Source organism: Myiozetetes cayanensis, unplaced genomic scaffold (assembly GCF_022539395.1).
Source record: "Myiozetetes cayanensis isolate MyiCay16 unplaced genomic scaffold, myiCay2020 scf5-8, whole genome shotgun sequence".
NCBI lineage: Eukaryota > Metazoa > Chordata > Aves > Passeriformes > Tyrannidae > Myiozetetes > Myiozetetes cayanensis.
The window spans coordinates 102,796,393-102,907,551 of record NW_026087742.1 but is presented as its reverse complement, the minus strand read 5'-3'; the positions used below and the strand labels follow the sequence as shown (position 1 = coordinate 102,907,551).

At 39.0% G+C, this 111,159-nt stretch overlaps 2 protein-coding genes across 5 annotated transcripts; one reads left to right on the top strand and one right to left on the bottom strand.

Annotated features, from left to right (window-relative positions):
• Nucleotides 1-19,181: 19,181 nt before the first annotated feature.
• On the bottom strand, nt 19,182-58,861 carry MBTPS2 (membrane bound transcription factor peptidase, site 2). The gene is made up of 11 exons (XM_050332563.1): nt 58,708-58,861; nt 53,802-53,950; nt 52,059-52,197; nt 48,197-48,300; nt 45,957-46,084; nt 42,019-42,137; nt 40,883-41,063; nt 38,358-38,452; nt 35,621-35,816; nt 26,380-26,455; nt 19,182-25,031 (listed from the first exon to the last, which is right to left on the bottom strand). The coding sequence occupies exons 1-11, from the start codon at nt 58,780-58,782 to the stop codon at nt 24,809-24,811; spliced, it is 1,485 nt and encodes a 494-aa protein (XP_050188520.1). The 5' UTR covers nt 58,783-58,861; the 3' UTR covers nt 19,182-24,808.
• An 11,190-nt stretch (nt 58,862-70,051) lies between these two features.
• On the top strand, nt 70,052-110,695 carry SMPX (small muscle protein X-linked). 4 transcript variants are annotated; one of them, XM_050332574.1, is made up of 5 exons: nt 70,052-70,202; nt 74,090-74,149; nt 79,087-79,176; nt 82,514-82,667; nt 109,663-110,695. In XM_050332574.1, the coding sequence occupies exons 2-4, from the start codon at nt 74,111-74,113 to the stop codon at nt 82,652-82,654; spliced, it is 270 nt and encodes an 89-aa protein (XP_050188531.1). In that variant the 5' UTR covers nt 70,052-70,202; nt 74,090-74,110; the 3' UTR covers nt 82,655-82,667; nt 109,663-110,695. The 4 variants fall into 4 exon arrangements, with proteins under 4 accessions (XP_050188531.1, XP_050188530.1, XP_050188532.1 ...); XM_050332573.1 differs by lacking the exon at nt 70,052-70,202 and adding an exon at nt 70,235-70,497; XM_050332575.1 differs by lacking the exon at nt 70,052-70,202 and adding an exon at nt 71,477-71,541.
• Nucleotides 110,696-111,159: the final 464 nt, after the last annotated feature.

Genomic DNA, 111,159 nt, shown 5'->3' with positions numbered 1-111,159 from the left:
GGAATCTTCCTGTTAGAAAATTACACTGAAGGAAATTTTAAAAAGAGCAATTAAAATAATTAAGGAGATGAAGGGATTGATTTATGAGACAAGATCAAAAGATCTAGAATATTAAAACATGTTTCACAAATACTGTGGTGTTTGGATGACCTCATGTCGTTAAGATTAGCACAGACTACATGGAAAGAGTTTATACAGTGTAAGATTGTGTGCATGTCTTGAAGCCAGTGCAGACTGCAAAAGGGGGTTCAACAGGGAAAAAAAGATTGAGGCATCGATCCTTGCTGGGTTGTGGAAAGCTTTGTGCTGAAAATCGAGGGCAGAGACCCTACCCTCTGCAGTTAGATTGGACAGATTAGATAAAAGATGCTGGCTGATGGGAACAATCTTGCACTGCAAAATAGTTGGGACAAAGGCCTTGCACAGTATGCAATAGATGTATGTTTTAGTCTGCGTAACCTCTGTTCTTTGTACAGGACCATGGCAGGCTGAAATACCAAGTGTTTTGAGTCTCAGGATTTTTCTATGGAGAATGTAATAGCATTTTTAACGACAAGCTCCCAGTTTATCTTCTCTGACTATATCCGCCTGTGTTCATTGGTCTGAAAATATTTCACTTACAACTGCCACAAAGTTAGAAGCAACTTCTTCTCATAGACAGCTAAGAAATATCCTTTAAAAAAAAAGATTTTTTTTTTTCCTCATGTTTTATGACCTGTTCAGAAATTTATTCACTTCAGGTCCTTCTGAGTCCAGCTTAGGGTGCACTAGGGTCACTTAACAATAGTAGACTTTTTTTCCTGAATGGCTAAAAACGTTTCTAAAGTAATGACACATTTAAGACAGGAGTTCACAAAGGTTGTGTCAGCCCTTGTTTAGGAATACTTACATGTCTCATGGCTCTATCACTTGTGAATAATGTGGCCATCTCATAATGCTAATTGAAACCTTGAAATAAAACATAACTATTTAAAATCTACCTGTACAGGTTGTCTCCCCATACCTGGTTCTGTATATTTAAAGTATTGTAAACATTGATGCATTACAATTAAATAAGCAGAATAACATGTGCAAACAGGTAACCCCATGCTGAAGTGCCTGCAGGAAGATAGTACCAAAATGTGAAAAGCAGGGCTGCAAACAAAAAAGGGTTAGAGTTTGATGCAAACTCCTGATTGTGCTTTCATCATCTTCACTGTTTATGAATCTTACTGGGTCAGTTTTTTCCCTAGGAATTTTGATCTTTTAAACCCAACCCTAGTCCTTTAGTATTTGTTTATAATTGATAGAAGTCATGATAACTTTTGAGGTGTAGGAGAGGGAAGATAGTACTTCATTTTGGAAAAGTAGTACACACAGGAAAGAGTCTTGTAAGTTAATGGTTGTTTTAGAAATTATTTGAGGTAACAATGTGGTACCACAATTATGAGTAACTGTGAAATTCACCACTTTGGAAAACAGCCTTATCTCATTATATAAGACAAATTCATGTTTTCTAGAGGTGAACATCTGTTTAATAGAGATAAGAAAAGTAGAACTGAGTATTCTAATGAATTTACTTCTATAATTCTTATTTCTGCTTTTGTGTCTGAGCATGTTACTGTTTACTAAAACAAATACAATTTATTTCCCCCTTCTTGGATGCTTGTAATCTAATATATAGGCTTGCTGGGGCATAGCTCTGGAGGTTAAAAGAAAAAAAGATAGCAAACTGTCTATTTCAAATTAAATTTGGGCAGTGTGGAGCCTACGTCTTACTGGAAATCATTAAAAAAAATCTCTAACTTTTAAAACAAGCATATTGAGTTGAACATGGAAACATATTCAGGCAGATTACAAGATGAGTAAAGACCTCTTTTTTTTTTTTTTTTTTTTTCCTTGTTTTTGTTTTTTCCCTAAGTTCTGCAAAGAAAGACTCTGGAGAGTCAAATTATATCATAGGATGTAAGACTTCTCACAGAACAAGAGAACAATTTCAGGAAGTTTTAGCGAACTCAGATAAGAGTTAATTACTTAAATAAGTGCTACCATAAATTATAGCAGCTATTATACTCTCTGCTTTTTGAGAGCCCTCTGCTGTATTTCAGCCAGAGTGCTGCTTTTGAACCCTTAGGATTTCCTTTGGTGCAAATAGACTCCAGTCTGTTTCTTTTGGTTAGAGGTTATTTACCATGGAGGTGAGACCTCAAATCCAGTCACCCCAGGATCCCGGTTATCCTGCATACCTTCAGGGACACCTTACTTGTGTTAGTACACTCACTAATCAGGTTTCAGTCTTGACAGAAACTAATGAATTATTTTGCTAACATGGAGAAGTATCCACGGAAACCACTGACAGACCATTCCTTATGTTTTCTTCCCCACCAGCACTCTCTAAGCTTAGCCTTTAGGGTTGTACCTCTCACCTGCACATAATGGCAGGTTTGGGGTTTTTTCCTAGGTGCCAAAATGCCACAGGCCTGACAGAGTTTCTTTCTGTGTTTCTGTATAAATGTTTGACCACTCGACAGAATTCCCCAGAATCCCAATGAGTATCAAGACTAGATGAACACTGCTTTTCCACCCCAACCACAGTCTTGCCTGTGAACTCATCATATGATGCAGCAAAATGGGATCAAGCTTTTCCTTGACATCTGTGTCATCTCTCAGAACAATCAGATCCTATAAGCAGTCCTTTTGGTGTTTGAAAATAGCCCCTGAGGAACTTTTAAATAACTTCGATCAGATGACCTCCCCCACTCCTTCTTCATCCCCAGTCATCATCTGATCCTTTGGGCAGCTCATCAGGTGATTCCCAGTACCACATCAGATGATCATGATCTTGGATAGCAACCAAAGGACTTTCCTGGTTTGTCCACCTTCCTTATCGTGCCTGTCACATAGTCTGGATATACGTCCTCAGGCACCAATAGGGCCTGCCAGTACTAGTCTTCCTTTATGACTTAAGTTTTAGAAGTTAGGTCTGATAGCTGCATCAGCTTGTTAGAATATCTTAACCACTCCCAAGTGGTGACTTACAGGCCCAGCTACAGGACAGGACCTGTGGTTCACAATCAAAAAGAACGTAACAGAAGAAATTGGATCCTGATGCCTTGTTTCCCTGTACATGAAGCAAAATGATGGCAAGCTTAGTGAGATCAGAAGGCCAGTGCTGGGGGTTGGCTATGTGCAACATGGTTGGGGCTTCAGGATAACCCTCCTTGTTTCCATCAGCAATTCAACAGAATAATTTTTCTATTACCATCAGCTGGTTTTATTTATTTTCTCTTCCTCCATTTTGTCTCTGTTTCCTAATAATTACTGTCACAAAACCAGTAGAGCACGTTTCCCCAATCCACTCAAGTCACAACTTCTTGTCTATTGATTATAATTTCCCATGTTATGCAGATGACTTCAGGGAGATGTTAACCCTAGATATCAAAAAACACACTGAACAGCTAAATCCCCTATTTTTTATCACAGCACTCTGTATCCAGTGGACCCCATTCTCCTTTCTTTTGACCAACATTAGCAGCTACAGTTGAAATAATGTACAAATTTAATCAGGCCAATGAAATCTTAAGAAAAAAAAAACAAACAAAACAACCTGGTCAGGGAGAGAGAATATCTTTTTATGCCTTGTAAAACTCTTTACGTTAGGGAAAAATATACATGGCTTGATAATTTGTAACCCTGGCCTCTCATAACATGATAGAAATAATATTCTTTCTGATCAAAGTGGAGATCATAGAGGAGATAAACCCTGCACAGAGAAGCGTAGATGGCAAATTGATTAAAATTAGAATTACCAATTCATCCAGGCAGCATGAGGAGGCAGTAAAACAGATAAGCAAAAGAGAGGCAGTGTCAAAAAAAGACAACGGAAAAGATGTTTTATCTAAACTAGAAATCAGTAATACATACCTTACCTTATATGCATGTTTAACAATATTGTTTCTCATAAAATTGTTGCTTTTAGTTACCTTTTCTAATTCCCTTTTGAGTGATGATGCCTCAGTGTGCACTTTGTGAGAAATGCTGGTAGATGATAATGTGAATTTTATTCTCATATCTGTATTATATACTGGATTAAGCACTTCTTACATGAAATTCTGTTGCCACCAAAGTCAAAGACAGACTTACTGCTGGCTTCAAGTGAGCCAGAATTTCAGTATTTGTCTGGTGCACTAAGGTTAGACAAGGTTAGACCAATACTGTTTGTTACATGGTCATTTGACTTTCCAGGCAGAATTGTATGTAACTGCATTCAAAATATAAAACCAAGGAAAATGAACAAAATGCTTAAATACATGCTAATAAATCATTCTAGTTACAATTAATCTATAAACATGCCATCATAACTCTATAAGGGGTATTGGTTTATGTTCATGGGGTCAGCTTTTTTATTATGAGATGAGGTATTACCATCTTGCCTGTCATGAGAGAACCTTTTGATTGCAAGTGCAATACAAATTCCAAGTGAGAAAATGGTCTCTTTCTCAAAGGGATTTCCAGATTAAATAAAGGTGCCTGTCTGAATAGGCCAAGGTGTCAGTGCAGAGCAGCTGTTCCACATCAGGCTCTCCTGTGAGGCCTGTGCATGAAGCTCATCTCATCTAACCTCAGATGTCTACAATCCAGAAGCCTGCATTTGATCTGGTTGTCTTGACTGCACTCAGAACCAGCAGCGAGCCAGTTTTAAGATGTGATTCATTTCACTCTGCAGTCTAAACCAGAGCAGATAAAACATGTTCTGCTTCTATCTGTTGGCTATGAACACTTCAGGTGAACTCCACATCACTGGAGTGCTTTGCACAAGTTAAATTATTTTCCTTCTACTCAGAGATATTCTCAACATGAAATAAGAGTTTCCATGTGGGGAGCTAGAGCCATGATTAATTTTTTAAAGTTTTCTTCTTAGCAGAAACTTTTGCACAAACTTCTCCATTTTCTATTGTAAATAAGAAACAGCATGTGCTTAGGAAAGAGAGATGAGTTTTCCAAGGGAAAAACCAATACAGTAAGACAATACTGATCAACCCAGCAGGCCATGATCTCATTTTATTGCCTGTCAGACCATCTTTGAGTCCATTAAAGGCATCACAGAAAAAAGTTGAAAGGACTTGTGAAAGACTTTGTGGTTATTCACAACCAGTTCCTCTAAGAAGTTGTCAGGTAACATCTATTACAAATTTGTATGTTTTTTAAATGCAAGGTAATTCAATCAAAATGTGGAGTCAAGGGTATAATCCAAAGTGATTGATCTATAGCTCACATAAGTAATTTCACAGTTAGAGTTACAATGAATAAACCAAATTTGGAGAAACAGTCAAAAATGTAGTTAATCCTCCAAAGCCTACATAAAAATATTAACCCTGTTGATAAGGTAAGATATTAACGTATCAAAGTTTTGGTCTGTTACCAAAACTTCACCAGAACTCAATAAAATAATAGTTGGCACTAATTACAGCAAAGCAACTTTTAGAATTGACATAAAAATTTACAACAGCCTGTGTAAATATCAGAAAACTTATGTGTCCCTGCAAGCCAGAAGTCTGCAAAATATCATATAATGATTGTGGTATTTAGTCCTCACTGGTACCAGCTCAGTCTTTCCTAAAATGTCTCAGCTGATACTTTGAGAGAAAGAAATGTCTTCTAACTGGAGCAGTAGGTTAGGAGTCAGGAGGTCAGTATTTTAATTCTTAAACTGCTAATGATTATTCCACCTGAAGCGTGGTGGTAATAGTACTTTCTTTCTCTATTAGTTTGTAAACTCATGAGGAAAGAAACTGTTCCAGCTGTGGCATTTTAAAAAATACAAATTCAACAGGTAACTATAAATTTCTATTGTGAACAATGCATATGATATTCTACATAAATTTTCCATAGTGAGTCTTTATTACTTGCCTTATATTATCTGAGTAATTCCTTACACAGTTTTTAATATATTCTCCAGTTATTTAACCACTGGTTGTTTTGATTTTTGTGGGGTGTTTCTGTTTTATTGTTGGTTTGGGATTTTTTTTTTTAGGTTTTCTTCTTTACTTTAAACTAAAAGAACTTCTGATGAACACAAAATGGTATGTATAGCTATTGTCAGTGATCAAGCAGTTATTAAAAAGATAACAAGTAGTTTGCTTGGAGGTTTTGGTTGCAACACTTATATAACAACTATTATTGCCAGCATCATTACCCTAGAATACAAGAAAATCAGAAAAGTAATCAGATAGGAATACTTACCACATGCAAAGTTCAAATGGAGGTGTTTTTTTTCTTCCCAGCATCAGAATTCTGGAAGGTTTTCTTCAAACAGGTGAGAGGTGAAAATCTTGACAGGGAAGATTTTCAAATTTTTAAGGGGATTTCCAATAGAACCTGCAGCTATGTTGAACTGGTAACACCTGAGTAGAATTTTCAAAGGCAGGACTTCAGAGTACTGTATCTATTTTGACTTGTAGGCTGAAAATGGTGAGAGAAATGAAGACTTTTTGAAAAAGAGACAGAGCAAAAGAATTTCGTATTCGAAATTTAAATCCTCATTAATTTCCTCTGTCGGGACAAAATTAGAAGAAAAAAACTCAAGTTTTTGTCAAAGCATAGGCATTAAAGATGCTTGTTGCTTCCATAAGCAAAGGTATAAGATTGTTCAACTACATAAAGGAAGGCTATTCATACAGGATTCTGTACTGTAAGGACTTAAAATATCTTATGCAATAGCATGAAATTGTATTTTCTTTATTTCAAAGTGTATTAATTCAGGGTCTTACTTTTGTGAGTGTATAAATCCTGAAAAAACCCCAAACCAAACAGGTAGCTATTTTATTTCCTGTCATTTCCCAATCCCAACTTTACTAGCGTGACATGCAAGATTAAAAATGTCAGTGAATAGGCAGTGTCATTAGAACTTCTGGTGTGGAAACATTTTAATTTTTCAATTAAAACTGGATTGAAAGATTGCTTTTATGACCTAAAGCAAGTGGTGGGTAATTTAGTTTGGTCGGGCTCCTACGCTTTCACTGTTTTTTGAGGATTGTTACTATGCAGGGGTTAAGTTGTAAGAAGAAAAGAATGTATTGTCATACCTGCAGGGTACTAGAAATCATGGTTAGGTTTCTCTTCTGATCTAGGCAGTGATATGATGGCATTGTGTCTGATGAATTCAAGCTGCTGTGTTCTGAGTGCTCACTACTTCCTGACTTTTTTTTCTGTTTTGCCCTGTTTTCAAGGGCTACATCTGTGGTAACCAATGATACTGTGTCTCATTGTGCCAGAAGAGCTCGAATTTGTGTCTTGCCGGTGCCAAAAGACATTGACTCAAAAAGATATTTGAGAATGCTGAAATGAAACTCTCGGATTACATTTTCTTCTTGAGTCCCCTTTTCAAGTGTACACTATTGTATTTCTCTTCATCACGTACTCCAACTGACACAGCCCCATGTAACAATAAACAATACTGAACTGCCGGCCTTTAACTTTTACTGTTTGCTTAGGAAGTGTGCGAGAGCTAATGAGAAAGCATATGAATTCATTTTTTGACCAACAAATGCTGAATAACAGATTTTGCAATAAAATATTTCAGGAAAAGACAAGATACATTTTCTGCATGACAGCCACTTCTGACTATGTCATACAAAAGCTGTAAAGCTTAACTTTAGCCACTGTGTCATGCAGATTTTTTGGAACAAAATTATGCTGTTGCCTGACTCCATTCTTTCAGAAAACTTTTCCACAGATGTTATTGCACTCTGACATGGTTACACTATGCCACTGAGAGCTGCTAGCACAAGGAGCCCAGGGCTCTCCTGGTGGATGGGACTGGTTTTCCTCGGTGCTACGGTCAGCTTGGTGCAGCCAGACGTGGTGTGGAGCCTCTGCTGGATGGAGCACTGCAGGAGTGTAGAAGCAGCACAGAGCTCTGCTTTCCACACACTGTCCTGCACTGAAAAATTATTTAGCTGGGTTAAAAGACCTGACCCTAAGAGATAAAAGCTTGTCCTGTCATAAACCAGACCTGAGTAATGATGTCGGAGTGCCTCCCGCCTGTGTCTGAGCTGCAGACACGGTACCTGCTGCCGTGCTTTCTCATGGCATTGGAACAAGCTCCTTGGGACCACGGCAGGAGCAGCTGCAGGACAGTTGCAGGAGGAAGCCAAGATGGTCAGAGGAAATAGTAGTAAGCACCTTACTCTTTAAATATTCCACTTCCCTGAAAATATGTTCTTGTCAGCGTTCCTACTGTTGGATCCCTCCTAGTTATAAGAACACATGATTGTGATTTTTCAGGGTAAACTTAAGGGACTCTTAAAAATGTCTTCAATTTCCTGACAAGAGAGTAAGTCCATTATCACTACACATGTAGGACTGTTTAGACTATTGACCACTTGGCAACAAATTGGCTTTACTTTCAGTTAGATTTATTTGAGGTGCTGGAGTGGGAAGGGAAACAGAGCTGGTGAAGGGACTGGAGCATGAGTCTGATGAGGAGCAACTGAGGGAGCTGAGGTTATTTAGTCTGGAGAAAAACAGGCTCAGGGGAGAGCTCATCACTCTCTACAACTACTGAAAGGAGGGTGTAGAGAGGTGGGGGTTGATCTCTTCTCCACATAACAAGTGACAGGACAAGGAGAAATGGCCTTGAGTTGTGCCAGGGAAGGTTTAGATTAGATATTAGGAAAAATTTCTTCACAGAAAGGGTTGTAAGGCATTGTAACAGGCTGTCCAAGGAAGTGTTGGAGCCATCATCCCTGGAAGGGTTCAAAAATGTGTGGGTAGGGCACCAGAGGACATGGTTTAATGGTTTAATGTTGAACATGGTGGTGGTGCTGGGTTGACTATTGGACTACTTGATCTCAAAGGTTTTTTCCATCCTTAATGACTATGATTTTATGATTTTCCTATAGTTTTTTCTTTCTCATTCATGAATAATATAAAGCTAAAAACACATTAAATTTTTTTCCTATGTTTTTTTCAAAATGAAAATGGTACTTTTTGATGGGAAAGAGACCATAGTTTTCTGCTCACAGGTAATATTTCTAGTCAAAATTACATGTTGTCAGTAGCATTAGCTTTAGGCTTACTTCTGTTAGTGAGCCTCATTTCTACCCTTATAATAATTCATGGAGCTCAGCTTTAAGGGATAGTGCATGTGTTATTGCCAGACTAGTCCTATTCATATGACATCCATCATGCATGGCATATTTCATTGCCTGGATCATTTGCAGCCTGTCTGAATGGTAGCCTCAAGTAACACATTTACAGTATATCCTTCTGTTGAACACAACTGTTCAGAGCTCTATCTATAAACTGTTTAGGAGTTCAGTGTCTTGTAAATGTTCCTGTTCCTAAAAGCAGGAGTTCCCACTTCCAGTGTATTAATGAAATTCACACATTTATTCACAAATCATTCTCTGGACTGGTTTTATCAATTCTAAAGCACAGCTGAATCAATGACATTTTCTCCCTTCATCTGGCTTTCAGTCAAGCTCACAATCACTTCCCCTGCGTGCCTTGAATGTTTAATTAGTAAACACTGCAGGAAAATATTTAACTACAAATAAAAATCCACATTACTGCCATGTCATAAACAGATAGGGAAATTCCAATTTAATTTTCTGAAATTGCTTGCTTACAGCAATAAATATGTGGGATTAAACTGACTTTGAGAAAATGCTAACTGAGAAGCAATAAGATGCTATTGGCCCTGTGCTGCTTCTGAAGGCTTTGCAAAGATGCTATCATGCAGCATTTCAGTCATGGCAGGAATGAACTGGAAGTTTCCTGAGCAGAGGTGGTGTGTAGGTAGAAGGTTGCTATAAAACCTTAAACCTCCCCTAAGGTCATATTGCAAGCTGCTTGAAACAACAAAAGTTAAGAACATGGAATGCAACATGCAGTTGGTGTAAATACAAAAAGTGCTGCCTGACTATGAAGACAGGGAGATTAAAAAAAAAAACACACACAAAAAAACCATCAAAAAAGATGAGATACCTCTGAAAGCATGAGAAGCAGTGGCTATCTATATGACCTCTTTTTAATCCTTGCACTCTTTCTGCAGTTTCAGACCCCAGTCATCTCTCCCATTCCCCCTCTGAACATCCTGTCTCCTCAGTTCCATTCTCTCTTCTTTCCCTTCTGTGATCATCCCTTAAGATCTTTGCTGATTGGAGACCTCCTTCTTCAATGCTCCTCCAATTATTTCCCCTCTGTTAGCTTGGTTTCTCATTTGCTGCATGCTACTCCAGCCCTGCTTCTGTCTGCAGGTCTTTGATACTTAATTCACCTTATTATCTGTCATTTATCTCGGCATCTTTGCCTGTTACTTAGAAATCAGTGGCGCTTTTTCCATCTTCCCATTCAAACTGCACAGTCATTTGCCAACCTGTTCTGAATGAAGCACTGTCTGTTCTCAGTACCTCTTCCTTTCTTTTTATGTTCCTAAACCATACTTTATTCTGTTTGATATAGTCATTTGCATCCCCTTCTGCTGCAAGTCCTTTGTATGATGTTCATTCCACCAGTTTCTGATTTCTCAGCTGTTTACAACTGCTTTTTCTTGCTCTGCCTGCATTGTTGCTGACTTCTTGACTGAATTAATTGTCAAAATGCATATACTGCTGTTGGGGTTTGGACTGTGTGACAGAGATCATGTTTAAGACCTAGTATCTCTTTTCTAGAACACTCTTATCAGTGCACACTACTCTCAAACCAACTTTGTAGTTATATCCTCACACCACCACACTCAGAAAAGGGAGTTTCTACATGGAGAGTTTATGGTCTAAACACTGAAAATAAAAGGGATCAGCAAAACATCAAAACACTATTGCTCCTGTTTCACAGCGGCTGAGCCGAGAGTTTAATTCAGACCTTGTAAAACTTAGTCCGATTTCTTAATGTTTGGAATATTCTGTGACTTGGACGGTCGTCTTGCTGGTTCTCCGAGAAGTGAAACCACACCTAAGCAGATGTGAAGATTTTCTCAGCACCTGCTGTGGTTACTCAGTGTCACATTTAAGGTGCTGCTGGTTTTGATGACAGATGTATTGCAGACTTTACTGAGAAGTGCCATCACCCAGCAGAAACTGGTTCAAAGGCACTAAACCAGGCTGCTATTGTTTCAGCTGTCCAGGAACCAAGTGTGATTGTATGTAATAATATGGTTAGTGCCCTTACTAGCAACTGTCTTCAGTTTTTCCAACCTTTTTATTTTTTATGTCAGTGGGAAGGAAAGCACAAACAGTCACAGATATAGACACAAATTTTAGTGTGTAGTAAGCAATGGTTCTGGTGTGCAAGTTGGCTCTTTTAAAGGACTTGATTTTCTGCTCTGTTGCATTGGGAAAATAAATCTTTTAGATTGGGAATATTAAAAAAGTGCCCAGATTCAATTGGTCACTTTCCAGAATCTTGGCCTCATCTTTATATGATGCATGTAACGCTTATTCACTGTAAAAACCTCTTTCTTCATAAATCAAATTATCCTTCAAATGGGAATCCAGGTTTTTCCCTAACATCTCTAATGCCCTCAAGGGAGATAATGCATTAAGCAATAGATTGTATGAAAGTATGTAACCTGGTATATATAAGCTGCTAATAATCCCTGGCCAGAAGTGCAGCCTTTCAAATAGTTGCCACAGCTGGCAAACTGAACATAATTAGGTAGGGAGTCATAATTCTATAAGCAGTCCTTGTCAATCATATCACCACAGTAATTTCTTTTAAAGATATGGAAAAAACCCAGAAAGTTTGACAAATATATTTGCTAATTAAGTCCCCAGCTAAATCAAGAGTAAGACACACAGATGTCTTCCACCTCCTTTCCTTCCTCCTGGCTGCATAGGAATGGCTTGCTGAGAAATTCTCACTTTTTCAATTAAAAAACTTGCATTTACTGACAAAACAAAGGCAGGCAAATATTAATAACTCTACAGTGTGGTTCTGGATTTGTTAGTGAGGAGGTGAAGCCAAGGTGGGGAGGAGGGAGAAGTGCTGGGAAAGGCAGGAGGTAGAAGAAATATGGGTTGTGAATTCAATATCAAACTGGTAATCATGGGATCCTAGAATAGTTCAGGTTGGAAGGGACCTTAAAGATCATCCCGTTCCAACCCCTCTGCCGTGGGCAGGGACACCTCCCACTAGACCACGTTGCTCAAAGCCTTATCCAACCTGGCTTTCAACACTTCCTGGGATGGGACACCCACAACTTCTCCAGGCAACCTGTTCCAGTGTCCTACCACCCTCACAGTAAAGAATTCCTTCCTAATTCATAATCTAAACCTGCCCTCTCTCATCTTAAGCCATTTCTCCATGTCTTGTCACTTTTGGAAGGTCCCTCTCTTATGAATGAATGCGATGGTCTTCTATGACAGCAAAGATTTATTTATAATTGGCTTTCCAGTCTTCTTTCTTGACCTTGATAGAAAGAGAGAGAAAAGGCTCGAGGACAGTTCTGTATTTATGTAATTATGTAAAAACATAATTATTTACAACTACAGCAGAGATGTGCAGTGTGGGAGGTGGAAAGGGACCATTTGAAGCCACACGTCTAATTGAGGATGCCTGTCTTCAAGCATACATTTGACTTATTTCTAAGCCTGTCCTAGACAGGCTGATTTCTAAATCACTCTATCATTAGTACTTTTAAGCATTACTGTTCACTTTTATAACCCTTATTGTAATTGTTACTTTAAAAAATAAGAAGAGATTGATAATTCCAGATACTTAGCATTTGCAAATTGTTCATCACCATGTTTTAGTGATCTTAATGACATATGCATATATAAGAAGAGATATTCTGTTACTAGACTAAAGTATTTTAAAATTGGGAATGATTCAGACCGATACTTAAAATTTTTAGAACACGTCTTAAAACATTCTTTAGAGGAATGTGGTACTCATGAATAAAGATCTTTTGTGTAAGTTGATTGGCCGCAAACCAGTGTTTATTCATGCTTTTTATTCATTAGCATGCTATGGACCAAAGAAAGAAAGAATAAGGCAAGAAAGAATTGGTTCCTAAGAACAGGAAGCAATACTCCAGAGTTTCTTGGGATTGCTCTGAGCAATCCTATTTATTGAAGTAGTCCTTCTGCAACATGGCTGCGGAGCAGGCTGTACCCAGACTGTGTCTATAGTGTGTTTCATAGTGTGATTGCTCCTCAGATGGCTATCTGTGGTGTATGTCTGTCTGTATTGACTGTAGAGAGAGGCTAAGGTGACTATACAAATGCCTAAAGCAAGTGACTCAAGGTAGGTGGGGTTGGATCCCTGAATTCCTCCTCTCACAGCAGCACCCTGTTCAATCAACAAGCAGCCTTGAAAGCTTGTTACAGCCCAAAGCAAAAAAACCTTCCAAATTCCAGTTGATTGCTACATCTTTATGCTTCAAGACAAAGTACCTTTTACAAGACATGCTTGGAGAAGAAGAGGGCTACATCTTACACTACACAAGTAAGGAGCTTTGAAAAATGCACTAACTATAACAAGGCAAATGCCTTGCTTCATTCTACAGGTTGAAGCAACTGTTTTTCTACTTCAGCAAGTTCAGTTCTGTCAGTTCTTTAGGCTATGCCACCTTATTCTGCTATTACTTTAAGACTTGATACTCCTCTCCTCATAGGGGCAGGATGTTTCCCACTGATGTCAATGTAGCCAGATCATGTTCATGGTGAATGAGGATGGAAGAAAGGAGTCCTTTATATTTTCATATTGGTAACAGCCTTATTACTCGTGAGTAATTTGGCCCTGTTTTCATGTGCATTCAGGATTTACTTCATGGACTCTATTTAATTTGGACCTGCAGTTTCCTGGTATCAGGTCTAATGTCTGGCTGCAGTGTTAGATTTCATAGGACAGCATTCCAAAGCCTGGGATGCACCAGCAGAAATTTCTGATTTCAGATGCCCAACTGACTAATAATTTAACCTGTTTTTAAGACAGATGACTTTCCTTATGGCTAGATAACTGCAATCTTTTATCAGCACCAAACTGATACAGTAAGGTCAAACATTTGGAGCAGCTGAAGAGGAGACAGCCTGTTTCAAAGCTCCTTTGGTTCATAAGCTTCCACTGCCAAAGCCACACGCTTCCTAGACTTTGAAGAAAGTTAAAGTTTTTTTAAACACTGAAAAGGTTTTTCAGCAAGTACTGTAGAAAAGCAGAATAGCTATTCAAAAATTAAAGCACTTTTATTCTTTAAAATAATTGTAGCTTTTTCCCCAAAAGCTTGAAATTGACAGCATCTCTTTAATGTCCCTCTCAAGCAAGAAACACCCTCATTCTTACATGGCTTGTACACATCTGCAGAGGATGCATCCCCCCTCAGACTGCTGCATTCTATTAATGGCCCTGGACTAAAAAGGCCCAACAACCAAGGCACAATTTAAAACATTCTTGAAAACTTTGTGGTTCTGTCCTGGAGCTTTTAAATAGGTCCTGGTCAAGACCTCAAACTCACCTGTAGTTTACATGAACTGTCTGTTTAGTGGTTCACTAAACAGACACTGGATTGTATCCAGGCCGTTTGCCATCTGCTGTATCCTGCTCCCGCTCCTGCACACAGCATTTTCAAAGACAAAACTAACCCCTGCTGCATTCTGTGGGGTGCTGGATTGAAAAATTTCACACTGAGACCAGGTGCTTAAAACTAAGCCTCTCGGGCAGGAGGAAGCGTACACGTCATTGCCAGACCCCAGGCTGGATGCTGTGCGTGAGCTGATCTGCTGCAGCAGGGCTGGGCACGTGCAAAACACTTCAGGGCTATTTTGACTAAAAGTCTGAGCTAGTTTTGGAGGTCTGTTGACCTCAGGTTAAGCAAGGTCCTAATGGTGGAGCTTAGTCAGGTCCGCTGATCTAAGTTCCTCCTTAGGACTGAAGGTGCCCTTCTGAGGCTGGCCCAGGCTGCTGCAGGTCACACAGGGAAGGAGCAGCACAGTGGGATGGATCTCGTCCCACTGGGTGGTCTCACATCCCAAGCCCATACAGAGCTGCTGAACCATTTTTCTTCTCTGTAAGTTCTGATTTATGGATCTGACAGTGCCACTGCACTCTCCTTCACTGCAGCTATGGCCTCTATGTTTCACAGCTTTCTAAGGCCACCAACAGTTATTATTTTTATCTAAGCTGACGCTAATGCAGGACAGAGGAAGTGAACCAAATGCTTACCAAATTAACATCTCTGTGTATACACAAACCCATGGCACAAGAAAAGAGGTTTATATTGCCTTTCAAATCACCTTTTTGATCTAGAAGAGTGCCTTAATTTAAGGGGCATTTTTCCCCCCCAAATTATTTACTTAGTTTTAATTAATAAGAAAAAAAATTTTTAAAACCTGCATGACCATTCATTTTCTGGATTATTTTTGCTATTTTTCATTAGACTGTGACAGGTTTGGTTTCATAACTCCTTAATCAGCTATATTTGCTATCTAGATTTTTTCCCCATGTTATTATGATGACAAAGTTCACAAAACCTGGATTCTTTGGTTTGCTGCAACCTTAATGGCTTCAGGTACATTGTACAGCTATAAAAATTCATGCAAATAACTGCATTGCACTTGCATTTGACTTAGTATAGAGCACAAAAAACAAACTGGAGAATCACATATATGAGAACAGAGTGATTCATGATGTTTAGTATCACATTTAGAATCACTTTGTTAAATGATACGGTTTAATTTTTACACCATCATGTGCACATGCTAAAAGTGAACCCCTCTACATAACCCTGTATGTGAAAGCTGAGGTGCTCTCTTCAGAATTGCTTTTGGTACTTTCATGTCAAAAAAAAAAAAAGGTTAAAAAAATGTGCCGTTCCTGGTTAGGTAAAGTCTCAAGTGAACAAAAGGTTTCTGCATGTTTATGAAAAACTATAATTTGATAATATGCTAAAGTTTTCACAACTATGACAGTAATATTTTAACCTCTGTTTTAACTTCTCGTTCAGCTACATTTAATTGCAGAGGTCAGTTAGGTTAATTACCAAAGTGCTCTCCTTATGAGTAACTTTTAATATAAATGCTGGAAAAATAACCTAAGTCTTCATATATGACAAAATAATCTTATCTGCATTGGTTCAGTAAATGAAACAGTGAATTTTGGTTGTAAAAAGCATACTATGCAAGTTTTGGTTTGCCCATTTTTTTTCCTTCAGCACTGCAACACATTGAGCTTTCAAAGCGCCCCAAAGAACATTTCCAGGGAATAAATTCAATCATTTAATGAAGAGCAGTAAACAGTGGCAGCAAAGGAAAACAACCCAGGTTTGTTGGTATAAGCAGTGGTAAGTACCCAGGAATTTGTGGTTTATAATGCACGTTCGTAATCTGTCTTTGTTGATTTTGCAGCGATGCTAGAGATACAGGTGGTTTGGCCAAGTTCCTGCTAGTTATTCAAATTGCTGCAGGAATGAAAACAAAGCCAAGGGGCAAAACATTATAAAAATGGATTGATTAACTTTCCTTAATAATTGCATCTGTAAGGTGAATTCATGCTGAAGGGGGAATGTGGAAGCAGAAGGAAAAAAGTTCTGACTTCGCATCCAGACTAACTGAAAGTCAGGTTGGTTCTAGTCTTCAAACAGGGAGAGGAATACAACTCTGAGTTCTAAACACCCCAAACTGCTTTCTAGGAGAGGCTTTTTAATGCCTTTGTGATCTTACTAAATGGGGTGTTTCTACCAGTGAAGGAAGTTTGTTAGGGCTAGTTGCAGGTCAGCTCTGTTAATGCTTTAAATGCTTCAGGGGGGAAAAAGAAGGAGTAAAAATGCTTATTGTGGAATTACTAATGATTCTATAAATGAACAAACCACCTCTCCCTATCACACTCCTTCCCTGATTTTATCCCATTCCTAACTGTAAGTCTCACCATTTCTTTTCTCCTGCAAGGAAAAAAACAGGCAAATACACAATCGTGGCAGTTGGCCAAGATGATTACAGTCCCCTCACAAAGCCTTGTCTCCACAGCTAGAGACAGATGGAATTTCCCCTATAAGCCTTCCTTTTTTCTTTCTGTAGGAAAGGCAGCAATACTCATTTCTGCTGCTTCCAGGCCTAAGGTCCAGAGCAGAAGAATGCATGTATTCTGCTAGCCTTCCTTCAGCTGATAGAACAGCCTGTATCATGCTGTTATGCATAAGAAGAAAAGCTTAGATGTATTTTTATGTGAAATAAATTCACTCAAAAAGCCTCATATTCTACTGCAATTCACAAGTCAAAAAGAAAAAAAAAAATGCAAGGAAAGAAAAGGAGTCAGTGTGGCTTGATTTGTTGCCCACATATAAGCATCTGGTGTGATACAAAATGCCCTCAGGTGTCCTTCCAAGTATCCAGCTGCTGGTCCAGAATGTCTTTGATCTCCAGTAAGGTTTCACCCACATCTGCCAGCCCCATGTGTAGGTCTTAGAAACCCTAAAACTTATCTACCAGGAGACAAAGGGAGACAAGTGGGGGAATGTTTTTTCAAGTCAGGTTATTAACCTAAGAACACCTTAGGATATCTCAGACCACACCAGATGCCTGCGTGGGTAACTGAATCACATTCAGCTGGCTTGGAGAAACTCACACTATAAAAAATTATCTGGTAATATTTTAATCGAGATCCCTACAGAGCTATGAAAAGGGAAAAAAATGCAAGTAAAAAAAGATGACATTTAATAACAAAATAAAAAAAAAAGGAGAGAAACAAGTAAAGTATTTCTTTTTGGTTTGAAAGACTCCTTTGAGGGGAAATGAAAAAGGATGTACAACCATGTGTTTTCAAGACTTTCAGAAGTGGTGGTTAAATAGTATTCAGCCACTAAGATATTTGCAAAGAACTAAAAAAAGGTCGAATTAATCATAAATATAGAGAATATGACACATAATTGGTAAGAACATCCAGTTCTATTTCAACAACACTAGAGCTTTAAAAGTATGAAAGTAAACACTAGACCCACATCTCTCTGAGGTAAAAAAAGGGAAAATTTTAGTAGAAATCTCTGTGACTGGTGCTTATGTTGTGCTTTCTCCCAGCTTACAACTCAACATTAGAATCAAACCTTAAATTGTACTTCATTTGGTAGTTCACACCAAAAGGCCATAGACATCTTTAAAAAAATGTTTAAGTGAGTTCAATGCATACACATCTACTGTAGAATTTTAGGAATGCTTCTGCTTGGTGGTTCAAACTGGTACGATCACAGGAAGAATTATATTAAGCTTTCTTCATAAAGTTAACAGCAACTTTTTATCCTGAAACTGTATTAGTGATTAAGGTAACATTCCTCACGATGACATTAGGATACCATGGATTTTTTTCCAGACTACAGAACATACATAATCAGAATAAGGGATATTATTTTCAAAATCAACTGAAAAATCTCAGAACTCTCTTAGAAGCTTAAAAGCTTCAGCAAAAAATACGCTATTGTCTCTAACATAGGTAAGAGAAAAAGAAAACCCTGCCAAAAAACCCCTCATGCAAGTATTCAGAAAATTGTAGAAACTGCACAGGGACCTATGTGGGAAATCCTACCAATGTGTCCGATCTGTGCTTTGTGCTCATTCCTCATGGTAGTCTTTTATCTGGGAACAAAGCCACGATTGCTGAAACAGTTCTGCTTGTATAAAGTAACAGCCTGTCCAGTAAGCAACAAAGGACAATTTTGTTCTCAGTACAAATAACCTGGCTGACTGTAGATGAGCTTCCTGAAGAAACAGATAGTAGCACTCCATTCTCCAATAAAGCTGAACTAGCCAGTTACACTGTGCTCACCCAGCCCCAGATACACCTGGAGACTGAAAGGAACTTGTTCAGAACTAGCCAAGATATGTGCCCACTTCTGGCCTGTATATACAAATCACAGGTTGTGATACATAACATCACCTTCATGTCATCTGAAGATCTGACATTTAAAGTCTTTCAGGTAGGACTGGCCAGAGGAGTGGTTTCACTTACCTTGACTAGGCATCCTGTGTCAAATATTTCAACTCTTACTGTGATAAGCTGGTAATTAGGGAAAGTAAATTTAGTGATAGTTATTATTAATTTTAGGAGGTGGTCAGATACTGAAAAGGAGAGTGTACCTTGGGGTGCCTTGTCAGTACCCAGAGAGAGAATATGAATCACAAATGAAGAGAACGAGAATATATGAGAGAATATGGCGATTGCCACAAATAAGGGATTATGTCACTCTACCTTATTTTTAAAAACAGATTTAAGCACACTAACAATCAAACAATGAATTTATTTGCAGGATACATTTATCATACATAGAAAACAATACTTATTGTTTGGTTGATTAAATAGACAAAAAAAGGCAAAACAAAACCACAATACGTTATTCACTCTTCCATATATTTGTTAGCTGACATTTTAAAAACGAAGCTTTCTTTTTTTTCCCTTTTAAAAAAAAAAACCAAAACATGATCATGAACAATGCATAGTGGGAACAAAGGGTCTAGAAATCTAACATTCCACAGCTGTGAGTCAGTGTGAAAAATAAGGCTATGTAGAGGAAAAAACCTCCACAGTGAATTTCAAAACAATACATATTCCATTGACAGGCTCCAGATAAGATCATCTGAGTATATGAAATCTAAAAGCAAAGTTATGTAAGGGAAAGAGGAATTTAAAATATTAACAAATGACTTGGAAGGAAGTAAACAGATATTTTCTAGTGATGGCTTGGAAATAACCTCCAGCGTTTCAAACTAGTATCAACAAAGGTCAATTACACTAGGATGCTGCAAAACCATCCTAAGACGAACATCTAGAAGTGAGAAACATCCAAGTCTGTTTTACAAAATGAGCTACAACTACTCATACTACTTATTCAGCACATATTTATCAATGGAAAGACAAAATGTTAAAAAGTTTCATCATCAGTCACTGCATGATTCAGTGAAGGGCTGGAAAATGTACCTTCCTGCTCTGAAATGTTAATCACAAGTTCTTTTCAGGTTTCATACAATGTAAATGGAATGAATGGAATTGCAGTGTCATATCCTGCTCTTTGTTCCCGTCCTTTCACACCGGGTCAGCGGTGGGAAGGTTTCATAAAGCTGCCATAAACTGAAGTTCTTCACTGCCCTTAATCACTGCCATCTGCTCTTCACTTGATGGTAGTGGTGGAGTCCAAGGAACAGGAGTCACAGAGCTGCCCTTTCTTGGCAGTCCCTTGTACAATGCTTCCCACATGCTGCATTAAGACAGGTAATATACCCCAGGTAACTCAGTCACATTAAATAACTAATCTACATAAAGCGTTACATGAAATTCAGGATGAAGAGGATATAAAATACTTGCTAATATTGGATTTTACCCGTGTTAAAACTCCAGATTCCTTACTCACAAGTGTACAAGAACGAAGCTGAGGCAAGAATAGTTGTGGAAATTGGTCTGAATGCAGGTGTACAGAATGCATATTTTACAAATAACTATATCTAGAGTTTAACTCACTTTTTTTAAAACAATTAAATACAGACTAGGCTACATAAACCTTTATAACCCTGCTTCGTCTGTCATAAATTTCAGATATTTCATATAGAGGATGATATACTAATTTATTTTAAAAATATTTCCTAGAGGTCAGCCTTTGCTGTCATGTAAAATGTATAGGAAACTATTGGGAAAACTGGGATTGTTGATGTGCTAAACTGAACAAAAATATATTCTTACTCAAAGAAAGCTGAAACACCCTGACTGCTATGGGGAGGTCTGTCCTGAAAACTTTATTTCTTCGGTATACTCTACACAGTCTTGCTTATCCCAGTTATCATTCAGAATAGCACAAACAGCAGCATTAAGAGAGTGATGGATTTCAAGGTTGACCTCTTTTAGTTGCCCTGAAAAATCTATGTTTACCATGCTTGTAGCTGAGGCTTCACAGAAACTAAGAAACATAAACATCAACTGAACAAAACTCAGGCAGCTGTTACATCCCCATCACTTACCTTCTCTTAACAAAGTTAAGATCAGTTATGGGAGAACAACATAGTTTCTGTTTTAAAATCCAGAGAAAGCCATAGAGAGAATTCATAGAAAGAAGGAAAAAGAAAAACAAAGGCCTACACTGCAGAGTATGGAGGACTGTATGTTATCCCTAAAAAAACACTAATAGATCCTGCAGCTGTAAATGTATCTGTTATAGAAATGTATGTTTATATACACATATATGTCCACAAATGCAGAACCATCACTGGAAAAAGTAACTGTCAATATAGTTGGTTGTTTCATTCTCAATAAAAAGGATGAGTTAACAAATTTTCCACTGTGGTTCACAATTTGGGCTAACTAATCTGCACGTTTGTTTATACTTTTTCTAGTGAAGCCTCTTTCATTTAACTTGTACAGAAGCAAGCTGGTTTTAATTTCCTAATTAGCAAAGAGCATGTAACATCCTCCATGCTAAGAAATTTGCCATTTTCATGTTTTATTTTGCATTATCAGAACATGCTATGTAAATCTTTGCTGATATAAAAAAAATCTCATAAAAAACAAAGGAGAACAGTGATAATACTTATGGAAATTTTCTGGCAATTTTCACGTAAAAGCTACTTATAACATTTCTGAATATTAGACATTACTTTTTCCATCTGATACAGATTTAAAATGCATAGTATATACATAAATAGTAGCAGCCATCCAATCTTTAAGAGTGCTCTGTTCTATAGTCCAGTCGATATGCCCTATAATTACATTGATGGATTTTGTACTGAAGACTCTGAGGGGCTAATTAGAATAAGTGGAAAGATTTCATTTTAAGGAAAGGCTTACCTTCTATTTTTACAAACATGGAAGAAACATCACAAATACTCCAGAGTAAAAATCTAACACAGAGAAATCACTGTGTCCTTTTGTGCGAAATAAACAACCAAAACCCCAGGAAAAATCCTTCCCATAACTGTATGCATGGCACATGCTTATCAGAATGTAATCCATATGTTGGGATTACAGGAGAATGAAATGGGTCCACTGAACAACTTTTTCTCCAGACAGAGGCCCAACTTAAGTACTACCTTTGTCCACAGGTAATTAAAGATGTGTTGGGTCACTATTCATGCCCAGTTTGCTTGAAGTCTTGATTCAAAGCACCTGTATATACCTAAATCAACCCTTATTCAGTGGATTTCCAGTATGTGGAGAAATGGACTCATGAATTATTTTTTTAAACACTTCCAGTAGCCTCTCTTCTATATAAGATATCTAGGGTCTTTACAGTACACCAGTGTGTCTGTTTTGCTAAAACCATGACCAATATCTTCTCCACCCTCTTCTTGATCTTGAGGTCAGACACAGACTGACATTCTACTTAGTGTAACTGTGGTTTTCAGTGATTATGTAAAGTAAACTGGATTTACTTTCCTTTGATAAGACTTCATGGATCGGTGGGACACTAAATAACCATGAACAACCTGCTGGCCTCATTATAGCAGATGTAATTTGTGTATGTTAATTCAGAAATGCTTTTTTAAATCTGTTGCCTACATCTCTCTGAGAAGCACTACCTTAAAAGATTGTCACAAGCCATTTTAGTCATACATATAAAGTATCAAACTTGACATGTTTTGAAACTAAATATCCTGTCTTACTAAATTACATTAAAACTCCTAAGTGCAAATTAATTTTTTGCACTGTAGCCTGGACAAGACACAGAGCCACTGAAAGGAAGACCTCAGATCAGTAAGCAGTCCCTCTTAGGTGAAAGAGCAGGCTTCTAGAACTGAGCCTCAGAGCCAGGCTTTGTGCAAGGACCAGGATGCTCCTATCCTTCTGTTCATGGAGAGATGACAGAGTGGCCCATCAGAACTGCTCCCCTGAAACTTCTGTATGTTTCCAGGAGCAATTACAAGTTAGACTTTCAGGGCATAGTTTGTTTTTCCCTTTCTTACACCTCGTGTGACTTTTAACAGTCCCCGCAAAGGGACCAACTCACACTGGGCTGACTGGAGGATTTACTCTCTCTTACCAGGATCTGTGTCCATATGCCTGGGCTGAAACAATTGAAAATGGGAGGCACGAGCCTGCCACCCCACAGAGGTGAACTTCAAGAGGTCCACCCAGCCTGTAACAGCACTGGAGAGGTGAGTAAACTAGCCAGCGACAAACAGACATATAGGGTTTCATTACTGCTTGCATCATCTTAAGAAAGGAGTACATCTTAATGAAGTCTGAAAGGAACTGTGCAAAAATACACATCGGTGGGCAAATGCAAACATCAGTGAGGAATCCAGGCAGTAGCACCAGGAATTGGACTCAGCTCCACTAGTAAAATTACCCAGGCTTTTACTTCTAGAGCCAAAAGGATGTATTTGACCTGGTCATGAAAGTTCCAGTACTCCCTGCAGGCCAGTATCCATGAGCTTAGGTTCCACTTCAGTTCCTGATGGAAAAGCCATTTCTGTAAAAGGAAGTTTGGGCTGCAGCAGCTCCTACAGGGAGCACTGTACAAGGCAGAAGTTGCAGCATATTTTTCAAAAACTTTGTATTTCAAATATCTGTGCTCCCAAACTGGAGCACTTTTGTTTAAATATCAGCCTATATTGAGACAAGGCTCTGATTGAATCTGATTTAGATACTGGGCAACATATCAGAAGAGGACATGACAGTCAATATATAATCCTACCGGGTACAAAATATTACAGACTTACAGAGCTTCAAAGTATGTCAGACATACTTCAATCAGCAAAACACTGACTGTTCTTCCACTGTTCATTTAAGAACAAGCATATGGTCTGCATTCATTTCAGAAAGCAAAGCAAAACGTTGACATTGTTCAATTCACAATCATATTCTTCCTCTAAATAATTCTGATCCAAACCCAGCTTCAACTAAGTATCTTTGTTAGCTATCTCTGAGTGGAATAAATCCTAGCAAAGGAAAACAACCCTTTGAAATAGAGAAAGCCATCAGTGAGTTACTGTACATATTACATGCATAGCATCAGAAGATACACATCATAAAAACAACAGGTTTCACTTTTAACTGTAAACAGGTAGAATACAGTATTATTTTCTGAGTAAAACAACACAAACATTACATATCACTGAGGAAAAATTGTGCACAGCATACTTCAGCACTCAGAAACTAAATTTCTGTTATCTTGTAGCTATTGCTGACAAATATTGCCTTTAAAAAAACTTCAGCTGCGTATGATAATATACAACTGAATGTGTTAAGAAACAGACATGTGGGCTTTGTTATCCTCCCACATGCTTCATTTTTAGCAGACACTGGCACATCTACATCCTGAGGACAACATTCCTCCAGTCATTTTGGCCAGCTGAAAAGGAAAGCCACTAACCCATATTGCTGCTGTCTCCCCATTAACACATGGTAAGCATTTGCATTTCACCATTTTGAGATCAGACTTTAGGGCTTCTTAGAGTCCAGTCTGGTAGAATACCAGATTAAAAAAATAAAACAAGACACTCAAGATGATGCTGACTGACAAATGATCAGAACCCACACAGATTTTCTGACAATTATTCAAATTATAAAACTGGAATGTTTTTTTTCTCCCACTTTACAAACGTTTGAGGCCAAATAATTCCCTTATTTTGAGACCTAAATTAATGAAGTCTAACTTTTTCCTGTGAAACTTTATAATAGAATTTGTCCAAAATTATTAGTGTTTCAAGAGTAAATAAAAAGGTTCTTAGTTCTATTAGATTTCTCATGACCACAGGCACAATGTTGTACAGTTTTAAATTAAAACGGCACCCATCAGTGATTGTTCTTTCAGTATCATTTTAAGGGAATTATTTCAGTCTCAGTACAGGACAAGTTTTAAAAGGCAATAGATTCATTATTTCTGTGTACTTTGAGAACTGATGGAAATGTATCCAATGCTCTATCGTGCTGTCACCATCCAAAGTCCCAGTGCAACGTTGGCAGCCAAAAGTGCACTACCAGCAAGCAAAATTAAAAAGCCAACAAGTTCTCTGTTTTGTTTTTCTACAATGAGGGAACTCAGCGTGGCTTCCAAGAATGAATTTAATATCCACTGACCATCCAAAGCAAAGCAGGGTACAGCATTGATAACTGCCAGTGCTCCTGATAGTGAAATTAGGTACCTGGTTGACTTTAGTTAAGGTTCATATACAAGAAAATGTAGTAAATAAATAAACAAACAAACAAATAAATAGAAAGCACATATTACCATACTATTTCTAGTATGCAGAGAGAAACATATGAGGGTTACTTTTTTTTTAGCTGCCATTCTGTTTCACAGAAATTATATGAGTAAAGTGAATTTTACACCATAACTTACATGCTCAGAGAATTGCCTTTGTAGATCTTTTTTTTTTTTTTTAAGTGCTAGGTTGGTATACTTAGACAACCTGCACTCTTCACAACTTGAATGAAAACAGAAGACAGTAAAACCACACTTGATGCTGCCCATCTTCCTCCCTTGCTTTGTATGGTTTTGGAGGAAGGTTACAGCTCTGACACCATGCCTGAAGTAAGAAGGTATTCTAGACCTATGGCCCAAGTATGAAATCACAATTAGGAATATTTTCCAAAACACTCCCTAGTAAATGACTAGAATATAATTGGAAATTTGACCTATCTCTCCTACTTACCTATTAGCCAGAAAAGTTGAGTGGATTTCTGTACGTGTGTGTGCACGTGAGAATGAGGCATGGGTAGATAATTTTGACTGTTGGTAAAGGCTTGCTAACTGCAATACCTACCTCCATCTTAAACGGCCAGGCAAGAAGACATATGATTCAGAAAGCATCTGGGGCAGTGTGAACCTTGATATGTTCCCAGAAAAGGGGAGATTATCTTTACTCCAGTTCTATGGGCTACACAGTTTAACTGTTCTATAGCCTGTGGGAGCCCGTCAACAATAGCCATACATAAACATTTCAGTTTCTAAAGTAAGAGTTCTTAGATTAGCTATATTCAAACCTATTAAGCTTTGTGCATGTGTATATGTATCATCTCATTCATTAGCAAGCATGTATTAACTGAACTATCCTGCTTTGTGAATATGCTTTGCTTTTCTGTTGAAGAAAAATTAAAAAGAACAACCATACCCTGTTTTTTAGTTCAGTATAATGACATAAAAATGGTAAAACTCTGACATACCAAAGCTAGCAAGAACATCTTATTTGTGCTACTGTAAATTCAGACTTACTTTCACTTTCTGGTCACATTTGTTAAGGCTCACCCTCAAGGGTTAAAAAAAACACTGACCAGAAACATATTGTTAAGCACAGGAAAGTGAGAGATTTCATTTTGAGCTTGGCACACAGACAATAATCAATGAAGAGATGAGATAAAGATGTCAAAACCCTATAGAAATATTTCAGAGCATCCTGTCTAAAATGATATCCAACTGAAACTTTGCTAAGTCACTAAATTCTGAACAGTTCCATTCTTGCCTTAAAAGAACAAACATACTTTAAAGGATACTTGCAAAATGTCTCTATCACCACAGGCAGATCGATGCTTAGAAAGTTTTGGCGTGGTACAAAACTGCTGAGACTTACTGAAATGAAAATATAAAGACACATAAAGCATGAAAATTAATTCCAGGGTTAAAACATTACAAATTTTAGATTATAATTTTGCAGACACATCAGATATGAAATTACCTTCTTCAAGGAGGAATAACCAGTCTAAATATGGGTTTGCTTGTTTTGTTTTCACAAGAGTGCAGACATTAAATCTTTCTTAAACATGGCCACTATCATAGTAAAGTCACTCCACAAAATACAATTAGCATTTCAGTAAAACTAGATCTAAAATACATATTTTCAGAGGCAACTGTACATCTATAGTCATAAAGACCCCTTTGTGTAATTTCAGTTCTTTTCAAAAAAGATTATAGTTACCAGACTTTTTCAACACATGCCATCCACTTGTATGCTGTGGGTGTACATGTGTATTGTCTCTGAAGGCCAGAAAATTCTTCTCTTGCAGTACCTGCAGAAGCTCCCCCTGACCTGAGGCTGAGCTCATGGTATGCAGGTGTGGGGCAGATGGGGAGCAGAATGCTGGAGTCCCTCTGAGAAAGCCAAGGCTGCGAGGTGACGCACAGCTGCACTGCACAACACCAGTTAGCCAGTACATAAAGCAGCTTCGTGTTCAGATGATAAGTGACTCCAAGATATAACTTGATGCAACTTAAAAACCTGAGACATGGAACTCGGCATCCTTCCTATAAACAGTGACGGGAAAATGGCAGCTTCAAGCACAGCGTGATCTTGAAATACTTTATTGCTGTATACACTGTTCTTTGAAGGTGTACATGAATCTTCAGTTTACTGCACGTCAAATGTTTCTTGAGAGGTTCTTCAAAGAAAAGTGAGGTAACTTGTGACCTGCCAGAGTGGACATTGTTAGTTCAGGGATGCTCCACTCAGGTTGTCTCATAAAAAATCTTGTTACAGTCTTTCAAAGTAAACAGCAGTCTGAGTCTGTCAGCACCAGGGACCATGTGGAAACCTTAGCTCTATGACAGCTGGAAAAAAGACACCTTTCCTGTAGAAGGAAAGTAGAACCGAGTCTTATCCCTAGAAGGAAGGGTTTAAGGTAAATTAAGGCAGAGATTCGAAAATGGCCTTGGTACTTGCACGGTACCAACAACAGTCTTTCTGTCCCTAAAGAGCAAGTTTGGATGTGAATTTTCCCTACCTACTTGGGAAAAAGTTATAGCCATAAGACATTCCACCTCCACAGAGATATGCGAAAGCAAGAATTCAAATCCCACACAATACAAACATCCCTTGGGAAAGAAACAATTTAAGCCACCCTTACAGAAATCTTAAAACCGTAGGCTAAGAGGACACTGGGAACATAACGTACCAAAAATGTTACTCAAATTCAGAAATGCTGCTAAGTATTTAAGAGTGCGATCAAGTTTCTTCCAGTTCAACAAAGAATTCAAGGACATGGAAACAAAGGTGAGGGAAAGTAGTACCAAAGGCACATAAGGCAGAGAACTGGTCGATTCAGTCACATAAAGACATTTTCTTCTGTTGACAAATGTCCTTGTGATAAGTCCAGCCAGCAAGCATGCCATGGGGATGGAGATCTATATATATATAACAAAGAGTCCCAAAAAAAAGAATGATTTGGTGTGGAAACAAGCAGAGAACTTTCCAGTACCAAAACTGCCACTGTGCTTGAAAGTCACGTTCTCTCTTACAGCTTAAGACTAATCTTTGTTTTAAGGAAAATAAATGTTGGACTACTGAGTGAAGAACAAACCAGACAGAAATACGGGACACCACCCAGCTCAGAAAGTCAGAGGCATCCAAGTCAATCACAGAATCATAGAATGGTTTGGGTTGGGAGGGACCTTAAAAGATCACCTAATTCCAACCTCCCTGGCATGGGCAGAAACACCTTCCACTAGACCAGGCTGCTGAAAGCCCCATCTAACCTGGCCTTGAATATTACCAGGGATGGGACATCCACCACTTCTATGGGCAACCTATGTTCCAGTGCCTCACCATGCTTAGTGAAGAATTTCTTCCTTGTATCTAACCTACTTCTAGAAGAAAGCCTGTATGTTAAGCCACTGATTATCAGACATACAGCTAGGAAGGTCTTGAGAACATTCTGTGTGTTTGTCTGGCAGTATTTAGTATCAGCCACTAAAAAAAACCAGTAAAAAACCAGCCATTAAAAAAACCAGCTGAACCACCAAAAAAAAAGCACAAAGAGAAAATATTTTTCCTTGGCATCCATTCTACACAAAAATTTACTCAACTAAATGCAAGATTTTATTAAAATACTAATTTAGCTTGTTTTAAAAAGTTACAGTAGTTAATCAGGAAGACACTATAACCTTCTGCAGCTTGATACTGGAGGTTGCCCTGAAGCAGGTGCAGGACCTTGTACTTGGTCTTATTGAACCTCATGAGCTTTCCATGAGTTCTGCTTCTTGAACTTGTCCAAGTCCCTCTGGATGTCTTCCCATCCTTCGGGTGTGTCAGCTGCACCACTCAGCTTGACCTTGTCTGCAAACCCGTTGATGGTGTAATTGATCCAGCTGGGGGGAGGCTGTGTCCCAGCCCTTGCACAGAGCTGCCCTAAGGGATGTGCTCCCCCACCTGGGAGGGCAGCTCCCCACACAGCCCTGCCCCCAGCTCTGTGGCCATTCCAGGGCCATGAGGTCACAGAGCCCCAGGGTGCTGCACTGGCCCGAAGAACCGACTGCTCAGCCCCTTCCCTGAGGGCAGCAGCAGCGACACCAACAGCAGTAGCAGTGGGTGTGAGGGGGACCATGGTCCTTGTCCACCACCTCCTCCTCCTCATCCTCCTGGCTGCCCTGCACGCCAGGGCTGCCCAGGCTGCTACAGGGCAACTGCAGGAAGCAGGTCAGCTGGTGGCACCAGTGCAGCCTTCCATGGGCCAGTGGGGTCTTCTCACTGAGAAGTGTGGATGATGGGCTTTTCCTCCAGTGCTTTTCTGAGGGTTTCCTCTGTGTGAGTGCACTCCTGGTAAGAGAGTCTCCAGGGCTCATCTGCTCCTCCAGGGTGTTGCACATCGCCTTAAAGAAGAGTTGCGCTGTCAGCTCAAAGGTCCCCAGGTCCTCCTCTGCAGCTTTGGCAATCCACAGATATCTGGCTCTCACACTGTTACCTGACCCCCTTCCAGTTCTTCTGTTCATAAAGGCAGAAGATCCTAACATGCAATGGAAATATTTCTCTGTGCTTGCTTCTAGCTGATTCTTTAAAAGACTCTCTGGCAGCTTGGCAGAAAGATGGTTTGGAGCTCTTGGAATCTGCAGGTAAATTCTCAACATCCCTTTCTTTGAAAGAATAATGATCAATGATGTATCAAGAGTTTATTAATGAGCAATTTTTCTTTAAGATGACGAGGTTGGTGGCTTGCTGAAATCTTTGCCAATTCGAGTCCTCAAGCAAAAGCGTGAGCCCACATGTAAGTCAGTCGGAGGAAGTAGCATTTACCTTTTAATCTTCCTTCCACATGAAATGCAAGTTGCTCCTTCCATGGCCAACGGCAACCACTGGCGTGGCCAGGTACTTGCTGTCCTGTGGTCAGCTGGTGTCAGCCATCAGAATAGCTGTGTAGCAGCAGGCTCTTCCCCCTGTGCCTGCTCTTGCACGTCACATCAGCAGCCAAGCTAAAAAGTGTGTTAGGTTCAAGACATCTGGATCCTATTCCACAAATGATGAAAAACAGGACTCTTCCCACTGTAGCTTCATCCCAGGGCTTGCCCTGAGTAACTAGAGGTCCAAGGCACAACAGCAGCCCAGAGAAGGATCCCTTTCATGAGCTGAGGTCCAGAACAATGTTCTGGCTCCCACACTGGGCAGGGAACCTAGAGGGAACCTCTCCATCCTCCTGCATCCTCTGTTCCTGAGACATGCTGAGGCTTTACCTGTCTCTGCTTTTTGGCAGTGCTGTCAAAGTCTGGAGAAAAGCACAATGGAAATGCCAAAACATCTCCTAAAATGGACTCAGAGCACTCAGGTACTGAGCAGTCCTCCTAAGTGTGAGACACATCCTGAAACCTGGGAGTGGCTGCAAGGGGTGCCCAAACTGGAGAAAAGGCGGATGGGGGGGGAGCACAGCTCAAGTGTCTCTTGAGAGGCCCTGACTCCATCCCCTTGGGGTTGTGGGAGTTGGCCCAGGGAGGGAGAGTTGCGTGTGGCACTGCCTGCTGCAGGGATGGTTTTTGTCCATGCCCCTTGAAAGAATGACTGGTCAAGCAGTGATGCTCCCTCCTGTGCTCTCCTCCTGACCATCTGAGTTTCATTTGGAGGGACAACCTGTCCCAGAGGATGGGAGTGTGCCTCCAGGCACCAGCACTGGGGGAAAACAGAGAATGTCCTGGTGGTATCAAACATGCTGCAAGCTTACAAGTGGGGCAGAGGATGTGCTAACATTTTGAATTTCTCCTGCAGAAGTGACTGTAGCGACGACCACACATGTTCCCAAACCTGAGGAGCACATTGAAAGTATGTTCTGTCGTGGAGCAGGCTGTATGATAGGAATAGTGATAGTCCTGGTTGCTGTGCCAGTTGGGATACTGTTGTGTACTGCTGCAATCTGCTGGTGGTGTGACAGAAAACGGTGAGTCACCAATCCCCCCACACCCTCTGCTCCCTTCAAAGGCTGCTCACAGCCATGAAGCATTTTTAGTCAGGTTGCTGTGCAGCAGTGAGTTAGTGGGTGGCCATAAAACTCTGCTGAGGTTTCTGCTGCTGTCAGAGGCTTTAATTTGCCTTTTAATTCCTGGGTCTTCTCCTGGGGAGTCTGCTTGCACTGGAACCAGTGTTTGCTCAAACTGAGCCTGCCTGGACAAGAATAGCCCCCACAAGCAACAGGCAGAGGCAAAGCAAGGTCAGGATGAGAAAGAGTGGGGGACAATACTGCTCTGAAAAGCAAGACATGCACTGGCACCTGCCTGGAGGAATCCCCCTGCTTAGTGGTGCCTTGAAGTGCAGGTATTCACCTTTGCAGCTCCACCCATGGAGGTGAGCCTTGTCAGCTCTGGGCCCTGCTGTGGAGGAGAGTCCCTGTGTCACATCTGCAACTTAGCCATCTCCTCTCTTCACAGGCGCCTCTATGGAGACCGGCAGGAACGTGTTGGTCTGATGTCCCGCCCAGACAGCCCGAACAGTTTATCTGAACCTGACCCACCACTGTAGCAGCCCTAAAAAACTGGCATATCTGATCCCTGAGCTGTCCTTGTTCCCCAGCCCTTCCTCAGCTGCCCTGCAGCAGTTGCAGAAATTGCCCAGCCCCAGCCACAATAGGAACAGCGCCCTCCACCTCCACACCTGCTGGCCCAGCCCTCTGGACAGAGCTGAGGGTGGGGCTCATCAGGGAAGGGGTTGGGCTGACAGAAATATGACCCACAGCTTCAGGGATCAGCTCTTTTTGTCTGAATAAAAGGAACAGAATCGTCATACAAGTGTCTCAGTAGTATCAGAATATCCCAAGTTGGAAGGGACTCACAAGGATCACCAAGTCCAACTCCTGGCCCTGCACAGGACCACCCAAGAATCACACCATGTGCTTGAGAGTATCATCCAAATGCTTCATGTACTCTGTCAGGCTTGTTGCTGTGACAATTGCCCTGAGGAGCCTGTTCCAATGCCCAACCACCCTCTGGGCAAAGAACCTTTACCTGATAACCAACCTAACCCCCCCCCGACACAACTTCAGGCCATTCCCTCAAGTTCTGTCACCACAGAGAAGAGATCAGTGCCTGGCCCTCCTCCTCCTCCCCTCGTGAGGAAGTTGTAGCCCATGATGAGGTCCCCTCCAGGCTGAATAAGACAAGTGACCTCAGCCACTCCTCATATGGTTTCCCCTCTAGGCCCTTCACCATCTTTGTTGCCCTCCTTTGGACACCCTCTAATGGCTCAATATCTTTCCTATATCGTGGTGCCCAAAACTGCACACAATATTCAAGGTGAGGCCGCCCCAGTGCAGAGCAGAGAGGGACAATCCCCTCCCTCCCTGGCTGGCGATGCTTTGCCAGATGCCCCCCCGGACACAGTTGGCCCTCCTGGCTGCCATGGCACTGCTGACTCAGATTCAACTTGCCAGCAGCCAAGACACTCAGATCTCTTTTCTGTGGGACTGCTCTCCAGCCCCTCATTACCCAGTCTGTATGTACATCCAGGTCAAGTGATATCCAAAGCAAACAACTCGTCATGCTGAAGGCTGGTATCAGAACATCTGATCTGACCTCTTGTTCATGAGGCAAAATATCAAAATGGCTGAGGCATCCAGTGTATTCAAAGGCTTCAAAAGACACACATTCCAATATACTTTAATTTCAAAAACCCGACTGCTGCTTGACTAACACCTAATGGTCACTAAGACACCACCCTGAACCTGAAGCTGTGCCTACACTGAGAATGGATTACTAATCTTCTTCCCTCTTTGTTACAAGAAGTTGTTGTCACCAATAACCACTAGACATGGATCTAAACTCCAAACTTCGCTACTGAAGCAAACTCCAAACACAAAGAAACTCTTCAGGAAGTTGGTGGACTGACCTCTAGCCACTGTAATATGACACAATGAATTTAGTGGTTGTAATGGATTAAACCTAATGGCAGTAGGCAAATTTGTCCTTCCAAGGACTAACAAAAGAATTACAGAAATTATGTTCTCTAGGCTTGTCTTCAAAAAGACACTGCTGGGAAGAGGTGAACAGCAATGAGTCCCGGGTGAGAGAAAACAGTCATTGTTTTCCCACTCTAATTAAACAATTCTTTGACCTGGAAATAACATTTCTTTTGTTGGCTAATGCTAGATGGTGTTGGCAAATATCAAGAAGAATGCACAGCAGACACAATTTTAATTAGAAGTGACTGGGAGACTAGGATGACCAAAGAGCTTTTCAAAACTTGTTCATGGGGGAAAGGGCATGTATGCTATAGAGGAGAAGGACAGCATGGCATGAGATATTTCTGTGTGGTCTCCAGAAGAACTATACATGTAATTCTTTAAGTATGGGTTAAAAGCAAAGAAGGACCATCCTCAGTGATAAGGGAAGCATGGAAATACTGAGAAAACAGGCTGGACCACAAAGACCTTCATCATGGATTATGGCTGTTGTTGCTCATAAACATCCCCAAAGACAGGAAACGGCCATAAATCAGTACTATCGTGACAACATTACAAGCCTACATAGAAAATAATAAATGCATAATCTTAGAAGGTTTTTCAAACATTACTGACATTTCTAGACAAACTAAAGACATAATACACCCTACTGCAACTCTCATATCTTGTTGCATGTTAAATGTAGCACCACTCTAAAAAGTAATGTTTCCTGCAGGCAGAAAGATCACATGAAAGAATAAGACATTTCTCTAAAACATATTCCAATTTCAAAACTCATGCAGTAGAGGAGGAAGTTCTTTTCTTTTCTTAACTGTAAAGAAATGGTTACCACATTCTGATCAGTCACAACTGTTAAAAAAAACTCCACACCAGACCTGTTGGCCCCAGCCAATATTGTACAGTGCAAAACTAAGTCTCAGATATTTAGAATCTGCTTCACTGGAATGCAGGAAACTCTATGATGGTACAGTAGATTACCTGCTGCCCAAAGTAGGATCTTAGAATTTTAGCTTGGACCTTTTTCCAAGGGGAACACAAAGCATAGGTTGCATTTGCAGCAAAGTTTGTAATAAAGTCAAGCTCTTAGCTTTCAAATTAATACATTCAGTACACAATTCCCAGGGACAATAAATCACTTTAGAATTACATTCCTACATGTGTATGTAAACAGTATTTTCACACAGTAACTTCTTAAAGTAGAACTACCTCTTTAGATGCAATAACATTTTTTTCTGATTTCTGACAGATTGACAGGTTCAATTCTTTTGCAGAATTACTGTTCAGTAGGAAACACTGACCAAAACTCCATTACTCCAACATATTGGAAAAGAGAATAACATCAACTGTTCTACAAATACTGATAGTTCGTATTGTTAGAGACCAAGAAAGTTATTCCGTATAGTTATAAAACTCTCCTCTTAAAATATGTTGCTCCACTTGGAATAGATGTCAACAAATACAGAAGAACTGCGTGTTGATATCACACATGAGAACAATGTTTTCCTCTTAAATGGCAAGAGGCCAGATATAACAAACAAAAAGACCAGCTTTGGGGATTAAATGACGGTATATGGTAAAAAAAGTTGAAATAAATAACTCCTCACAGAGTATCAAATTACCAGCACAGAAAGATAAAGACTGACAGATTACTAAAAATATGTTATACAAGAATGTTAATGGCTTTACACTACAAAATTTCATCACTGTTTATAAAGCTCTTTTGTACCTAATTCCCAGTGTTTATTCAGAAAAGTACAATGCCTTGTTAAGGAGATACTTCCAAATGTCTGAAGTAAGATCACCCTGAGAGGTACAGCTGACTATGAGGAACAGGTAGGTTCCTCGTGGGAAGGGATAGTAGTTTAACACTTAAAACTTTTTAAAGCCCATCTGAAGCTAAATATCACCGTGTCACTCATGCTACCAAGTAGGATATTCATAAGTTTGTCCACACTGAGAGAGTATGGAAAGCAGAATTACTGCTCACTTATATACCTGGCTCAAGTACATAAGCTTGCCCAAAGAAGAGCCACAGTGAATTTCAAAGTAAGGAACTAAACTGTTATATGTTATTTAATTTAGGGCAATCAAATGAAAAAAAAAAATCAGGAAAAGACTACATTGTGATAATACTTGTGGCTCTGTAGTCATGGGAATTTGCCACTGATGCTTGGATATTAGGTGTGATTCAAGCAGTCATGCTAATATTCCAGGCAAGGTGCTAGAGCAAGATGCCCTATAGATTTTACAATAGCATCTTGAGAGGTTTGTGTGCTGGGAAAATGCAGGTATCTGCTCCCTGTGACTAACCTGAGTAAGATCTGTTCTAGAAATAGACCTTTCACACTTTTCTGAAAAAACAACCATCTCATATCACATATGGTTTCTATTACCTTCATAACTCATTGCACTGTGCACATTTCATTTTAGGCCTGAGTAGTCCATGTCTCTCCACTGGCTGTAACAAGAAATGGATTCTGCATTAAACAATTTAACTGACAAACATTCCAAGACCTTGTTCAAGCAGCCAGGCATAGGAAACCATAGTGGAGATTGTTTTTGCTAAACTGTTTCAATAAATAATACCAACCTGTGTACTGAAGATGCATGGGGTGTCCTACATATAGCATGTCAATATGGGGTGGATGCTTTACCCTGATTAGCCTTGTTTGGTTCTCCAAAGAAGGAGTCATACAAAAGCCTGGAACAAAGTCCTTCTGGCAGTCCATGTTGGTTCGACAAACTTTGCTGGCTTGAATAACTTTTCGTGCTGGCAGACAGGCATGCTGCAAAGGGCATTTGAAAAGATTATGAAAGTTAAAGGTATTTACCAAGAGATCAGAATAAAAGGAACTAAATATTCCTTTTCAAAGAAAAGAAATGCCTCACTGATGCCAGCCCACGAAGAGCTGAAATCTGATTTCTCTAGGAATCTCTAGATTTCTCAGGTAGATATCTCTACCTGATACGTATTCAACCTTTCACTCCATAATTAGTGGAATGAGGAAGAAAGGGTGTGCACATATACTAAAATAAAAGCAAAGTATTTTTTGCATAACAAAAAATGAAGGCATCTAAACATAAGTCAGTGATTTCTAATGGACGGAATCAACATACTAGTGACTTACCTGTATTAAAAGTTGTACTCTTCACTGATCTAAAAAACCTCATTTGGCTGAACAAAAACTTACGTTCAGTAAATAAAACAGCAAACCTATGAGGTGTGTGACTATTCTCAACTAAGATGAACACAGGACTTAATGCAGTGCTGTGTCTTTATAATTCCTACCTGTAACTCTACCACTCCACAGTCTGAAAGACCACATCTTTCTTGCTCCCCACAGGCTGAAGAAAGTAAAGTAGAAGGGAACAGGAAATTGGTTTTCCCCCTCATATCTCTTGTAAAAGCTCAGTGACACTTTTCCTTTTGTTCTTAAAACATAAGCAAGGAAGTTCTTAACCTACTGTTTGCCTTAGGAGAGGAGAAAAAAAAAAAAGTGATTTCTAGCTTTTGAGCCTGATAAGCTCGATATAAGGCCTTCCTACTGTAATGAGAGGGAGAGGACACACTTTCAAATACTGTTGCATAGCACTACAAAGACTATGTAAAATAATTGTTCAAAAACTCACAGCCAGTCTAAGGACACTTGAAAGTCACAAGGTTACAGGCTTCTGGATGCTTTTATTTTTTCTCTGTTCATAAATAGCAGCTATGAGCTTAAGAATGCCAGGGTTCAGTGGGATATAATGGCCAGTCTTCGCGAGCGAAGATCTGGGGAAGGTCTTTCCACCTTCCAGCCTGCGCATTGGATTTTTTAGGTGAGACACAGTGTGCGCGGAACTGAGCCCACCCTTTAATCCTAAGGTTCATCTGCCGGGGCCAAGCGAGCTTGGACGGTGGCAGCGAGGTCCTTAGGACGTAGGTGGGTTGCCTTTAAGGGCTAACGAGCTCCACCTGCCCGGGAGTGGCCCTGACCGGGAATCGAACCCGGGTCTCCGCGGTGATAGCGCGGCGCCTTTACCTCTAGACCACCAGGGGCTCCATATAGTGATTTATCAAATCTCGCTGAACTCCAGGATGTTACCAGTTACTGCCATATTTCAAACGAACCACTGGAATGTGCTCAATTCTTAGTGGTTAAATACCACAAAAACACCCTGGAGTGGGAAGCTTACCATCACAGAAACTGTAAACATAGCAGATTTAGAACAGATTTATTTGAATTTCTTCAAGTATTTATCACTAGAGGTCAGAAAAATAACAAACTGGTATGTGTACAAAAGTTGACACAGTTGATACTTGTGCTCTTTTTCTCGTAAAAAGAAGCAATAGAAATATTCCATCACTGTCAATATGAAACATATATTTTAACAAACATCTCTATATTTTCACAGAATCATAGAATGGTTTGGGTTGGAACATAAAGATCATCTCATTCCAATCCCACTGCCATGGGCAGGGATACTTTCCACTTGACCAAGTTGCTCTAGAGCTCCATCCACCCCGACATTGAACACCTCCACGGATGGGGCATCCACAATTGCTTTGGGCAACCTGTTTCAGGGTCTTACCACCTTCACAGTAAAGAATTTATTCCTCATATCTAATCTAAACCTGCCCTCTTTCAGTTTAAAGCCATTCCCCCTTGTCCTATCACTACATGCCCTTGTAAAAAGTCCCTCCCCAGTCCTCTTGTAGCCCCTTTAGACACTGGAAGGCTGCTGTATTCTCTTTTGAAGGAAGTAACTCAAAATCCTACTGAGAAAGTTTATATTTTCACATGACAAGAAAATTAACATGGTGAAAAAGGAATCAAAGAGTGGCTGACATTTTGAGAAACTGGGCAACCTCTAAGACTTTCTCCTGCATGTTTTCAGCTTAACTTAGGGAGCAGAACTACTGACTTCAGATAAAATAACTGAACAGGCAGTCCAGTGCTTTGCTTTGCCTGTAGTGCTCAATACCTTTAAAGACTGATGCACCAAAATAAGCCAATTTCACCTTCTTCTCAGAAGTTGTTTTTTTTCACCAGTTCTGCATCCAGAATACTGAAAATCAGTTAGGTGTCTTTTTGCCTGAAGGAAAGAGGGCTCTTAAGATTTTTTATGATTCTTCCAGAGACTCACTGATTGAACATGGGAAAAATCATAACTAATTGTGGGGTTTTAAGCTGTAAATGGGAAGAATAATATACATATATACCTTAATTAAAAACTCCCGATATTCTTAAACACATAAGCATGCTGCATAAATGTTGGTAAATATTACTAATTAATTTAAATAACTTTAGTTTTACCAAAGAGAATTAGCAGTTGAAGCAACTTACCAGATGGCTGTCCAACTTATTGCTATATGAAAAGCAAATGTCTGTGAGGCTGTTGTTACTACAACATTCAACTGTGCCATCGAGTCTTCTGTAGACTAAAGAACATAGGGATAGAGCAAACAGTTGATATTACAGTAACTTCCTGGAAAAAAAATTAGTCTCTGAATAAAGCAAAAACAACCATCCTGTAGCCTTTGAGAATTATAGTAATTCACACAGCATAGCTGAGGTTCACTCGCAACTAAAAATAAGTTTCACCACCAATGTGTTTGAATGTCACATACTGATTTTTTTATCTTAATAAATCTCCTGGAGATACTGGGCATCTACCACTGCAGCGTTTTGAGCATTGTGAGTTATGAAAACCACTTTATTCATTGCCCCCAACCTGCATCAAGGTTTGGCATAGAACTTATTCAGCCACTACTGTACTGATGTCACTGACTGGCTATGGAAACGACCAAGGCTCAAAACATACTCTTCAAAATGCGAAAGTCTTTACAAGATTCAAATTCTGAAGGCTTTTCAAACCTTGAGGGTTGCAGCAGTGAATAAATGATGTTTTAAACCATGATTTAACTAGTCTGGAATCTTTGCACAGACACTCTTTAAATGAAATAAGCCCAACTAACTGTGCAACAACAGCTTAAAAACACACACACAAAAGAATGGTCACTGTAAGAACCTGTACACAGCAACTGCAGTACCTTCCTTAGGTAGAACAAGCCTGTGATAGTGGTTGCTGCTTTATCACTGCATAACCTGCAGTCCAGTAACATGGAGCTTTATGCCTGGGGCTTACAGGTGCAAGCACTGTACCATACAAACCTTTCTTCAAGTACCCTGAGGCTAAGAAACCACATAGATTTTGAACAGTGAATGACCATGAAATTAGTTTCCTTATAAACTACATTGAAAACATTTTTCTCTTCTTTAATTTCAGGAAGGTCCTTGGAGCATTGTTTTCTGTCTAGCCTCATACTCATATAGTTTACTCTCCATTTGTTTTATGATCAAGTAGATGGGGTCCATTTGCTATATACATTTTTACTGATACTCTGCATTTATGTCAAGTTGTGAACTGTCAAGGTTTTGATAAATGACAGCTGCTAGAGACCAAACAGAGTTCATTTAATTTCAGAGGAATATTTCTCACTGCTGGAGGCTTATAACTCTGAAAATGCAGACAGACTGGTCTGATTAGAAGGCAGCAGTGGGGACAAAGGGCTGCTAACACGATACAGCAACCAAGCTTGGAAGCAATATCAAGCCTCCAGTATTAAGCCTCTAGTATTTCAATTTAAATAGGACTGGTTCAACTGCAGAATATGCAGTTTTATTACCCGTTACTCTGAAATTGCGTTTCAGAGAACAGCAGAACCTCAGCATACATATACCTACAGTGCCTGAGAGCTGGTTCTTACTAGCCCTGCCTAGCTGAAAGCATGTGCCAAAGTTGCCCTCCTCTTCAGAGGCATAATCCAAACTGTCAGGTTTCTAAAAGCAGCTTCTTACCCATACTCCACCAGTTTCCAGTTTAAATATTTATCTTAGTTCCAGCTGTAAGATTCCTTTCCTTACATACTAAAAAAAAGAAACTGCCTTTTCAGTCTCACAGAAGTACTACAATGCATCAAACAAGGGTAGTCAAGTTGCCTGACCTCCTGTTTATTTCCAGTATGATGGAAAAATGCAGTGACAATTGTAAAGCTCTGAATAGCATCATACAGGTTTTGCTCACCAGCAGCCCCTTACCTTTGGAATTCAGTTTCCATGGATGCTTGCATGTAAGAAAGTCTAGAGAGCTTTAGGGCACGTCACGAGACATTCAGCCAATTTAACTTGACTATGCTTTTTTGTTCTACTTAATTTTTGTTTATTGTTCAGGTTTAGTTCAGTTCACTTTTTCTTTTTTGGTTTCTCAGGGGTAAGCCTTTACAGCAACAAGCACTGATGTATAAATGGAAACAGAAGGAAACAGACTGACTTCCAGAAGCAATATGTGCAATCCAGACAAAACTGAGTTTATGGGCAATGACATAAAACCAGTATAGTGAGACACATCAGAAGAAGTGACCATAATAAAGCACATCATTGGTTTAAGCCATACAATTTGCAATGTCATGCTGATCAAAGCTGTAAGGTAATGTGTGGGGTTTACATCTGCAAAAGATTGCTGCGTGATTTTAAGTTAAGGGAACTTAAAATAGAGGAGATAATTGCATTACTGCTAATAACTAAGTTTTGCAATATCCTGAAGAAGCAAATTTTATTATTCAGATCATACAGGGTATTTATACAGGATGACTGAAAAATAAGAGAAATTCTTCTGTCTACCTTGTCCTGACTTTCAGATTTTACAAAACAGCATTGGTAACTGCTTAAGACAGGATAGCAGACTTGAATCCTGAGAAATCTTACCCCAACAACAAATCCTAAATCCAAAACAGTCTTTCAAACATGATAAAATTAAAATTAAAATTAATTGATACATAAAATAATGAGGAGAGCACCTAAAGTCATACCTCTAGTTGGAAAGCTTAATTGCTGTAGGGTGGCTGCACTTACACAGTAGCCGACCTGTGACTTCTCTGAAATATCTCCCAGACAGGAATTCCAGTCTTCCACATTATAAACTGGGCAGTCTTGTAGGTTAGTGACAAGGTCTCCCACAAAAAGACCTCTTGGTCCATTGGCAGGAGAATCCTGAGAAAAACAGAGAAGTTGGCCATATTACTGTAGTTAAAACTACAAGGATTAGTTTACAGTTCTACTGAATAGCTATGAAATCTTTAGGTTAAGACACTATTTCCATAGAAACAAAATCTCAGACTCCACTAGAACTGATTATTTCAATTTATGACAAAGCATACAAAAAATACTATCCTTTACAAATAATGACTGTTTAGTGCAAAGAAGGAAAAGGATGAAAAGGAAGAAAGGAGGGCCTGCAAGTGTCCCAAGGACCTGTTCAAATTTAAGTAATTATTTTCATACAAGTTAAAAGGCTAAGAAACTCCACAACATATTAAATTCAAGCAACTTAAATTAATACCATGAAACTTTCAAGAAAGCAGCTTGTAACTATACTTTGAAAGGTAATAAAGCATAATAAATGTCACTCTCTCCTCAGATATATCAGTTGACTTTCAGACTGAAAAAAGTTTGAATCCTTTCAGCTCTGCTGTTCAACTGTGCAGTATTTGATTAAGTCAGAAAAAAAAAAAATCAGTCCTTTCCAGAATCTCAGAAGTCTATCTCCACTTTGCTTCCAGCTGACCAAACAAGGAAAGCAGCTCAAAATAATCTTTAACATTAAAACCAGATAACAGTAACTAGAGTGATAATGCAGTTTCCAGCAGATTTGCTTTGTGCCAATACTGAAAAAATGTTAAAATCCCTCCAGAAGTAAGTTGCAAACTCATCTCAAATGCCTACACAGTTTTATAGTATGCTGAATAGTCTATAATTATTCACACTATGTTCCTTTATTTTTTTATTAAAATACAAAAGACTAAGAAAAAAACTTTAGGCAAGAAGTTCAATATATTTGATTCTGCAGAGTGCTGCACTGACTAAATCTGATTGTGGTAATAAGAGACAGAAGTACATTTCAGGTCACAAAGCATATAATATGAATACAGCAAAGATCTTTTCTTACCTCTGCAACCTCAGTGACAAGTGCCCCAACACCCGTGTAATAGAAAGGGAAAAGAATGGCTGGCAGCAGAAACAAAACCATGAAACTGGCAACACCAAGAACAAAATTATGCCACACCCCTAAAAAGAAGGAAAAAAAGGATTCTAAATAAAAACTAATAACAAAGCTGGGTTTGAAATTTTTCTACAGTTACCTTCTAATTAACTTTCCTGAAATTGTTACTGTAAGAATGGATAAAAAGTTAATTTGTGTTGAACATAGGCATAAAAGAAGAATACATATATTCCTTTACAAACTTTACTATGATGCCATTTTGTAAGGAGGTTTTAGATAAATGTCTGAGCTCCTGAGAATTACAGTATCAGAAAAGACAGGGAAGCAGTAAGTCCATTTCCAAGGTGTCATTCTACCACATGGAGATTTCATCATGTACCACTACTTTTCTAAGTATGCAGTGAGGAAAGCACCCAGAAGAAAAACTGAGCTTCTGAATCAATTATTAAAATACAGTTTCTATCTACAGAGTTGTCTTCAATCATAAATATAATTTAAAAAATGGAATGAAATGTAGTACTTGTCACCTTCTATCACAATGAACTGCTGAATTTACAAATAATGGGCTGTTTGCACTAGTCAGCAAGATGTCTGAAATTTAGTGGCAATTCAGGATTTGTCATGGTTATCTGAATTATTTCAACAGAAATTATGTGTATATGTGCCAAACGAGTTTAGAAAATTATTTGAAAAAAAGGCTTCTCTTACAAGAAAATCTGGACCTAAAACCACATCAAGAAACTAAGTTGTGCAATCAGCATTTCCTGACACATTATTTTGGGGAACAGATTTGCAACTGCAATCTCTATGATTTGTTGTTCTCCATAGGAGGAAATGAACCACTACCATAAGACACAGTTGGCTTTCATTATCAAAGCTTTATGGCTTTCCTCATTTAGTACTGTTCAAATTTTCTCACTGAGTTTGTGTTCTTGCAGATTTTGTATGAACAATGCAAGAATATTTTGTATGAACAATGCAAGACTCCCTATTTCCTTCTCACAATGCTTCATCTTATTACAATGAGTTTGATTCAATTCCATATTTACAGTGCAGTTACAGGACAGGAACTGAAGTAAATATATCTAAATATATATTAAACCTATCTTTCTTGAAGTGTATACAACACAGGAATGGGAACATATGGCAGACTCTTATCTCCCCTCTCTACATCTCACCTGGTCTTCTTCTACACTTCTAATTCTGCAGAAATGAGAGACATTTTTGAAGTAAGGGTTTGTTGCCATTTCCACTAGCAGACACTTCTCAAAGTATTATTTCTCTTTCTATAGTTTTTAATTGTATCTCATTGAAAGGCAATCAGATATAGGAAATGTTTCTGCAATCAGTTCTCCTCATCTCACATACACACACATAGGCGTGAACAGACACACAAGTGCAACAAATCCAAAGCAGTAAGTAAATATTTTAAGTTTATTGTTTTAACCTTTTTATCTCAAAAATATTTTTTCAGCTTAACAGCTTAACAAAAGATAAAAATGAAAAATGGAAATAAAATTCCTTCGCAGGAGTGTGGCTGCTACAGAGAGCAAACTGAGAAAAATCCAACCTTAGAATAATAAAGGAAAAAAGAAGTAATGGAATTGCTAGAGTGTGACAAGGAATACTTTCAAACAGCTGGAAAAGATGAGCATTACTACCATAACTGACACAGTTTGCTGTGTGGAATACAGCAGAAAAGTCTAAAATAGAAAGGTTTTAAACTCATCCAGGTGATTCATAGAAAAATAAAAATGCTCAAAAAGAGAATACCTGTAGAGACACACTGCTCAGTATACCTTCAACTTTATTTTGCTACAACAGCCTCATCCTCAGATACCTAATTCCTTATATTTAAAAAGGAACACTTTACACAACTCTTAAACCACCTTAAAATAATTTATGAATTAATAAATTTTTAAAAAATAATTAAATTTTAAAAATAATTAACTCCTGTTGAAGATGAGACAAAATGTATTAAAATTATCTTAAAAAGTAATACAAATACTCGAACTAATTACAAGAAAGTTCTGCACAGAAGCACTTTTCATCTAACAGGCATGGAATTATGCTCTAAACACTACAAGTCTTGCGGGAACTCCCATTTACTATTCTTGAACTCATGATGCCATCTGCTGTACAACAAATATATTTTTTAATCTCCAAAGCATAGGTGGACTACAAAACGAGTATTTGGTGTTGTCCTCTACTCTAGCTCTGTTACCTGGCTGCCATACAAAAATCTGAAAGCATGTGTCTGTAAATTCAAATCTTCTGAACACTGAGAATAGGCTCATTCAACTGTTCTGACAATCAAAACAAAGAAGTTGTTTACTGAGTAACACCTTTTACCATTATCAAACATCCTAGTTCGGAAACATATCAATCATTAACTGTAAAAAAAAGCATGTATTTGTTATACCTAAATTGAAAACAAGCTGTTCATATTCAGTCTTGCAACATGCTTGCTCCTTCCTTTGTATTACCCTATTTCATGTTTCCCAAGAAACATGACAAATTATTGTAAGTGCTTGCTTGCTGTCAAAACATGCAAACAATTATTTTCTATTACAGGTTAGAATCTATTTTTTTCTAGATAATTTCTCAAGAATCTATGTAAGCAATCCATTTGGAAAATCAATAGGCCTTTTCTTAGAGTTCTGTTCGCAGTAGCTGAAAATGGAAATTGATTAATTTGAGAAATGGGGCTTCATAAAAATTAGTCTATTGCAGTGAATTATTTTTGTTGATTAGAGTATTTAGAAGATAGATATATTAACTCACCTAACATTTGTAATTATTTACTTGATTTATGAAAGCTTGAAAACAAGTTTGCTAAAGGCTTCTGTATGTCTACCCTCTATATGATGTTTTGAATATTCAAGAAACAGTGTTAGAGACTAAACATTAGAACAGGCTGGCTGCTAGCCTACTGTCCCCTGCAATAGAAAGTCATCAGTATCAAGAAGTAAACCAAGACAGTAACTTCTTTATCTTTATTTCAGTTGTTTGGGAACCCCCTTTGTCTATAGAAATAATCATACAAGTGGTTCAGGCAGAATAACACAGTCTCAGTTTGACTTTTCACAGTGACAGGGCTCTAGTTCCCAGTAGCCAGAGGCTTCAAAAAATATCATGTCAGAACCATCTGGAGGTTATTTGGGGCCATAAGCTATGATTCTCTTTGGATGTTTGTGTTTTAACCTTTATGTCCTCCTGATGGTAACATCAAAACAGTGACCTGTATAATAACATACCTTACAGGTCAATGAAAATCACTTACAATACTATTGAAAAATAGATTGCTCCTATTGCAGAAAATGGTACTGAATTGCTCAAGGATGTTCACCTGTGACAGCAAGTTTTGTTCTTACACTACATCTTCTGACTTAGTATTTTCCAGCTTTTTTGCTCCAAGGTTTTGCTACTTAGGCCATATGATATGCAAAAAAAACTTAAACAACACACAAATAAAATAAGACAAAGAGGTGCTTCTGCACCTGAGCCGGTGGAAGAGCTTTTCCTAATGAGAGGAAGGTCAGAAACCACGTTTTTCCCCAAACAACATAACTGGAATTTCTTATGCACAACTATTCTGAATTAGATCTAGAATATAATAATGTTTTTCATGACAGGAAATTGGTACTCATTAAGACACTAGAAACAGACATCTCTAGCCCAGAAAGCAGCACAATATGGACAGTGATCAAATGATCTTCTGAAATAACAATGTAGGTTCAGAACAGAAGGAACATCTTTAGGTCAAGAGAAGCTTTGGTACTTCTTCATTTTAAATCTTAAATCTATCAAAGGTTCACAAACGATGCCTGTAGAATAAGTAACAATGCTAAGCAAAGCTTAAATTAAAAAGCACAAACTATTACCTGCACAAAATATCCTTAACTGCTGGACAGGAGATATCAGTTGCAAGTGAGTTGTGAAAAGGTCAACAAATGCTCCAGGATAAACAATGAAGATAAAAATCCCAAATCCATTGAATCGTACTTGTTCTCTTAAAAAGAAGAAAAGAAACATGTAGTGGTGTTACTGAAAACAAACAAAAGAAAAACGGAGAGATTCTATATACAATACATATTTTTGACAACAAGAATAACTAAAATTATAAACAAACTTATTTTTCATAATACCAATAACTGAAAGATAATTAAACTAAAGAATGTTTTCTGCAGTAACTGCCATGTTGAAGCAGCACACATCTGTGAGTCTGGTAAAAAATAAAGGATAAGGTCAGCTTCTTTTCTCCTGGTAACACATAAAATACTTTTTAAAAAAACCACCTACTTTCAAGTTAAAATATATTTTAACATTTGGGGTATCTTTTTAAGTAAAAAAAAAGGCAGCCTGCAGGAAGCAGTTTCAAAGTAATCTATGAAAAATTATCTACAAGAAGCAATTGCTTCCCTTTTAAAGAAACATTTATAGATTTATGAAATTTACAATTTCTTTGTTTCTTTTAAACAAACTTTACAGTAAATTGTAAACTAACAAAAATGAGAGAAATGTCATCTGAAAAAATTAAAACAAGTCAAGAGGTTAAAAGGACAAATGCTAATGCACTTCCAACACTTAATATTCTATGATCCTATGCTTCTATTTAAATATATTAGTAGCTGACACTATCATACAGATAATATTTTTTTTTCAGAGGTTTTACAATTGCTTTTTAGTGGAATGTTTTGGAACAAATACATTAAGTTTTTCTGACACTAGAAATTTCGTTAGGCATGAAACAATCATGTAACATGACAAACCAAGCAGAGATCAGCTAATATCATATCTTTACTGAGACAGTATACTGGGTATAACATTTTATTTATTCACATTCGGTTTTTTACTGTGTATATGTAAAAAATGAAGACATAGAATTACAAAAAATTTTCAGAATGAAGTCATACACTAATTCTGTGGAGTTAACTCACCAGACTCACCCCTGCTGCCAATTAGTAACAGCCACTCTAACACCTCTACATGATTTCATGACTTGGGGAAAAGGTACAGAGTGAAGAAGACAATTTTTTTCAGTAAAAGCCTTGACTAAGCTAAGGCTCAAATATTTGTAGTTCACTGCTAATGTTACCTTGCACTGAAGTTGGCAGAAGTTTATTAGATTTCAGGAAGGCTAAGTGACTTGCCAGAATAATAAAATTTGCCCACAGCACAGCTATTTAGTAAAGCCTATACCCTGAGGATTTACAATAACAGCACTATAGGCCCAACTGGTCTAAGAAGGAAATAAAGTCAAGCAGAAAACAGCAGCAGCAACATTGGGTGCCAGTGTATACATTGGACAAAATAATTTCTCTCCTGGAAACAGCTGGGAGACAAACGGAGCATACGAAACACAGAGGGTCCCAAACCACCCCTTTAACTGAGAACTTTGGGGCTTATAAAAAAAGACAGTAATGCAGTAAAATGAAGCTGTGGCTCCCTTTGCTCAAGAAAACCAGAGAAACAACTTAGGGCTTCATGCTCATAGGTTAGATAATGATGCTGTCCAGGAAAAACAAGTCCCAGTAATCACCACTCAACCTTCTTATGCTGGAGTGGCATGTAACAGGAATGACTAAACTTGTCAAATAAGTTTTGTGAAGTAATCATCATAGTTAAGGACATTAAACATACAATTTTTGATCAAATTAATACATTCCTGGTGTTAACGGGGCAAATCACATTTAACTGAGTTATTGCTTCAATTCGTTCATGTGCTACTTCACAAGCTATGTTTAAACAAACCAATTTAAAATCTATTTTAAAGTATCATTGTGTAACAACACATGGGTCCTCTTCAACTGCCACAGGTGCAGAAACGAAATTGCTCTGTGAAAATCAGGGCCACTTAAAAGAAGTATTATTTTAAATCTGATGCAGTGTTGTATATTTGCAAAGCAGAAGTCCTTTTTCATTATCTGTAGACTAGACACTGCATTAAAACTCTATCCTTAATTGTACATCCTTCCAAAGTTAAAATGTAAGGAAGCTATGAAATACAGACTAAACAGTCTCTCCAGATAAACCAAAACAGTGCTAACAACATTCACGGGTAACTGCTCTGGAATATGAGGCTGTGTTGGCAGAGAGTAGGAGAAAAGCAATTTGCGTTTACCGAATAGCTGCCACCCCATGGCCGACTTCATGTATCACACCGCTGATGAGGATTGCAGAGAAGAAATAGGTCAGCTGGCTAACAGGCAAATTGACACCAGGCACCTGTTGATGTGGGCATGACAACAAAACAAAACACAGGAGGAAAACAAGAGGTACAAAGATGAATCCTCCTACCCCTAAAATTCCTGCTGTCACTCAACTTCCTCAGTTCCACCACAGGACAGGGGCTGTTCTCATGCAGCACTATCAGTTTGTACCTCTTTTCCCAACTTATCCAATGTATTTATATATATATATATATGAAATATATATCCTGCTGTTCAATGCTAAATAGCTCCCTAGGCACAAAACCCTGCCCTATTTATTCCCCACAGCCCTGACCAAATGTGTCCTACTCTATATTAAACTTGAGAAGTTCATAAAAATGTACACAGACTTCCACTCAAATGAAACAGGCTTGGCAATTCTGAGCATTAGTTTACAATTTCCTGCAGCCAGTCATGTAGCTGTAGAGAAGATTCACCCTTCAAAAGAAAATAATAAAAACTGTATTGCACTTAAAACACTTTAAAAGTTCAAACGAGACTGAACAGTCTCCCTTCTCTCCTCCCATAGAAATTACAAGATTATCCCAAATTTATAGACTCAGAGAAAAGGTAATTTTCACCTCTTGTTTTCATCTATGTAGTTTTGGTTGTCTACATATGGCAATTTAACCTCAAAAAACCCCACTTGAAACAAGCATACTATTTTAATTTACCTAAGACATAATATGCAGGCCCCTCATATTCCTCCTGTTGGTGGATTCCCACCACTCACCAGGTCCCTCCCTGCTCTAGTTATGTGAGACACCAGCTGCTTCCAGACAGGCTCCAGAGTGGTCACTTCTCAAAGACTTAGGAACCATCCCCTCTGTCCTCCTGACAGACCTTCATCCTGCCCAGTTCCACCTCCCCTCAGGGCCGTGCTGCAGTGGGACAATAAGGCCACTTCTGCTGCTTGCTCTGGGGCAGTTCCCTTGTCTGCTCCACAGGTTTTTCCACTGGAGGCAGGGTGCAGTCCCCTGCAGTCACTAACAGCTGATGTGAACACAGCTTGAATTGCAATCCAGTCTCGCAAAAGAGATGCTATAGTCAAAAACTCCTGGCCTGTTTATAGGACCCTATAAAAAACATCCCTATGGAAACCAAAAGGCTGCAGATTCAACTGCAGATCCAGAGCAGGTTTGATTCTACCTCTGTTCAATTCTGCACATTCCACACTTACATGCATTCACCTACCCACGCAGCAGAACTCTGCAATAGGCTGAAATAGCTAAAATAAATCCTTCAAAAGACTGTTTCCATTAATATTCTGTCCAGAGTGTGATCACGACTAAGGTATTTATCTTAACTGGCACAACTATGGTACCTCACTGGATGAAGACACCTGCTCTCCATTCTTTGAGCATTCCTTGGTTGAATTGCAGCATCAGCTGCTGGCACTAAAGCATTTCCAAGTGTTCCATTGCCCTCTGCAATGGGAGGACAGATGGTCATAGCAAGAGTTGCCATCTCAATACCACCATGACTGTGGCCTGCTAGAACACAACACCCTGCTTTTAGATTTCCCATCAAAGAAGCTATTTTCAGATTCACCTAAAGAGAAGCTACCTCTCATGAATGGTTCTGAAAGCAACAGCAGTATTTTGTTAAAAAGCATGTCATCTTATATTTTATGATCTTCTGGAAATGCCTTTAGTAAAAGAAGATACTTTGCTAGTAACTGATCTGCCTCTTTCCTATTTTTGTCAACAGGCAGCCAACACAGGGGGCAGCTGAAGAAAAACAGCCCAGTTACCTATAGATAATTATTTTAAACAAGGTACACGACTGAACAACAGAGGAAGGGTATAAAAATCTCAATAAAACATAAGCAGAATTGTTTCTCCCTCTCTCCATAGCCAAAGGCTAAGGGTTAAACAGATTTATGCCATAGGTTAAAGTTTAGTTAATAAGAAAAAGTGGGGTGGTTTGTTGCCTTTTTTTTAACTAACTCATGATCTCCAGGCAGTTAAATACAAGTAAATAATTTAACTGAGAAGGTCATCCTGAGTTGTTCTTCACCTCTTTACAACCATACATAGGTCACTGTTTTGTGTCAATTTATGCTAGCTCATTCCCCTTAAAAAGAATATTGAAAACTCATTAAAGGCAGAATTATACCGCTGTGACCATTCAGGAATGAAAGAATGAGGTAGGAAAGGAAGAGTCAAGTTAGGAGAAGTAACCATATCTCCATACATGGCATTACATTATCCCTATATAGTAAATTGTTCAGTGCCAGTCAATGCTCGGTTTGACTACAGTGATATTGCCACAGGCAGTCACTGAGGAATCAATTCCACATTGAACTGCAATCATTGTCCTACTTTTCTCTTTCATTGTTCCAATTCACACCAGATTAATTCCAAAGGTTCATCTTTACTTTGGTTCCCCCTTCATTATTTTCTCCAAAGAGCAATATATTGACAAAGACCACTTTACCCTGGTGTCACAGAAGTCGATAGATTCATACGATGACCTCAGAAAATTAAGATGCAAGGGAGGCTTTTCTAACTCCAGAATGTAATAAACATACGTGGTTAGGAGAGACCCTGCTGGCATGTAAATTAAAAATTTTCTGTCTCAAGTTCCACTTGTGCTCTATGGGATGCACACACTGCCCCTTCCTGTCTGTTTCTGGAAATAATTCAGGAGCAGGCTGTGGACTGGGTGATGGCAGTGGCAGTGCCAGCAGTTCTCTCTCAGATCTCACTGCCTGTTTTTGCCAACACATTCTGCATTTGCAATATTCACCTGCCCACGTGAAACACACCCAGCCATTCAAAGGCACCAGGTTTATGGCACATGCCACTAATAATCAGGCTTCCTGCACTCCTGTAATTTTTTAAGTCTAGCTCCATGCAGTTGGTTTAACATTTACAGGAAGGTCTATTATGGTGACACAACTTCTGTTCACTAGAAAAGGTGAGTACTTAGAGTAAAATGGCTGGGCACCCCTGCTCTAAGCCATTAGCAGCAGGCAGAGAAATCTCACAGGACTTTCCACCGTTCTGGAAAATGACCACACATTTTGGTCAGAGAGCACTCTTGGGGTACAAAAGGTGGGTAGGAACCCTTCCAGATTAAAACTGTTGTAAGGCAACGCCAGTTCTTCCATTACTGCCTTGCGTAAGAAAGACGGGATTTACAATCTCTCCTGTTCTGTGAAATACATTCTGTTCTAAAAGCATACAATACATTGTCCAGCATCAGAAATTCATAAAAGAATTTAATACATTGTTATTAGGCCTTCAACTAGATACCACCAGAAACAGCACTTTAAATTTCAGATTGTAAATTAGGTTATAAGTCCTTGAACAATCAAAAGAAAATGCCACCTCCTCACTAATGAATCTTTGCTTCTACTACCATGCAAGGCTCTTTACACTTCTTTCCTTCTCCACTGATGTTTTGTATTGTAATAAATGAAACAGACGTCTGTTCTTGTGAACTCTACACTGCACAGCTCACAGGAGGCAAATTCTTAGCTCTGGTTTATATTCTTAGTACTATAATTTAGTGTTTTTCAAAATGACTAGCCAATTCCCACTCCTGAGAATTTTTAATATAAACTCTTCCCCGTTTGCTTTCATTTGCCCTCTGTTACTATACCCTCTCCCCGTTTTTAAGGCCGATAACAAACCAGGACATTTTCACGTAGATGAACATCAGGAGTTTGGTTATTCTTGCCTGGGAATATTTAAGCATCACACACCCCATTAAGAAGCTGCTTCATATCACAGCTCTCACATAAAGACCTGAGGAGAGCACACTTACCACGACCTGCAGCATCCGATCGTTCTGGGCTCTCGGTGCCTCCGTGAGCATCTGTGTCAGTGTTTGCATCAGAGTCTTTCCAAGGAGAATAACAGAGCCAAACATGGCAACTATTCCAAACACCATTCCTACGCTGAACCTACAAAGACAAGCAAATAGTTTAGCAATCCACAGCCACAAGAAGATGGGGTGTTTGTAACTGCTTTACAGCACAACTTAGCACACAAAACACAGGGCAACACTGCTACTACCATTCAAGTATCAACAATCCAGTACAAAAATATTAGCTAAAGGAAACAACAATAATAATATACACTAATAACATACTTTCCATGGTTAATAAATGTTGATCAATTTTCAAATATTTTTATTCTGCTCTCACACATTCTAAATTTCATTCAGCTACCCAATACATGTAACTTGCCTTTAGCTGTGACTATATAAACATAACTAACAATTTATAATTGATCAAGTTGCACCACACCATCACATATATAGAGACCTGGATCAAATGGTGGGGTAGCTTATGAAATGATAAGCTTTTTCAATACATTTTGCATCTTTTTAGAAACAATAAAAAGTGCTGAAGAACAATAAATGGGACTCAATCTTTTTTAAAGAACAACTAAAAGGTACAACTGCAAGATCAGATTAACATCAACTATTTAAACAACATTGTTTTTCTCATCAATTTAGTTTCCATTAAAATCCGTGTTGAAAATAATTTCAATTCATGTCACTCGATCTAGTGGCAAATTTTTATTCAGCATTATTATTTTACACTGTCCCATAGCTGAAGGATGTGATAACATTTATTTTCTAACTAAAACACTTCTCCAGCAGTCCTCCTTCTTCTCACAATAGCATAGCTGTTCTCTTACCATCCTTAATGAAGCTCACTGGGAATTAGTAGATTTATTTTAAGCAACATGTACTTGTAATGTTAATTAAAGTGACTAGGGAAAACATTGCACTGTAATAAGTTATATGCATTACAAATTGTAATTGATATAGAACTATTTAAGACTGATTATTACAAAATCATTACATACCCGAGAAACCAATATGAAGCAGAGCTCTCTTTTATTACTATTTCACTGAGGGTAGCAATAAGGGAAATGAAAAGAAATTCAAACCTTACTTATTTTATATTTTCAGAGCCAGATACAAGGTAATGCTAGGAAGGTAACTGAGCAACTAGTTTCCTAAACCAGTTCAGGAGCACCCATACTAAACCACCTTACTCATCTACCCATTCCCAGCACTTTGAAACCTCAGCAGGGAAAGGTGTGAAGGCAGATAGAAGGTGAGCAACGTGCTTTGAGCAGGTATCGTTGCTGAATGTCAGGGACACAGCTGAGTACTTTGTAAACTCTAAAGATTGGGGAGAGCTCAGTGTACAGTGATGGAAGTGAGAGACAGATCTAGGATATGAGAAGCTGCTTTCAGACCTACTTCTGTATGCAGTAGTACACACAATGGCTGTACCCTTAGGAACTATGTACCACAGGTTTAGAGACTTCCAATTTTATAGCATCTCAAAATGCAACCTGTATTAAAATTATGTATTGTTTCAGTAGAGGAGAAAGACCTAAACTGGCACAGTACAATTATAGCAGCCACTCTAATCTGGTTTTATCATTAGCCTACTGAAATAATGTCTACCTATTGCACTTTTAAGGCTGAAAGGCACAGATATGGTTCAGTATTTTGACAGAAATAAAAAAAATCCTGAATTTATACCATAAATACAGAAATTTGGGTTTCCATCTCCCCCAATTGTAGAACTGGCGGTTGAACAGAGCTGTTTGCCATCGCATGTGAAAGGGAGAGATGCTCAGGCCATATGTCAGCAGCCAGTCTTCATATGATGCCTTCAGAGAGCTGGATGACTGCAAAACAATGGAAAATCAGTTGGATCAAAAAATTCCAGGAAGATTCTGTAATGTGACCAAGCAGTAAATGTGACCTGTTTATATAAAAACAGATGCATCACTTCAGGTAAATGTCCTACACATTCTTTATATTTTGACCTATAGGTAGGTATGACACGTAACATGAAAAAGTTTTGCCGCTGTTTTGATGTCATTTGTAACAGTTCTAGGTTTGTGAAAGTGATCCAGTGGTGTTTGACAAACAAGATCTTATGACATTTTTCCTAGTGTTAAAGCACTTTTAATTCTACTGTCCAGTTAGAAGACTAAAGACTGTTGATGATATTCTTTTAATGAGCAATTATATTCCAACAAATATTTTAAACACTACAATAAGGAAAACCACTTATTTCATCTTCAGCTGAAAAAACTTTCTAATACTGGTGCAATATGGCTCAGTATTGCAGATACCCAATAGTAAGGGTAAAAATGATGTCTACTTTTCAAACACAAAGACTGAAATATTTGATCATGCTAACAAAAAAACCCAAAATTATCAACTGGTATTGCAATGGTGATTCACTATGGTAACTTCCCAGCATTTCAATATACTTCTAGTAGTTCCAAATATGTCTCTTGATGAGAAATGTGACATCTAAACTATACTGATTAATACTTACCTGCAGTATTAGCTGCTCTTATAGACCAATAGACGTTTTTTTTTTTTGCAATTGCTACTTCATACTATATGACACTTGCATTCTCAACAGGCTTTAGTCACCTGCTTCATGGAAGCTACTATCAGAAGTCCAGCTGAAGGAATGCTTTCCTTGGAGGTGAAAGAGGAACTCATAGCTCAGGAAAAGTACACAAGAGGCTTGAGCCTTCTGACTTTGGGCAGTTCCCAAGGCAGGAGTGTCTCTGACATAATCCAGACAATCCTTGGAGCTGTCTGAACTGGAATATTGTTCCCAAGGTTCTCTACAAGCAGCAGCACCTACTGAAGACATCTGGAATGTGTAGTTCACAACAGGCTCCCTTCTCCTCCCCCAGGAGGAACTTCACAAGTTTTGGGCTGTTGTCTGTGGTTCTTTAAACAAATTTAGAACTTGCCACATTCCTTGCTTTCCTCCTGCCCTGCCACAGTGGTCGTGGGGGGTGAGGATCTTATTTTGCACAACTATGTTAACAGCTTTTCTCACTCTGTCAAATTAATTAAAACTTGAACACAAAAAAGTTATTTCAAGCAACAAATTTCCTAGGATGTGAAATCCGTTTATCCAGGTCATTGTTCGCGTATCACCTACTACACCGTTTATCCTTTTCTACCTATATATTTCTGTGTTATTTCCTTCTGCTTGACACTATTGATTTCAGGCACATTTTTGTTCAGTCAGGTGAGGGCACCAAAAGAAATTTTAATTGTAATGCTTTCCCTAATCAGCATTGCTCACTCCCTATGACACCATTACATTTAGTGTCCACAAGCAGATCAGCATTTGCTAACCCAGCTTTTTAAACTTTAACAGAAGAGATCGCAAAAATGATTAAATTTGTACTACCTAAGCCAAGGAAACAAAGAAAAAGACCTCTTCACATAATCCACCAGATAATTAAAACAGAAATACATGTCATTAAGTATCTCTGATATGAGAAACTGTCTTTTGGGAATTAAGAAAACACATCCTATTCATTCACACAGAGTCCAAAAACCACCCAAAACAACCTAACAGCTTATTATAATAAAGATACTCAGATACGTTAATTTGGCACTTGCAAATGTGTTCATCACGTGCAAAACCCACTTTTTTCCCTAGAAATGCCACAAATCCTTCCCTTTGAATTCATTCCAACAACATCACAGCCCCACTGTAGTAGCAAGACATAAATAAGCATGTTTTCCATGAGAAATACGGAGTCACTGATCATGCATTTGCCAAATGGGGAAAAAAAAAAGGTGCCAAAACATTTTTGTTTTGCATTTTCATCACAAATTGTGTAAACAGTACTTATGATCACTAAATGTGATCACTGCATCCCTTGCAAAATACATTAAAAAGCTCTATGCAAACTTTTGCTCCCTTTGTGCTGATCCCAGTAGGACCCCCACATTCCACACGCACCCTCATGCCCTGGTGTGTTGATGCAAACTCCCTTCACACAGGCCTTGGCTCTGCTTCTCCAAGTCAAGATCTAAGTGATCTTTGTTATACTAATTTTACTATAAAAGCAATACCTTTTTTATTTATGCAAGCCTTCAAAATAATGAGCGTTTGCTAAATACTCCAGGAGCTCCATAAATATCTGCCAGCAAGCAGGAGTCCTTAACATTCTTCTCTGCTGACAAAATCTGTTCATGAGCTCTGAATCATTTCAGCTTCCTGACCTTAAAAGCTGAGAGCTAACCTTGGCTGAATGAGTCTAATGCATCCTTTATTCCTCATAGCAGAAGGAGGGACAACCTTCTACCCTTCACTCATTCCTAATCCTTTAGGAAGAACAAAATAAGATAATTTAGGATGTTGAGGAGAAGGAAATTAGGGATCTGTCTTATTCCCTTTTGTAGGATCCAAGCTTCAGTGAAAACTTTGATGACAGTGCTCCAATAGGGAGCAACAAAAGGGACTTATCACTCCAAATCCCAGTTTGCTTTAGCATAGCTTTGGTATGTTAACACAAATGTATTTTGTAATGTAACGTTGGCAGTATGATAATGTGAAATTATTTGTGCAAAAATACGTTTCTACCTCCTATACTGTAGTCTTTCTAAAAGGCACACTGCCCAATAAAATGATTGAAATCTGAACAAAACCAATAAGGGAACAAACTGAGGAAGAGGCATTGCACATGGAACAAGTTCACAGAATAAACATTAACTGCAAGTTACAGAACACACCCTTCTCTCACCAAAATTATCAACAGGCTATCATGCACGGTAAAGTGCTCCTGTATTATTTTTCACTCATGCTCTGTACGTCCTTTTGCTGTAATTAAATTGTAAGTGATTTGAGGTTTAAGCAGCTTTTGCTACAGTTGCTAGCAGCCCTGTGAGGTTGTGAACGTGGCAGATTTACAGTACCAACAGTAAAACAAGCAACTCTGACCTTCCTAATTATATTAATCTGGTTATTTAACCCAAATTCTATTTTGACTGTGGTGCTCACGGTGAAGCTCATCACTGAGATGCCCACATATGTGATCTACCAGCAAGTTCACTAAAACCCAACAGCTCCCCCACACTTCCTGACTTTTAATAACCTTTGTCAACTTTTAGTTAAAAGATCAAAGTTAAAATTTATCCCCTGGACTCTCATGCTGACTACAGAATTCCAGCCATTCTCCCTTTTTTTTGCAATATAAATCAGGCACTAATTTGGCCCCAAGTGAGTTTTTCTTTCCTCCCTCTACCAGAGGCTGTAACAAGAGAACGATTTTAAGGTCTAATGCAGAAAGAGATTTTCAGAACTCTGAGATGCAAATGGTCTCAGCATCTCAGCACAACAAGTCCTACCTGAGCTCGGTTCTTGCTTCATACCCTAAATTTTTCACCAGACACAAAGTTGCTGCCAAACAAAAGCAGCCTCCTGGCTGACCTTCCTGCTGTGTCTTGGAGCATGTTCTTCTGGCACCTGCCCAATGCCACATGTTTTTTCAAATACCTAATATAGAATTTCTGTAATAAAATTTGAAAAATCTTCAGGTAAATGACTGTATTTGTTATTGTCATTATGTGCACACTGATATTTTGCAATTTAACGGCTCTCATCATTTACTGAGCTACACTCTCTTTCCAATTTGCTGCAGGGGGAGCCACTTGCTTTTCAAAGTTTTCTCAGCACCTAAAATTTCTTGTATTTCTTCCTATATTTTACAGGAGTGACAACATGAATATTTTGTACTTTGATATCACTAGGCTCTTTCTACCTTGGAAGAAACAGATGCGGCTCCTGGACTGTAACATTCAGAATGAGAATTACAGATCAAACCTTTCTTTTCATTTTTCCCTCATATTTAACCAGCATACAGCCTACTCTGCTATTTCAATCATGTCTTAGAAGTCATACCTGTGGAGCTTTAAAAAAAACACCCCACAACACTTTATGAAACTTGTGCAATGCACAAACACGTCCTAGATAAAATGAATACTGTCTTGTCAGTGTAGTTTCTTTTTCGAGCCTTTCCCCCCTCCCTCTGGAGGAAAAGGATGAGTGTTGTAATACTCTCTGAAGATTAAAGTTTATTTATTTTAAAGTTACTTGTATCGAGCTCTGTCACAACTTATTTTTTTTCAATAAAACTAAGGACATTCAAAAGACAAAATTATGTATTAATTTTTTCATTTCTTAGATAAATCATCATCATAAAACACATCCTCTACACACATAAAACAGGTACTCTGCAAAGCAAACGTCTAAATTAAGGTCGCATTACTACTACTACTTTGAACTCCAGAGAGCACACTGAAATGGCCACAGAACCGTTTAAGCAGTAAATTAAAAGCCGGGTCCTTTAACGCGGACCGAACCCTCCGCGGCCGCCGGGGAGGCGTTTTCAACCGAGCGCTGGGCGGGAGCAAAGCCCGGCCTCCCTGGGCCCGGCCTTGGGGCGAGGAGGCTCCTCCGGGGGGCAGGGAGCCCTCAGCATCGCGGGAGAGCGCGGCGGGCCCGGCGGGGCAGCGAGGCCCGCGGGCCGCCCGGGCTGTGGGAAGGGGGGCAGGCGGGCCGGGGCACGGGCCTGCCTCTGCGCCCTCCCGGCCCTGCGCCCCCAGCCCTCACCTTGAGCAGCGTGTCCGCCAGGTACACGGCGCACCAGCCGCCCAGCACGCACACGACCACCGGGATCGGGATCATCGCCGCGGCCGCGCCTCAGGCGGGCGGCCCCCGGAACCAAAACCGCCCGGAACCTTTCTGCGGCCGGCTCCGGGGCTCGGGGGGGACGCTTCCGGGTGGCGCGTCGAGCCGAGGGCAGGTGGCGGAGTGACGTCACGGTCCGGCGGGGGGATCTTCAGGGCGAGGAGCGTGCGCAGTGAGGGGCGGGGCGGGACCGGGGGGGGTCTCCCGGGCAGGGCGCGGGGCTTGAGGGGCTGAGGGCGGGGCTTGGATGGCTGAGGGCGGGGCTTGAATGGCTGAGAGGCGGGGTTTGGAGGGCTGAGGGCGGGGCCGAGTGGGCGGGCGGGGTCTGAGGGCGCAGCTCTTCCACCGCTTCTTGCCGTGCTTGTGTCATCTGTCTCCTTCTGAAAACGGTGTCGTGCAGGAGAACAAAAGCGATTTGCGGTGGCGAGATTAAAGCGAGTTGTGTAAGCGCTTCAGTGACGAGGGAGCAGTAGGATTCCCTTCGAGCGCTGACGTTCTTCCATAAATTTAACACAGACGTCAGGGCACGGGAGGATCGTTCCACGAGGCTCGCTGTAGGACTGACTTCCAGGCGCTCTGGCCACTGTGTGTCCTTCCCGACCCGCTGCCAGCGCCGATTCTCCGGCTGTGCCTCGGTCCGTCCCCCCCCGCTCCTCCCGGGCGTGTTTCGCTGTTCCCAGAGGTGCCGTCAGGTCACTAATCTTAAGAGATGGTTTCTGAGGGCTTCTTTTAGTTTAAAAACTTCCACTCACAGCTTGAACGCCAAGAACAAGCAAGTACGAGGTTTGGCAAAGGTTAAAGGGAAGTTTGCCTGCGCAAACGATGCAAATTGAACTGTCCCTTTCCCCCTCACGTCCCCTTCCCTTCTCCCTGTGAAAAAAATGCCCTGTGATGTCCTCAGTTTTTTCGTAAGAATCTTTAGGAATCGGGACAACAGCAGCTTTAAACCTCTACAGCTTAAATCAAGAGAACAGTGGGAGAAGCCTTTTGCAGTTTGTGACTTCCAGTCCACCTTTTCCCACGTGCTTCAAATAAACTTTGTTCTTTCATTGGTTTGCGAGAAATGATTCAGAAGATTCTCTCTCTCCTAAAGAGGCTTATTCCATCCATCCCTGATCTCTAATTAGTCTGTGGGTTCATGGGCCATTCTGTGAAAACCTGGGACTGTCAGTAGGAGAAGGTTCATAAAACCAACCACAACCTGTCTTTTCCGCACAGAAAGCTTTGTAAAAGTTGTGTTTATGTTTTTAAAGGAGATGTACAAGCACCTGTCCCTTGAATAAAAAACTGCACCAATACCTCCTTTTCCTGGAATTTAAGTGTTTTTAACGCTGTTTTTCAGCAGCCTTTACAGATTTGTCATCTCGCTCTTTGTTCTGTATATGATTCTGCATCCTGTCTTTCCCAGAATGGTTGCTGTGAGTTTTGCCTTATGCTGCCAGCAGGAAGAACTTCTCAGCTTTGAACTCCTTGGCTCCTTTCAGCTCCCTCTCTTTTCAGTGACCACATGGCATTGCTGAGGGGCAACAGGGGTCTGTAGCACAAGTTAGATCAGCAAGTGAGGGGAGACAGCCCTGGCCAGTCTGTCATCATTGGCACTCGTGGACACAGAGTGGGAGGTGAACTGGTAATGCAGGTTGGGCTGGCTTTCACTTGTTCTCTGTTTGCTTAATTCCTTTGTCTTTCATATCAACTCAGGGATGGTTTCCCCCTCCCCCCCTTTAGATTTTCCATCATCCTTACACTCCTACCCTTTGATGGGAGCTGTTCATGTTGATCGATGCCTTTTGAGAACTTTGGGAAGAATATCATTCTGACATAAAGCTGGAGAATTACAGGAAATGTATCCAGCCCTGCATGCAACCAAATTTGAGTTTGTGCGCTGACATACACAACTCTGAGATGTCCCCAGCATTTAAAATGAACCATAAACAGAGTCCTAGAATAATCAGATCTGATAATATTTCTGCAGTGGTTCCCAATGTAGGAAGTTCCGTTGCAAATAATTGAAAAATTATGCAAATATGGCTTATTCTACACCTTATTAATTGAAAACTCAAGTTGTTCCATTAACCAAAACACATTTAATATAAATATACAGAATTTAAACTGTGGTCATCTTTGGAAGCAATGGAGGCGAATTGTATTGGAACAGCTGAGAACACAAATACTTTTACTAATGGCAAAATAAAGCAAATTAAAATGTTCATGTTTAAATGTACAAGTTGATAAACAGGTTCTGTAACATTTTATTTTTACTTATATATTCACTTAGTATACCATAAAAATACAGACTTGAATTTTATTGAGTTGTCACAGAAATGTAAGTGCAACTAAAAAGAATGAAAATGAAAATAAAGTCTGTACTTTATTGTTGGAAAGTTTATCACAAGAAAACAACAACAAAAGTAAGAGTTTCCTAGAATGCAGAAGACAGATATTCTGAGTGAACTGCTAGCCCCACTGTTCTGACTTGTGTAATTTGAGCAGGTGTTTTGCCCCTGGCAGAAAGGCAAAGTTTATCCTTGTTCCCATGGAATTAAACTGTTGTGGACTATGAAGTGCTACAGGGAGTGATTGCATTTTGAAAGTTACATTATTCAGGATTAAAGATTTCCACTTCAAAATCGTTCAGGAGGTAGTACAGGTACTGATACGCTGTTTGCCATGTCTTGGTTTTACTTACAGCCAGATATTAAGCTAAGGTAGTGACCAAAGCAAAATGCCATGCAGTAATCCTGTTAGTACCCAGTATCCACACACTGTTACAGAGCAGTGTAACTATCAGAGTTTTAGGAGTCACAACTGGGGTGTGTGTTAAGTGGAGGACATGAGTGGACCTCAAAAGTATCAGAGAATGTTAGAAAATGTCATCATGAAAGAGTATCTAAGTCCGTGCAAAAAGTTTAGACAGAAAAAAAAACCTCTCATAAATATAATACTACTGATTAAATATAATTTATCAAGTGAATACCAAACAGAATCTATTAATACATTAAGATATTAATTCAGTTAGAGATTTAATATCATAGTTAGAGATTTAATATCTTCTCTTTCAAGACAATTATATTTATCTTAAGATTAATTATCAACGTGTCTAATAATCTCTTCAACTGATCTATTATTAAAGTAGATATGTGAGTATTCAGATATTACCATAGAATATACATTGCAAAATAAAGGTAAAACTAGTCTTAACAACATTTTCAAAACCTCTGATGTTAGAGGACTTTGCAGGGCTTCAGGGAAATTGTACAGAATTGCAGTTTATCACAGGCTTAGACCTAAAATCAGCTAAGATGCTGATCTTGTTGAGGAGAGGTTGTAAATTTTGCCAGTTCAAAGGCACTACAATCAGAAAATGACTTGATTGAATAAGTGTTCAAGCCTTGGGGAAATCAAATAGCTTTTCAGATATGTTCTGAGTAGTCTTCATCACTAGATTGTTGGACACAGAAATGAGATGAGCTAAGCAGAGGAAAGGAGTAAAATATCATTCTGCAAATGTTTATGTGCCAGTGTAACTTAAAGGAGTGCTCCAATGGAATATGTGAATGTTTACAGAATGAGCCTTCAAGACTAGCTGAGGATTTAAGTAGGATGCATGAAAGAAGAAAATGATGGGTAAAGATGAAATAGATGATCCATTAAGCATTTCTGCAGGTTAGGAGATTGGAGGGAATAAAAAGATCAGAGTAAAGAAGAAATCAAGAAACAAGAGGAGACGTACAGAGACTGGCACACTACAAAGGTATATATAGCATTGGTTGTAAAGGTCTGAAGGACAAATATGTTTTCATTACCTTACTAATATTATGTAAAAAATCTCAGTATAGAGGACCAATTCAGGTAATGGGAATTATGGAGACATGTAATATGTGTATCATTTAAAAAAAAACAAACAAGAAAATTTAAAAAACCTTTCATCCTTGCTGCACCTAAAAAGGAGAAGAGCAGAATGTTACACAATTTTATTGTTTTGTTGGTTTTTTTTTGTTCCAATTACAGTATAAAAGAGTCTTGCTTTATTTAAACAGAAATGAGGTCAAAATATTCTTCTAAGGTTCAGGGTTTGTTTGCAATATTTAACCTGGTTACCAAAAATACTTGCTGGAAAGATGGGATTTTGATTCTTAAAACAAATTAGGTTTGTTCTTAAGTCACTGTTCAATGTAAGTAAAGAAAAACCACAAGTGTTCATAGAAACATGCCTTTATTAGATTATTCTGTGACAAATAGTAGTTGTATGTACTTTTTCACCAATTATTTCACAGTGTTGACCTATTGCAAAACATAATTGCTATCAAAGTGCAGCATTTATGCATCTGTCATAATTCTGGTAGGCACATCACAATTGGAATTACACCTAAAAGAAGGTCCTCTGAAGCTGTTGTGCTCCAAGGAGAATTGAGTGTCTGACTTTAAAGAAAAGCAAAGGAAATGGAGAAACTTGAGAGATGTGGCTTGAATAGTATTCTAGAATACAGTTCCATAAGCATGTTAGTTTCAGGCTTCAGATACCCATTTTAGGTGATAGTCTTGCTTGCTCATCTGTTGGGCTTGAGGAAAAAACATGGAATATCTTCTCCCAAACAGCTATTCAGCATTATTTCCTATGTTGGGATCACGTTATAAGTTTAAAAGTCTGTTCATGAAAAAGAGTTAACCTAAACTCCAGTTAAAGGGGTCAATCTGTGACGGAGAAGAGCACACAAGGGAAGCTATTGCTGAACAATTATTTTGCTGGTTTGTTGTGTTTGGGGTTTTTTTTAATTTAAATTACCGATGAAGTCCCTCTGTAAAAGTAAAATATTTTACTGCAAACAAAAAGTTAAAAAAGTAAAATATCTTATTTTACTACAGAATGCAAAATAAATATAGAATAGCTTAAGTCTAACAGGTATTGTTTCATGCTTACTGTAACCTGAAGTACATTCACATGATAGTATCAGACCTGTCAAGTTTGAATCCCAAAACTTGTAAGGCAGCCTTGAACCCTAGGGAAGGAAGTGCACTTAAGCTGAGTAAGTCAAAGTGGGGTAACAGTTTGGAGGAGACAAAGTAGTCCGTAGCTCATTATTTAATGGCTGTTAAAGTCCAAAGCATTTCCATTCACAGAATCATAGAGTACTTTGGGTTGGAAGGGACCTTATAGATCATCTGGTTCCTGCCCCCACGGGCAGGGACACCTTTCACTAGACCAAGTTGCTCAGGGCCCCTTACAACCTGGATTGCCTGTGCATATATGGTATTTGGCTGTTCTGAGCAATTGAAATGTCATGCACAGGATGAGCTGATGAGGATATCACTGTAACTGCCTGGACTGTACAGGTGGCTTAAGCAGCTCTTGATTTACTCCTGAACTGCTTCATCATGCAGCATAGCAGTCAGTTAAACCAGCACTGGTTTTGTTCTGCCTCAAGGACAAGGGACAGCAGCTTCATGATTACATAGCCCTCCATGCAGTGGACAAACTAATTTTGACTGGTGTTCCAGTACTACAAATCCCCTCTGCCCCTTGTCAGCCAGTGCAGCTGTGAACTATCCATGACAAAACAGCAGTTCTGCCTTACATAGATCACTTCATGTTAGGAGCCTGAGCTAAGAACATTTCCTTTCTTTCTAATAAAAATAAATAGTTTATACTTGTCAGATAATGGCCAGCACCTCACTGATAGTTGGTGGGCACAGGAAACACAGCACAGGCTGCAGTTCTTAACAGTCATTTCCAAGACAGATGATTTTCAAGCACCACTTTTAACTCCAGATCTCAAGAACTGAACTGTGCTTCAAAGGAACTGTGTTGCACAGCCAGAGGAGACAGAGTGAAACAGCTTAATATAGTTTCTTTTTCCAGACTTATTATTATTCCTGTATAGAAGATATTACCTGTCCACAACTCTAATTCATATGGGTGTAAAGTAAGATGTGAAGATTTTAAAAACTGTTTAGTATAATTTCCAAAGATGAACTGTTTGTACACTTTTTGATCCTTGATATTTGATACTGTATCAGAAAACATCATTTCCCGATGGAGCAGCTGAAGGATTTTACTGGTCTTTCTGTACCAATACTGAATTCTTTTGGCAATTTCTCTCTGAACATCTACAATATTTGTATGGCAGGAGACCGCAAATGATTGAAAAATGTTCCTGTAGCAGATTTGATTCAATAAAAATAATGTTTGATATGGATCACGTTTGACTACTGGATAGATAAATATAACTAGTAGATTTATTCATATCTTCACCATGGAAAAAATTCATTCTTAATTGCTCTATTTTTCACAACATTGGAGGTATGAGAAGGTAAATATTTTTTCCCTTATGACTCATGGGAACTAAGATAAGTGTCCTGATATTGATTCAAACTTTAAAAATCTCCACACCAATGGTTTAACAATCCTCATCTTTTATTTTCTGTACAACAGATACAAACCAAAGATAGCAACTGATCAATCTCACGTGATTCAGCAGATTGGTGCAACTGTCTTTGAGTTTGGTCATTTTTTATCTTAAGGCATTCATTTCTTTATAAAGTCCTTGAAATTCTGCTTCCTCCATCATCTCATCTTCCTTGTTCTGGATGCATCTCTCTACCACAGATGCTTCATGTCTCAACCATGTCTTTCTTTCCTGTTAATATGCTATTTATATGAGGAATCTTCTGAATTTAGTCATTGTTCTCTTAGTTACAGATCAGATGATTGTGCTCACAGCAGGACCATAGCTGCATGTGAGCTGATTACCTACACAACTGCAGTTTTGTTTCATGCTTTATTACAAGAGAGAAATAAATTAATTTCCATGGTGCTGAGTCCCCAAGTCCTCTGGTATGTCTGTACCTAGTCCTTGTGCATCTTTGGGTCAGATTGGTACAACAGCAAAATTCCTCATGGCATATCAGGTAAGGTCTTAATCTGAAGTCAAGAGCTAGTAGCGCACAGCTGATGTGATCGATTGATAGGGATGGCCATCATCAAAATAAGAGTGTGATGAGGTTGGAAAAGATAGTAGATGCTTATTTGAACTATCCTGATCTGTGAAAACAATGAGTAGCCTTTCTGCTCAAAATTTCACCAATGATTTAGTCAATTCCTATTTTGTCAAACTTGTTTGTCAAGAACAATATCAGATGGCACAATGTCATTATAGCAGACAGAATGTTTACAGAAATCAGCATACCATTTAAATTTCACATTCTCTTCTAAATCTACCCTTGCTCTTTCTTGTAGTATCAGCTCTGCCAGGCATACTGGTTAAAATTTATCAGGAAAAAAGAAACAAATTTGTTGCTTGTATATGGCATCATCACATTTCAGTTACCCAAAACATTTTGGTAACCAAGAATTTTACACAATGGAAAGCAACAGAGAATATGGCTTTTGGGTAATAGTGGTCAAATCTATGATGTTCAAGCATTTATATGGATTACATTCATAATCATTTCAGAACTTAATGCAAAATCGTAGATGATGCTAACAACACTATTAATGATGCTGTAACTCTGAAATTTAGAACAAGGTCACTGTCAGCCTCTAATGAGACCATCTCCTTGATAAAAGGCTAATTATTTCTCTGTGGAACAGCCTGTGATAATAATCATCATGCTTTTCCATGGAAAGGAAAGGGAGAATGCAGGAGTTGAATTAATATTTAGCAGTCCAGAAATGTCACAGAAACAAAATCAGCTAATTCAGATATGTTTGTTTATTTCCTGTCCACTAGATAACAGCAAACATTTTTGCATGCTATTTTATGTCATTCATTATTTAAATAGCTTGATGTCACTGTTGTTGGCATAACTGTACAAATGGAAACTCAAGAGAAAGTCCTTGGTTTTTTCTTGATATTAAGAAATAAAGACTGGGCAAAATGGGGAGAAACAATTGAACACTAAATGATACTTCCTCAAAGAATTTTCCTTTAACAAAATTGCTGAGGTTTGGTATTCTTTCTACCATCCCTGATTCAAAATTATTTTCAGTTTAAAGCAAGAATAAGAATGGAATATGATGCCTGGTAAAATTGGTAGCTCCACTGCATTTTAAATTTCTGTAGTTCTGTCTAACCTCATGTGACTGGGTACCATTGCTAAAGGTCTCTGCCTTTCATCAAGCCTATGTGCCAAGTCATTTTCACATGGAGTAGATAAATCTTTACTAAGGGAAAAGAGCCAAAAGTACAAATAAAACCTGAGTGAGTCAGAAAATGGATGGTGGGTTTGCTGTTTTTTTCAGAATTCTCTGTGTTAGTCCTCTGATACCTCTGTCTGATAGCAGGTTTCTTGGTTTTAAATTTTAGTCAATAATTGAGGTGTGTGGAACGAAGAGAACAGTTACACTAGTTGCCCTGCAAATTAAGTTTTCACGTTCTTCATTAAAAATACAAATGAAGATAGATATAGGAAGAAATTAATCAAATACTTAATATTGTGGACCCATTATTCTTAACTGTAATTTACAGAGCTAAAATTAAGAAAGGGAAGCAGAATTTTACATTGCTGTGATATGTAGCTACTACCTGGTAATTTAAAGCAAAACTCCAGAAATGTATTTTTTACTTTTTACTTCAGAGAAGTCTTATTTCAAGTGAGCTGAGGTTGTGACTGCTCCTGTGTTAACTTGCATTTTCAGTTGTTTGCATTACACAAAAACATTTTTGGACTATAATAAAGAAAATATTTTTCTTTTGGGATCCTCAGGGAAGTTTTTTCTGCGCTCATGAGGCTTCTCCAAAAGCAAAACATTTAAGTAAGCATATTAAGTAATGACAGCTTTAGAAAAACAATTCTGACATTATGCAGTGAAATATCTCAGTTGAGAAGTAATATACATACACATTTCTGTTAACCATCAACTTCACTTTCAAAACTAATAAGCTGTTCCAGGAAGTGTGTTAATTAGATAAGCTTCTAGGAATGAAACAAAAGTCTGGTTTTGACTATATTGGGATATCATACTTCAAATAAATATGTTGTTACTATGTCTTTTGGATTTCTGTACACAAGACATAATAATTCTATGCTACCTGTGTCAATGTATGTGTCCTTAACTTGCCAGATGAATCCATCCTCTGAAATGCACATATGCCTCATTATTTACTTACTAAATCATCTGCAGCATGTATTAGCAGATGAGTCTGAAAGTCATGGGGCTGTGCATGCCAGAGGTTTGGAACTGTGCATGCCAGAGGTTATTCAAAGGTAATGGTATGCTGAAAAATAATACTGAGTGGCTTTTTGCCCCTTCAAAATCTACTCAGATCTACATTTTCTAATATTATTGATAAAAATTGAGTTTTCTCCTTTTATCCCCACAATTTAATACAGTTCAGGTGTGATAGTTTATGGGTGTTAGGTATGTGACAGAGGTAGATTCTCTTCCTGTTTGTACATCACTAAGACCATCTGTTAAATTACTTGTCACTGCTATGAAAATTTATTGAAGCAAACAGTGTTGAGCTGGTATTTCTCAGGCATATTTGCACAATTATTTCCAAATCTAAACAATGGCCTACCTTTGCTAAATTAATGGCATGTGGAAGAAAGAACTCTGTATTCCAGAGGTAGTTTGTAATATAATTGTTGTAATATTAATTGAAATAAATTTGTGTACAAGACCATGTTACAAGTCATCAGCTTTATTGGTGACAATATAATGACAACATTTTTGGAAAAGAAGGCATCAGAGAGTGAGTTACAGACTTAATGGAGCAGTCTGATTGGTCATATTCCTCTTTGAGATACTTGAAATGAAAAGACTCTTTGGTCAAATGAGTTAAAGTCAAGGGAGATCCTCTCTGAAATCACTATCCCAATCACTGGTTGTTATGAGTACTTGCCATCCAGAGGGACCTTGACAGGCCTAAAAGATGAGCCTGTACTAACCTACTGAAGTTCAACAAGGCCAAGTGCCTGGTTCAGGACAACCCCAAGCACAAGTACAGACTGGGTAGAAAATGAATTGAGAGCAGCACAGAGGAGAAAGGCTTGGGGGTGCTTGTGAACAAAATGCTCAATATGATGTGGCAATGTGCACTTGCAGCCCAGGAGGAAACTGCATCCTGGGCTGCATCAAAAGAGGTATCACTAGTAGATCGAGGGGGGTGATTCTGCCCTTCTACTCCAGTCTTGTGAGACCCTACCTAGAGAACTGGGTTTAACTCCAGGGTACCCAGCACAAGACAGATGTGGACCTGTTGGAACGAGTCTAGAGGAGAGCCACTAAGTTGATCAGAGGGCTGGATCACATCTCCAGTGAAGACAACTGTGAGAGTTGGGGTTGCTCAGCCTGGAGAAGAGAAGGCTCCAGAGGTACCTTATAACACCTTCCCACCTAAGGGGGGCTACAAGAAAGCTGGAGAGGGACTTTTCACAAGGGCATGTAGTAATGGGACAGGGAGAATGGCTTTAAACTGAAAGAGGGTAGGTTTAGATTAAATATTTGGCAGAAATTCTTGCTGTGAGGGTGGTGAGGCACTGGAACAGAGAGCCTGTGGACTATCTATCCCTGGAGGTGTTCGAGACCAGGCCAGATGGGGGTCTGACTAATCTGGTATAGTGGAAGGTTCCCTGTTCATGACCAGGGAGTTGGTCCCTTCCAACACAAACCATTCTATGATTCTGTGATTCTGTGATAAATGTCTGTGGCACTAATTTTGAAAGTTGTTGATCATCTCCTAAAAGTGGCAAGGAGTCGCAGCAAGTGGCCAATACAGTATTGCCCATAATGACACTGCTCTTGTCACCATTAGTGTTGTGGGTCCGGTGTAAAACAGGTACATCGGAGTACTGATGGAGAGGGAAGTTCACTCTTGTGAAGACACAATGAACTGGAGTCTGCGCTTCTGGAAGTGGAAACATGAGGATATGCCCCACACACCGCTTGTTGTGACAGATCTCCATCAGTAGCCTTCACTGAAGACAGTACTTCAGCCACATGAACATGACTGAGGTAACGTTTCACTTCCCTTATGAGCTGTAGCAACGCACACACACACACACACACACACACTCTTCCTTTACCTTTTCTTCATCCCCATGCCCAAAAGCTCAGCAGCTGGCCACCATGGCCTCACACACTCCTTCCATGAAGCCATCCTCCCTTCCATGGCTGTCCTGCACGGAGGAAGGCTGTGCTGAGACCCCAGGGCAGCCGCTGTGCGAGTTTGCTCCCAAGGCGGCAGCGATACAGTCACGTTGGTGTGTCGTTCACCTCCCCTAGACAGTTCCTCTGAGCTGAGTTCTTCATAATTACGTCTCCATAATTATTTCCTTCCCTGGTGTGGCAGCAGGGAGGCACACACTGCCCCAAATGCCATGGGAGGAGTTATGCGTTACCTACTGCCACTGTATGCCTGGCACTCGGGAAAAGCCCAGAATGACAGCGAGAGAGAGGGCAGGAAAAGGACCCAAAGGTGTGTTACTTCAACACCTCCTGCTTGACAGTTGAGCCCTGGTTTTACCATGGTCAAGTGTCACAGGGGACCAAGTTACAGGGTGAATCAAACTCTATATTTAGGAAGAACAACTGGAAGCTATGACAGGAATTCCCTTTTACACTTCGCTTCTCTGCTGAGTCCCACTCCAGCCTGGAGCAGCTCTCAGTGCCGTCCAGGCTGAAAGCATCGGAGCTATTTCAGACACATTAAAAGGGTCACAGTCAATACCTCAGCTGGTAGAAGAAGATACCTCTTTCAGCATCAAAAGGAGGTGTGCATACTCACTTGACGGTTTGGAACTTTTCTTATATAAGTAAATAAGTAAGTTAATATTGCAGGGGTCAATTAAAAACTTGGAAGACCCTTATGAAAACTCTTTTATAACTGCTGTGAGTTGACTACAATAGTTGTGTGTTTCTGCTTATTTTAATGTCTCGTGCAGCGTATCAGCATATTCAGAGCAGATTGCTATTGCTTCTCAGTCTGTTGGGACCTTTAAAGATTTAAAATAGAAAGTCACTTAAATACCTAGTGACTCATAAGAAGTGTAACTGTATATTAGATTGAACACTATACTACACAGGTAGATGGTTATTGTTTTCTCTGTGTTTGTTAGTGAAATATTACGTGGGAGTTTGGATAGTAAGAATAGTTTCTTTCACTGTAAGCTTAACAGGTAACTATAGCAGAGATTATTATGGATGTATTACAGAAAATGTGACCACATTTGCTTAGAGCATGTAGTAAGTTTTTGTGTAACAGGCTGAAAGCTGCGAAGTGAGGGTTTCTCTTCTTTCATTGTACTCGCTGGGTCTCACAGTAGTGTAGTCCCCGTCAAAGCCTTTTAATAAGATAATACACTGCAGTTCTGTGTCCAAAATACCCGTAATGCTCAATGCCGTGCGTGTGGCGAGGGGAGAGGACAGCTTCCAGCTGGGGCAGGGGGAGGGCTCTTTCTGTTGTCTATGTGCTACTGTACATCTCTTGTGTGGGTTACAAAAGATGGCATTATGATATCTCATCCTATTTAAAGCAAATTGAACAAGTCAGCTTATTATCTTGCTCCAGCCCTGTCAGAAATTATTTTTAGCAGAGAGACAGAAGATAGGTCCTTTGTTTTACAAAGTTTGTCTTCAAAACACTGATTTATTTCACTGTAGTAGTCCTGTATTTCACAAGTAGTTCTACTCGAGTAATTTCACTGTGAAGCAAGGGAATTTGCAAGGGAAGTCTAGCATAAACCAGCTCCAGACTGAACTAACGTTGCCATTGCTTTCTAAGTTTGGCTCAGCATGCAGCCCATAAAAGGTAAAAGGTAAGGTGTGGGGAGGCCAAAAAGACACCGGGGAATACAGGCTGTGTGTGTCTGCATTTCTCTGCCTTATGTGAAATCCATGTAATCCTGCTTATATGTGGAAATGAGGGTGAAGTGGGATTTTTTTCAAGTTTGCAGAGCTGATCGGAATGCCAGGAATAACTTAATACAATCAGTGCAGCACTCTTGGCTCTCCCTCTGAGACGCGTGGCAAAGGAACAAAGGAATTTATAAAAATTAAATAATCACTTCTGTAACAGCTGCATCTGTTAAAAAACCTAAGGTTTATTTTCCTGTGGTCAATGGTCAGTATCACTCTGTAAGGAAATTCAGGGAAGGCAGAGAAAGGGAAAGAGCCAGAGAAGTTGATCTATTTTTACTCAGTGGTTTGCTGTTGTCCTGATTTCTCTGGCGGTAATGAGGACAGCAGGACCTGGTAGGAAAATCACCTCCTCCAAAAGCAGTCCTACACAATTGTATCATGCATCCTTCTTTAGGAACTGGTGTCTGATTGCAGTAATTTTGAACACTGACTGCTTGTGAACCCGAAGCACCTCACTGAGGAGCACTGACACTGTGCTTGTTTTAAAGCTGAGATTCAGTGTAAATCCTTCCTGCTGATCTCTAGGTGGCCCAAGAGCTGTATATCAATGTTTTTTGCAATGCACAGGCATTCAAGATGAAGAAATATATCTTAGCTTGAATTCCTTTGTGACAGTGGTTGGGAAGTAGATCCACTTTGGTTTAAAATATGTTTTATGTCATTTTCCTGTGCTTTTGTTTCTATTTGCCATTTTGATTAGAAAGAGGAGAGGATGATAAGAAAAATTAATTAGGCTGTCTGGATTATGAATCCTATCTTCCCAATAAACTGGTGGATTATTCAGTGTGTGTTTTGGAATACAGTAATTGATTAACAGAACAGTTATTTCTATGCATAGTAAAGGTTTTTAAAAAGGAAGGAGAGAGAGTATAGTAAATTCTTTCGTGTTTTTGAAATCTGCTCACATTTTGTCATGAACTGTAGTGGCCAAGATTGCATCCATAAAGTGAATTCTGAAGTTTTTAAAACTGCCTCCGATTTTAAGATTGAGTATGCAAAACCACAATCTAAAACTCACTGGAAGAGTGACTAAAATATAAACAACACTGGTTTTATTTTGCACAGTGGGATTTTTTCTGATTTATTAGTTCAGTGGAGGCAATTTCAACCCAAAGCCATTTATGAAGATGACACCCTCTGACTGAACACTGTGTTGGCTTGGATGGCACTCTTTGCATCTGAGAGTGTGACCAGAGGGAGACCTCTAATGGCAGGTCATTTTTATGTTTAATTCTGTTCCACATCATACACAGATTTAAAGCTGATGTGAGAACATGCAAGAGCAAGTCTTCCATGCAGCCCCAGAGATACAGTTTAAGGTTGATATTCCAAGTTGAAGCCAACCTATCTATACTTTTTTTTGGTACTGCCTCACATGACATTTATACTCTTTGGAGTAGCCAAGTCTTTGACACTTTTAATTTCTCAGTATATTTCTACTATCTCTTCTACATCATTTATCACTATTCTCATTACTTCCCTTCCTATCTCAGGTTAAATATAGTATGAAAAATATGATGTAATTTGGTTCTGATCAAATGAGTTTTCTGATGATTTAATTTTTTAGCTTTAGTATTACTATCTTACTTACTATTATAATGCTTAAATAACCAGACTTTGATGATGGTCTAGTCTAGTTAAAATCTTAGTTCTAGGTGAAAGAATAAAAGACTGAGATGATGTTTCAAATAATCTAAATAAATAAAAATTATTGCTTTTTATTTCAGTGTATTTCCTTTTGTTATTTTATAGTGATTATTGTAACAGTCCATATTTCTCCACCTCCTAAAAACTGTATGGAAAAATCTGTTATTTTTTATCTTTTTGTTAAAGAAAATTTGTAGGATCTAAATTTGTAGAAAATTTGTAGAATCTGTAGGATCTAAAACTTTGAAGAGAGGCTCCTTTGTGCACTAGCAATTGTCAAAGAAAACTTCACAGTTTGACCATCTTGATCATTTTCAGTCTACAGGCGTTAAAGGATTTGAGAGTCTGGAAATGGTTATGTCTGCATTTATAAATGTTTTCTAACAATTTATGCCTTATTTGAAAGAAGACTTAAACTGAAACTTTTAGTAATTCCCACATACATACTGTGACAGAGATGATTATACGCTGTTTATCCTCAAATGCTTCCTGTAGTTCTTACTCATTTTACAGTGCTGTTAAGGTTTGAGAGATTCCTTATCTCTACTCATTATTGTTTTTAATGTGAAAGAGATAGCTTCATTTGTGGCTATGAAAGATTAATTGGAGAAGCTCGGGTGTTCTGTCTCCTTCTGATATTCAGAAGGAATAACTAAGCAGCTTGGAAACTGAGATGGAAACAGGAGCTGGGCAGATGAAATGGATACCTGTCAAGAGGCGGCATGGGTTAAGTTCTAGCTTATCTCCCTTAGCTATCAGAATGTCAGAGCCTGTAACACTTTCCCATTTTGCTTGCAGGGATAAGCCTCTGTCTTAAAAATGTCAAAACAGCCAGCGTCACATGTCAAAGCCATTCAGGTAAGAGACAGTATTTATGTTTCTAATATAATAAAATAATAAATCTCAACCTCCATTGCGTGGCAAACTGCATTTTTACTCAGACAAAGCACCATAGGTCTGCTAACTGGGGATTATTCTGTTAAAGTGAAAAGCTTAGTAGGTATGAAAACAGTGGGAAAGTGTGACCTGAAGAGCATCTTTTGATCTGAGCTCATAAAAAACTGGATGAGGTAGGTTCGTTGATCTCTTGTTTGCACAGTCTTTCCAGTGTTAGGCTTTGCCTGTTGGAGGTCAGCTAAGGAAAACACGGTGATACATGTGTGTAATTTATCAGCATTATAAGCAAAAATAATTCTTGCAGCTATTAGATTTTCCAAAAAGTTAATACAGTGCTGGAAGAATTATAGGCTAAAAAGATGGCATAGGTACTGTGCAGTTTTTCATGTCTGCATTCCTTTAGGAAAAAAACCCCACAACTTCCAATATTTGTTTGAGAAGTATTTTATTTAAAAGCTAGAGTAAAATGAGAGAAAAGCTTATCTTTTAATTTAAAAGATTCTTGTCTACCACATGCCTCCTCAAATGGTATATGCTTATAAGGATGGAGTTGGTTGTTCCATACTTGTAAAAGAAACAGCTGGAGAATTATCCCATCATCACAAAGTAGCATCATGAAAAATGTATTTAGCTGAAGCTGTCAATGATTCTTGTCAAAAGGCCAAAATATTTCCTGAACTGAAGAATCTTACAGAATTTTCATGTATTTTATAAAATTCATTTCTGATGAAATTTTAGGAGTTCAGGTTCCCTTACATAAGAAGCATAAAATGGAATTTCTAAAGTCTGATCTGTCCTTTATTTCCTTGAGATAATAGTAATTTGATGTATTGGAGTATCAAGATTAGTTACCCAGTGGCTAAGTTGCATGCTAAAGTTGCAAGATACTGTAAAAATGCAGTTTCTCTTTATCGTCATCAGATCTACTGAAACAGGCATGCAAATTACTGTACTCTAATTCAGTTGAAGTTAGCAGAATTTTGCCATTTTGTCAGAATCTCAAATTTTCCTCCCTCTTTTACCCTGACTATAGAAATGTTTGTATGATTAATGAAAAAATGCTGATATTTTAAAGCTTAAAAGTATTTACATTTTATGCTTAAATTCCACAGGCACATACAAACATTTTTAAGGATTGAATTTGGTTTACTTTTTTTCTTAAAGAAGTGGTGATAGACTGCTTTTTAGCTTCTAGCTTGTTAATTTAAAAAGTGCATTAAGTATAAATACTAAGCTTAATAATTTACGAAACTTTAATTTTTGCAAAGGTAATTTAAATCATGAGGAAAACTACAGTACAAACTTTAAAATATATCTATTAAACATTGTGTCAAAGGTGGCTCCAGCAGGGAGACTTGCACTTGAATCAATGCCTTTTACATTTTGAGCACTCTAAGAGCCATGACTCAAAATGTCACATTACTTTTATACATTGTGATTCATATATTATGATCCTTTGCTATTGTGTGCTGTTATAATAGGACTAACATGCACTGGAGAATATACATCATGCTGCAGTGATGGAAATGTAATGGCACTTTACTAACTGAAGTATTTCATGATGCCCTGGCTTCTGTCTCACTGTATGAGATGTACACAAAAATCATCACTTGCCAAAAGCAACTAAATACAGACGTGTGAGAGTTAAAGCTAGCAACTGTTCCCAAGTTTGGGGCAATAATGGATCAAAGTACTATTAATTCCTGATAACATTAATTGCTGGTTCCCCCTCTCAGTGTGTAAAAGGCTGTATACAGCTCTGGCTGAAAATTATTCTGTCTTCCATTACCACTCCTTGCTTTCCCCAGAGGTAAGGCTAAGGGGGTTCCTGTTTTTTCTGGTGGTGTTGTGGGTTTGCTCTGGGCCAATTTTCTCTCACCCCCACACAATTACTATAAGTTGAGAGAAGGTTTATGCAGACAAAAGAGATCTGAATGAGGGGTGAGAGAAAATTGGCCCAGAGCAAACCCATGACATTTTTGGTGGAGAATGTGGGCAAGAGACTGCCCAGAGGGGCAGAGGCCAAATCAGACCACGGCAGGTGGTTTTGTGTTTTTTTTTTCCTGAATTCCATTCAATTTTCTCTGCAGTTCCTCTCTTTATTTCTTATTTTTTTAATTAAAAGTATTTATATTGAAGCATCTTTCCAGCTTATTTAGTTATCCATCTGGACAGCTAGGCATGGCTCTGGTGCTGTGAAGAACTTATCCAAAACAATCCTCAACTGATGAGTGGCTGCATGAGTTGTATCGTAATCTGTCTGTCTTAAACAGAAAGAAGAACACACACAAAAAAAATCTCCAAATATTAGTTCAATTAATTCAAAGGAGCAATATATGTTGTATGTCATGCTTACAGATATTTTTCCTTTGATCTCTTCAGAAGGACCTCCATAGAGGATGTAAGTACACATATCTACTCATTATGAAAGCTGCAATGGCACCCAAAATATGGTAGGCACTTTCGAAAAACAAAGGAAGAGGCAAAATCAATAGTTTTCCTAATTAGTATGGTTAAAAATAAGAATCACACCTAGAAAGTCTGTCTAAAGCAATTATAATTGAGGATTTCAGGGGTTTGGAACAGAAAATTTCCTGTTTAGCATTTTACTGGATGAGAAGCAGGCAAAGAGATTCCTGAGGTTCATATCTCCCTCCCAGGTGGCAGGTGACAAAAGCCTTGAAATATATTTTAAAAACAAAACTGAAAACTTGTGCTGATTGCAGCACAGCACAGTCCTTGCAGAGCTATACTGGTGTACAGAATTTGGCCCACCCATTACACAGCTGTGGGACAGGACCAGCATTGAATTAACAGGGAAATTTACAGCTTAGGACCTTGGTACCTCTGGTCAGGAAGGGCTTGTAAATAGGTCATGCTTTCATTTCATACTAGAAACATTTTAATTTATAGTATGTGTTATCAGATGCTGACAGTGTTTAATTATGTCTTAAAGGATGCTCATTTTACCAAGTTAATACGTCATGACTGTGTGCATCTTGCCCAAACTCTGATTTGAGCACCCTTATTGCAGATAAAATAGTACAAACTGCTTTTGTGTGACACAGATTACTGTGAAAGTGCTGAAGCAGACCAAAGAGTGGTTTATTTAATTTAATTAGCAGCCTGGGATTTAGTAGTTCATTTTTGTTTCCTGAACCATTTTTAGTCACAGTTGGTCTGTCAATCACAGTAGGAAATGCAAGGGCTGTGGTGTGCTGTGGGAATCTGGCTCCTGCTTTGATTGACTCTAAGGGGAGGGAATGTCCAAGTTAAGGATGAGCACCAAAAGGACACATAGCTCTTAAAGTTTCAACTCTGCAAACTTGTATGACCATGCAAGTTGTAAAATGCAGAGAAGTTTCACATTCCAAAAAAAGAATCTGCCTGGTGGTACCAGAGCTTTGCAGAGGAGATGCTTGAAATTAAAAATAGCAAAGCTTTTTTTTTTCCCCACCTGTAAATGAAATAATAGGTTAAGAACTGTGAGGATGAAAATGTCTCCTGGGAACTTACAAAGTGCAGGTGAAAGGTTTCACAATATCTAAACTAATGCTCACTGAAAAAGCTTTATGAAACAAATACCCAGTTGTCTATAAACTACATGACCCTGCAGATTTGGCAGCCCCACTGAAATGACAGCATCACCTTGCATAAATTAGATAATGGGAAACAGGTAAGTAGAATACAGGGAAAGGTGCTTATTTCTTGGCAAATGGATTCTTAGTTTGCTTGGTATTTGGTTACAGCTGCCAGAACAGTTGTTGTTACTGGAAACAGTGGGCTGCTTTCCTGGGGTTGACCAACTGGGGTACAATCTGCAAGACCATGGTTTGGGCAGAAGGATAGGATTATTTATCTTCATTTAGTGCAAATCAGTCAGATGGTGAACTACAAGAACACAACTCACTGTTAGAAGGTTCTCCATTTCCGCTCTGTAACATTACCGATTCACCCCCTGGTTTTACCAGTGGGAGTCGTGATATTTTGATGACATTTCCTAGGAGCATCTTCCCTTCTGAGATCACGAGATAAGAGTAGGTATAAATTGTGCATTTAGCTGATCATGCCATTTGACTTTTAAAATAATCCCGACTGGGTCACACAGGGAAATGGATACATTTCAGCTGCTCTTTCCTAAGAAATGCTTTGTGCCATTCTTTTCTCAATAATCTTTACTTTTAAGGTATCTATTGTCAGCACCAATTATATTATGGCTACTGGCTTTCTGCCCCAGATAAAAGATCAGGTTCACGCAGTTGTGTGGGCATCATTCTGGAAGGAGTTTGCTAAAGCCAGGGACTAGCGGTCTGCCCGGTGTTGGAGCTGGTTCAACCACTTGCAGTTCATAGCACTGTTGGTAAATTTTGTTGGTAAAATCACATTTTAAAGACTCAGAGCTTAAGCTGACTCAGGGCAGGCTTTCCTTCCAAACTACCTGTGACTAATTGTGGTGAAAACTGATGTCACTGGGGAAGGGAGAATGGTCCAGTGATTTGGGTGGTACTGTAGGATTGGAGTGATTTGCACTTAAATGCTGCTTTTTGCACTCACTCTCTGACCTTGACCAAATTGAAGCAGACCCAGGTGCCTAAAGACACGTTGGTGTCTGGTACTCATTTAAAGTCCAGTGAAATCAGGAAACATTAGTCTAAAATGCAGAATTTCAAAAGCTTTCTAGGTAGTTTTGTTTTTTCATTTTCTACCTTTAAAATGGAGATGAAAGCACTTCTCTTTACCACAGGAGTGGTGTGATGATGCATACATTGAAGACATAAGAGCTCGGAAACCACAAAAATGTCTATACACTTGTCTCAATCCTTTTGAGTTTTGCCATTTACCAGCTGTATATTTATATATCAGTCACCATTATATGCATTTCTATTTCCTTTTCACAGGCTAATATTAACATCCCAATGGGTGCATTTCGACCTGGTGCAGGCCACCCACATAAAAGAAAAGAACTTACACCTGAAGAAGTGGACGAAGTAAGTAAAAAAGGTTTTTTGACTTGTTATTTTTGGGGCTTTTTTTTTTTTCCCCCCCCAAGGAGAATCCCTGCCATAAAATGAAAGAAAGCCTTTTAATCAATCTTATTGCTCTGCATACCAATCTTAGGTACCACAGCTGAACATGGCTGATCATTCATGGAAATAAATGGCCACTTGCTAAACACTTCATATATAATAGTTCTGCTTTTGGTGCCAAGGCCCCTATAGGAATTTAAACTGTTTCAAAGGTGTGTGGATGTGTTTCAACAGCAGGATGACATCTGCTGTCAGGAAAGAGAGCCAGGATTTCACCAGAGGTATTTGTCTGGATGGGAGTTGATGGGATACAGCAGGAAAAGTTATAGCAAGGCTTTGGAAGGATATGCTACTACCTGCTGCCCCATAGTGTGACTGATTGTTACAACATAGCGATTACTAAGTTTTCAAACATGACACTTTTTGGAATGTTTATCAAAAAGGAAAAATTGAATGTGAAGACACTTGCAAGATTAAAACAGAAATTGAGAACCCATTTATCTGCACAGTGGTGAAAATACTCCATTTTGGGCTGAATTCTGTGTTTTCCTGCTTATATTTTACAGGGAGTATTTAACACTGAGTTCTGAACATAAAATCCAATTTATACATTAACTAACATTGATCACAAAGGTCATGATTAAACACAGATATATTTCTGGATGCTATTCAAGCATTTTATTTACCATTAGCTTTTATTATAAATAAGAACTAAAACCAATGGTGGAAAAAAAGGTAATGGAGGGAGGGGAAAGCCACTGCTCCCCAGGCGTGCTGTGGCACTGCTGGTGATTCAGCCCCAGTCAAGACGCAGCCAGATTAGTTTTGAACCAATCAGCAGCTCCTTCTGGCTTGGAGCAGGCACTTCAAATGGTCAAGTTTAGTCATGTAAGAGCTAATTCTTCCTTTTCTGTCTCAAACAGATTCGGTTTTTTTCTGAATTTCTCTATGTTTTGATATAAGTAGTCCTCTGTTTACAGAGAACTTTCCTGAAGTAATCAAACCCAAGCTGACTTAGCTCTTAGGAAGATTTAAAAGAAATAAACATACAAAGTGACCTTGAACATGTATTGTGGCTTTCTCCACTGGAAAGAAATGAAAGCATATTCTCTCTGAAGTAATTAAGCTGGTGAAGGAGTGCATGTTATTAAGCAGAAACTAATATAGCATGGATGAATTCTGGTAGTGTTTGGGAAATAAAATAAATAACTGCTGCTGATAATTAGATTTGGTTGGGTAATTGAATGTTGCTTTGCTTCTCAAGTACATGAATACTATATATAAGACAGACATTATGGAATGAAAGTTCTTGACACGTGTTTTAGGGGCAATATTCAACCAAACCAATGGTAGTAAAGACTACAGAAACAGATCTTGTAATGGGAATATAATAAAAATGCTACTAGTGGACTTGTCTTTTCAGTTTTCTCATTTCATTAAGTTTTGCAATACAGCTCCTGATTTTTCCAAGCAGTTTTAGACAAATATGACTTTTGCTAACAGTGCATTGTATTTTTCACTATTTTTTTAAAGTCTTGGCAAAGGAAATGAGGGGAATATGGGTCTTACTCAACGGGATGGTGGAGTCAGATGGGAACGTGTATTTTGAAGGTCGATGGAGTGGGCATGTTTAACATGGAAAGAAATGGAGGGTGGAAATTTCAGAAAATGCCTTCTTCAGTCAGAGCGTTTCCATGCTTGTATTCCATTAACTCTTGTGTATCTTGAGTCACTGTTCAGAATTCCTTCCATAAAACTGGAGGCCAGATTCTAATTTCAGCTCTGCATTGCACCTTTGACTACTGAAACAATTTTCTGCATCCTTATTCTCCTTATTCCTTAGTCTCCTGCTGTGCTTTGCTACTGTTTCAGGATGTTAGATCATTAAGCTAGATATCAGACAGTACATGTCCTAGCTGGGGCTGAATTACTGGCTGGGATTTGAAATGAGCAAGAAGAAACAACTATAATGTTATTACTTAGTATTATCTTGTATTAACTAATAGTGTATTGGCTAAAATGTGAGAAAAGATAATACAAGATTTCCAAGCCAAGCAATGTTGCTTCAGTTTTCTTCTATATATAGTGATGTTAAGAAAGTTCTTGAAGATCAGATAGGAAGAAAATGTCAGTTTTCTAGAATACCTGGTTTATTTGCTATTCGACATTGCAAAAATTCTTCTTCCTAATTAGCTCATAGTCTATTAGTCAACAGAAAAAAAGAGGCTAATAATATTTGACAGATAACTTTGTAATTTTAAAAATCAAATTAAATATTAAGAATTGACTGCTCACAGTCAATATACATTTTCAAAAAGAGTAGCTAATAAGTCTAAATAGTGATTTAACTCCAAAAAGCCAATCCCTATAGGACATTCATAGAGTAATCAAAAATGAAAAAAAAAAGTCATAGTGAAATCATTTGCAGAAAAATATAAATTCATTTCTAAGTCTATGTGATTCTCCCCTTATACCAGTTTTATAAAATATGCAACAGGCTGTAAAAATCTTAACTTCCTACTGGAAAGCTACTACTTCAAAACTTTTTTCTGTCTAGAATAGAAATTGTCTAAAATACATGCTTTACTCACCTAGAAGCAATAGTACAGCTGAGGAAGTACTGAGGGCTAAAATACTGTGGTTCATCAGGAAATTAGCTGAGCTGCTCACTATTTTGAAAGTGCTCTTATTTAACCTTTAGTTTTACAGTTGTCAGCAAAATAGCCATGAGGCACTACCCTAATTCAAACACAAAATGACAAAAACCCTCCTGGTCTTGCAACTGAGGTTAAGAAAAATTAAACTTCAACTCATGCTGAGCTTGCATGGAGCTTTTGATGTCCATAACCTACTATCTTAGCTCTTTTCCAGAGCTGCAGAAGTGCATGGTGGTTTTCCTTTCCAACTGTCTGGACACAATGAAACTCACAAAGAAATTAGATAACAAAAATGCTTTTTCTGGGTTTTTTTACCCTCTAAAATGTGAAGGACTTGGAATTGCCTTTAATTGTCCACTCAGTTATTTTCCACTAATAGTCTGACACTGTAAATTCTTACCCATCTACCAAAAAATCCTTGTTCCTCTACACTGAGCACCTTCTATTCTTTTTAGAATTATTTTAGACAACAACCAACTAAATAACCTATCTCTTCCTTCCCATTCCCACCCCTTCTCCCCTCCATTTTCCACTGGGATTGCCTTTAATATAAAAATTCCTGTTTCTCAAATAACTGACCTATGCTCATGCTTGAGAGATTGCTATTGCAGCAGTGAATTCACTGGTGTCCTTTTGTGCAGAGTGTTCCTGCTTCGACAGAGGAGGAGACAGGCAAGAAACATCTCCCAGGAGCTAAGAAACTTCCAGGTCCTGCTGTCAACTTGTCAGAGATTCAGAACATAAAGAGTGAGCTGAGATATGTCCCCAAAGCTGAACAGTAGCTGGAGCAAGCAGGTGAGTAAAAGACAGTTCTGTGCCTGGCTCTAGGAGAAGCAGGCTGATCCAGAAACCTCTTACGTGAAAAGATGGCTTTCCAATTACTTCAGTGGACCTGGAGTCACACCTCATATTTCAAAGACAAAATATAAGAAGCCATAATTTGTTATTTTCTGTTATTTCAGACATAGATCATGTTGGAGACTATATCCAATGATATATGGCCCCCATGAACTAGCCTAACAAATAGTTTATTTAGCATATTAGGAATACTGAAGACAGCTTAAAAATAAGATCTTGCTTCACAAGCACAAGTTCCAGTTTTGCAAAATATGTGACTTGTATTTGTACAGTCCAACTGCAAATAGATCTTTTACAATGCAAATAAATTTATTGCAGTGATGGACAAGTAGGTCAGCATTTTTAAGCTCCTTTGGAATATTAGTTATTTGATATTCATTTATTTATATTATTCAAAATTGACATGCTAATGGCTCCACGTATTTGATCGCACAAACAGACCACTATTTGTGGCACCTGAGGAGTTGCTATATAGGTATATCAGGCTTGGAAATACGAGAGTGGACCTTGGGGAGATCTGTGCTCCTCTGAAGTAGCAGATGAACACTAGGTAGCAACCCTCAGGCACTGCAGACAGCACCAAACACCCGTGGACTGAGCCACTGATCTACAACTAGAACCACAGCTCATACTTATTTTGCTCTGTGTCTGGATGGAGATCAGTGATGAGTGGTCTCTCTCAGGTGTAAGTACTGGGACCAGGATCCTTTAATATCTTCATCAGTGGGCAGAGACAGTGGGATAAAGTGCACCCTCAGCAAATTTGTAGATGACACCAAGCAGAGCAGTGCAGCTGACACACCTGAAGGATAGGATGGCAGGGGGTGGGGGGCCTGGTCAAACTCAAGAAGTGGGTCCATTACACCTCATGAAGTTCAACAAGGCCAAGTGCAAGGTCCTGTACGTGGGTCAGTATTCCACCTGGAGTACTACATCCAGCTCTGGGGGCTCTGACGTAGGAAGGGGGTAGATGTGTTGAATTGAGTCCAGAGGAGGGCTGCGAAGGCAGTCAGAGGGATGAGTATCTCTCCAATGAAAGCAGGATGAGAGAGCTGGGGTTTTTTGGCCTGGAGAAGAGAAGGCTCTGGGGAGACCTCACTGTGGCCTTTCAGTATGAAAGCGGGCTTGTAGAAAGGATGGGGACAGAGTTATTATGTTAGGACAAGGGGTAATGATTTTAAACTTAAGATTAGATTAGATTAGATTCAGAGTAGATTTAAGGAAGAAGTTTTTTACAATAGGAGTGGTGGAACACTGGGCCAGGTTGCCCGGAGAGGTGGTAGATGCACCATCCCCTGGAAACGTTAAAGGTCAGGCTGGACAAGGCTCTGACCAACCTGGTCTAGTGGAAGACATCCCTGTTCATTTCAGGAGGGTTGGACTAGATGATCTTCGGAGGTCTCATCCAACCCAAACCATTCTATGATTCTGTGATTATTTTATTTAAAAGGAAATATTCAGCACTTCAACACCGATTTCAGAATAGTTTCCATTTGATTTCAAACAAGGCCCATAAGCCTCTGTTCTACATTCTGAGCCTGATAGAAATTAATAATTTCTGTCCATGAAATTATCCTCTGATTTTCCATGAAAAACCTGAGTCATCAGGTTGATACAATGAATACTCAGATGTACAGAGAAGTTTCAGTACTAAAAAAAACCCACCCTGGCTACAATAAGAAAAAGAGAGTTGCATCACATAGTAGTCACCTGAATTGCCAGTTTTGCATATTGACTGATAAATCCTTTCTATTGTGAAGAGAAGCAGAGGAGCTAAGCTGAGTAGAAGAACATCATCTGCAATTTGCTGCACAGAAACATAAATAAGAACAGAGAAAAACAGAAAGCAGTGCAAAAGGGTTCTGGGAAGGCAGACGTTCTATGGATCAGGAATCTTAAAAGAAATGGCATATAATCACAGTGAATTGCTTGAATGAGCAGTGCATCATTAACTTATATTTTATGTACAGCATAAATACGCCATTTGGAAACAAGAGTGCTTAACTGTTTCTTGCTTTTACCCTGCTGTGTCATAATGTTCCTGTTATTTTAAAGAAACAATGGAGTCTTTCTCTTCAGAAAACTAGGGAAAGGAAAATTAATATTTTGTAAAATATAACATTGTAATCACTACACTAAAGCACTGCCCAGAGAAATATGAATTTTTAATGTGAGACTTTAAAGAGGGTTTTTCTGTAACAGATATTTGGGCATGAATTTAACCCCATGTTTATTCTCAGATGATTGCTATTTTCAACACTTAAAACAGTTTTTTAGTAATTAACTTACTGACAATCTGACAAATTTTTGGGGCATGCACAGAAGTTCACTCTAAGGAGAAGATTTCTACAGAAAGATCAGCAAAGTAAAGGGTATCTTGAAAGCGGTTAGGTTATTATGAAGTCATTTCTGTGTCTGTCCTTCTTTTGATGTACTGTTCTGACAATGATGCAGATTTCTAGATCTTGGGTAGTGCAGTCAGAGATCATATGTGAAAACAGTTTCTAGAAGAGTTGCAGACACAGTACTCACTGGAGCCTGGAAGTTTGGGTTTGGGTGCTGTGCAGAACTAAGCAGGTGCATGAGTTCTATATAAAACAGATGTAAATCAATCATGGGCCACATCCAGCAGCCTTGAATGATACTAAATCTAAGGATCGTCCCCTATAAGAGAACATTTATCAGTTCAGGTGTTTTAGTCATGACCTGCAGACTTGCATAAAATGAGATGTAGTCAGTGGATTGTTTTATGACTGACCATGTCAATCCAGTGAAGATTACCTTTATTTGCAAGAAATCCACACTCACATCTGCCTGATGCTTTGCTCCATCTCCAAGAGAGGGTTACAGATTATGCTTTGAATGTGGTGCTGTCTAAAGAATAGTAAACAGGCTGATCAGTAAAATATGCCTGTACAGAGTGTGTACTGATCAGTGAGGATATGCTTTGGTTTTCACAGTTTGGAAATGAGGTCTCTCTCACATGAGTACTACAGTCTTCTCAGATATTCACTATTGATGGATTTCCCTTTGATATTATTTTTATATTTCTTGTGGTACTCTGTAGGAAGTACCTGCTTGAAATGGTAAGAATAACTCCAAATACTCTGGATAATTTCCATTATTCTGTCATCCTATAATATGATACCATAAAAAATATTAAAAGTATACATTAACATTCAAAAATGCCTAAGCTTTTACAATTATATCAGTTATTTCCAACTGTTACCTCCTAGTATTGTCATACATCATGGGATAGTTTCAGTAAATTACAAGTCAAGAGGATTAATTTTTTTAAAGTTTTGATCCATGCATTCTTGCTCAGGTAAACAGAGTGCAAAACCAGCAGCAAAAATGAGAAACCTGCAAAGCAGTAGATTGGTTCATTATTTACAAACCCATTCTTACATGATTTGCACTTTAGAGTAACTCCTGTTAAATATCTCTGGTATTGCTCTTCACCAAATTAGGAAACATGAATAGACTTACTAAGATCATAGTTGTGAGTCTAACAGTTTGTAGGAGGGATATAATTAGTGAGATGTCATGAAGCTGGATCCATTGAAGGTCATCAAGTGCTCCTCAGTTAAGATATTCCTGTAGTCATCCCCTGGTGCTGGTCTGTCATCTATAATTAACTAATTAGCATACTCTGCTTTGTCATAAAGATTATTTCTTCCACAGACCTGTAGCTGGTGTGTTAGATGGAGCTAGTTTTAATATACAACCTGAGTTGTGATTCATTTCCCTTTTCTCCAACTACATTTTTTTTTTGCTGCTTCCTTCACACCTGCTCATTTCTACATGCACAGGGGTGAAGCATATGCAAAATAAAATAGTAAGAAAGTATCACATGCTAAAAATATATGTCCTATTGAATAAGTAATGGTATGCAGCATTTAATTTGTGACAAATGGAGCCTGCTATGGCTGAGATTTATTGCTGATTATTGTGATATCTCATGTGATAACTGTTATGGTGATTGTACCTGAAAACAGGCCTGAGCACAAACTGGCATTTCACCTGAGAATATATATAAATTCAGCCAGTTACTTCTGTAACTCATGTTCATTCTTCATTCTGTAATCCTTCACATTTTGTGTCCTGAAGTGTGGGGGGCTGTGTAATAACACTTTTTACTGTGCACCCTGAAGGGCCACAGAGTCCTTCAGGAATGCTGGACTTCGGTTTCAGAGGACCTAAACCTTCAGCTAAAGTAGTCTGATCTTTTCCTCCTGAGTGAGATTTTTGTGCTTACTGGAGGACCTTCTCAAAAGGCAAATTTACTGCCTCGAAGTTTCAAAACAGTCTGTCATGGGCATACAGGCACTACTCCCAGCACTGTGTTTTGATGGTGTTTTGAGAAAGGGATTGCCAGGATCCCCATCACAACACTGATGATATAATTTCTCACATGCAGCTGGTACTTCCAGATAAACTTTTGTCTTTACCTGGAACTATACTGAGAAAGGGTGATTTGATTGCAGAAGTAGTTCTGTTGTCAGGTTACAGAAGCAAGGGAGTTGTATTTTGAGGGCTGAAGATTATACATCTAGCAAAAGCTTCCCAGGGCAGCTTAGCCTTTGCATTTCTTGCAGCACTGCCTCTTCTATAACATACTGGGAATCCTTCTGGGAAAAAATGAGAAAACTTGTCAGTAGAGCAGCCTCTGAGATTGGTGTCACTTGGGAAGAAAAGAAGTCCCTTAGGGAATAAAACCCTTATATCCATACACACAAGGTGTTCCTTGATGGTGCTGTTAATTACTTAGAAAAAACATTTGTCAATAACCCTAGGTGAAAAATGCACATTATAGCTTTGTCCCCTAAGTACTGAGGATTATAATTACAGTTTCATGCTATATACTGCTCTGAAGCCACAGCTCAGTTAACAGAGCCATTTACCTTTCCCAGTGTCACTGCTCTGACACACAGTTTAGTAATTGCCTCTTATTCCTGTGCTCACATGGACCTGAGGGATACAGTTAAACTGCTGTACAGTTATAAGCAAGGGTATTACCTTTTTCTCCAGAAACACAACAGTGCTTTGATGGTAGAGGAACTCTGACATGCTGTGAACTCTTGTAAGAGCCTCACAGTTTTATGAAAATGTGTTCATTTGATTAAGTCCAAGCCAGACACTGTGTGAAAGGAGGGAATACTGCATCCAGGGGAGGCCAAGGTAGATCAGAAGCAAACATATCCTTAGCTGGAGTGGGAACTACAGGGTAAACAAGGAGGCTGTGTTGCCAGAATTTCTGCAGGACCCTTCTGCCAAAGTCAGAGGTTGCTTGGGGGGATCTCATCAGTGTATAAAGTACCTAAAGGCAGAGTGCAAAGAGAACAGAGCTGGGCTCTTTTCAGTGGTGCCCAGTGGTGGGCCACCCCCAGACCTACTCACTGTGTGGCCTTTATTAATTTTAAAGTACTTCTTGTCTTTTTCTATCCATGGTTTCCTACTATCCTGCTGTCTTTGGTCCAGAACTCCCAGATTAGCAGCACTTGGAGATTTCATGGCCAGCCACCAATTTTGTCAGATCACTTCTGTTTGTAAAATTGTCCTAAGAAAATAGGTAGTTGAGGGTATATAGGATTTTTTTTTAACAGCATGTTTAAGATTCTTTGGTTTTCCTTCCAGGTTTTTTGCATCTTCTTATGACATGCTTTCAGATTTTAAAATAGAAGAGCTAGAAATTTCTTTTCAAAGAGAAAACTGGAATCTTCAAGACGTAATTTAATATCATAGGAACCTTTGTAATCCTGTTATCTCCTTGAGCAAAAAAAGTTATTCATGTTTGGTTTCTCAGAGTTTCTGTGTTCAGAAGAAAAAATTTAGTTGTTGTGGTTTAACCCTAGCCAACCTCCAAGTACCCATAGGTGGTTGCTCACTCCCCCACCAGTGTGGGGGAAGAGAATCAAAAGAGTAAAAGTGAGAAAACTTCTGGGTTGAGATAAGGACAGCTTAATAGGGAAAGCAAAAGTCAGGCACACAAGCAAAGAAAAATATAGAATTAAATAACAATGACTGGGGAAGACAAACACCATCATTCCAAATGTCCCTCCGTTTATTTCTCCTTCCCTTCAATTTATATACTGAGCTGATATCATATGGTCTGGAATATCTCTTTGTCAGTGGGGTCAGCTGTCCTGGCTGTGTCTCCTCCCAGTTTCCCATTCACATCCACCTTCCTTGCCAGAGTGGCAGTAAGAAAAGCAGAAAAGGCCTTGGCTCTGTTTAAGCACTGCTCAGCAATAGCAAAACCATCTCTATATTATCAACACAGTTTTGGGCACAAATCCAAAATTTAGTCCCATACCAACCAATGTGAAGAAAATGAACTCCACCCTAGCCAAAACCAGCACAATTGTCTCTGACATGGTCTGCAGCTGTCCATTGTGGACTGGGAGTCTCTACCATGGACACAATTCTATGTAGGCACCCAGCACGTCATTTCTCAGGCCTTTGCAAGTCAAGGAGAGATTTCCTTCTCATTCTGTGATTGAACGGTGGAAGTGACAAGGAAAACAGACCAGAGAGAGTCTGCTTTCTAGATGCTTAAGAAAGTTTGACTGTATGTGTTTGGAGATGGATTTTGCTAAGGAAAGAAGAGGGCATATTCTTAAGAACAACAAATGCTTCCACTTAAACTAGTTAGGAAAAGATTTTGCTTTGTGCTTTTGAAAACTGACTAATAACTTCAAAACAAACACTGAAAAATCAAAGCAAACTACAAGAACAGATGCTCGTGTTTTTTTCAAAATAAAAAATATGCAAAAAAAAAAGATATTATATTTCTAAACTGTATGTTCATGCAGAAATTTTTAATTACTGGAAGAGACAAGCATAAAGTAATAACTTGACTAATATTTAGAACATGAGCGTGTTACTTACTGCTCTACCCTCACCGTATGCAAGAGAGTTTTCAGATAGGTGGAGATGAAAAGGTCTCTACACACAGACAGGAGAAATGTCATCACTGAGCCTCTCCCTTTGAAACATCAGTGCCCTTAAAGTAACAAAATACTTCCCATGCTAGCAGTGTGGTCCCACAAATCTCTGCTCCCTTCTCAAGTGAGAACCATTTCTGGAAGAAAGTTCTAAGACTCTTATTTATAAGCTGGAAATTATCATAAAAAAAAAATCACTGCTATTTAATAACTCTTCCCTGTGATCATTCTGTTGATTACATGGTCCTGAACTTTTGTTGTCAGATGCTTTTATACAACAACCTCTGCATTTCCATCAGTGCTGTTCATCATAGATTTTTGTAAAAACTAAACTTTTCAGTCAATTCCCTCAGCTTCTGGGTTTACATCCCTCAAAGAAACTCAGAAAGGCAAGTGGCCTCCTGAAGATACCATGTGTGGACAGATCAGTGAAGTGTGAAGATAGAATACAGTCAGCAGGCCTTTTCTTGCTTATCTCTGCTAGATCTGTTAGGAGATAGTACAAGTTAACTGGAGCATCAAACACGTACCACTGGAATGTACTCCTCTTGGAAATCTCAGAACAGGGTATTAGGAATCCCTAAAACTTCAGTTATTTGCTATGTGAACGGCAAATAACAGCAGGTCCAGGTATTTAGAGAAGATCCTGTGGTTTAAAGGGCATTTACCCTGAAGCACATGCATATAAACCCATGCAGAACTAATTGTAACCAGGGAATCATCAGCCTTAGAAGTTGCTTGGAAAGCAGGAATGAGATCATACTGATCACTGTAAAGAGTCATGAGTGAGATGAGGGTGATGCTGTTTCTGTGTTCCTGGGAACTCTCCTGCCAGCATTAGGTATACCTGGAATACTGTAATGACAGGCATCATCAGAAGCCCAAAATAATAAGCAATTGCCATCATTCTAACCTTACACAGTTCAAAATGTGTTCAGCGCAAAGGTTTTCAAGTGCCTACATCAGAGTGAAAAGGCTAACTGCTTTTGAATACATGAAGTGTGACTTCCCACGTTAGTAACAGCTCAGATAGTTTTATCAAATCTACATAAATTGTAGCCAATTAAGCTGACAGTATGATCCGAAATATCACAGCTCTGATGTGATAATCAAACAAATTTTCTTCTAAATTTAGTGCCTCATCATTTTATTTTATACTTTTTATTCGTTTCATTTGATAGAAGACTACCTAATTATGTTTTCACAGCCTTGTGCTCAAGAACCACATAAATTTCTGTACCTCTGTACTTTGCCATCTCTTGCAGAGCTGGCTTAATGTGGCATGAGCCTTGTGACTCCTGTCTGGGAGCAGGCCATCTACAAGTGTCATGAGCCCTGCTTTGTACTTAGGACTACACCTGCTTCAGCCATCCAATTGCTCCGTGTGTGCCTTGTTTTGAAAAATGTCACTCTTTTTATGCCAAATATCTACCTCTATATCACACTTTTTTGCAAATTTCTTCTGAAAATAATGTTATCTGCTGCTGTTTGAACATCCTAATTCCCCTTTGATTTGCCACAGCAGTCTCAAATACACTGCATTCCCATGTACTAAGAAAACAAAGGACACAGCATAAACGAGCATTTCCTGCAGGAATATGTATTAGTTTTACTCTCAGTGTTGCTCATAATTTATTTTTCAAATTTTATTTGCTTCAGGTTGCAGCTACTTGAAAGGAATCTCAGCTGAACTAACCTTTATTTGAACTTGGGAACTAGTATAGTGCCTGGTTTTCTCTCCTACAATTTAGCAGCATGGCTGTATTTGTTTCTGACCACAAATGACTGAGGTCCATGTACAGACATGGATTCAATAAAAGCAGAATAAACCCCTCAGTCTTGGTGTTCAAAACTTACTCCCTCACTTTGGTAAAATTGATGTAGTATTGCTTTTAATTTAATAATTCAGTTATTCAACAGATAAAAAAAATAAATTGAGTCCTTCAGCTTTTAGCTCTCCTGGGTCTTTGTTCTTGTTTGTTGCCTTGGAGCGAACCTTGTCTTAAAATTGCTGTTACTCCCACACGGCCTTACAGAGCCTTTCAGGTTGCAGAAATGTAATCTCAGAGCAAATAATAGCTGTGACCGTGAATGCACTTAGGGGAGAAGAGGGCGATGGTTGTTCTTGCCCTGCTTCCAAGCAAATGAACCCCGGGAGAAGCAGCCTGACCGGTCGGTGCCCGCTGCCCAGGCAGCACATTTTAACAGCAGTGGTAGCAGAAACACTGGTGTGTGCAAAGAGAGAGAGCAGGGACTGGCAAAGTTGCTTTTTACTGAGGAAACATCAAAGAACAAAAAGCTTCCCCCAAAGCCAAACTGCTCCTGTTCTGAGGGAGGGATGATGACAATAACTAGATGGTGCTATTTCAAAGCTTTGAAAGGTGCTGTCTTTATATAGAAGATGAAACCAACACAAAGCATGTACTGAAATGGAAGAAAATGCATATCCAAAGACTTGAAACAAAATATTTGAGCTGAAATAGGCAGAATACAGAGAAAAGCAAACCTCCAGTTTTTATGTGTTTGCAAATCATGCTGTTCTTGAGTGTAGTATCCTTCCCAAAGATTGTTAGAAGCCAAGATAGATAAAGTCCTCTGCTAATGAAGGATCTCAGACCTCTTACTTTCTCATTTCTCAATTTCTTTGTTTTTTTTGGTTTGTCTGAAAATAGTTGAATTGATCTGTCTCTTTAGGCTTTGAATGGGCTTTGAATCTTGGAAAAAAATGTAATCTTTCTCCCTTCTAGTTCTCAAAACAAGAAAAGGTCTCCATGTGAAAACAAGAGGCTTATTTTCAGTTTTCTAGTACATTTTGCTGAAAGGCAAGTGAGTTCAGATGGGTATATCACACATATACCCTTTTTTTTGTTTAAGCCCTTCACTAAAAAAAGTAACAAATGAGGCAATGATGTAGTATTGCATCCCTTTCTGCTTTTTATAGGCTTTTTAGGTTTTTATACTGGCACAGCATAGATTTGCTATCATACATTTGAACAATTACTTCTGGGGCGAATCAGTTCTGCAGCTTAGTGTTTTCTGTCCAATTCCTAGAATTTAACACATAAGCAGACAACACTTGAGTCACTGCTGAGCATGTGCATGCTTCAAAGCCTATGACCAACCATGGAAGATGTTCATGTTCTGCTTCACAGGCATAGAGAACAAGAGGTCTGACCTGGCTGAACATCACAGCTCAGTTGACAAACAGCAGCTTGCTGGGTCATGTCCAAGTGTGAAGTTATTTGCAGTTTGGTTGAAATTAAAGAAAACTGTTTCCCTAAGACACGACGACAAATAGAGCAATTATCTCCAACTTCTTCAATGCCTTACTTTAAGAGACACCTTAGAGGTGAGACTGGATCTCAGAGATGCTTTTGCTGACCTGAGGCTAAAAGCCTCATTTTTAGAGCTAAAGACTGACCATCCTTCAGCAAAGTCAAGTCTTTGGGACCCCACCTGCAGTGAGTTTTGGCATTTAACCATTTTCATCAAGGCATGGTATGAAGGTTGTGTGCAATGACATTACAGTACCTTGACTCAATGGAGCATTCCTTCACATACCTCAGCAGTGTCTGGAATTTTATTAACAGCACAGGGATCAGATACATGTTGGAGGGAATGATGCAGGTAGCTCCAGGTAGATGTTACTGCACTGCTGTGTTCTCATCTACCTCAGAGAGGCACTGCATCTCTGTGTCTCCCAGTGCCTCTCTTTACCACAGAGGTGCCCTCTTGCATGCTATACCAGTGGGTACAACTGCCTGGACTCTACCTCCTGTCAAACACCTACTGGCTGTTTGGCTTTGCCATTAAAGACAAGAGTTGAAGTGCCTCAAACCCTGAGGGCAGGGAGACAGGAGTGGAGAATAGATGGCCCACAGCCTATAGCACTGCTTTCTGCTTTGATTGCTGTGTCCCAAGGGCTGGATGAAGGCCAGCATTGTCTTCCCCTTCCAAGGGTGCTCTAGCACTGCTCGAGGACAAGTCTTGGTTTCCCCCAAGAGGAAATTGGTTGTAAAGAGATATACAAAGTTACAGAGCGAAGAAAATGGAGGTAGAGAGAGATCTGTCTCACCCATAGTCCTCTTGTCTCTGTTCACACGAGTCCTTTCAGAAACCTTCTGCCTTGCAGAAACTCTCACACTTCTGCCATCTCAAGAAGATGGTGCTGCATATGCTGTTAAGAACCCTTGAGCCACTTCTGCAGGCAGCATGGTGAAGCTTGTGTGGAGAGCTGTTTAGATACAGCTAACAAAAAGAAATTGAAAACAATCAGGTTTTCTTCCCTGGGGCTTTGTCAGTGTCCATGACATAAGTAAAGCCGGGAAACATTTCCCCTCCCACTGAATTTACAGTGTGAGCTGTCTCCTCCAGATTCACTCCTAGTTTTTTAAAAAACAAGAAGAAAAATTTGCAAACATGCAAGAAAAGGAATGTGCTGGTGGCCCCTCCCTTCTGCTTTGGCTCCGTGATTATCACACATACCCAGCCAGGAAGCATGAATAAAGCAGGTCAGGTCCTCCTTTGCCTCAAAAGGATTAAAACCCACAATTCTTGCTTCCCTGGAGACTGCAGACTACCTTGGCAGGGGGGCCCTTTGTAGACTTTGAGCTAAAGCTCGGCTGCTGTGCAGAAATGAATTAAAATTAATCTGTAGACAAGTGAGCCTGATGGCAGCCTAGCAATGTGGAGCTCAGCTGGCAATAAGGAAATTTGCTTCCATGTGCTTTATCCTGTGGATTGCTGTGTACCATGTCTAAAGGCTAATTTGTGTAGCAACAGTTTCCTCAAGCTGTGCTTTGAAAGAAACCAGGATGGCTTCTGCTGTGCTCTTGTACAAAGTCTGATGCAATTAGGTAGGTGCTGAGGAGGAAGGTCTCTGCAGAAACCCACCAAGTTTCTGGGTGCTGCTCAGGGTCATATGTGTCCCTGGTACTCAGGTGAGCAGGTTTATCTAAACTCAGGTATTTGTAAATGGGCATGAGCACAGAGTGAGGTTATGGTGAGGTCGGACTATGGTTTTGAGGATCACAGTTTTGGCCTTGGGCACTTGCATCCCATTTGCACCGTAGGCATCTAAATTGCTGGGACTCTGTCCCTGGTACTGAGCACAACCCCAATGCCACTGAGTGGTAACTATGCTCCTAAATCACGTAAGTGCATCTCAAAATCCCACTCCAAATTTGAATATTCAAATGGCACATTTTTCTTTGTTAAGATTGCATGGGCCTCTGTGTCCTTCTGCAGTCAGATCCAAGATTTGTGCTAATACAACTGTGCAAGTGCTCCAATGGGAGCTGCTACATGCACATTCTGAGAGGAGCCTTTCTGCAGAGCTGAGCAAAAGAAATCTTTTCCACATAACCTGTAGATCATGTCGGTGTAAATTTGGCACCAAAATATTCTTGGGTGCCTACTTTTTAACAGTTGATGATTTCTCTCACCTTTTCCTTCTATTTCTCTGTGAAAATTTATTTCTTTTCATTTTGTTTAGTGAAAAAAAAATTTTGTGTTTTGAAACAGGGTGCCTTGGGAATGTTTAGTTCTCCCATATGTTTTTCACTCAATTCTAATAACTCATTTAAAATGCTTGCCTGTCACAGATTGCAAATTAAGTATTAACAGTACAGTCTTATACAGGCAATATGCTGTAACACCTTCATTTATGGTTTTGAAGAAGTCTATTCTATGGGAAAAGAAGGGCTTATGTTTGAAACTTTAAAAAATGGCAAAATCCTATACACACAACATACATATATATACACACACATATATATAAACATATATATGCATATACACATAATGTATGTGCTATGTGCATATCTACACATGCATATATACATATATAAACATGTATATGCATGTATATACATGTAATGTGTATATATATTTATATACTGGTTGCTGATGTGAAAGAACCTCATGTGCACTGTCCTGTATGTATCAAGTCTTAAACTACTCAACAACAGGGAGAGACAAACTGCCACACTACCTGAGTAGCTTTGAAGAAGCAAGATAATGCAAGGAATTAAGCATATCCTGCATGGACCAGATGTCAGAATATACAGTTTTCTAGTACAGTCAGTTACATGTCAGGTTAAATTAGCAGCCTGCATGTGATGTCTTGCCTTCATGCTTTTCCATCTCTGAAGAGATCCTCTGGGTTATGTACGAGATGGCTGTCAAATTTTCCAAGCTGATTAAGACCTCTTACTTTTCCATGGCAAAAAGGTCACGAAATCAAGGATGAGAGTGTTAATTATGCAGAAGAGGCTGCAGAGAATGTGATCTATGGAAAGACTATGTTGAGTTTTGAGTTGGCAATCACTTTCTTACCACCCTTCCTTTTCCTCCCATTTGCTGTATTTTTTTCAATGTATTTTGCTTCATATGAAGTACCAAGTATTTCAGGAAAAGTATTTGCAAAGTGCACAGAGACCTCTCAGTCTTGATTTGAATAGGTTGAAAATAAAACCATAGCCAACTTCCACGTCATCTGTAACTATATTTGTAGGGATGGGAGCATTGTTTCAGGACCTCTCTTTTTATTGCACATGCCAGAGTTATATTGAAAGAAAACAGGTGGCTGAATAGTACAAAGATTAATCACAGTTCAATTGTGCTGTGATATTATCTGTAGGCATATCAGATGTGCACTATATTTATATGGAACAACACTCACTCATACATTATGAATTCTGTTGAGAAGAAGCCATATGACCAGGAGAAAGTAGCATTTTTAGAAACCATAACTAGCACAGAGAGTCAAATGTGGGCTATTTGCAGTACAGACTGGGTAAGGTGGCAGAAGAGGCAGAATTCATGATGAATAAATTGGATATTGCTGCCCAAATAGAGACAGATGAGATTTCTGTTTTCTTGCTTGGAGAGGAGCCCCTTCTCAATGTCTCCAGGATCACAGAGCTTGCTGCTAATGCACGAAGAGCAAAGAAATCAGTCACAGAGAGCTCAGGGAAAGGTATTGCTTCAGGTTCAGCAGGCTTGCCCCAGCCTCAACACCCCCACACTGCCCACACTTGTCCCTGTAGCCCCACATGGCTCCACACCAGCCTCACAGTTGAGAAATTACCTCCCCTGCCCTTGCAGTCTGGTGAGGACCACTAAATGTCACTTCAGCTGACTGGGATCACTGGACATCTCTTTGCTTTTAGTTGTACAGCAGCACAGAGCAGTGCCGGTTGCCTTAGGGAGCTTCGAGTGCCTGTGAAGTCCCTGAAAAATCCTGAAAGAGCAGTAATTACAGCAGGGCTACATCCCTTTGCTGAGGCTTCCAAACAAACCCGGATCCTGGCAAAGTCCTCATTAGGAGCAAAGTGGGATGATTCTCTTTGTAACTTTAGTTGTAGTTCAGTTGTAAAGTGGGGAGCACATGGGGCAGCAGCAGGGGAGCATCTGCAGGACAATCCCCCTTCTCTGACTACTGTGGCAGTGGGTCGAGGGGCAGGAGGTCCTCTGTACAAAAAGGATTTGTAGAAATTGTACTGCCACATTTTTTCCTTCTCACACCACCAGCAGAAACAGTTAGACTGTGCTGCTGCCCTTCTGGGTTTCCCTGGCTACCGCAGAAATGTTCTTTTTCACTTCCCTCAGCCTCTTGTCAATAGTAACCTGTGTCATGTGGCTTCCTCAGCTATATGAAGTGCTAAAACTGCAAAAAACTCTTTTCTGGCAGTCATTTGTCTTTTTTTGACCACTGAGTTTGCCATTAATGTAGACTATTTTTTTTTCCAAAGCACTAGTTTTCAAATTAAATTGAGGGCGTTTTGTCAACCCTACTTATATCATGGTTCTAAGTATAGAACACTGCCCAAAGGGTTAATGATGAATTTAGTTTATTTACACTGTCAATTGTTGGAAGAGCCTTAGGGGATTGGTTTTGGGATTTTATCTTTTTTTCTTGGTGGAAAAAAAGGGGAAATAACTGCTACAATGAGATAAATCCCGGTCAAAACATATCGGTAAATACTGCATCGTGGCAGTAACTCTTACGAGAAACTAGAGGGCAGGCTTCTAAAATACTTCAAGCTCTGTAAAGCTGCGGTTAGGTATCTCATCGGCTTCCCAAAGAAACGTTAAGTACCTAACTCCTAGGAGGTTTGCATGTTTAATCAGCTAAATGCTTTCAAAATACTGCCCTGAGAGGGCTCAGGAAGCCTGCTGCATAAAAATAATAGTCGTTGTTGTGTGTCAGCAGCCAAGCAACTCCTACTGCAAGTCTGCTGATTATTATACCCAATATAACTAAGTTGTCATTTCCCTATTCCTCCCTTTGTCTCAAATTTTTATGTCATGAATTGTGTCTTGTTGTGTACTAGGAATCACTGTGGGCTTAATAGGGGTTTATTATTATTATTATTATTTTTGTTATATGTGCAAGTAGTGCATAGCATCTGCATGGGCTTGGTTCCTGATCACTTCATTATGGGATATTTAAAAATTCATTTGCAGGGGCAGACAAACAGTGCAGAGCAGTGAACCCTCGTGGTCAAATCACCAAGAAGAACATAAAATTAATAGAAAATATATTTGAATTTTTTAAAATAATTTTTAACTTGTTGTGGGCCAGTCTTTGAGTCTGGGAGAGATCAGGTATACAGTATAATTTTTAGAGCTTGTAGTTGTCAAAATGAATCTTGAAGGGCAGTACTGAAGTGTTTGGCATCACACACCTGAATGAAGGTGCAGACCAATGCAGTCAGGAGACTGAGATGAGGTAGAGGCTGTGGAACCAGTTTGGACACACTAATTTTATGTCACACTGCAGAAATGGGCCCTGCCCTCAGCTGAACCACAAAGGAGCAGGAATAGCTGGGGTTAAACCACACTATTTATGGTTTAAAAAATATAATATTTCTCCACTGACTTGAGAAACTATCTCCAGCAACTTCTGGCAGGACTGTTGAGCAGAGATTAGGGTTTCCAAGTCAAGCAGACCTGAAGTTGTTGACCCTTGTAAACCCCCAAAGTCAAAGAGCTGCCCCAGCCTCCTGGCCAGCTCCTGCTCCAACAGCTGCAGGGCCAGTGCAGGGGCTGATAAGAAACTGGCCAGATCACTGTATTCAATGCTCCATGCTGCATCAGGAGAATCACTGAAAGCAAAATGTTTCCATAAAAAGTTATACTTTCAAAGCACAAAACTTTCCCAGTGGAGAAATGTTCCATCAGAAAAATGTTGGACCAGTTTGACTCTTGGCATACTCTAAGGTACAAAAGCTCATTGCATTTTAAATAAATTTCAGCAGCCTCAGCCCATGCCAACTCTCAAGCAACAAATCAAGCAAACTCCGCTTTTTCTCCTGCAATTATCCAACCTGATAATTCTCTTGTCATTTCACCCTTTTGCTTCACTGAAGGAAGAAAGGTCGTGTTTGCAGCACACCAAGATGCTGTTTACTTCTGATTTCATTGCCCTGGAATTTGAAATTCATAAGCAGTCATGATATAAATATATATAGTTTTAATCCCTATTGTGTATGTACAAACAACCCCAAAAATCAATTACCTTCAGGATACACATCATCAGACTTTGTTTTATAAAACATTTTTTTAATGTAGTCCTTTCTAAAACCAGCACGAAATGCGCCTTTTTTTTCAGGGACAAATGAAAGACAACAGTCTGCTTTTCCAGGGTTTGAACTCATGGCTTTTGAAAGTCTAACCAGTCAACACCTCGTGCAGCAATAAAGTTGCATGAGAAACAGAAAATATTTCCAATAAAAAATGAATGGCAGAGCTGGCATTCTGGATAATGTGTGAATTCTTAAGGATAATGAAATAAAAATCTTCAGACAATATTAGAGTCTGATAGGAGGTAAAAAAAATCAGGCAGTATGGAAGCTAAGAGTGAATGTTTATGTGTTTATCATTGCATATGAGTTAACATGCTGCAAAATCTGCTTTATATTGTGTTCCCTGAACTTTTTGATTTATAGCAATTTCCCTCATACCATCTCAGATCTGCAAAATTATGTGTGGTTACAAAACTAACACAGCTAATGCTGAATCATCTTTTCTACATATCAGTGAGCTTCTGAAATAGCCTATCTCACTTTAACTATAGGAGAACGAAAACTTTGTACCGACATCTTAATTTTTGAATATGAATAACCACTTCGTGCCCAGTCTTAACTGATTAACTGATGCTTATATGGGTCATTTATCAACTCAGTATTATTTTAGTATGTGTTTTTTATCAGTTCCTCATCTTTCTTGAAAAGAAGAAAGCCATTGACTCCACAAATGTCAGCTGGCAGTAAAGACAGTGGCACTTTAGAAATACCATTAGTGAGGGCACATATTTGAGGACTCCATAGGAATCAGCAGCATGCCAGATATTTCACTTTCCTCAGCTTTTGTCCCTGAAGCTCTACCATCAGCTACAAAATAAAAATTCTTAATCTTTTGCTGACCATTTTTAATTTAAAAAATACAAATAATTTTTAAACCCTTCTCTGTATGTGAAAATCAGGCAGATACCAAGCAGTGTTGCTTGGTGCTGGTCGTGTGTCTCTGGAGAAAACGCCAGCTTATCAGGAGTTTTAAGTGGCAGCAGCATGACAATAGCAAAAGACATGAGCATTCAGGTGTGAAATCATAGAGCCTTTCCAGCAGCAGCATTTTGCTGTGTGCTATGTTGCATTCAGATTTGTGAGAAAGTTTTTTACATAATTTAGAGTAAAGCTTTAATATTTTATTAGAGAGCTAGCACAAATTAGGTGGCAGCATAAAAGAAGTCCAAGGTCAGTGCCTTCCTCCAGATCTCTTTTGTGTAATAAAACAACTTGAAAATCATTGTTCATAATTTAATTATGTAGCGTGGTTATGCACTTTAGAGTTTATAAGGCATGAGGCAGCACAGTCTTGAGGGAGATAGCCCATTCCTACAGTGGTTTTTATTGCACTGTTTGAGGGACTACAATAAGACTGCTGAAAGATTTCAACTGGAAGAATCTTTACCCTGCCATAAAAATGTCAATAAAGATAACACCACCTTACTCCAAACTTCCATCTCCCTGAATCAACTATGTTTCTAGAAAAACAAAACTGGGTGGTCTGAATTTTCACAGAAAACACAGAACATCTGGGAATTTTCAATTTCCTTAGAATGTATGAAAATTTTTAATCTAAACACTTTTGTCGAGAAGCTTTGTTTTGTTGAATTTCCAGCTTCTTACCCACCCCAAATAACTTTTCTTAGTACTTCCAACACCTGTTGATCAGCAGCTTCAAACCCTTGATGCTATGGGTGTGGTGCAGACACTGGCCATTATGTTCATTACAAAAATTTCATAGTCCAAGCTGCTGACTGAGGATTTGCAAGGCTGTGAGATGGCTCACCAAATGTCCTTCACTGCTGGGCACAGCTCCTGGTGTTGGCTGGCCCACGCAGCTGTTTGTGGGTCTCTCTGAGCTGAGTGCCCTTCCAAGGCACATGTAAGGATGGTGGGTTGAAGTTTCCACCGGAGTGAATGGAGCTGCCACAAGAGCAGCAAGGTTTTTGAGAAGTGCAAATTGCCTTTGGTCCCTCTGCTTGTGCTGCCCTATGTGGGACAAGAAAGGGCTTGACTTTTTGGAGCTACAGTGTTTGTGGTGGGTTACCTCATGATCCAGTGCGAAGGCTGTGACCCCCACACTCGTAAGTCACTTTTGAAACAATCTAGGAATTCTGTATTTTAGCTTTATAATAATTTGACCATGTTTAATCCAGGTTACACAGTGCAGTACCAGTCATTATGTTCTTGTCTCTTGTACTTAAGCTGCAGACACATGTGAGTTTTCTCCAAGTCATCTCTGTGGTGGGCTACCAAGTGCTGACTGCAGGGAGTCTCTGCAGCAAGAGCACTCACCCCCATATACATTTTCTCCTAGCTGGAAACTTTGTTTTCAGAGACACGTCCTGGCTGAGAAACCCTAGTCATGCAATTAACTCTCCACAGGTGCATTTCATATTGCATCAGTGAGTGCTTCCTTACAGAGCCTTCACCACTCTCAGTACAACAAAGATGTCCCATTGTTTCAAATGTCACAGCTTTTTTTGACTTTCTCTTTTAGTAATAGATTTTTATTGCTGGGGTTTATTTTCTGTACTGAATATTTTACCCATCATTATTTTATTTGTAATAGTGCCAAGCCTGGTCCCTTCTGTATATACCTTTGCCCTGTAGGCATCGCAGTTACCAGCCCATAAGGGGAACTAGCAATATCTTTTCATTTTCACAGTGCACCTCCACCCAGGTGCATTTCTACTGCCTATTTTTCACCCTGTGCTTGCAAGCTGCTAAGTGGTTTTGGTTATCATTGTAGAAATCAATGGGATTTATAGCAACTCAAAAGAGGTAATAAGCACTTTGCAGGATCAGCGATCAGGCTTTGGCTTCCTGACTGATGAATTTGCTACAATCATAATTCCTGAAGTTTTACTGTCTGCTGTTATAGGGAATGAAAATGAAATACAACTAAACTGTTCAGGAAATCCTTTTCAAACCTCAGTGCCATGATTTTTTTGCTAATTAAGCTGTTTAAGTCATCGGCTTCATTAACAGATGTTAATAAAGTGTTATTTGGGTGTACTTGTTAATATGGTCAGGATAATACCTTAAAAAGGTGACCAAGCCCTTGACTGATGCCTGCACTGGAAATCTAATGCTTTTTAAAGAAGAGGTGGTATAGGTGAATGAGAATGGTTTGACATAAAATCCAAGAACAATATTTCACCTATATTGATAAATTATTGCAAAGAATAATAATTATAGACACACACATGCATGAACTTAGCAGGGCTTAGTAAAATGCTACAAAGGAAAAGCTTTTTTTTTTTTTTCTCTTCAGAAGGCACTAATTTAAAAGGTAGTAAGTGCTGCAGCATAGTTCTCTTTAACAGAGGTAGAAAGAGCCACTGTAGCTCCTCATCATCAACTTTAATTGCAGCATATGGTATATACTGCTTAATCTTTGCTTCCTATTATGAATCACAAGTGGCCTCATATGGTCCCAAAGCAACTGAAGATGGGTCTGCAAAACCTTTTTATAGGGATGACACTTTAATTTATGAGAATTTGTAAGGAAAATGTTAATGCAAAGCAGAAAATTGAAATGAAAACTTGAATTTAATGTGAGGTAAACATATGTTACAACCACTGTGCTTCATGACATGTAAACTGTGGAGAGCAAACAATAAGGGTAGCTCCAGAAAAAGTCACTGCAGCAGTAGTAATACCATTAACAGAAAGTATATCAGAGTTTATATAGGTTTTCTTTGTAATACATTTTGAAGTGTTATGCATTATCAGTACTTAAAAATTCAGTCTCTTGATGAACTGTTTGGATATGATGAACTTCTTCATATGCTTTCCCACCTGTAAGAAACTGTTGATTTTTGTCAGTGTCTATAGTGAATCCATAAGCTAAAAAATCCATGCTCATCAAGGTGCTACTTCACCTAAATGACAACTACCAGCCCACCACATGTTGTTTTAGGCAGCTTTCTCATCTCAGCCAAGAGATGCCCAAACAAAAGTAAAACTATGACTGAAAAAGCTAAAGTGAGAAAAGTTCAGAACACACTTCTATGCTCTAGGGATTGTAGTGTTTGTGAGACATTATGAATCTCAAACCTTTGAAGTAGCATTAGTCAAGAAGTAAGAATATTTATTTATGGGAAAAAGTTCTTTATTTTTCAGTGGAAATGCTGAAATGGGAAGGATTTTATCACATTTGAAACTGCTACTTAATTGCAACATTTTAGGCTGTTAGGAGCCACATACATTAGCGTTGGGGTCATCAACATCTAGGTTACACTTACTGAAAAAAAAGAGGAAAGGCAGTATAACCTATGACAAGTATCATGACTTTACTGACATTATGTCTTTCAGAGAAAAAAATTTAGAATTCATATTGATCTGAAAGATTTCACTTCAACAGCTGTCATTTCAGGAGACACTGGGCTAAATTGTCTCTCCTTTGCAAGTTCCTTTGCTGACAAAGCTTTGCGTCAGTGTAGGTAACAAGAAATTTTGACAACAGTACAAGGAATGTTTTCACTTGACTGTTTTTTTGTCTTAAATAAAAGGGTCCATTGTGGTTGACTAGACATGCTGTTACACAGTACTCAGCTTGTGTGTGCACTACTGAGCTGCAAACAGTGGAAAGGGTTAAAACTGTCCTTGACTACCCATGTCATACTGTCTGAACCCAGATGTAAATTAGAGGAATGATATATGTATGAGAGAAATTTCTTCATTGTGAAGATAAGCAAAATTTTTTATCAAAGGTATTATTTTTGCATTTTGGTGGAAAATACATATTTTTTGTTGATCATTCTTTGTCAGACAAATTGAAAGAATAGAATTATGCCCTGTTTTGTTTTGAAACTCTGTATATATGTGTATGTGTAACCTACATCTCCATTTTCATTGCTTCCCCGCATATTTCAATGGATTGTAGGTAAAGAACCAAAAAAAAAAAAAAAAGGCATAGATTATTTCACTGTTCCTTCATTTCACAGGGACATATAACAGTTGAGATTGGAAGGGACCTCTGGAAGTCATCTGGTCCAACCTCACTGCTCAAGTAGGCCCACCTTGAGCAAACTACCTGGGACCATGCCCAGAAAATATACATGAGAGAAAATATATTTTAAAAGACATATGATAGATGCTCATATATATGAGAACTGCTGTTATTATCCTGACAGAAACATAACAAATGTGTTGAAATAATTTACAAAAAGCATGCAAGAATGCACAGTTTAATTTAAAGTAGGCTCTTCCATTTCGTTGACCAGTTACCATTGCGAAGGAGTCAAGGGATGAACTCCCCTTTGCAATTTAAACCTCTCTCTGGCATCCCATCACAGTATTAATATGTTAACCTGGAGCACATTTGACTTCCTACTCTTCTTCTGCCATCTGTGTGCACAGTGATCCCAACATGATATAAATATCAAAGTAGTTGCACGGGAGATGATCATAACAAGTGATGCCCAACGAAGGGAAGTGAGGGCAGATGAATTAAAGTAGATCCCTTGGCACGTCAGGTTACTGTCTCAGAAGATCAAGGCTTTTACCAAATATGTAGGAGAATTATAGAGTCTAAGGAGATAGTCTGGCTTTATTTCACATTGACAATTCACTAGAGCGATCAAAGAAGACATGTCCCTGGATTTACCCTTAGCCCAGGTTTTTACTTCTGAAGATCAGTGTGTTTGTAATTCTAGGCTAATTCTGCTCCAGACTAACAGAAGTTCATGACCTCTATCCCCTTCTTACCTTACTGTAACTGATACCCTTTTCATTCCCAGTGTGCTATTTGCTAGGAATGGCCAGATGTCTTTTCAGTGACATGATGGGAAACCAAACTCTTTCCTGGGTCTATGAACTCCATAAGAAGTCATTACCTTCATTTCCCACTGCACTTTTGAAGGGTTTTTTTTAAATTTTTTTTTTAATTTTTCCAAATGGGGCAAAATTTTCTTCAATCAGCCATACCTGATGTCTGTGTGCAATTCACGTGGTATGGAAAGAACACTTCCAGTTGATACGAATCTTTAGAGTTTGGATGATTTAAAACATACTTCACAGCCTGGTTAGTCAGTATTGTAAAGACAAGGGCAAGTTCTCCAACTGTAACCTCCCTGTCTACTCCCAGAGTGCTTCTTGATGCCTCTTTTTAAGTGTTGCATGTACGACTGTGAGAGTGGTGAGTAAGAGATCTATAAATGGGTTCGAATGAGGAGTAAACATCATGTGGTCGTTCAGTTTGGAAGCTTGTTGAGTGGGAGGCATTTACTGAACCTTGGTGCACTTGCTATAATCACTGATCTTCTATGAAGTGCTAGTCTGTTTTCTCCTTTGTAAAGTTATTGCTTATAAAAGAGGATGCCTTAACAGAATCTTAGGGTTAAATACATAAGGCTGGAAACCGCTGAAATAAATAAAGAAAAAATGTATTTAGTGCCCAGGTGATTCACGCCTGATCTATTAGCACCAAATGTGGTCATTTAACTGCATTTATGAAGATACAGGCAAAATATGGATCCATTTCATGTTTCTTCTTTCAGCTAGCATGCTCTATAAGAACAGATAACACTGGCAGTTGGAATCACTGTTGCTTTTTTAAGAATAAATCTTTTTATCTGCTTGCTCTTAACCAGCTGGGTGTATTTTCAGAGAATAAAAGGGAGATGCAGCATTAAAACCTGTGATTTTGAAAAAGAAAAAAAGAGTGAGATTTTGCAATTCATTTATTTATTTAAATTGATTTTTGAAGTTGCATCTATGTTGAATAGCACATAAATTAAATAATTTCTTACATAAAAGTAGCCACTGCTTTTTCTTGTCTCTAGAACTCTCAGGGATCCAGTCTTTTTTGTTCCAGAAGGTAACACTGACTTCCTACCGACTGCAATCATAGCGCTTCAGATTCTCACTTGAAGAGTGGAAAAGGTCTTGAGAGCTGAAAACCCCTCTAATTCCATGATTCAAAAGTACTTCTAAGCGTGTGCTGATATCCATCCTTAATCAGGACAACATCTAAGCAGTTGCTCCCAAGTATATTCTTTTCTGCTTTCTTTAAAATGGCCGAGGGTTGTTCGGTATAAGCTTGATTGGAGTGGCAAGCGAGGCTGGTAGGTAGGAGCTGCAGCAGCTGAAAGAACCACCAGAGAACATAACTGTGAGGATTATTAATGTACCATAAGCAACCTATTTTTGAGTTTACAGACTCCCATTGATCTCTGGAGGAGTTTGCACTCTAAAAATAGCGTGCCTTTGGGAGCTGGGACAGAAAGAATTGGAGCCGGCCGGTGGGAGGTCTGAGGGGGTTGGAGCATCACAGGGAGATAATAGAGGGTCCAGTGACTGCAAAGAGAGTTCAGGTAGCAATTATAAGCAACCAGAGAGTATACCTGAGAGAAAGATAATATTATTACCAGGTGTTAAAATAGCACTACTTGCAAGCAGCATGCTTTAGACATAATTTGAGAACAGTGGGCTTGATTTTCCTCAGCCCTTGAGCACTGGGGCAGTTTTTGTCATCACAGCAATTTGGTTTCTTCTGCATTTGGATTGCAATAGCAGAGTTCTAGGGAGCTATGAGGTGTTTTGGTTTTTTTTTTTTGTTCCTTCTGCTAACTAACTAGTCTTGTAGGCACATGGCCTCCTAGAAGAACAAATGTCCTTTGGCTAGAGCTGCTGTGTCTGAGTTGAGACTGGAAGAACTGGACACAACAGATCTTTTGGAAGGTCCAATGCCTAGTGAGAGACCTGTACCACGGGATGGGGAAGAAAAGAGGTGCTTGCTGGCTGGGATATGATGCCAGTTGGGACCTTTTAGCCCATAGGTCGTAAAGGTATTAAGTGATGTTAATATTAATTTCAGTGGGATTTGGGTGTGAGCAGCAGTAAGACAGTATATAACACCTTGTTGTTTTAGTTTGTAAACTCTCTGGCAATTCCACAGCTAAACAGGGGCAAGCATGGACCTTGCACCTGGCCCATGAATCTGCCATGGCCCTTGTGAGTGGAGGAACAGACAAAGGCTCTTCCCAGACTTACAGACTGCCTGAGCCTTGAGAGCACCTCTGGAGACCATTCAGTCCAACTCCCTGTTCGGGACAGAGCCTTTGCTCAGGGCCATGTCCAGTTGGGTTTTGAATATCTCTGAGGATGCAGTCTCCACAACCTTTCTGGCCAACCTCTGCCAGTGTTTGACCATACTGATGGTAAAAAAAGTTTTGTTTACTATTGAGATGAAATTGCCTGTGTTTCAGTTTGTGCCAGTTGTCTACTACCCTGTCACTGGGCACCAGTGAGCAAAGTCTGTCTCCATCTTCTTTGGACCCATCTTCTTTGTACTCATTTTCTTTGCATTTCTGAGATCCTTAGGTGCTTGATATGCACAGCACAGGAAAGCTGGCATTAGGAACTCAGGAAATAAGGAAAGGCTAAACTACTTGGAGAAGATAAACATGGAGCTCCTAGGCAGGGCAGATATCTCCTCCAAGATGACACCTGCCGAAAACACAGCCTTACCATCTAAGATGCTGAATCTTCTAGAAAGGTATTAAAAAAAACCCAAGCATGTAATCCTAAAAACCAGAATGCTAAATTACAGCTGCCCATCATGACACAAACCTGCCCACAATGTGTTTGGAGGCAGAAACTACCAGCAGCCTCTTTCACCAGAAGGATCAGAAAACATTTGTGACAGCAAGGACCACACTGTGCTCAGATGTGCCTGCTGTGCCCTGAACACTCTTTCTCCCAGTCCCAGGCTTGAGCACTTGAGTTCAGTTATAGCCAACAGTGTTTTATCCACACACCACTTGAAAACAGCCACCCTGTAATATTCAGGAACAAGCACTGAACAGTTTGAAAGGGAAAGGAGAATAATCCTGAGAGCTGAAGAACATGGAGGGTGTGTGTAGGCAGGCAGTAATTACATAGGGCAGGATTACACGTGCATGCATTTCCCAGGGAGCCATCAAACACAGCCTTAAAGCTGAATTTTGGTTTTTGAGATCAGAAAGATAAATACCTAGGATTACCTGATTGGAAGAAAATTTCAGCTGAAACAGAAGAGTGCACTGCCTTACTGAATCTGTCTGAGACGGCCTTGTTGTTTGATTGCTAACGCCCACAGAGCGTGTTAGTAGTTCTACATGTGGTTTTATGACCTCTTTACTGCACACAATGACACCCTTTCACTTTTTTTCAGTTAATTAACTTTTGACTTCTTTATTCCAAAGTCAACAACACTTTCAAGCAGTCAGTGCAGAGTTTCTCTTAGAGTTCTCTTAATAGCACCTCTCTTCTCCAAGGAAGTGTTTCTTCTGAAAGCTAAGAAATTCCAGCCTTCTGAATGTCCTTCCAGTATTTGTTCAGATGTGCACAGCCTATACATATTCAGGAGCACAACAAAAACTCACTTTATGTAACACATCACGAGAGAGAGAATTTTGTATTTTTTTTTCTCTGCCCTGTGACTCTTTCTCTATTTTCTAAGCATATGTTAAAGGTTCATGTGTTTGATAAAATTTACCAAAAATAGAGATATTCCTCTACCTCAAATACTTACATCTTAGCTGATTAAACATATATGCCGACCTTTTGAAAGTTAATTGCAAAACCTATTTTGCTCAGTATTGCACTGTCTGGAACCAGCAGTATCAACAGCAACCACTGGTATCTCTTAACTTCAAAGAGAACAGAAATAGGCCCTATGCTTGGCTTCAAATTAGCTGTGACTGTGCAGCAAAGAGTCACTGTAGAGAGGTCAAAGGAAATTGCTGATCATTCCCCAGACAGCAGCTAAGCACTTCTCCCCCACCCTGCCCCAATCTTGCTTTAAATAATTAAATACATTAACTCTAGTGGGATTTATGCAAACAACACAGAAAATACTTTGCTACTATGTCTAGAATATTGTCCTCAGTGCATTTCAGTCATGAGAATTAAAGCAGAAATAGGGGAGGAGTGGAGCTGTGACAAAAGTAGTTACAGGAACATATACACGATCAAAAGAGGAGAGGCTGAAAATCCCCAAGACTGTTCAGTCTGGACAGTAGACAAAGACTGAGACTTTCTTACCAGAAAGGACTCTAATAGGCAGAAAGAGAAGGCAAGAGAAGAGGATAACCAAAGCAGTTAACCCCCCTCCCCCACCCTATACATATGTGTATATACCAGTGAAGAGAATTTACAGGTAAAATTTTGACTTTTATAAACTGATGCTTTAAAGGCCTGAGCTCTTAACAGACTCATGAAGTTTCATCAGATTTGGAGATTAGGTGGATCGATCACAAAGATTTGTTTTTGGTTGTAAACAAGTACAGTCAGCAAGAGCAAAATTGCAGGTGTGGGGAGTGCACTGCCCCTCACAACTTACAGGTGTTTTTCTGCATGGTCTGAAAACACACGTGAGTGCACTGATAATGAATAATTTCTGATTTTTTATTCGTCACACAGGTCTGGCAAGTGAAATCTAATGGATTCCGAGGAATGGAGATAATTTGAAATATTTTATATATTTGTATGAAGACTATGAACTTCCTTTTCAACATCCCATAGGAAGCATCTTCTTTGTACATTTATATCAACACTTTCTTGTCGTCCATTTTGTTTAACATAGGAAAGTACTGCTGAAATAAAACAGACCAGAGCAACTAGCAATGAATGTGTATATGTACAGGAATGATTCTGACCTGAGAACAGGGAATAGTGTAACTTGAAGTTGGAACAAAAGTAGAATAAATACTTTAAAAAAACAATCATTATTTGCAACTAATTTGTTTTTTTTTTTCTTTTTGAAAAATGTCATTGTGGATGGAGTTTTAAAATTATTTGACAAAATGCAGAATGAATGAGGGGTGTAACACCTTATTTCCTGTTGTGTACTCCTGATTATAGAAGAGGAATCATGTATCATGTGTAATAAAAGAAATTAAAATATTAAAAGGGATGGTCTTTCTGATGAGTTTAGCAAAATTCTTCTTTTGTTGTAGAGCCCAAGTGTTTATTTTTCCTGAGAATCTAAAATGCACTGGTGTTCTGATACTTATTCATCACCTTTACTTTATACAATGAGAATACAAGATGTGAGTCAGCTGAGAGAAAACTTGCAACATTCATTCAAATAAAAAAGTCATCCAGCTTTGATGGAACATGATCATGAATATAGGTTGAAGGATCATTATCTTGAAAAGCCCAAATACAAAGGGAACATTGGAATATGGATGCTGGGCAAAATTCATGTATTATCACAGCAATTCTTACATAGAATAATTAATCCTTGACTCTAGTTTTATATGGACTGTACATAAAAAAAGACTGTTCAATGCATATTCTATTTTTGGAAATAAGCTCTTATTGTTAGAGAAATGTAATACTCTGTGTCTCCTTAGTCTCTCATGTTATTTACTGTAAAGGTATATGAGGGGCTGTTTTTTAATAATATTCTTCTAATGTTGATTGAAACTATTCTACATGCTCTGAAACTCTCTGCCTGGCTCTTGTTTATTCAAATAAAATAAAGATAATTATTCTGGTTAGAAAACAGATTTCCAGTTGAATATTACTTATGGCATCAATTCAGTTTTTATTGCCTCATCAGATAACACAAAAGCTAACCGAAAATATTTTTGAATTTTAAGTTTTCACATATTTGCAATGTTTTGTACAGGAAATTAGAGAGGAGCTCTACTTGTTGCAGCTCAATTAAAAGGAAATTCTTGTATTTTTTGCTTTGAATATGCAATACCAACATTGGTTACTCTGCTGCTTAATCCTTATGTGGATTTCCCTTAATGCATTCCTTGGGGGTGAACATCCCTGAAAGACAGGTTGAAATGGATTTGCAAAGACAGGTTGAAATGGAAGTGTAAAGAGATGGAATGTATCAGGAGCACCTTTCATTTATATACCAATAAGGTAACATGTCTATTCAATCAAAAACTAACAAATTCC

What these genes read in the sequence shown, in the direction of transcription:
- MBTPS2 (XM_050332563.1), bottom strand. Translation starts at nt 58,782, where the DNA reads ATGATCCCGATCCCGGTGGTCGTGTGCGTGCTGGGCGGCTGGTGCGCC. An exon ending in TTGTCACTGAGGTTGCAGAG is followed by an intron (nt 41,064 to 42,018) that starts GTAAGAAAAGAT and finishes TGTTTTTCTCAG; the next exon opens with GATTCTCCTGCCAATGGACC. An exon ending in ATAAGTTGGACAGCCATCTG is followed by an intron (nt 35,817 to 38,357) that starts GTAAGTTGCTTC and finishes TGCCCTTTGCAG; the next exon opens with CATGCCTGTCTGCCAGCACG.
- SMPX (XM_050332574.1), top strand. Translation starts at nt 74,111, where the DNA reads ATGTCAAAACAGCCAGCGTCACATGTCAAAGCCATTCAG. An exon ending in CACATGTCAAAGCCATTCAG is followed by an intron (nt 74,150 to 79,086) that starts GTAAGAGACAGT and finishes TCCTTTTCACAG; the next exon opens with GCTAATATTAACATCCCAAT. An exon ending in CACCTGAAGAAGTGGACGAA is followed by an intron (nt 79,177 to 82,513) that starts GTAAGTAAAAAA and finishes CCTTTTGTGCAG; the next exon opens with AGTGTTCCTGCTTCGACAGA.